Here is a 144,179-nt window from a genome sequence, read left to right on the forward strand (position 1 = left end):
ATCTACGACATCCATGGTTTATTTTAGAATTTTTTAAAAAGGCCAAAATGGGGGTTAAGTGAATTTCCTTGTTAATATACAGATTTTACACATTTTTGACACTTTTTCTTTCACTAAAAAGGTCATAAAGTGGCCTAGCCTTATCGAATCGAAGCATGTAATAGTTCCTATGAAATCTAACAAGCATATATTCGAATTCCAAGGTTGATTTTATCATTTTCGAAAATGGACAAAATGAGGGTTAAGTGAATTTCCTTGTTAATTTACGGATTTTACTCGTTTTTGACCCTTTTTCTTTCACTAAAAAGGTCATAAAGTGGCCTAGCCTTATTCGAAGCATGTAATAGTTCCTAGGAAATCTAACAAGCATATCTACGACATCCATGGTTTATTTTAGAATTTTTTAGAAAGGCCAAAATGGGGGTTAAGTGAATTTCCTTGTTAATATACAGATTTTACTCATTTTTGACCCTTTTTCTTTCACTAAAAAGGTCATAAAGTGGCCTAGCCTTATCGAATCGAAGCATGTAATAGTTCCTATGAAATCTAACAAGCATATATTCGAATTCCAAGGTTGATTTTATCATTTTCGAAAATGGACAAAATGAGGGTTAAGTGAATTTCCTTGTTAATTTCCGGAGTTTACTCGTTTTTGACCCTTTTTCTTTCACTAAAAAGGTCATAAAGTGGCCTAGCCTTATCGAATCGAAGCATGTAATAGTTCCTAGGAAATCTAACAAGCATATCTACGACATCCATGGTTTATTTTAGAATTTTTAAAAACGGCCAAAATGGGGGTTAAGTGAATTTCCTTGTTAATTTACGGATTTTACTCGTTTTTGACCCTTTTTTTTCACTAAAAAGGTCATAAAGTGGCCTAGCCTTATCGAATCGAAGCATGTAATAGTTCCTAGTAAATCTAACAAGCATATCTACGACATCCATGGTTTATTTTAGAATTTTTTAAAAAGGCCAAAATGGGGGTTAAGTGAATTTCCTTGTTAATATACGGATTTTACTCATTTTTGACCCTTTTTCTTTCACTAAAAAGGTCATAAAGTGGCCTAGCCTTATCGAATCGAAGCATGTAATAGTTCCTATGAAATCTAACAAGCATATATTCGAATTCCAAGGTTGATTTTATCATTTTCGAAAATGGACAAAATGAGGGTTAAGTGAATTTCCTTGTTAATTTACGGATTTTACTCGTTTTTGACCCTTTTTCTTTCACTAAAAAGGTCATAAAGTGGCCTAGCCTTATCGAGTCGAAGCATGTAATAGTTCCTAGGTAATCTAACAAGCATATCTACGACATCCATGATTTATTTTAGAATTTTTAAAAACGGCCAAAATGGGGGTTAAGTGAATTTCCTTGTTAATTTACGGATTTTACTCGTTTTTGACCCTTTTTCTTTCACTAAAAAGGTCATAAAGTGGCCTAGCCTTATCGAATCGAAGCATGTAATAGTTCCAAGGAAATCTAACAAGCATATCTACGACATCCATGGTTTATTTTAGAATTTTTTAAAAAGACCAAAATGGGGGTTAAGTGAATTTCCTTGTTAATATACAGATTTTACTCATTTTTGACCCTTTTTCTTTCACTAAAAAGGTCATAAAGTGGCCTAGCCTTATCGAATCGAAGCATGTAATAGTTCCTATGAAATCTAACAAGCATATATTCGAATTGCAAGGTTGATTTTATCATTTTCGAAAATGGACAAAATGAGGGTTAAGTGAATTTCCTTGTTAATTTACGGATTTTACTCGCTTTTTACCCTTTTTCTTTCACTAAAAAGGTCATAAAGTGGCCTAGCCTTATCGAATCGAAGCATGTAATAGTTCCTAGGAAATCTAACAAGCATATCTACGACATCCATGGTTTATTTTAGAATTTTTTAAAAAGGCCAAAATGGGGGTTAAGTGAATTTCCTTGTTAATATACAGATTTTACTCATTTTTGACCCTTTTTGTTTCACTAAAAAGGTCATAAAATGGCCTAGCCTTATCGAATCGAAGCATGTAATAGTTCCTATGAAATCTAACAAGCATATATTCGAATTCCAAGGTTGATTTTATCATTTTCGAAAATGGACAAAATGAGGGTTAAGTGAATTTCCTTGTTAATTTACGGATTTTACTCGTTTTTGACCCTTTTTCTTTCACTAAAAAGGTCATAAAGTGGCCTAGCCTTATCGAATCGAAGCATGTAATAGTTCCTAGGAAATCTAACAAGCAAATCTACGACATCCATGGTTTATTTTAGAATTTTTAAAAACGGCCAAAATGGGGGTTAAGTGAATTTCCTTGTTAATTTACGGATTTTACTCGTTTTTGACCCTTTTTCTTTCACTAAAAAGGTCATAAAGTGGCCTAGCCTAATCGAATCGAAGCATGTAATAGTTCCTAGTAAATCTAACAAGCATATCTACGACATCCATGGTTTATTTTAGAATTTTTTAAAAAGGCCAAAATGGGGGTTAAGTGAATTTCCTTGTTAATATACGGATTTTACTCATTTTTGACCCTTTTTCTTTCACTAAAAAGGTCATAAAGTGGCCTAGCCTTATCGAATCGAAGCATGTAATAGTTCCTATGAAATCTAACAAGCATATATTAGAATTCCAAGGTTGATTTTATCATTTTCGAAAATGGACAAAATGAGGGTTAAGTGAATTTCCTTGTTAATTTACGGATTTTACTCGTTTTTGACCCTTTTTCTTTCACTAAAAAGGTCATAAAGTGGCCTAGCCTTATCGAGTCGAAGCATGTAATAGTTCCTAGGAAATCTAACAAGCATATCTACGACATCCATGGTTTATTTTAGAATTTTTAAAAACGGCCAAAATGGGGGTTAAGTGAAGTTCCTTGTTAATTTACAGATTTTACTCGTTTTTGACCCTTTTTCTTTCACTAAAAAGGTCATAAAGTGGCCTAACCTTATCGAATCGAAGCATGTCATAGTTCCTAGGAAATCTAACAAGCATATCTACGACATCCATGGTTTATTTTAGAATTTTTTAAAAAGGCCAAAATGGGGGTTAAGTGAATTTCCTTGTTAATATACAGATTTTACACATTTTTGACACTTTTTCTTTCACTAAAAAGGTCATAAAGTGGCCTAGCCTTATCGAATCGAAGCATGTAATAGTTCCTATGAAATCTAACAAGCATATATTCGAATTCCAAGGTTGATTTTATCATTTTCGAAAATGGACAAAATGAGGGTTAAGTGAATTTCCTTGTTAATTTACGGATTTTACTCGTTTTTGACCCTTTTTCTTTCACTAAAAAGGTCATAAAGTGGCCTAGCCTTATTCGAAGCATGTAATAGTTCCTAGGAAATCTAACAAGCATATCTACGACATCCATGGTTTATTTTAGAATTTTTTAGAAAGGCCAAAATGGGGGTTAAGTGAATTTCCTTGTTAATATACAGATTTTACTCATTTTTGACCCTTTTTCTTTCACTAAAAAGGTCATAAAGTGGCCTAGCCTTATCGAATCGAAGCATGTAATAGTTCCTATGAAATCTAACAAGCATATATTCGAATTCCAAGGTTGATTTTATCATTTTCGAAAATGGACAAAATGAGGGTTAAGTGAATTTCCTTGTTAATTTCCGGAGTTTACTCGTTTTTGACCCTTTTTCTTTCACTAAAAAGGTCATAAAGTGGCCTAGCCTTATCGAATCGAAGCATGTAATAGTTCCTAGGAAATCTAACAAGCATATCTACGACATCCATGGTTTATTTTAGAATTTTTAAAAACGGCCAAAATGGGGGTTAAGTGAATTTCCTTGTTAATTTACGGATTTTACTCGTTTTTGACCCTTTTTTTTCACTAAAAAGGTCATAAAGTGGCCTAGCCTTATCGAATCGAAGCATGTAATAGTTCCTAGTAAATCTAACAAGCATATCTACGACATCCATGGTTTATTTTAGAATTTTTTAAAAAGGCCAAAATGGGGGTTAAGTGAATTTCCTTGTTAATATACGGATTTTACTCATTTTTGACCCTTTTTCTTTCACTAAAAAGGTCATAAAGTGGCCTAGCCTTATCGAATCGAAGCATGTAATAGTTCCTATGAAATCTAACAAGCATATATTCGAATTCCAAGGTTGATTTTATCATTTTCGAAAATGGACAAAATGAGGGTTAAGTGAATTTCCTTGTTAATTTACGGATTTTACTCGTTTTTGACCCTTTTTCTTTCACTAAAAAGGTCATAAAGTGGCCTAGCCTTATCGAGTCGAAGCATGTAATAGTTCCTAGGTAATCTAACAAGCATATCTACGACATCCATGATTTATTTTAGAATTTTTAAAAACGGCCAAAATGGGGGTTAAGTGAATTTCCTTGTTAATTTACGGATTTTACTCGTTTTTGACCCTTTTTCTTTCACTAAAAAGGTCATAAAGTGGCCTAGCCTTATCGAATCGAAGCATGTAATAGTTCCAAGGAAATCTAACAAGCATATCTACGACATCCATGGTTTATTTTAGAATTTTTTAAAAAGACCAAAATGGGGGTTAAGTGAATTTCCTTGTTAATATACAGATTTTACTCATTTTTGACCCTTTTTCTTTCACTAAAAAGGTCATAAAGTGGCCTAGCCTTATCGAATCGAAGCATGTAATAGTTCCTATGAAATCTAACAAGCATATATTCGAATTGCAAGGTTGATTTTATCATTTTCGAAAATGGACAAAATGAGGGTTAAGTGAATTTCCTTGTTAATTTACGGATTTTACTCGCTTTTTACCCTTTTTCTTTCACTAAAAAGGTCATAAAGTGGCCTAGCCTTATCGAATCGAAGCATGTAATAGTTCCTAGGAAATCTAACAAGCATATCTACGACATCCATGGTTTATTTTAGAATTTTTTAAAAAGGCCAAAATGGGGGTTAAGTGAATTTCCTTGTTAATATACAGATTTTACTCATTTTTGACCCTTTTTGTTTCACTAAAAAGGTCATAAAATGGCCTAGCCTTATCGAATCGAAGCATGTAATAGTTCCTATGAAATCTAACAAGCATATATTCGAATTCCAAGGTTGATTTTATCATTTTCGAAAATGGACAAAATGAGGGTTAAGTGAATTTCCTTGTTAATTTACGGATTTTACTCGTTTTTGACCCTTTTTCTTTCACTAAAAAGGTCATAAAGTGGCCTAGCCTTATCGAATCGAAGCATGTAATAGTTCCTAGGAAATCTAACAAGCAAATCTACGACATCCATGGTTTATTTTAGAATTTTTAAAAACGGCCAAAATGGGGGTTAAGTGAATTTCCTTGTTAATTTACGGATTTTACTCGTTTTTGACCCTTTTTCTTTCACTAAAAAGGTCATAAAGTGGCCTAGCCTAATCGAATCGAAGCATGTAATAGTTCCTAGTAAATCTAACAAGCATATCTACGACATCCATGGTTTATTTTAGAATTTTTTAAAAAGGCCAAAATGGGGGTTAAGTGAATTTCCTTGTTAATATACGGATTTTACTCATTTTTGACCCTTTTTCTTTCACTAAAAAGGTCATAAAGTGGCCTAGCCTTATCGAATCGAAGCATGTAATAGTTCCTATGAAATCTAACAAGCATATATTAGAATTCCAAGGTTGATTTTATCATTTTCGAAAATGGACAAAATGAGGGTTAAGTGAATTTCCTTGTTAATTTACGGATTTTACTCGTTTTTGACCCTTTTTCTTTCACTAAAAAGGTCATAAAGTGGCCTAGCCTTATCGAGTCGAAGCATGTAATAGTTCCTAGGAAATCTAACAAGCATATCTACGACATCCATGGTTTATTTTAGAATTTTTAAAAACGGCCAAAATGGGGGTTAAGTGAATTTCCTTGTTAATTTACAGATTTTACTCGTTTTTGACCCTTTTTCTTTCACTAAAAAGGTCATAAAGTGGCCTAACCTTATCGAATCGAAGCATGTCATAGTTCCTAGGAAATCTAACAAGCATATCTACGACATCCATGGTTTATTTTAGAATTTTTTAAAAAGGCCAAAATGGGGGTTAAGTGAATTTCCTTGTTAATATACAGATTTTACACATTTTTGACACTTTTTCTTTCACTAAAAAGGTCATAAAGTGGCCTAGCCTTATCGAATCGAAGCATGTAATAGTTCCTATGAAATCTAACAAGCATATATTAGAATTCCAAGGTTGATTTTATCATTTTCGAAAATGGACAAAATGAGGGTTAAGTGAATTTCCTTGTTAATTTACGGATTTTACTCGTTTTTGACCCTTTTTCTTTCACTAAAAAGGTCATAAAGTGGCCTAGCCTTATCGAGTCGAAGCATGTAATAGTTCCTAGGAAATCTAACAAGCATTTCTACGACATCCATGGTTTATTTTAGAATTTTTAAAAACGGCCAAAATGGGGGTTAAGTGAATTTCCTTGTTAATTTACAGATTTTACTCGTTTTTGACCCTTTTTCTTTCACTAAAAAGGTCATAAAGTGGCCTAACCTTATCGAATCGAAGCATGTCATAGTTCCTAGGAAATCTAACAAGCATATCTACGACATCCATGGTTTATTTTAGAATTTTTTAAAAAGGCCAAAATGGGGGTTAAGTGAATTTCCTTGTTAATATACAGATTTTACACATTTTTGACACTTTTTCTTTCACTAAAAAGGTCATAAAGTGGCCTAGCCTTATCGAATCGAAGCATGTAATAGTTCCTATGAAATCTAACAAGCATATATTCGAATTGCAAGGTTGATTTTATCATTTTCGAAAATGGACAAAATGAGGGTTAAGTGAATTTCCTTGTTAATTTACGGATTTTACTCGCTTTTTACCCTTTTTCTTTCACTAAAAAGGTCATAAAGTGGCCTAGCCTTATCGAATCGAAGCATGTAATAGTTCCTAGGAAATCTAACAAGCATATCTACGACATCCATGGTTTATTTTAGAATTTTTTAAAAAGGCCAAAATGGGGGTTAAGTGAATTTCCTTGTTAATATACAGATTTTACTCATTTTTGACCCTTTTTGTTTCACTAAAAAGGTCATAAAATGGCCTAGCCTTATCGAATCGAAGCATGTAATAGTTCCTATGAAATCTAACAAGCATATATTCGAATTCCAAGGTTGATTTTATCATTTTCGAAAATGGACAAAATGAGGGTTAAGTGAATTTCCTTGTTAATTTACGGATTTTACTCGTTTTTGACCCTTTTTCTTTCACTAAAAAGGTCATAAAGTGGCCTAGCCTTATCGAATCGAAGCATGTAATAGTTCCTAGGAAATCTAACAAGCAAATCTACGACATCCATGGTTTATTTTAGAATTTTTAAAAACGGCCAAAATGGGGGTTAAGTGAATTTCCTTGTTAATTTACGGATTTTACTCGTTTTTGACCCTTTTTCTTTCACTAAAAAGGTCATAAAGTGGCCTAGCCTAATCGAATCGAAGCATGTAATAGTTCCTACTAAATCTAACAAGCATATCTACGACATCCATGGTTTATTTTAGAATTTTTTAAAAAGGCCAAAATGGGGGTTAAGTGAATTTCCTTGTTAATATACGGATTTTACTCATTTTTGACCCTTTTTCTTTCACTAAAAAGGTCATAAAGTGGCCTAGCCTTATCGAATCGAAGCATGTAATAGTTCCTATGAAATCTAACAAGCATATATTAGAATTCCAAGGTTGATTTTATCATTTTCGAAAATGGACAAAATGAGGGTTAAGTGAATTTCCTTGTTAATTTACGGATTTTACTCGTTTTTGACCCTTTTTCTTTCACTAAAAAGGTCATAAAGTGGCCTAGCCTTATCGAGTCGAAGCATGTAATAGTTCCTAGGAAATCTAACAAGCATATCTACGACATCCATGGTTTATTTTAGAATTTTTAAAAACGGCCAAAATGGGGGTTAAGTGAATTTCCTTGTTAATTTACAGATTTTACTCGTTTTTGACCCTTTTTCTTTCACTAAAAAGGTCATAAAGTGGCCTAACCTTATCGAATCGAAGCATGTCATAGTTCCTAGGAAATCTAACAAGCATATCTACGACATCCATGGTTTATTTTAGAATTTTTTAAAAAGGCCAAAATGGGGGTTAAGTGAATTTCCTTGTTAATATACAGATTTTACACATTTTTGACACTTTTTCTTTCACTAAAAAGGTCATAAAGTGGCCTAGCCTTATCGAATCGAAGCATGTAATAGTTCCTATGAAATCTAACAAGCATATATTCGAATTCCAAGGTTGATTTTATCATTTTCGAAAATGGACAAAATGAGGGTTAAGTGAATTTCCTTGTTAATTTACGGATTTTACTCGTTTTTGACCCTTTTTCTTTCACTAAAAAGGTCATAAAGTGGCCTAGCCTTATTCGAAGCATGTAATAGTTCCTAGGAAATCTAACAAGCATATCTACGACATCCATGGTTTATTTTAGAATTTTTTAGAAAGGCCAAAATGGGGGTTAAGTGAATTTCCTTGTTAATATACAGATTTTACTCATTTTTGACCCTTTTTCTTTCACTAAAAAGGTCATAAAGTGGCCTAGCCTTATCGAATCGAAGCATGTAATAGTTCCTATGAAATCTAACAAGCATATATTCGAATTCCAAGGTTGATTTTATCATTTTCGAAAATGGACAAAATGAGGGTTAAGTGAATTTCCTTGTTAATTTCCGGAGTTTACTCGTTTTTGACCCTTTTTCTTTCACTAAAAAGGTCATAAAGTGGCCTAGCCTTATCGAATCGAAGCATGTAATAGTTCCTAGGAAATCTAACAAGCATATCTACGACATCCATGGTTTATTTTAGAATTTTTAAAAACGGCCAAAATGGGGGTTAAGTGAATTTCCTTGTTAATTTACGGATTTTACTCGTTTTTGACCCTTTTTTTTCACTAAAAAGGTCATAAAGTGGCCTAGCCTTATCGAATCGAAGCATGTAATAGTTCCTAGTAAATCTAACAAGCATATCTACGACATCCATGGTTTATTTTAGAATTTTTTAAAAAGGCCAAAATGGGGGTTAAGTGAATTTCCTTGTTAATATACGGATTTTACTCATTTTTGACAATTTTTCTTTCACTAAAAAGGTCATAAAGTGGCCTAGCCTTATCGAATCGAAGCATGTAATAGTTCCTATGAAATCTAACAAGCATATATTCGAATTCCAAGGTTGATTTTATCATTTTCGAAAATGGACAAAATGAGGGTTAAGTGAATTTCCTTGTTAATTTACGGATTTTACTCGTTTTTGACCCTTTTTCTTTCACTAAAAAGGTCATAAAGTGGCCTAGCCTTATCGAGTCGAAGCATGTAATAGTTCCTAGGTAATCTAACAAGCATATCTACGACATCCATGATTTATTTTAGAATTTTTAAAAACGGCCAAAATGGGGGTTAAGTGAATTTCCTTGTTAATTTACGGATTTTACTCGTTTTTGACCCTTTTTCTTTCACTAAAAAGGTCATAAAGTGGCCTAGCCTTATCGAATCGAAGCATGTAATAGTTCCAAGGAAATCTAACAAGCATATCTACGACATCCATGGTTTATTTTAGAATTTTTTAAAAAGACCAAAATGGGGGTTAAGTGAATTTCCTTGTTAATATACAGATTTTACTCATTTTTGACCCTTTTTCTTTCACTAAAAAGGTCATAAAGTGGCCTAGCCTTATCGAATCGAAGCATGTAATAGTTCCTATGAAATCTAACAAGCATATATTCGAATTGCAAGGTTGATTTTATCATTTTCGAAAATGGACAAAATGAGGGTTAAGTGAATTTCCTTGTTAATTTACGGATTTTACTTGCTTTTTACCCTTTTTCTTTCACTAAAAAGGTCATAAAGTGGCCTAGCCTTATCGAATCGAAGCATGTAATAGTTCCTAGGAAATCTAACAAGCATATCTACGACATCCATGATTTATTTTAGAATTTTTTAAAAAGGCCAAAATGGGGGTTAAGTGAATTTCCTTGTTAATATACAGATTTTACTCATTTTTGACCCTTTTTGTTTCACTAAAAAGGTCATAAAATGGCCTAGCCTTATCGAATCGAAGCATGTAATAGTTCCTATGAAATCTAACAAGCATATATTCGAATTCCAAGGTTGATTTTATCATTTTCGAAAATGGACAAAATGAGGGTTAAGTGAATTTCCTTGTTAATTTACGGATTTTACTCGTTTTTGACCCTTTTTCTTTCACTAAAAAGGTCATAAAGTGGCCTAGCCTTATCGAATCGAAGCATGTAATAGTTCCTAGGAAATCTAACAAGCAAATCTACGACATCCATGGTTTATTTTAGAATTTTTAAAAACGTCCAAAATGGGGGTTAAGTGAATTTCCTTGTTAATTTACGGATTTTACTCGTTTTTGACCCTTTTTCTTTCACTAAAAAGGTCATAAAGTGGCCTAGCCTTATCGAATCGAAGCATGTAATAGTTCCTATGAAATCTAACAAGCATATATTCGAATTCCAAGGTTGATTTTATCATTTTCGAAAATGGACAAAATGAGGGTTAAGTGAATTTCCTTGTTAATTTACGGATTTTACTCGTTTTTGACCCTTTTTCTTTCACTAAAAAGGTCATAAAGTGGCCTAGCCTTATCGAATCGAAGCATGTAATAGTTCCTAGGAAATCTAACAAGCAAATCTACGACATCCATGGTTTATTTTAGAATTTTTAAAAACGGCCAAAATGGGGGTTAAGTGAATTTCCTTGTTAATTTACGGATTTTACTCGTTTTTGACCCTTTTTCTTTCACTAAAAAGGTCATAAAGTGGCCTAACCTTATCGAATCGAAGCATGTCATAGTTCCTAGGAAATCTAACAAGCATATCTACGACATCCATGGTTTATTTTAGAATTTTTTAAAAAGGCCAAAATGGGGGTTAAGTGAATTTCCTTGTTAATATACAGATTTTACACATTTTTGACACTTTTTCTTTCACTAAAAAGGTCATAAAGTGGCCTAGCCTTATCGAATCGAAGCATGTAATAGTTCCTATGAAATCTAACAAGCATATATTCGAATTCCAAGGTTGATTTTATCATTTTCGAAAATGGACAAAATGAGGGTTAAGTGAATTTCCTTGTTAATTTACGGATTTTACTCGTTTTTGACCCTTTTTCTTTCACTAAAAAGGTCATAAAGTGGCCTAGCCTTATTCGAAGCATGTAATAGTTCCTAGGAAATCTAACAAGCATATCTACGACATCCATGGTTTATTTTAGAATTTTTTAGAAAGGCCAAAATGGGGGTTAAGTGAATTTCCTTGTTAATATACAGATTTTACTCATTTTTGACCCTTTTTCTTTCACTAAAAAGGTCATAAAGTGGCCTAGCCTTATCGAATCGAAGCATGTAATAGTTCCTATGAAATCTAACAAGCATATATTCGAATTCCAAGGTTGATTTTATCATTTTCGAAAATGGACAAAATGAGGGTTAAGTGAATTTCCTTGTTAATTTCCGGAGTTTACTCGTTTTTGACCCTTTTTCTTTCACTAAAAAGGTCATAAAGTGGCCTAGCCTTATCGAATCGAAGCATGTAATAGTTCCTAGGAAATCTAACAAGCATATCTACGACATCCATGGTTTATTTTAGAATTTTTAAAAACGGCCAAAATGGGGGTTAAGTGAATTTCCTTGTTAATTTACGGATTTTACTCGTTTTTGACCCTTTTTTTTCACTAAAAAGGTCATAAAGTGGCCTAGCCTTATCGAATCGAAGCATGTAATAGTTCCTAGTAAATCTAACAAGCATATCTACGACATCCATGGTTTATTTTAGAATTTTTTAAAAAGGCCAAAATGGGGGTTAAGTGAATTTCCTTGTTAATATACGGATTTTACTCATTTTTGACCCTTTTTCTTTCACTAAAAAGGTCATAAAGTGGCCTAGCCTTATCGAATCGAAGCATGTAATAGTTCCTATGAAATCTAACAAGCATATATTCGAATTCCAAGGTTGATTTTATCATTTTCGAAAATGGACAAAATGAGGGTTAAGTGAATTTCCTTGTTAATTTACGGATTTTACTCGTTTTTGACCCTTTTTCTTTCACTAAAAAGGTCATAAAGTGGCCTAGCCTTATCGAGTCGAAGCATGTAATAGTTCCTAGGTAATCTAACAAGCATATCTACGACATCCATGATTTATTTTAGAATTTTTAAAAACGGCCAAAATGGGGGTTAAGTGAATTTCCTTGTTAATTTACGGATTTTACTCGTTTTTGACCCTTTTTCTTTCACTAAAAAGGTCATAAAGTGGCCTAGCCTTATCGAATCGAAGCATGTAATAGTTCCAAGGAAATCTAACAAGCATATCTACGACATCCATGGTTTATTTTAGAATTTTTTAAAAAGACCAAAATGGGGGTTAAGTGAATTTCCTTGTTAATATACAGATTTTACTCATTTTTGACCCTTTTTCTTTCACTAAAAAGGTCATAAAGTGGCCTAGCCTTATTGAATCGAAGCATGTAATAGTTCCTATGAAATCTAACAAGCATATATTCGAATTGCAAGGTTGATTTTATCATTTTCGAAAATGGACAAAATGAGGGTTAAGTGAATTTCCTTGTTAATTTACGGATTTTACTCGCTTTTTACCCTTTTTCTTTCACTAAAAAGGTCATAAAGTGGCCTAGCCTTATCGAATCGAAGCATGTAATAGTTCCTAGGAAATCTAACAAGCATATCTACGACATCCATGGTTTATTTTAGAATTTTTAAAAACGGCCAAAATGGGGGTTAATTGGATTTCCTTGTTAATTTACGGATTTTACTCGTTTTTGACCCTTTTTCTTTCACTAAAAAGGTCATAAAGTGGCCTAGCCTTATCGAATCGAAGCATGTAATAGTTCCTAGGAAATCTAACAAGCATATCTACGACATCCATGGTTTATTTTAGAATTTTTTAAAAAGGCCAAAATGGGGGTTAAGTGAATTTCCTTGTTAATATACAGATTTTACTCATTTTTGACCCTTTTTGTTTCACTAAAAAGGTCATAAAATGGCCTAGCCTTATCGAATCGAAGCATGTAATAGTTCCTATGAAATCTAACAAGCATATATTCGAATTCCAAGGTTGATTTTATCATTTTCGAAAATGGACAAAATGAGGGTTAAGTGAATTTCCTTGTTAATTTACGGATTTTACTCGTTTTTGACCCTTTTTCTTTCACTAAAAAGGTCATAAAGTGGCCTAGCCTTATCGAATCGAAGCATGTAATAGTTCCTAGGAAATCTAACAAGCAAATCTACGACATCCATGGTTTATTTTAGAATTTTTAAAAACGGCCAAAATGGGGGTTAAGTGAATTTCCTTGTTAATTTACGGATTTTACTCGTTTTTGACCCTTTTTCTTTCACTAAAAAGGTCATAAAGTGGCCTAGCCTAATCGAATCGAAGCATGTAATAGTTCCTAGTAAATCTAACAAGCATATCTACGACATCCATGGTTTATTTTAGAATTTTTTAAAAAGGCCAAAATGGGGGTTAAGTGAATTTCCTTGTTAATATACGGATTTTACTCATTTTTGACCCTTTTTCTTTCACTAAAAAGGTCATAAAGTGGCCTAGCCTTATCGAATCGAAGCATGTAATAGTTCCTATGAAATCTAACAAGCATATATTAGAATTCCAAGGTTGATTTTATCATTTTCGAAAATGGACAAAATGAGGGTTAAGTGAATTTCCTTGTTAATTTACGGATTTTACTCGTTTTTGACCCTTTTTCTTTCACTAAAAAGGTCATAAAGTGGCCTAGCCTTATCGAGTCGAAGCATGTAATAGTTCCTAGGAAATCTAACAAGCATATCTACGACATCCATGGTTTATTTTAGAATTTTTAAAAACGGCCAAAATGGGGGTTAAGTGAATTTCCTTGTTAATTTACAGATTTTACTCGTTTTTGACCCTTTTTCTTTCACTAAAAAGGTCATAAAGTGGCCTAACCTTATCGAATCGAAGCATGTCATAGTTCCTAGGAAATCTAACAAGCATATCTACGACATCCATGGTTTATTTTAGAATTTTTTAAAAAGGCCAAAATGGGGGTTAAGTGAATTTCCTTGTTAATATACAGATTTTACTCATTTTTGACACTTTTTCTTTCACTAAAAAGGTCATAAAGTGGCCTAGCCTTATCGAATCGAAGCATGTAATAGTTCCTATGAAATCTAACAAGCATATATTCGAATTCCAAGGTTGATTTTATCATTTTCGAAAATGGACAAAATGAGGGTTAAGTGAATTTCCTTGTTAATTTACGGATTTTACTCGTTTTTGACCCTTTTTCTTTCACTAAAAAGGTCATAAAGTGGCCTAGCCTTATTCGAAGCATGTAATAGTTCCTAGGAAATCTAACAAGCATATCTACGACATCCATGGTTTATTTTAGAATTTTTTAGAAAGGCCAAAATGGGGGTTAAGTGAATTTCCTTGTTAATATACAGATTTTACTCATTTTTGACCCTTTTTCTTTCACTAAAAAGGTCATAAAGTGGCCTAGCCTTATCGAATCGAAGCATGTAATAGTTCCTATGAAATCTAACAAGCATATATTCGAATTCCAAGGTTGATTTTATCATTTTCGAAAATGGACAAAATGAGGGTTAAGTGAATTTCCTTGTTAATTTCCGGAGTTTACTCGTTTTTGACCCTTTTTCTTTCACTAAAAAGGTCATAAAGTGGCCTAGCCTTATCGAATCAAAGCATGTAATAGTTCCTAGGAAATCTAACAAGCATATCTACGACATCCATGGTTTATTTTAGAATTTTTAAAAACGGCCAAAATGGGGGTTAAGTGAATTTCCTTGTTAATTTACGGATTTTACTCGTTTTTGACCCTTTTTCTTTCACTAAAAAGGTCATAAAGTGGCCTAGCCTTATCGAATCGAAGCATGTAATAGTTCCTAGTAAATCTAACAAGCATATCTACGACATCCATGGTTTATTTTAGAATTTTTTAAAAAGGCCAAAATGGGGGTTAAGTGAATTTCCTTGTTAATATACGGATTTTACTCATTTTTGACCCTTTTTCTTTCACTAAAAAGGTCATAAAGTGGCCTAGCCTTATCGAATCGAAGCATGTAATAGTTCCTATGAAATCTAACAAGCATATATTCGAATTGCAAGGTTGATTTTATCATTTTCGAAAATGGACAAAATGAGGGTTAAGTGAATTTCCTTGTTAATTTACGGATTTTACTCATTTTTGACCCTTTTTCTTTCACTAAAAAGGTCATAAAGTGGCCTAACCTTATCGAGTCGAAGCATGTAATAGTTCCTAGGTAATCTAACAAGCATATCTACGACATCCATGATTTATTTTAGAATTTTTAAAAACGGCCAAAATGGGGGTTAAGTGAATTTCCTTGTTAATTTACGGATTTTACTCGTTTTTGACCCTTTTTCTTTCACTAAAAAGGTCATAAAGTGGCCTAGCCTTATCGAATCGAAGCATGTAATAGTTCCAAGGAAATCTAACAAGCATATCTACGACATCCATGGTTTATTTTAGAATTTTTTAAAAAGACCAAAATGGGGGTTAAGTGAATTTCCTTGTTAATATACAGATTTTACTCATTTTTGACCCTTTTTCTTTCACTAAAAAGGTCATAAAGTGGCCTAGCCTTATCGAATCGAAGCATGTAATAGTTCCTATGAAATCTAACAAGCATATATTCGAATTGCAAGGTTGATTTTATCATTTTCGAAAATGGACAAAATGAGGGTTAAGTGAATTTCCTTGTTAATTTACGGATTTTACTCGCTTTTTACCCTTTTTCTTTCACTAAAAAGGTCATAAAGTGGCCTAGCCTTATCGAATCGAAGCATGTAATAGTTCCTAGGAAATCTAACAAGCATATCTACGACATCCATGGTTTATTTTAGAATTTTTAAAAACGGCCAAAATGGGGGTTAATTGGATTTCCTTGTTAATTTACGGATTTTACTCGTTTTTGACCCTTTTTCTTTCACTAAAAAGGTCATAAAGTGGCCTAGCCTTATCGAATCGAAGCATGTAATAGTTCCTAGGAAATCTAACAAGCATATCTACGACATCCATGGTTTATTTTAGAATTTTTTAAAAAGGCCAAAATGGGGGTTAAGTGAATTTCCTTGTTAATATACAGATTTTACTCATTTTTGACCCTTTTTGTTTCACTAAAAAGGTCATAAAGTGGCCTAGCCTTATCGAATCGAAGCATGTAATAGTTCCTATGAAATCTAACAAGCATATATTCGAATTCCAAGGTTGATTTTATCATTTTCGAAAATGGACAAAATGAGGGTTAAGTGAATTTCCTTGTTAATTTACGGATTTTACTCGTTTTTGACCCTTTTTCTTTCACTAAAAAGGTCATAAAGTGGCCTAGCCTTATCGAATCGAAGCATGTAATAGTTCCTAGGAAATCTAACAAGCATATCTACGACATCCATGGTTTATTTTAGAATTTTTAAAAACGGCCAAAATGGGGGTTAAGTGAATTTCCTTGTTAATTTACGGATTTTACTCGTTTTTGACCCTTTTTCTTTCACTAAAAAGGTCATAAAGTGGCCTAGCCTTATCGAATCGAAGCATGTAATAGTTCCTAGTAAATCTAACAAGCATATCTACGACATCCATTGTTTATTTTAGAATTTTTTAAAAAGGCCAAAATGGGGGTTAAGTGAATTTCCTTGTTAATATACGGATTTTACTCATTTTTGACCCTTTTTCTTTCACTAAAAAGGTCATAAAGTGGCCTAGCCTTATCGAATCGAAGCATGTAATAGTTCCTATGAAATCTAACAAGCATATATTCGAATTCCAAGGTTGATTTTATCATTTTCGAAAATGGACAAAATGAGGGTTAAGTGAATTTCCTTGTTAATTTACGGATTTTACTCGTTTTTGACCCTTTTTCTTTCACTAAAAAGGTCATAAAGTGGCCTAGCCTTATCGAGTCGAAGCATGTAATAGTTCCTAGGTAATCTAACAAGCATATCTACGACATCCATGATTTATTTTAGAATTTTTAAAAACGGCCAAAATGGGGGTTAAGTGAATTTCCTTGTTAATTTACGGATTTTACTCGTTTTTGACCCTTTTTCTTTCACTAAAAAGGTCATAAAGTGGCCTAGCCTTATCGAATCGAAGCATGTAATAGTTCCAAGGAAATCTAACAAGCATATCTACGACATCCATGGTTTATTTTAGAATTTTTTAAAAAGACCAAAATGGGGGTTAAGTGAATTTCCTTGTTAATATACAGATTTTACTCATTTTTGACCCTTTTTCTTTCACTAAAAAGGTCATAAAGTGGCCTAGCCTTATCGAATCGAAGCATGTAATAGTTCCTATGAAATCTAACAAGCATATATTCGAATTCCAAGGTTGATTTTATCATTTTCGAAAATGGACAAAATGAGGGTTAAGTGAATTTCCTTGTTAATTTACGGATTTTACTCGTTTTTGACCCTTTTTCTTTCACTAAAAAGGTCATAAAGTGGCCTAACCTTATCGAGTCGAAGCATGTAATAGTTCCTAGGTAATCTAACAAGCATATCTACGACATCCATGATTTATTTTAGAATTTTTAAAAACGGCCAAAATGGGGGTTAAGTGAATTTCCTTGTTAATTTACGGATTTTACTCGTTTTTGACCCTTTTTCTTTCACTAAAAAGGTCATAAAGTGGCCTAGCCTTATCGAATCGAAGCATGTAATAGTTCCAAGGAAATCTAACAAGCATATCTACGACATCCATGGTTTATTTTAGAATTTTTTAAAAAGACCAAAATGGGGGTTAAGTGAATTTCCTTGTTAATATACAGATTTTACTCATTTTTGACCCTTTTTCTTTCACTAAAAAGGTCATAAAGTGGCCTAGCCTTATCGAATCGAAGCATGTAATAGTTCCTATGAAATCTAACAAGCATATATTCGAATTCCAAGGTTGATTTTATCATTTTCGAAAATGGACAAAATGAGGGTTAAGTGAATTTCCTTGTTAATTTACGGATTTTACTCGTTTTTGATCCTTTTTCTTTCACTAAAAAGGTCATAAAGTGGCCTAGCCTTATCGAATCGAAGCATGTAATAGTTCCTAGGAAATCTAACAAGCATATCTACGACATCCATGGTTTATTTTAGAATTTTTAAAAACGGCCAAAATGGGGGTTAAGTGAATTTCCTTGTTAATTTACGGATTTTACTCGTTTTTGACCCTTTTTCTTTCACTAAAAAGGTCATAAAGTGGCCTAGCCTTATCGAATCGAAGCATGTAACAGTTCCTAGTAAATCTAACAAGCATATCTACGACATCCATTGTTTATTTTAGAATTTTTTAAAAAGGCCAAAATGGGGGTTAAGTGAATTTCCTTGTTAATATACGGATTTTACTCATTTTTGACCCTTTTTCTTTCACTAAAAAGGTCATAAAGTGGCCTAGCCTTATCGAATCGAAGCATGTAATAGTTCCTATGAAATCTAACAAGCATATATTCGAATTCCAAGGTTGATTTTATCATTTTCGAAAATGGACAAAATGAGGGTTAAGTGAATTTCCTTGTTAATTTACGGATTTTACTCGTTTTTGACCCTTTTTCTTTCACTAAAAAGGTCATAAAGTGGCCTAGCCTTATCGAGTCGAAGCATGTAATAGTTCCTAGGTAATCTAACAAGCATATCTACGACATCCATGATTTATTTTAGAATTTTTAAAAACGGCCAAAATGGGGGTTAAGTGAATTTCCTTGTTAATTTACGGATTTTACTCGTTTTTGACCCTTTTTCTTTCACTAAAAAGGTCATAAAGTGGCCTAGCCTTATCGAATCGAAGCATGTAATAGTTCCAAGGAAATCTAACAAGCATATCTACGACATCCATGGTTTATTTTAGAATTTTTTAAAAAGACCAAAATGGGGGTTAAGTGAATTTCCTTGTTAATATACAGATTTTACTCATTTTTGACCCTTTTTCTTTCACTAAAAAGGTCATAAAGTGGCCTAGCCTTATCGAATCGAAGCATGTAATAGTTCCTATGAAATCTAACAAGCATATATTCGAATTCCAAGGTTGATTTTATCATTTTCGAAAATGGACAAAATGAGGGTTAAGTGAATTTCCTTGTTAATTTACGGATTTTACTCGTTTTTGACCCTTTTTCTTTCACTAAAAAGGTCATAAAGTGGCCTAACCTTATCGAGTCGAAGCATGTAATAGTTCCTAGGTAATCTAACAAGCATATCTACGACATCCATGATTTATTTTAGAATTTTTAAAAACGGCCAAAATGGGGGTTAAGTGAATTTCCTTGTTAATTTACGGATTTTACTCGTTTTTGACCCTTTTTCTTTCACTAAAAAGGTCATAAAGTGGCCTAGCCTTATCGAATCGAAGCATGTAATAGTTCCAAGGAAATCTAACAAGCATATCTACGACATCCATGGTTTATTTTAGAATTTTTTAAAAAGACCAAAATGGGGGTTAAGTGAATTTCCTTGTTAATATACAGATTTTACTCATTTTTGACCCTTTTTCTTTCACTAAAAAGGTCATAAAGTGGCCTAGCCTTATCGAATCGAAGCATGTAATAGTTCCTATGAAATCTAACAAGCATATATTCGAATTGCAAGGTTGATTTTATCATTTTCGAAAATGGACAAAATGAGGGTTAAGTGAATTTCCTTGTTAATTTACGGATTTTACTCGCTTTTTACCCTTTTTCTTTCACTAAAAAGGTCATAAAGTGGCCTAGCCTTATCGAATCGAAGCATGTAATAGTTCCTAGGAAATCTAACAAGCATATCTACGACATCCATGGTTTATTTTAGAATTTTTAAAAACGGCCAAAATGGGGGTTAATTGGATTTCCTTGTTAATTTACGGATTTTACTCGTTTTTGACCCTTTTTCTTTCACTAAAAAGGTCATAAAGTGGCCTAGCCTTATCGAATCGAAGCATGTAATAGTTCCTAGGAAATCTAACAAGCATATCTACGACATCCATGGTTTATTTTAGAATTTTTTAAAAAGGCCAAAATGGGGGTTAAGTGAATTTCCTTGTTAATATACAGATTTTACTCATTTTTGACCCTTTTTGTTTCACTAAAAAGGTCATAAAGTGGCCTAGCCTTATCGAATCGAAGCATGTAATAGTTCCTATGAAATCTAACAAGCATATATTCGAATTCCAAGGTTGATTTTATCATTTTCGAAAATGGACAAAATGAGGGTTAAGTGAATTTCCTTGTTAATTTACGGATTTTACTCGTTTTTGACCCTTTTTCTTTCACTAAAAAGGTCATAAAGTGGCCTAGCCTTATCGAATCGAAGCATGTAATAGTTCCTAGGAAATCTAACAAGCATATCTACGACATCCATGGTTTATTTTAGAATTTTTAAAAACGGCCAAAATGGGGGTTAAGTGAATTTCCTTGTTAATTTACGGATTTTACTCGTTTTTGACCCTTTTTCTTTCACTAAAAAGGTCAAAAAGTGGCCTAGCCTTATCGAATCGAAGCATGTAATAGTTCCTAGTAAATCTAACAAGCATATCTACGACATCCATTGTTTATTTTAGAATTTTTTAAAAAGGCCAAAATGGGGGTTAAGTGAATTTCCTTGTTAATATACGGATTTTACTCATTTTTGACCCTTTTTCTTTCACTAAAAAGGTCATAAAGTGGCCTAGCCTTATCGAATCGAAGCATGTAATAGTTCCTATGAAATCTAACAAGCATATATTCGAATTCCAAGGTTGATTTTATCATTTTCGAAAATGGACAAAATGAGGGTTAAGTGAATTTCCTTGTTAATTTACGGATTTTACTCGTTTTTGACCCTTTTTCTTTCACTAAAAAGGTCATAAAGTGGCCTAGCCTTATCGAGTCGAAGCATGTAATAGTTCCTAGGTAATCTAACAAGCATATCTACGACATCCATGATTTATTTTAGAATTTTTAAAAACGGCCAAAATGGGGGTTAAGTGAATTTCCTTGTTAATTTACGGATTTTACTCGTTTTTGACCCTTTTTCTTTCACTAAAAAGGTCATAAAGTGGCCTAGCCTTATCGAATCGAAGCATGTAATAGTTCCAAGGAAATCTAACAAGCATATCTACGACATCCATGGTTTATTTTAGAATTTTTTAAAAAGACCAAAATGGGGGTTAAGTGAATTTCCTTGTTAATATACAGATTTTACTCATTTTTGACCCTTTTTCTTTCACTAAAAAGGTCATAAAGTGGCCTAGCCTTATCGAATCGAAGCATGTAATAGTTCCTATGAAATCTAACAAGCATATATTCGAATTGCAAGGTTGATTTTATCATTTTCGAAAATGGACAAAATGAGGGTTAAGTGAATTTCCTTGTTAATTTACGGATTTTACTCGCTTTTTACCCTTTTTCTTTCACTAAAAAGGTCATAAAGTGGCCTAGCCTTATCGAATCGAAGCATGTAATAGTTCCTAGGAAATCTAACAAGCATATCTACGACATCCATGGTTTATTTTAGAATTTTTTAAAAAGGCCAAAATGGGGGTTAAGTGAATTTCCTTGTTAATATACAGATTTTACTCATTTTTGACCCTTTTTGTTTCACTAAAAAGGTCATAAAATGGCCTAGCCTTATCGAATCGAAGCATGTAATAGTTCCTATGAAATCTAACAAGCATATATTCGAATTCCAAGGTTGATTTTATCATTTTCGAAAATGGACAAAATGAGGGTTAAGTGAATTTCCTTGTTAATTTACGGATTTTACTCGTTTTTGACCCTTTTTCTTTCACTAAAAAGGTCATAAAGTGGCCTAGCCTTATCGAATCGAAGCATGTAATAGTTCCTAGGAAATCTAACAAGCAAATCTACGACATCCATGGTTTTTTTTAGAATTTTTAAAAACGGCCAAAATGGGGGTTAAGTGAATTTCCTTGTTAATTTACGGATTTTACTCGTTTTTGACCCTTTTTCTTTCACTAAAAAGGTCATAAAGTGGCCTAGCCTTATCGAATCGAAGCATGTAATAGTTCCTATGAAATCTAACAAGCATATATTCGAATTCCAAGGTTGATTTTATCATTTTCGAAAATGGACAAAATGAGGGTTAAGTGAATTTCCTTGTTAATTTACGGATTTTACTCGTTTTTGACCCTTTTTCTTTCACTAAAAAGGTCATAAAGTGGCCTAGCCTTATCGAATCGAAGCATGTAATAGTTCCTAGGAAATCTAACAAGCAAATCTACGACATCCATGGTTTATTTTAGAATTTTTAAAAACGGCCAAAATGGGGGTTAAGTGAATTTCCTTGTTAATTTACGGATTTTACTCGTTTTTGACCCTTTTTCTTTCACTAAAAAGGTCATAAAGTGGCCTAACCTTATCGAATCGAAGCATGTCATAGTTCCTAGGAAATCTAACAAGCATATCTACGACATCCATGGTTTATTTTAGAATTTTTTAAAAAGGCCAAAATGGGGGTTAAGTGAATTTCCTTGTTAATATACAGATTTTACACATTTTTGACACTTTTTCTTTCACTAAAAAGGTCATAAAGTGGCCTAGCCTTATCGAATCGAAGCATGTAATAGTTCCTATGAAATCTAACAAGCATATATTCGAATTCCAAGGTTGATTTTATCATTTTCGAAAATGGACAAAATGAGGGTTAAGTGAATTTCCTTGTTAATTTACGGATTTTACTCGTTTTTGACCCTTTTTCTTTCACTAAAAAGGTCATAAAGTGGCCTAGCCTTATTCGAAGCATGTAATAGTTCCTAGGAAATCTAACAAGCATATCTACGACATCCATGGTTTATTTTAGAATTTTTTAGAAAGGCCAAAATGGGGGTTAAGTGAATTTCCTTGTTAATATACAGATTTTACTCATTTTTGACCCTTTTTCTTTCACTAAAAAGGTCATAAAGTGGCCTAGCCTTATCGAATCGAAGCATGTAATAGTTCCTATGAAATCTAACAAGCATATATTCGAATTCCAAGGTTGATTTTATCATTTTCGAAAATGGACAAAATGAGGGTTAAGTGAATTTCCTTGTTAATTTCCGGAGTTTACTCGTTTTTGACCCTTTTTCTTTCACTAAAAAGGTCATAAAGTGGCCTAGCCTTATCGAATCGAAGCATGTAATAGTTCCTAGGAAATCTAACAAGCATATCTACGACATCCATGGTTTATTTTAGAATTTTTAAAAACGGCCAAAATGGGGGTTAAGTGAATTTCCTTGTTAATTTACGGATTTTACTCGTTTTTGACCCTTTTTTTTCACTAAAAAGGTCATAAAGTGGCCTAGCCTTATCGAATCGAAGCATGTAATAGTTCCTAGTAAATCTAACAAGCATATCTACGACATCCATGGTTTATTTTAGAATTTTTTAAAAAGGCCAAAATGGGGGTTAAGTGAATTTCCTTGTTAATATACGGATTTTACTCATTTTTGACCCTTTTTCTTTCACTAAAAAGGTCATAAAGTGGCCTAGCCTTATCGAATCGAAGCATGTAATAGTTCCTATGAAATCTAACAAGCATATATTCGAATTCCAAGGTTGATTTTATCATTTTCGAAAATGGACAAAATGAGGGTTAAGTGAATTTCCTTGTTAATTTACGGATTTTACTCGTTTTTGACCCTTTTTCTTTCACTAAAAAGGTCATAAAGTGGCCTAGCCTTATCGAGTCGAAGCATGTAATAGTTCCTAGGTAATCTAACAAGCATATCTACGACATCCATGATTTATTTTAGAATTTTTAAAAACGGCCAAAATGGGGGTTAAGTGAATTTCCTTGTTAATTTACGGATTTTACTCGTTTTTGACCCTTTTTCTTTCACTAAAAAGGTCATAAAGTGGCCTAGCCTTATCGAATCGAAGCATGTAATAGTTCCAAGGAAATCTAACAAGCATATCTACGACATCCATGGTTTATTTTAGAATTTTTTAAAAAGACCAAAATGGGGGTTAAGTGAATTTCCTTGTTAATATACAGATTTTACTCATTTTTGACCCTTTTTCTTTCACTAAAAAGGTCATAAAGTGGCCTAGCCTTATCGAATCGAAGCATGTAATAGTTCCTATGAAATCTAACAAGCATATATTCGAATTGCAAGGTTGATTTTATCATTTTCGAAAATGGACAAAATGAGGGTTAAGTGAATTTCCTTGTTAATTTACGGATTTTACTCGCTTTTTACCCTTTTTCTTTCACTAAAAAGGTCATAAAGTGGCCTAGCCTTATCGAATCGAAGCATGTAATAGTTCCTAGGAAATCTAACAAGCATATCTACGACATCCATGGTTTATTTTAGAATTTTTAAAAACGGCCAAAATGGGGGTTAATTGGATTTCCTTGTTAATTTACGGATTTTACTCGTTTTTGACCCTTTTTCTTTCACTAAAAAGGTCATAAAGTGGCCTAGCCTTATCGAATCGAAGCATGTAATAGTTCCTAGGAAATCTAACAAGCATATCTACGACATCCATGGTTTATTTTAGAATTTTTTAAAAAGGCCAAAATGGGGGTTAAGTGAATTTCCTTGTTAATATACAGATTTTACTCATTTTTGACCCTTTTTGTTTCACTAAAAAGGTCATAAAATGGCCTAGCCTTATCGAATCGAAGCATGTAATAGTTCCTATGAAATCTAACAAGCATATATTCGAATTCCAAGGTTGATTTTATCATTTTCGAAAATGGACAAAATGAGGGTTAAGTGAATTTCCTTGTTAATTTACGGATTTTACTCGTTTTTGACCCTTTTTCTTTCACTAAAAAGGTCATAAAGTGGCCTAGCCTTATCGAATCGAAGCATGTAATAGTTCCTAGGAAATCTAACAAGCAAATCTACGACATCCATGGTTTATTTTAGAATTTTTAAAAACGGCCAAAATGGGGGTTAAGTGAATTTCCTTGTTAATTTACGGATTTTACTCGTTTTTGACCCTTTTTCTTTCACTAAAAAGGTCATAAAGTGGCCTAGCCTAATCGAATCGAAGCATGTAATAGTTCCTAGTAAATCTAACAAGCATATCTACGACATCCATGGTTTATTTTAGAATTTTTTAAAAAGGCCAAAATGGGGGTTAAGTGAATTTCCTTGTTAATATACGGATTTTACTCATTTTTGACCCTTTTTCTTTCACTAAAAAGGTCATAAAGTGGCCTAGCCTTATCGAATCGAAGCATGTAATAGTTCCTATGAAATCTAACAAGCATATATTAGAATTCCAAGGTTGATTTTATCATTTTCGAAAATGGACAAAATGAGGGTTAAGTGAATTTCCTTGTTAATTTACGGATTTTACTCGTTTTTGACCCTTTTTCTTTCACTAAAAAGGTCATAAAGTGGCCTAGCCTTATCGAGTCGAAGCATGTAATAGTTCCTAGGAAATCTAACAAGCATATCTACGACATCCATGGTTTATTTTAGAATTTTTAAAAATGGCCAAAATGGGGGTTAAGTGAATTTCCTTGTTAATTTACAGATTTTACTCGTTTTTGACCCTTTTTCTTTCACTAAAAAGGTCATAAAGTGGCCTAACCTTATCGAATCGAAGCATGTCATAGTTCCTAGGAAATCTAACAAGCATATCTACGACATCCATGGTTTATTTTAGAATTTTTTAAAAAGGCCAAAATGGGGGTTAAGTGAATTTCCTTGTTAATATACAGATTTTACTCATTTTTGACACTTTTTCTTTCACTAAAAAGGTCATAAAGTGGCCTAGCCTTATCGAATCGAAGCATGTAATAGTTCCTATGAAATCTAACAAGCATATATTCGAATTCCAAGGTTGATTTTATCATTTTCGAAAATGGACAAAATGAGGGTTAAGTGAATTTCCTTGTTAATTTACGGATTTTACTCGTTTTTGACCCTTTTTCTTTCACTAAAAAGGTCATAAAGTGGCCTAGCCTTATTCGAAGCATGTAATAGTTCCTAGGAAATCTAACAAGCATATCTACGACATCCATGGTTTATTTTAGAATTTTTTAGAAAGGCCAAAATGGGGGTTAAGTGAATTTCCTTGTTAATATACAGATTTTACTCATTTTTGACCCTTTTTCTTTCACTAAAAAGGTCATAAAGTGGCCTAGCCTTATCGAATCGAAGCATGTAATAGTTCCTATGAAATCTAACAAGCATATATTCGAATTCCAAGGTTGATTTTATCATTTTCGAAAATGGACAAAATGAGGGTTAAGTGAATTTCCTTGTTAATTTCCGGAGTTTACTCGTTTTTGACCCTTTTTCTTTCACTAAAAAGGTCATAAAGTGGCCTAGCCTTATCGAATCGAAGCATGTAATAGTTCCTAGGAAATCTAACAAGCATATCTACGACATCCATGGTTTATTTTAGAATTTTTAAAAACGGCCAAAATGGGGGTTAAGTGAATTTCCTTGTTAATTTACGGATTTTACTCGTTTTTGACCCTTTTTCTTTCACTAAAAAGGTCATAAAGTGGCCTAGCCTTATCGAATCGAAGCATGTAATAGTTCCTAGTAAATCTAACAAGCATATCTACGACATCCATGGTTTATTTTAGAATTTTTTAAAAAGGCCAAAATGGGGGTTAAGTGAATTTCCTTGTTAATATACGGATTTTACTCATTTTTGACCCTTTTTCTTTCACTAAAAAGGTCATAAAGTGGCCTAGCCTTATCGAATCGAAGCATGTAATAGTTCCTATGAAATCTAACAAGCATATATTCGAATTCCAAGGTTGATTTTATCATTTTCGAAAATGGACAAAATGAGGGTTAAGTGAATTTCCTTGTTAATTTACGGATTTTACTCGTTTTTGACCCTTTTTCTTTCACTAAAAAGGTCATAAAGTGGCCTAACCTTATCGAGTCGAAGCATGTAATAGTTCCTAGGTAATCTAACAAGCATATCTACGACATCCATGATTTATTTTAGAATTTTTAAAAACGGCCAAAATGGGGGTTAAGTGAATTTCCTTGTTAATTTACGGATTTTACTCGTTTTTGACCCTTTTTCTTTCACTAAAAAGGTCATAAAGTGGCCTAGCCTTATCGAATCGAAGCATGTAATAGTTCCAAGGAAATCTAACAAGCATATCTACGACATCCATGGTTTATTTTAGAATTTTTTAAAAAGACCAAAATGGGGGTTAAGTGAATTTCCTTGTTAATATACAGATTTTACTCATTTTTGACCCTTTTTCTTTCACTAAAAAGGTCATAAAGTGGCCTAGCCTTATCGAATCGAAGCATGTAATAGTTCCTATGAAATCTAACAAGCATATATTCGAATTGCAAGGTTGATTTTATCATTTTCGAAAATGGACAAAATGAGGGTTAAGTGAATTTCCTTGTTAATTTACGGATTTTACTCGCTTTTTACCCTTTTTCTTTCACTAAAAAGGTCATAAAGTGGCCTAGCCTTATCGAATCGAAGCATGTAATAGTTCCTAGGAAATCTAACAAGCATATCTACGACATCCATGGTTTATTTTAGAATTTTTAAAAACGGCCAAAATGGGGGTTAATTGGATTTCCTTGTTAATTTACGGATTTTACTCGTTTTTGACCCTTTTTCTTTCACTAAAAAGGTCATAAAGTGGCCTAGCCTAATCGAATCGAAGCATGTAATAGTTCCTAGGAAATCTAACAAGCATATCTACGACATCCATGGTTTATTTTAGAATTTTTTAAAAAGGCCAAAATGGGGGTTAAGTGAATTTCCTTGTTAATATACAGATTTTGCTCATTTTTGACCCTTTTTGTTTCACTAAAAAGGTCATAAAGTGGCCTAGCCTTATCGAATCGAAGCATGTAATAGTTCCTATGAAATCTAACAAGCATATATTCGAATTCCAAGGTTGATTTTATCATTTTCGAAAATGGACAAAATGAGGGTTAAGTGAATTTCCTTGTTAATTTACGGATTTTACTCGTTTTTGACCCTTTTTCTTTCACTAAAAAGGTCATAAAGTGGCCTAGCCTTATCGAATCGAAGCATGTAATAGTTCCTAGGAAATCTAACAAGCATATCTACGACATCCATGGTTTATTTTAGAATTTTTAAAAACGGCCAAAATGGGGGTTAAGTGAATTTCCTTGTTAATTTACGGATTTTACTTGTTTTTGACCCTTTTTCTTTCACTAAAAAGGTCATAAAGTGGCCTAGCCTTATCGAATCGAAGCATGTAATAGTTCCTAGTAAATCTAACAAGCATATCTACGACATCCATTGTTTATTTTAGAATTTTTTAAAAAGGCCAAAATGGGGGTTAAGTGAATTTCCTTGTTAATATACGGATTTTACTCATTTTTGACCCTTTTTCTTTCACTAAAAAGGTCATAAAGTGGCCTAGCCTTATCGAATCGAAGCATGTAATAGTTCCTATGAAATCTAACAAGCATATATTCGAATTCCAAGGTTGATTTTATCATTTTCGAAAATGGACAAAATGAGGGTTAAGTGAATTTCCTTGTTAATTTACGGATTTTACTCGTTTTTGACCCTTTTTCTTTCACTAAAAAGGTCATAAAGTGGCCTAGCCTTATCGAGTCGAAGCATGTAATAGTTCCTAGGAAATCTAACAAGCATATCTACGACATCCATGGTTTATTTTAGAATTTTTAAAAACGGCCAAAATGGGGGTTAAGTGAATTTCCTTGTTAATTTACAGATTTTACTCGTTTTTGACCCTTTTTCTTTCACTAAAAAGGTCATAAAGTGGCCTACCCTTATCGAATCGAAGCATGTAATAGTTCCTAGGAAATCTAACAAGCATATCTACGACATCCATGGTTTATTTTAGAATTTTTTAAAAAGGCCAAAATGGGGGTTAAGTGAATTTCCTTGTTAATATACAGATTTTACTCATTTTTGACACTTTTTCTTTCACTAAAAAGGTCATAAAGTGGCCTAGCCTTATCGAATCGAAGCATGTAATAGTTCCTATGAAATCTAACAAGCATATATTCGAATTCCAAGGTTGATTTTATCATTTTCGAAAATGGACAAAATGAGGGTTAAGTGAATTTCCTTGTTAATTTACGGATTTTACTCGTTTTTTACCCTTTTTCTTTCACTAAAAAGGTCATAAAGTGGCCTAGCCTTATTCGAAGCATGTAATAGTTCCTAGGAAATCTAACAAGCATATCTACGACATCCATGGTTTATTTTAGAATTTTTTAGAAAGGCCAAAATGGGGGTTAAGTGAATTTCCTTGTTAATATACAGATTTTACTCATTTTTGACCCTTTTTCTTTCACTAAAAAGGTCATAAAGTGGCCTAGCCTTATCGAATCGAAGCATGTAATAGTTCCTATGAAATCTAACAAGCATATATTCGAATTCCAAGGTTGATTTTATCATTTTCGAAAATGGACAAAATGAGGGTTAAGTGAATTTCCTTGTTAATTTCCGGATTTTACTCGTTTTTGACCCTTTTTCTTTCACTAAAAAGGTCATAAAGTGGCCTAGCCTTATCGAATCGAAGCATGTAATAGTTCCTAGGAAATCTAACAAGCATATCTACGACATCCATGGTTTATTTTAGAATTTTTAAAAACGGCCAAAATGGGGGTTAAGTGAATTTCCTTGTTAATTTACAGATTTTACTCGTTTTTGACCCTTTTTCTTTCACTAAAAAGGTCATAAAGTGGCCTAGCCTTATCGAATCGAAGCATGTAATAGTTCCAAGGAAATCTAACAAGCATATCTACGACATCCATGGTTTATTTTAGAATTTTTTAAAAAGACCAAAATGGGGGTTAAGTGAATTTCCTTGTTAATATACAGATTTTACTCATTTTTGACCCTTTTTCTTTCACTAAAAAGGTCATAAAGTGGCCTAGCCTTATCGAATCGAAGCATGTAGTAGTTCCTATGAAATCTAACAAGCATATATTCGAATTGCAAGGTTGATTTTATCATTTTCGAAAATGGACAAAATGAGGGTTAAGTGAATTTCCTTGTTAATTTACGGATTTTACTCGCTTTTTACCCTTTTTCTTTCACTAAAAAGGTCATAAAGTGGCCTAGCCTTATCGAATCGAAGCATGTAATAGTTCCTAGGAAATCTAACAAGCATATCTACGACATCCATGGTTTATTTTAAAATTTTTAAAAACGGCCAAAATGGGGGTTAATTGGATTTCCTTGTTAATTTACGGATTTTACTCGTTTTTGACCCTTTTTCTTTCACTAAAAAGGTCATAAAGTGGCCTAGCCTTATCGAATCGAAGCATGTAATAGTTCCTAGGAAATCTAACAAGCATATCTACGACATCCATGGTTTATTTTAGAATTTTTTAAAAAGGCCAAAATGGGGGTTAAGTGAATTTCCTTGTTAATATACAGATTTTACTCATTTTTGACCCTTTTTGTTTCACTAAAAAGGTCATAAAGTGGCCTAGCCTTATCGAATCGAAGCATGTAATAGTTCCTATGAAATCTAACAAGCATATATTCGAATTCCAAGGTTGATTTTATCATTTTCGAAAATGGACAAAATGAGGGTTAAGTGAATTTCCTTGTTAATTTACGGATTTTACTCGTTTTTGACCCTTTTTCTTTCACTAAAAAGGTCATAAAGTGGCCTAGCCTTATCGAATCGAAGCATGTAATAGTTCCTAGGAAATCTAACAAGCATATCTACGACATCCATGGTTTATTTTAGAATTTTTAAAAACGGCCAAAATGGGGGTTAAGTGAATTTCCTTGTTAATTTACGGATTTTACTCGTTTTTGACCCTTTTTCTTTCACTAAAAAGGTCATAAAGTGGCCTAGCCTTATCGAATCGAAGCATGTAATAGTTCCAAGGAAATCTAACAAGCATATCTACGACATCCATGGTTTATTTTAGAATTTTTTAAAAAGACCAAAATGGGGGTTAAGTGAATTTCCTTGTTAATATACAGATTTTACTCATTTTTGACCCTTTTTCTTTCACTAAAAAGGTCATAAAGTGGCCTAGCCTTATCGAATCGAAGCATGTAATAGTTCCTATGAAATCTAACAAGCATATATTCGAATTGCAAGGTTGATTTTATCATTTTCGAAAATGGACAAAATGAGGGTTAAGTGAATTTCCTTGTTAATTTACGGATTTTACTCGTTTTTGACCCTTTTTCTTTCACTAAAAAGGTCATAAAGTGGCCTAGCCTTATCGAATCGAAGCATGTAATAGTTACAAGGAAATCTAACAAGCATATCTACGACATCCATGGTTTATTTTAGAATTTTTTAAAAAGACCAAAATGGGGGTTAAGTGAATTTCCTTGTTAATATACAGATTTTACTCATTTTTGACCCTTTTTCTTTCACTAAAAAGGTCATAAAGTGGCCTAGCCTTATCGAATCGAAGCATGTAATAGTTCCTATGAAATCTAACAAGCATATATTCGAATTGCAAGGTTGATTTTATCATTTTCGAAAATGGACAAAATGAGGGTTAAGTGAATTTCCTTGTTAATTTACGGATTTTACTCGCTTTTTACCCTTTTTCTTTCACTAAAAAGGTCATAAAGTGGCCTAGCCTTATCGAATCGAAGCATGTAATAGTTCCTAGGAAATCTAACAAGCATATCTACGACATCCATGGTTTATTTTAAAATTTTTAAAAACGGCCAAAATGGGGGTTAATTGGATTTCCTTGTTAATTTACGGATTTTACTCGTTTTTGACCCTTTTTCTTTCACTAAAAAGGTCATAAAGTGGCCTAGCCTTATCGAATCGAAGCATGTAATAGTTCCTAGGAAATCTAACAAGCATATCTACGACATCCATGGTTTATTTTAGAATTTTTTAAAAAGGCCAAAATGGGGGTTAAGTGAATTTCCTTGTTAATATACAGATTTTACTCATTTTTGACCCTTTTTGTTTCACTAAAAAGGTCATAAAGTGGCCTAGCCTTATCGAATCGAAGCATGTAATAGTTCCTATGAAATCTAACAAGCATATATTCGAATTCCAAGGTTGATTTTATCATTTTCGAAAATGGACAAAATGAGGGTTAAGTGAATTTCCTTGTTAATTTACGGATTTTACTCGTTTTTGACCCTTTTTCTTTCACTAAAAAGGTCATAAAGTGGCCTAGCCTTATCGAATCGAAGCATGTAATAGTTCCTAGGAAATCTAACAAGCATATCTATGACATCCATGGTTTATTTTAGAATTTTTAAAAACGGCCAAAATGGGGGTTAAGTGAATTTCCTTGTTAATTTACGGATTTTACTCGTTTTTGACCCTTTTTCTTTCACTAAAAAGGTCATAAAGTGGCCTAGCCTTATCGAATCGAAGCATGTAATAGTTCCTAGTAAATCTAACAAGCATATCTACGACATCCATTGTTTATTTTAGAATTTTTTAAAAAGGCCAAAATGGGGGTTAAGTGAATTTCCTTGTTAATATACGGATTTTACTCATTTTTGACCCTTTTTCTTTCACTAAAAAGGTCATAAAGTGGCCTAGCCTTATCGAATCGAAGCATGTAATAGTTCCTATGAAATCTAACAAGCATATATTCGAATTCCAAGGTTGATTTTATCATTTTCGAAAATGGACAAAATGAGGGTTAAGTGAATTTCCTTGTTAATTTACGGATTTTACTCGTTTTTGACCCTTTTTCTTTCACTAAAAAGGTCATAAAGTGGCCTAGCCTTATCGAGTCGAAGCATGTAATAGTTCCTAGGAAATCTAACAAGCATATCTACGACATCCATGGTTTATTTTAAAATTTTTAAAAACGGCCAAAATGGGGGTTAAGTGAATTTCCTTGTTAATTTACAGATTTTACTCGTTTTTGACCCTTTTTCTTTCACTAAAAAGGTCATAAAGTGGCCTAACCTTATCGAATCGAAGCATGTAATAGTTCCTAGGAAATCTAACAAGCATATCTACGACATCCATGGTTTATTTTAGAATTTTTTAAAAAGGCCAAAATGGGGGTTAAGTGAATTTCCTTATTAATATACAGATTTTACTCATTTTTGACACTTTTTCTTTCACTAAAAAGGTCATAAAGTGGCCTAGCCTTATCGAATCGAAGCATGTAATAGTTCCTATGAAATCTAACAAGCATATATTCGAATTCCAAGGTTGATTTTATCATTTTCGAAAATGGACAAAATGAGGGTTAAGTGAATTTCCTTGTTAATTTACGGATTTTACTCGTTTTTGACCCTTTTTCTTTCACTAAAAAGGTCATAAAGTGGCCTAGCCTTATTCGAAGCATGTAATAGTTCCTAGGAAATCTAACAAGCATATCTACGACATCCATGGTTTATTTTAGAATTTTTTAGAAAGGCCAAAATGGGGGTTAAGTGAATTTCCTTGTTAATATACAGATTTTACTCATTTTTGACCCTTTTTCTTTCACTAAAAAGGTCATAAAGTGGCCTAGCCTTATCGAATCGAAGCATGTAATAGTTCCTATGAAATCTAACAAGCATATATTCGAATTCCAAGGTTGATTTTATCATTTTCGAAAATGGACAAAATGAGGGTTAAGTGAATTTCCTTGTTAATTTCCGGATTTTACTCGTTTTTGACCCTTTTTCTTTCACTAAAATGGTCATAAAGTGGTCTAGCCTTATCGAATCGAAGCATGTAATAGTTCCTAGGAAATCTAACAAGCATATCTACGACATCCATGGTTTATTTTAGAATTTTTAAAAACGGCCAAAATGGGGGTTAAGTGAATTTCCTTGTTAATTTACGGATTTTACTCGTTTTTGACCCTTTTTCTTTCACTAAAAAGGTCATAAAGTGGCCTAGCCTTATCGAATCGAAGCATGTAATAGTTCCTAGTAAATCTAACAAGCATATCTACGACATCCATGGTTTATTTTAGAATTTTTTAAAAAGGCCAAAATGGGGGTTAAGTGAATTTCCTTGTTAATATACGGATTTTACCCATTTTTGACCCTTTTTCTTTCACTAAAAAGGTCATAAAGTGGCCTAGTCTTATCGAATCGAAGCATGTAATAGTTCCTATGAAATCTAACAAGCATATATTCGAATTCCAAGGTTGATTTTATCATTTTCGAAAATGGACAAAATGAGGGTTAAGTGAATTTCCTTGTTAATTTACGGATTTTACTCGTTTTTGACCCTTTTTCTTTCACTAAAAAGGTCATAAAGTGGCCTAGCCTTATCGAGTCGAAGCATGTAATAGTTCCTAGGTAATCTAACAAGCATATCTACGACATCCATGATTTATTTTAGAATTTTTAAAAACGGCCAAAATGGGGGTTAAGTGAATTTCCTTGTTAATTTACGGATTTTACTCGTTTTTGACCCTTTTTCTTTCACTAAAAAGGTCATAAAGTGGCCTAGCCTTATCGAATCGAAGCATGTAATAGTTCCAAGGAAATCTAACAAGCATATCTACGACATCCATGGTTTATTTTAGAATTTTTTAAAAAGACCAAAATGGGGGTTAAGTGAATTTCCTTGTTAATATACAGATTTTACTCATTTTTGACCCTTTTTCTTTCACTAAAAAGGTCATAAAGTGGCCTAGCCTTATCGAATCGAAGCATGTAATAGTTCCTATGAAATCTAACAAGCATATATTCGAATTGCAAGGTTGATTTTATCATTTTCGAAAATGGACAAAATGAGGGTTAAGTGAATTTCCTTGTTAATTTACGGATTTTACTCGCTTTTTACCCTTTTTCTTTCACTAAAAAGGTCATAAAGTGGTCTAGCCTTATCGAATCGAAGCATGTAATAGTTCCTAGGAAATCTAACAAGCATATCTACGACATCCATGGTTTATTTTAGAATTTTTAAAAACGGCCAAAATGAGGGTTAATTGGATTTCCTTGTTAATTTACGGATTTTACTCGTTTTTGACCCTTTTTCTTTCACTAAAAAGGTCATAAAGTGGCCTAGCCTTATCGAATCGAAGCATGTAATAGTTCCTAGGAAATCTAACAAGCATATCTACGACATCCATGGTTTATTTTAGAATTTTTTAAAAAGGCCAAAATGGGGGTTAAGTGAATTTCCTTGTTAATATACAGATTTTACTCATTTTTGACCCTTTTTGTTTCACTAAAAAGGTCATAAAGTGGCCTAGCCTTATCGAATCGAAGCATGTAATAGTTCCTATGAAATCTAACAAGCATATATTCGAATTCCAAGGTTGATTTTATCATTTTCGAAAATGGACAAAATGAGGGTTAAGTGAATTTCCTTGTTAATTTACGGATTTTACTCGTTTTTGACCCTTTTTCTTTCACTAAAAAGGTCATAAAGTGGCCTAGCCTTATCGAATCGAAGCATGTAATAGTTCCTAGGAAATCTAACAAGCATATCTACGACATCCATGGTTTATTTTAGAATTTTTAAAAACGGCCAAAATGGGGGTTAAGTGAATTTCCTTGTTAATTTACGGATTTTACTCGTTTTTGACCCTTTTTCTTTCACTAAAAAGGTCATAAAGTGGCCTAGCCTTATCGAATCGAAGCATGTAATAGTTCCTATGAAATCTAACAAGCATATATTCGAATTCCAAGGTTGATTTTATCATTTTCGAAAATGGACAAAATGAGGGTTAAGTGAATTTCCTTGTTAATTTACGGATTTTACTCGTTTTTGACCCTTTTTCTTTCACTAAAAAGGTCATAAAGTGGCCTAGCCTTATCGAGTCGAAGCATGTAATAGTTCCTATGAAATCTAACAAGCATATCTACGACATCCATGGTTTATTTTAGAATTTTTAAAAACGGCCAAAATGGGGGTTAAGTGAATTTCCTTGTTAATTTACGGATTTTACTCGTTTTTGACCCTTTTTCTTTCACTAAAAAGGTCATAAAGTGGCCTAGCCTTATCGAATCGAAGCATGTAATAGTTCCTAGGAAATCTAACAAGCATATCTACGACATCCATGGTTTATTTTAGAATTTTTTAAAAAGGCCAAAATGGGGGTTAAGTGAATTTCCTTGTTAATATACAGATTTTACTCATTTTTGACCCTTTTTCTTTCACTAAAAAGGTCATAAAGTGGCCTAGCCTTATCGAATCGAAGCATCTAATAGTTCCTATGAAATCTAACAAGCATATATTCGAATTGCAAGGTTGATTTTATCATTTTCGAAAATGGACAAAATGAGGGTTAAGTGAATTTCCTTGTTAATTTACGGATTTTACTCGCTTTTTAACCTTTTTCTTTCACTAAAAAGGTCATAAAGTGGCCTAGCCTTATCGAATCGAAGCATGTAATAGTTCCTAGGAAATCTAACAAGCATATCTACGACATCCATGGTTTATTTTAGAATTTTTAAAAACGGCCAAAATGGGGGTTAATTGGATTTCCTTGTTAATTTACGGATTTTACTCGTTTTTGACCCTTTTTCTTTCACTAAAAAGGTCATAAAGTGGCCTAGCCTTATCGAATCGAAGCATGTAATAGTTCCTAGGAAATCTAACAAGCATATCTACGACATCCATGGTTTATTTTAGAATTTTTTAAAAAGGCCAAAATGGGGGTTAAGTGAATTTCCTTGTTAATATACAGATTTTACTCATTTTTGACCCTTTTTGTTTCACTAAAAAGGTCATAAAGTGGCCTAGCCTTATCGAATCGAAGCATGTAATAGTTCCTATGAAATCTAACAAGCATATATTCGAATTCCAAGGTTGATTTTATCATTTTCGAAAATGGACAAAATGAGGGTTAAGTGAATTTCCTTGTTAATTTACGGATTTTACTCGTTTTTGACCCTTTTTCTTTCACTAAAAAGGTCATAAAGTGGCCTAGCCTTATCGAATCGAAGCATGTAATAGTTCCTAGGAAATCTAACAAGCATATCTACGACATCCATGGTTTATTTTAGAATTTTTAAAAACGGCCAAAATGGGGGTTAAGTGAATTTCCTTGTTAATTTACGGATTTTACTCGTTTTTGACCCTTTTTCTTTCACTAAAAAGGTCATAAAGTGGCCTAGCCTTATCGAATCGAAGCATGTAATAGTTCCTAGTAAATCTAACAAGCATATCTACGACATCCATGGTTTATTTTAGAATTTTTTAAAAAGGCCAAAATGGGGGTTAAGTGAATTTCCTTGTTAATATACGGATTTTACTCATTTTTGACCCTTTTTCTTTCACTAAAAAGGTCATAAAGTGGCCTAGCTTTATCGAATCGAAGCATGTAATAGTTCCTATGAAATCTAACAAGCATATATTCGAATTCCAAGGTTGATTTTATCATTTTCGAAAATGGACAAAATGAGGGTTAAGTGAATTTCCTTGTTAATTTACGGATTTTACTCGTTTTTGACCCTTTTTCTTTCACTAAAAAGGTCATAAAGTGGCCTAGCCTTATCGAATCGAAGCATGTAATAGTTCCTAGGAAATCTAACAAGCATATCTACGACATCCATGGTTTATTTTAGAATTTTTTAAAAAGGCCAAAATGGGGGTTAAGTGAATTTCCTTGTTAATATACGGATTTTACTCATTTTTGACCCTTTTTCTTTCACTAAAAAGGTCATAAAGTGGCCTAGCCTTATCGAATCGAAGCATGTAATAGTTCCTATGAAATCTAACAAGCATATATTCGAATTGCAAGGTTGATTTTATCATTTTCGAAAATGGACAAAATGAGGGTTAAGTGAATTTCCTTGTTAATTTACGGATTTTACTCGCTTTTTACCCTTTTTCTTTCACTAAAAAGGTCATAAAGTGGCCTAGCCTTATCGAATCGAAGCATGTAATAGTTCCTAGGAAATCTAACAAGCATATCTACGACATCCATGGTTTATTTTAGAATTTTTAAAAACGGCCAAAATGGGGGTTAATTGGATTTCCTTGTTAATTTACGGATTTTACTCCTTTTTGACCCTTTTTCTTTCACTAAAAAGGTCATAAAGTGGCCTAGCCTTATCGAATCGAAGCATGTAATAGTTCCTAGGAAATCTAACAAGCATATCTACGACATCCAATGTTTATTTTAGAATTTTTTAAAAAGGCCAAAATGGGGGTTAAGTGAATTTCCTTGTTAATATACAGATTTTACTCATTTTTGACCCTTTTTGTTTCACTAAAAAGGTCATAAAGTGGCCTAGCCTTATCGAATCGAAGCATGTAATAGTTCCTATGAAATCTAACAAGCATATATTCGAATTCCAAGGTTGATTTTATCATTTTCGAAAATGGACAAAATGAGGGTTAAGTGAATTTCCTTGTTAATTTACGGATTTTACTCGTTTTTGACCCGTTTTCTTTCACTAAAAAGGTCATAAAGTGGCCTAGCCTTATCGAATCGAAGCATGTAATAGTTCCTAGGAAATCTAACAAGCATATCTACGACATCCATGGTTTATTTTAGAATTTTTAAAAACGGCCAAAATGGGGGTTAAGTGAATTTCCTTGTGAATTTACGGATTTTACTCGTTTTTGACCCTTTTTCTTTCACTAAAAAGGTCATAAAGTGGCCTAGCCTTATCGAATCGAAGCATGTAATAGTTCCTAGGAAATCTAACAAGCATATCTACGACATCCATGGTTTATATTAGAATTTTTAAAAACGGCCAAAATGGGGGTTAAGTGAATTTCCTTGTTAATTTACGGATTTTACTCGTTTTTGACCCTTTTTCTTTCACTAAAAAGGTCATAAAGTGGCCTAGCCTTATCGAATCGAAGCATGTAATAGTTCCTAGTAAATCTAACAAGCATATCTACGACATCCATGGTTTATTTTAGAATTTTTTAAAAAGGCCAAAATGGGGGTTAAGTGAATTTCCTTGTTAATATACGGATTTTACTCATTTTTGACCCTTTTTCTTTCACTAAAAAGGTCATAAAGTGGCCTAGCCTTATCGAATCGAAGCATGTAATAGTTCCTATGAAATCTAACAAGCATATATTCGAATTCCAAGGTTGATTTTATCATTTTCGAAAATGGACAAAATGAGGGTTAAGTGAATTTCCTTGTTAATTTACGGATTTTACTCGTTTTTGACCCTTTTTCTTTCACTAAAAAGGTCATAAAGTGGCCTAGCCTTATCGAGTCGAAGCATGTAATAGTTCCTAGGAAATCTAACAAGCATATCTACGACATCCATGGTTTATTTTAGAATTTTTAAAAACGGCCAAAATGGGGGTTAAGTGAATTTCCTTGTTAATTTACGGATTTTACTCGTTTTTGACCCTTTTTCTTTCACTAAAAAGGTCATAAAGTGGCCTAGCCTTATCGAATCGAAGCATGTAATAGTTCCTAGGAAATCTAACAAGCATATCTACGACATCCATGGTTTATTTTAGAATTTTTTAAAAAGGCCAAAATGGGGGTTAAGTGAATTTCCTTGTTAATATACAGATTTTACTCATTTTTGACCCTTTTTCTTTCACTAAAAAGGTCATAAAGTGGCCTAGCCTTATCGAATCGAAGCATGTAATAGTTCCTATGAAATCTAACAAGCATATATTCGAATTCCTAGGTTGATTTTATCATTTTCGAAAATGGACAAAATGAGGGTTAAGTGAATTTCCTTGTTAATTTACGGATTTTACTCGTTTTTGACCCGTTTTCTTTCACTAAAAAGGTCTTAAAGTGGCGTAGCCTTATCGAATCGAAGCATGTAATAGTTCCTAGGAAATCTAACAAGCATATCTACGACATCCATGGTTTATTTTAGAATTTTTAAAAACGGCCAAAATGGGGGTTAAGTGAATTTCCTTGTGAATTTACGGATTTTACTCGTTTTTGACCCTTTTTCTTTCACTAAAAAGGTCATAAAGTGGCCTAGCCTTATCGAATCGAAGCATGTAATAGTTCCTAGGAAATCTAACAAGCATATCTACGACATCCATGGTTTATATTAGAATTTTTAAAAACGGCCAAAATGGGGGTTAAGTGAATTTCCTTGTTAATTTACGGATTTTACTCGTTTTTGACCCTTTTTCTTTCACTAAAAAGGTCATAAAGTGGCCTAGCCTTATCGAATCGAAGCATGTAATAGTTCCTAGTAAATCTAACAAGCATATCTACGACATCCATGGTTTATTTTAGAATTTTTTAAAAAGGCCAAAATGGGGGTTAAGTGAATTTCCTTGTTAATATACAGATTTTACTCATTTTTGACCCTTTTTCTTTCACTAAAAAGGTCATAAAGTGGCCTAGCCTTATCGAATCGAAGCATGTAATAGTTCCTATGAAATCTAACAAGCATATATTCGAATTCCAAGGTTGATTTTATCATTTTCGAAAATGGACAAAATGAGGGTTAAGTGAATTTCCTTGTTAATTTACGGATTTTACTCGTTTTTGACCCGTTTTCTTTCACTAAAAAGGTCTTAAAGTGGCGTAGCCTTATCGAATCGAAGCATGTAATAGTTCCTAGGAAATCTAACAAGCATATCTACGACATCCATGGTTTATTTTAGAATTTTTAAAAACGGCCAAAATGGGGGTTAAGTGAATTTCCTTGTTAATTTACGGATTTTACTCGTTTTTGACCCTTTTTCTTTCACTAAAAAGGTCATAAAGTGGCCTAGCCTTATCGAATCGAAGCATGTAATAGTTCCTAGTAAATCTAACAAGCATATCTACGACATCCATGGTTTATTTTAGAATTTTTTAAAAAGGCCAAAATGGGGGTTAAGTGAATTTCCTTGTTAATATACGGATTTTACTCATTTTTGACCCTTTTTCTTTCACTAAAAAGGTCATAAAGTGGCCTAGCCTTATCGAATCGAAGCATGTAATAGTTCCTATGAAATCTAACAAGCATATATTCGAATTCCTAGGTTGATTTTATCATTTTCGAAAATGGACAAAATGAGGGTTAAGTGAATTTCCTTGTTAATTTACGGATTTTACTCGTTTTTGACCCGTTTTCTTTCACTAAAAAGGTCTTAAAGTGGCGTAGCCTTATCGAATCGAAGCATGTAATAGTTCCTAGGAAATCTAACAAGCATATCTACGACATCCATGGTTTATTTTAGAATTTTTAAAAACGGCCAAAATGGGGGTTAAGTGAATTTCCTTGTTAATTTACGGATTTTACTCGTTTTTGACCCTTTTTCTTTCACTAAAAAGGTCATAAAGTGGCCTAGCCTTATCGAATCGAAGCATGTAATAGTTCCTAGTAAATCTAACAAGCATATCTACGACATCCATGGTTTATTTTAGAATTTTTTAAAAAGGCCAAAATGGGGGTTAAGTGAATTTCCTTGTTAATATACGGATTTTACTCATTTTTGACCCTTTTTCTTTCACTAAAAAGGTCATAAAGTGGCCTAGCCTTATCGAATCGAAGCATGTAATAGTTCCTAGGAAATCTAACAAGCATATCTACGACATCCATGGTTTATTTTAGAATTTTTTAAAAAGGCCAAAATGGGGGTTAAGTGAATTTCCTTGTTAATATACAGATTTTACTCATTTTTGACCCTTTTTCTTTCACTAAAAAGGTCATAAAGTGGCCTAGCCTTATCGAATCGAAGCATGTAATAGTTCCTATGAAATCTAACAAGCATATATTCGAATTCCAAGGTTGATTTTATCATTTTCGAAAATGGACAAAATGAGGGTTAAGTGAATTTCCTTGTTAATTTACGGATTTTACTCGTTTTTGACCCGTTTTCTTTCACTAAAAAGGTCTTAAAGTGGCGTAGCCTTATCGAATCGAAGCATGTAATAGTTCCTAGGAAATCTAACAAGCATATCTACGACATCCATGGTTTATTTTAGAATTTTTAAAAACGGCCAAAATGGGGGTTAAGTGAATTTCCTTGTTAATTTACGGATTTTACTCGTTTTTGACCCTTTTTCTTTCACTAAAAAGGTCATAAAGTGGCCTAGCCTTATCGAATCGAAGCATGTAATAGTTCCTAGTAAATCTAACAAGCATATCTACGACATCCATGGTTTATTTTAGAATTTTTTAAAAAGGCCAAAATGGGGGTTAAGTGAATTTCCTTGTTAATATACGGATTTTACTCATTTTTGACCCTTTTTCTTTCACTAAAAAGGTCATAAAGTGGCCTAGCCTTATCGAATCGAAGCATGTAATAGTTCCTATGAAATCTAACAAGCATATATTCGAATTCCAAGGTTGATTTTATCATTTTCGAAAATGGACAAAATGAGGGTTAAGTGAATTTCCTTGTTAATTTACGGATTTTACTCGTTTTTGACCCTTTTTCTTTCACTAAAAAGGTCATAAAGTGGCCAAGCCTTATCGAGTCGAAGCATGTAATAGTTCCTAGGAAATCTAACAAGCATATCTACGACATCCATGGTTTATTTTAGAATTTTTAAAAACGGCCAAAATGGGGGTTAAGTGAATTTCCTTGTTAATTTACGGATTTTACTCGTTTTTGACCCTTTTTCTTTCACTAAAAAGGTCATAAAGTGGCCTAGCCTTATCGAATCGAAGCATGTAATAGTTCCTAGGAAATCTAACAAGCATATCTACGACATCCATGGTTTATTTTAGAATTTTTTAAAAAGGCCAAAATGGGGGTTAAGTGAATTTCCTTGTTAATATACAGATTTTACTCATTTTTGACCCTTTTTCTTTCACTAAAAAGGTCATAAAGTGGCCTAGCTTTATCGAATCGAAGCATGTAATAGTTCCTATGAAATCTAACAAGCATATATTCGAATTCCAAGGTTGATTTTATCATTTTCGAAAATGGACAAAATGAGGGTTAAGTGAATTTCCTTGTTAATTTACGGATTTTACTCGTTTTTGACCCTTTTTCTTTCACTAAAAAGGTCATAAAGTGGCCTAGCCTTATCGAATCGAAGCATGTAATAGTTCCTAGGAAATCTAACAAGCATATCTACGACATCCATGGTTTATTTCAGAATTTTTTAAAAAGGCCAAAATGGGGGTTAAGTGAATTTCCTTGTTAATTTATGGATTTTACTCGATTTTGACCTTTTTCTTTCACTAAAAAGGTCATAAAGTGGCCTAGCCTTATCGAATCGAAGCATGTAATAGTTCCTATGAAATCTAACAAGCATATATTCGAATTCCAAGGTTGATTTTATCATTTTCAAAAATGGACAAAATGAGGGTTAAGTGAATTTCCTTGTTAATTTACGGATTTTACTCGTTTTTGACCCTTTTTCTTTCACTAAAAAGGTCATAAAGTGGCCTAGCCTTATCGAGTCGAAGCATGCAATAGTTCCTAGGAAATCTAACAAGCATATCTACGACATCCATGGTTTATTTTAGAATTTTTAAAAACGGCCAAAATGGGGGTTAAGTGAATTTCCTTGTTAATTTACGGATTTTACTCGTTTTTGACCCTTTTTCTTTCACTAAAAAGGTCATAAAGTGGCCTAGCCTTATCGAATCGAAGCATGTAATAGTTCCTAGGAAATCTAACAAGCATATCTACGACATCCATGGTTTATTTTAGAATTTTTAAAAACGGCCAAAATGGGGGTTAATTGGATTTCCTTGTTAATTTACGGATTTTACTCGTTTTTTACCCTTTTTCTTTCACTAAAAAGGTCATAAAGTGGCCTAGCCTTATCGAATCGAAGCATGTAATAGTTCCTAGGAAATCTAACAAGCATATCTACGACATCCATGGTTTATTTCAGAATTTTTTAAAAAGGCCAAAATGGGGGTTAAGTGAATTTCCTTGTTAATTTATGGATTTTACTCGTTTTTGACCTTTTTCTTTCACTAAAAAGGTCATAAAGTGGCATAGCCTTATCAAATCGAAGCATGTAATAGTTCCTATGAAATCTAACAAGCATATATTCGAATTCCAAGGTTGATTTTATCATATTCGAAAATGGACAAAATGAGGGTTAAGTGAATTTCCTTGTTAATTTACGGATTTTACTCGTTTTTGACCCTTTTTCTTTCACTAAAAAGGTCATAAAGTGGCCTAGCCTTATCGAATCGAAGCATGTAATAGTTCCTAGGAAATCTAACAAGCATATCTACGACATCCATGGTTTATTTTAGAATTTTTAAAAACGGCCAAAATGGGGGTTAATTGGATTTCCTTGTTAATTTACGGATTTTACTCGTTTTTGACCCTTTTTCTTTCACTAAAAAGGTCATAAAGTGGCCTAGCCTTATCGAATCGAAGCATGTAATAGTTCCTAGGAAATCTAACAAGCATATCTACCACATCCATGGTTTATTTTAGAATTTTTAAAAACGGCCAAAATGGGGGTTAAGTGAATTTCCTTGTTAATTTACGGATTTTACTCATTTTTGACCCTTTTTCTTTCACTGAAAAGTCATAAAGTGCCCTAGCCTTATCGAATCGAAGCATGTAATAGTTCCTAGGAAATCTAACAAGCATATCTACGACATCCACGGTTTATTTTAAAAATTTTTAAAAAGGCAAAAATGAGGGTTAAGTGAATTTCCTTGTTAATTTACGGATTTTACTCGTTTTTGACCCTTTTTCTTTCACTGAAAAGGTCATAAAGTGGCCTAGCATTATCGAATCGAAGCATGTAATAGTTCCTAGGAAATCTAACAAGCATATCTACGACATCCATGGTTTATTTCAGAATTTTTTAAAAAGGCCAAAATGGGGGTTAAGTGAATTTCCTTGTTAATTTATGGATTTTACTCGTTTTTGACCTTTTTCTTTCACTAAAAAGGTCATAAAGTGGCCTAGCCTTATCGAATCGAAGCATGTAATAGTTCCTATGAAATCTAACAAGCATATATTCGAATTCCAAGGTTGATTTTATCATTTTCAAAAATGGACAAAATGAGGGTTAAGTGAATTTCCTTGTTAATTTACGGATTTTACTCGTTTTTGACCCTTTTTCTTTCACTAAAAAGGTCATAAAGTGGCCTAGCCTTATCGAGTCGAAGCATGTAATAGTTCCTAGGAAATCTAACAAGCATATCTACGACATCCATGGTTTATTTTAGAATTTTTAAAAACGGCCAAAATGGGGGTTAATTGGATTTCCTTGTTAATTTACGGATTTTACTCGTTTTTGACCCCTTTTCTTTCACTAAAAAGGTCATAAAGTGGCCTAGCCTTATCGAATCGAAGCATGTAATAGTTCCTAGGAAATCTAACAAGCATATCTACGACATCCATGGTTTATTTTAGAATTTTTAAAAACGGCCAAAATGGGGATTAATTGGATTTCCTTGTTAATTTACGGATTTTACTCGTTTTTGAGCCTTTTTCTTTCACTAAAAAGGTCATAAAGTGGCCTAGCCTTATCGAATCGAAGCATGTAATAGTTCCTAGGAAATCTAACAAGCATATCTACGACATCCATGGTTTATTTCAGAATTTTTTAAAAAGGCCAAAATGGGGGTTAAGTGAATTTCCTTGTTAATTTATGGATTTTACTCGTTTTTGACCTTTTTCTTTCACTAAAAAGGTCATAAAGTGGCCTAGCCTTATCGAATCGAAGCATGTAATAGTTCCTATGAAATCTAACAAGCATATATTCGAATTCCAAGGTTGATTTTATCATTTTCAAAAATGGACAAAATGAGGGTTAAGTGAATTTCCTTGTTAATTTACGGATTTTACTCGTTTTTGACCCTTTTTCTTTCACTAAAAAGGTCATAAAGTGGCCTAGCCTTATCGAGTCGAAGCATGTAATAGTTCCTAGGAAATCTAACAAGCATATCTACGACATCCATGGTTTATTTTAGAATTTTTAAAAACGGCCAAAATGGGGGTTAATTGGATTTCCTTGTTAATTTACTGATTTTACTCGTTTTTGACCCTTTTTCTTTCACTAAAAAGGTCATAAAGTGGCCTAGCCTTATCGAATCGAAGCATGTAATAGTTCCTAGGAAATCTAACAAGCATATCTACGACATCCAGGGTTTATTTCAGAATTTTTTTAAAAGGCCAAAATGGGGGTTAAGTGAATTTCCTTGTTAATTTATGGATTTTACTCGATTTTGACCTTTTTCTTTCACTAAAAAGGTCATAAAGTGGCCTAGCCTTATCGAATCGAAGCATGTAATAGTTCCTATGAAATCTAACAAGCATATATTCGAATTCCAAGGTTGATTTTATCATTTTCAAAAATGGACAAAATGAGGGTTAAGTGAATTTCCTTGTTAATTTACGGATTTTACTCGTTTTTGACCCTTTTTCTTTCACTAAAAAGGTCATAAAGTGGCCTAGCCTTATCGAGTCGAAGCATGCAATAGTTCCTAAGAAATCTAACAAGCATATCTACGACATCCATGGTTTATTTTAGAATTTTTAAAAACGGCCAAAATGGGGGTTAAGTGAATTTCCTTGTTAATTTACGGATTTTACTCGTTTTTGACCCTTTTTCTTTCACTAAAAAGGTCATAAAGTGGCCTAGCCTTATCGAATCGAAGCATGTAATAGTTCCTAGGAAATCTAACAAGCATATCTACGACATCCATGGTTTATTTTAGAATTTTTAAAAACGGCCAAAATGGGGGTTAATTGGATTTCCTTGTTAATTTACGGATTTTACTCGTTTTTTACCCTTTTTCTTTCACTAAAAAGGTCATAAAGTGGCCTAGCCTTATCGAATCGAAGCATGTAATAGTTCCTAGGAAATCTAACAAGCATATCTACGACATCCATGGTTTATTTCAGAATTTTTTAAAAAGGCCAAAATGGGGGTTAAGTGAATTTCCTTGTTAATTTATGGATTTTACTCGTTTTTGACCTTTTTCTTTCACTAAAAAGGTCATAAAGTGGCCTAGCCTTATAATATCGAAGCATGTAATAGTTCCTATGAAATCTAACAAGCATATATTCGAATTCCAAGGTTGATTTTATCATATTCGAAAATGGACAAAATGAGGGTTAAGTGAATTTCCTTGTTAATTTACGGATTTTACTCGTTTTTGACCCTTTTTCTTTCACTAAAAAGGTCATAAAGTGGCCTAGCCTTATCGAATCGAAGCATGTAATAGTTCCTAGGAAATCTAACAAGCATATCTACGACATCCATGGTTTATTTTAGAATTTTTTAAAAAGGCCAAAATGGGGGTTAAGTGAATTTCCTTGTTAATATACGGATTTTACTCATTTTTGACCCTTTTTCTTTCACTAAAAAGGTCATAAAGTGGCCTAGCCTTATCGAATCGAAGCATGTAATAGTTCCTATGAAATCTAACAAGCATATATTCGAATTCCAAGGTTGATTTTATCATTTTCGAAAATGGACAAAATGAGGGTTAAGTGAATTTCCTTGTTAATTTACGGATTTTACTCGTTTTTGACCCTTTTTCTTTCACTAAAAAGGTCATAAAGTGGCCTAGCCTTATCGAATCGAAGCATGTAATAGTTCCTAGGAAATCTAACAAGCATATCTACGACATCCATGGTTTATTTTAGAATTTTTAAAAACGGCCAAAATGGGGGTTAAGTGAATTTCCTTGTTAATTTACGGATTTTACTCATTTTTGACCCTTTTTCTTTCACTGAAAAGTCATAAAGTGCCCTAGCCTTATCGAATCGAAGCATGTAATAGTTCCTAGGAAATCTAACAAGCATATCTACGACATCCACGGTTTATTTTAAAAATTTTTAAAAAGGCAAAAATGAGGGTTAAGTGAATTTCCTTGTTAATTTACGGATTTTACTCGTTTTTGACCCTTTTTCTTTCACTGAAAAGGTCATAAAGTGGCCTAGCATTATCGAATCGAAGCATGTAATAGTTCCTAGGAAATCTAACAAGCATATCTACGACATCCATGGTTTATTTCAGAATTTTTTAAAAAGGCCAAAATGGGGGTTAAGTGAATTTCCTTGTTAATTTATGGATTTTACTCGTTTTTGACCTTTTTCTTTCACTAAAAAGGTCATAAAGTGGCCTAGCCTTATCGAATCGAAGCATGTAATAGTTCCTATGAAATCTAACAAGCATATATTCGAATTCCAAGGTTGATTTTATCATTTTCAAAAATGGACAAAATGAGGGTTAAGTGAATTTCCTTGTTAATTTACGGATTTTACTCGTTTTTGACCCTTTTTCTTTCACTAAAAAGGTCATAAAGTGGCCTAGCCTTATCGAGTCGAAGCATGTAATAGTTCCTAGGAAATCTAACAAGCATATCTACGACATCCATGGTTTATTTTAGAATTTTTAAAAACGGCCAAAATGGGGGTTAATTGGATTTCCTTGTTAATTTACGGATTTTACTCGTTTTTGACCCCTTTTCTTTCACTAAAAAGGTCATAAAGTGGCCTAGCCTTATCGAATCGAAGCATGTAATAGTTCCTAGGAAATCTAACAAGCATATCTACGACATCCATGGTTTATTTTAGAATTTTTAAAAACGGCCAAAATGGGGATTAATTGGATTTCCTTGTTAATTTACGGATTTTACTCGTTTTTGACCCTTTTTCTTTCACTAAAAAGGTCATAAAGTGGCCTAGCCTTATCGAATCGAAGCATGTAATAGTTCCTAGGAAATCTAACAAGCATATCTACGACATCCATGGTTTATTTCAGAATTTTTTAAAAAGGCCAAAATGGGGGTTAAGTGAATTTCCTTGTTAATTTATGGATTTTACTCGTTTTTGACCTTTTTCTTTCACTAAAAAGGTCATAAAGTGGCCTAGCCTTATCGAATCGAAGCATGTAATAGTTCCTATGAAATCTAACAAGCATATATTCGAATTCCAAGGTTGATTTTATCATTTTCAAAAATGGACAAAATGAGGGTTAAGTGAATTTCCTTGTTAATTTACGGATTTTACTCGTTTTTGACCCTTTTTCTTTCACTAAAAAGGTCATAAAGTGGCCTAGCCTTATCGAGTCGAAGCATGTAATAGTTCCTAGGAAATCTAACAAGCATATCTACGACATCCATGGTTTATTTTAGAATTTTTAAAAACGGCCAAAATGGGGGTTAATTGGATTTCCTTGTTAATTTACTGATTTTACTCGTTTTTGACCCTTTTTCTTTCACTAAAAAGGTCATAAAGTGGCCTAGCCTTATCGAATCGAAGCATGTAATAGTTCCTAGGAAATCTAACAAGCATATCTACGACATCCAGGGTTTATTTCAGAATTTTTTTAAAAGGCCAAAATGGGGGTTAAGTGAATTTCCTTGTTAATTTATGGATTTTACTCGTTTTTGACCTTTTTCTATCACTAAAAAGGTCATAAAGTGGCCTAGCCTTATCGAATCGAAGCATGTAATAGTTCCTATGAAATCTAACAAGCATATATTCGAATTCCAAGGTTGATTTTATCATTTTCAAAAATGGACAAAATGAGGGTTAAGTGAATTTCCTTGTTAATTTACGGATTTTACTCGTTTTTGACCCTTTTTCTTTCACTAAAAAGGTCATAAAGTGGCCTAGCCTTATCGAGTCGAAGCATGTAATAGTTCCTAGGAAATCTAACAAGCATATCTACGACATCCATGGTTTATTTTAGAATTTTTAAAAACGGCCAAAATGGGGGTTAAGTGAATTTCCTTGTTAATTTACGGATTTTACTCGTTTTTGACCCTTTTTCTTTCACTAAAAAGGTCATAAAGTGGCCTAGCCTTATCGAATCGAAGCATGTAATAGTTCCTAGGAAATCTAACAAGCATATCTACGACATCCATGGTTTATTTTAGAATTTTTTAAAAAGGCCAAAATGGGGGTTAAGTGAATTTCCTTGTTAATATACGGATTTTACTCATTTTTGACCCTTTTTCTTTCACTAAAAAGGTCATAAAGTGGCCTAGCCTTATCGAATCGAAGCATGTAATAGTTCCTATGAAATCTAACAAGCATATATTCGAATTCCAAGGTTGATTTTATCATATTCGAAAATGGACAAAATGAGGGTTAAGTGAATTTCCTTGTTAATTTACGGATTTTACTCGTTTTTGACCCTTTTTCTTTCACTAAAAAGGTCATAAAGTGGCCTAGCCTTATCGAATCGAAGCATGTAATAGTTCCTAGGAAATCTAACAAGCATATCTACGACATCCATGGTTTATTTTAGAATTTTTAAAAACGGCCAAAATGGGGGTTAATTGGATTTCCTTGTTAATTTACGGATTTTACTCGTTTTTGACCCCTTTTCTTTCACTAAAAAGGTCATAAAGTGGCCTAGCCTTATCGAATCGAAGCATGTAATAGTTCCTAGGAAATCTAACAAGCATATCTACGACATCCATGGTTTATTTTAGAATTTTTAAAAACGGCCAAAATGGGGATTAATTGGATTTCCTTGTTAATTTACGGATTTTACTCGTTTTTGACCCTTTTTCTTTCACTAAAAAGTTCATAAAGTGGCCTAGCCTTATCGAATCGAAGCATGTAATAGTTCCTAGGAAATCTAACAAGCATATCTACGACATCCATGGTTTATTTTAGAATTTTTTAAAAAGGCCAAAATGGGGGTTAAGTGAATTTCCTTGTTAATATACGGATTTTACTCATTTTTGACCCTTTTTCTTTCACTAAAAAGGTCATAAAGTGGCCTAGCCTTATCGAATCGAAGCATGTAATAGTTCCTAGGAAATCTAACAAGCATATCTACGACATCCATGGTTTATTTCAGAATTTTTTAAAAAGGCCAAAATGGGGGTTAAGTGAATTTCCTTGTTAATTTATGGATTTTACTCGTTTTTGACCTTTTTCTTTCACTAAAAAGGTCATAAAGTGGCCTAGCCTTATCGAATCGAAGCATGTAATAGTTCCTATGAAATCTAACAAGCATATATTCGAATTCCAAGGTTGATTTTATCATTTTCAAAAATGGACAAAATGAGGGTTAAGTGAATTTCCTTGTTAATTTACGGATTTTACTCGTTTTTGACCCTTTTTCTTTCACTAAAAAGGTCATAAAGTGGCCTAGCCTTATCGAGTCGAAGCATGTAATAGTTCCTAGGAAATCTAACAAGCATATCTACGACATCCATGGTTTATTTTAGAATTTTTAAAAACGGCCAAAATGGGGGTTAATTGGATTTCCTTGTTAATTTACTGATTTTACTCGTTTTTGACCCTTTTTCTTTCACTAAAAAGGTCATAAAGTGGCCTAGCCTTATCGAATCGAAGCATGTAATAGTTCCTAGGAAATCTAACAAGCATATCTACGACATCCAGGGTTTATTTCAGAATTTTTTTAAAAGGCCAAAATGGGGGTTAAGTGAATTTCCTTGTTAATTTATGGATTTTACTCGTTTTTGACCTTTTTCTATCACTAAAAAGGTCATAAAGTGGCCTAGCCTTATCGAATCGAAGCATGTAATAGTTCCTATGAAATCTAACAAGCATATATTCGAATTCCAAGGTTGATTTTATCATTTTCAAAAATGGACAAAATGAGGGTTAAGTGAATTTCCTTGTTAATATACGGATTTTACTCATTTTTGACCCTTTTTCTTTCACTAAAAAGGTCATAAAGTGGCCTAGCCTTATCGAATCGAAGCATGTAATAGTTCCTATGAAATCTAACAAGCATATATTCGAATTCCAAGGTTGATTTTATCATTTTCAAAAATGGACAAAATGAGGGTTAAGTGAATTTCCTTGTTAATTTACGGATTTTACTCGTTTTTGACCCTTTTTCTTTCACTAAAAAGGTCATAAAGTGGCCTAGCCTTATCGAGTCGAAGCATGTAATAGTTCCTAGGAAATCTAACAAGCATATCTACGACATCCATGGTTTATTTTAGAATTTTTAAAAACGGCCAAAATGGGGGTTAAGTGAATTTCCTTGTTAATTTACGGATTTTACTCGTTTTTGACCCTTTTTCTTTCACTAAAAAGGTCATAAAGAGGCCTAGCCTTATCGAATCGAAGCATGTAATAGTTCCTAGGAAATCTAACAAGCATATATTCGAATTTCAAGGTTGATTTTATCATTTTAAAAATGGACAAAATGGGGGTTAAGTGAATTTCCTTGTTAATTTACGGATTTTACTCGTTTTTGACCCTTTTTCTTTCACTAAAAAGGTCATAAAGTGGCCTAGCCTTATCGAATCGAAGCATGTAATAGTTCCTAGGAAATCTAACAAGCATATCTACGACATCCAGGGTTTATTTCAGAATTTTTTTAAAAGGCCAAAATGGGGGTTAAGTGAATTTCCTTGTTAATTTATGGATTTTACTCGTTTTTGACCTTTTTCTATCACTAAAAAGGTCATAAAGTGGCCTAGCCTTATCGAATCGAAGCATGTAATAGTTCCTATGAAATCTAACAAGCATATATTCGAATTCCAAGGTTGATTTTATCATTTTCAAAAATGGACAAAATGAGGGTTAAGTGAATTTCCTTGTTAATATACGGATTTTACTCATTTTTGACCCTTTTTCTTTCACTAAAAAGGTCATAAAGTGGCCTAGCCTTATCGAATCGAAGCATGTAATAGTTCCTATGAAATCTAACAAGCATATATTCGAATTCCAAGGTTGATTTTATCATTTTCAAAAATGGACAAAATGAGGGTTAAGTGAATTTCCTTGTTAATTTACGGATTTTACTCGTTTTTGACCCTTTTTCTTTCACTAAAAAGGTCATAAAGTGGCCTAGCCTTATCGAGTCGAAGCATGTAATAGTTCCTAGGAAATCTAACAAGCATATCTACGACATCCATGGTTTATTTTAGAATTTTTAAAAACGGCCAAAATGGGGATTAATTGGATTTCCTTGTTAATTTACGGATTTTACTCGTTTTTGACCCTTTTTCTTTCACTAAAAAGTTCATAAAGTGGCCTAGCCTTATCGAATCGAAGCATGTAATAGTTCCTAGGAAATCTAACAAGCATATCTACGACATCCATGGTTTATTTTAGAATTTTTTAAAAAGGCCAAAATGGGGGTTAAGTGAATTTCCTTGTTAATATACGGATTTTACTCATTTTTGACCCTTTTTCTTTCACTAAAAAGGTCATAAAGTGGCCTAGCCTTATCGAATCGAAGCATGTAATAGTTCCTAGGAAATCTAACAAGCATATCTACGACATCCATGGTTTATTTCAGAATTTTTTAAAAAGGCCAAAATGGGGGTTAAGTGAATTTCCTTGTTAATTTATGGATTTTACTCGTTTTTGACCTTTTTCTTTCACTAAAAAGGTCATAAAGTGGCCTAGCCTTATCGAATCGAAGCATGTAATAGTTCCTATGAAATCTAACAAGCATATATTCGAATTCCAAGGTTGATTTTATCATTTTCAAAAATGGACAAAATGAGGGTTAAGTGAATTTCCTTGTTAATTTACGGATTTTACTCGTTTTTGACCCTTTTTCTTTCACTAAAAAGGTCATAAAGTGGCCTAGCCTTATCGAGTCGAAGCATGTAATAGTTCCTAGGAAATCTAACAAGCATATCTACGACATCCATGGTTTATTTTAGAATTTTTAAAAACGGCCAAAATGGGGGTTAATTGGATTTCCTTGTTAATTTACTGATTTTACTCGTTTTTGACCCTTTTTCTTTCACTAAAAAGGTCATAAAGTGGCCTAGCCTTATCGAATCGAAGCATGTAATAGTTCCTAGGAAATCTAACAAGCATATCTACGACATCCAGGGTTTATTTCAGAATTTTTTTAAAAGGCCAAAATGGGGGTTAAGTGAATTTCCTTGTTAATTTATGGATTTTACTCGTTTTTGACCTTTTTCTATCACTAAAAAGGTCATAAAGTGGCCTAGCCTTATCGAATCGAAGCATGTAATAGTTCCTATGAAATCTAACAAGCATATATTCGAATTCCAAGGTTGATTTTATCATTTTCAAAAATGGACAAAATGAGGGTTAAGTGAATTTCCTTGTTAATATACGGATTTTACTCATTTTTGACCCTTTTTCTTTCACTAAAAAGGTCATAAAGTGGCCTAGCCTTATCGAATCGAAGCATGTAATAGTTCCTATGAAATCTAACAAGCATATATTCGAATTCCAAGGTTGATTTTATCATTTTCAAAAATGGACAAAATGAGGGTTAAGTGAATTTCCTTGTTAATTTACGGATTTTACTCGTTTTTGACCCTTTTTCTTTCACTAAAAAGGTCATAAAGTGGCCTAGCCTTATCGAGTCGAAGCATGTAATAGTTCCTAGGAAATCTAACAAGCATATCTACGACATCCATGGTTTATTTTAGAATTTTTAAAAACGGCCAAAATGGGGGTTAAGTGAATTTCCTTGTTAATTTACGGATTTTACTCGTTTTTGACCCTTTTTCTTTCACTAAAAAGGTCATAAAGAGGCCTAGCCTTATCGAATCGAAGCATGTAATAGTTCCTAGGAAATCTAACAAGCATATATTCGAATTTCAAGGTTGATTTTATCATTTTAAAAATGGACAAAATGGGGGTTAAGTGAATTTCCTTGTTAATTTACGGATTTTACTCGTTTTTGACCCTTTTTCTTTCACTAAAAAGGTCATAAAGTGGCCTAGCCTTATCGAATCGAAGCATGTAATAGTTCCTAGGAAATCTAACAAGCATATCTACGACATCCAGGGTTTATTTCAGAATTTTTTTAAAAGGCCAAAATGGGGGTTAAGTGAATTTCCTTGTTAATTTATGGATTTTACTCGTTTTTGACCTTTTTCTATCACTAAAAAGGTCATAAAGTGGCCTAGCCTTATCGAATCGAAGCATGTAATAGTTCCTATGAAATCTAACAAGCATACATTCGAATTCCAAGGTTGATTTTATCATTTTCAAAAATGGACAAAATGAGGGTTAAGTGAATTTCCTTGTTAATATACGGATTTTACTCATTTTTGACCCTTTTTCTTTCACTAAAAAGGTCATAAAGTGGCCTAGCCTTATCGAATCGAAGCATGTAATAGTTCCTATGAAATCTAACAAGCAAATATTCGAATTCCAAGGTTGATTTTATCATTTTCAAAAATGGACAAAATGAGGGTTAAGTGAATTTCCTTGTTAATTTACGGATTTTACTCGTTTTTGACCCTTTTTCTTTCACTAAAAAGGTCATAAAGTGGCCTAGCCTTATCGAGTCGAAGCATGTAATAGTTCCTAGGAAATCTAACAAGCATATCTACGACATCCATGGTTTATTTTAGAATTTTTAAAAACGGCCAAAATGGGGGTTAAGTGAATTTCCTTGTTAATTTACGGATTTTACTCGTTTTTGACCCTTTTTCTTTCACTAAAAAGGTCATAAAGAGGCCTAGCCTTATCGAATCGAAGCATGTAATAGTTCCTAGGAAATCTAACAAGCATATATTCGAATTTCAAGGTTGATTTTATCATTTTCAAAAAGGGACAAAATGAGGGTTAAGTGAATTTCCTTGTTAATTTACGGATTTTACTCGTTTTTGACCCTTTTTCTTTCACTAAAAAGGTCATAAAGTGGCCTAGCCTTATCGAGTGAAAGCATGTAATAGTTCCTAGGAAATCTAACAAGCATATCTACGACATCCATGGTTTATTTTAGAATTTTTAAAAACGGCCAAAATGGGGGTTAAGTGAATTTCCTTGTTAATTTACGGATTTTACTCGTTTTTGACCCTTTTTCTTTCACTAAAAAGGTCATAAAGTGGCCTAGCCTTATCGAATCGAAGCATGTAATAGTTCCTAGGAAATCTAACAAGCATATCTACGACATCCATGGTTTATTTTAGAATTTTTTAAAAAGGCCAAAATGGGGGTTAAGTGAATTTCCTTGTTAATATACGGATTTTACTCATTTTTGACCCTTTTTCTTTCACTAAAAAGGTCATAAAGTGGCCTAGCCTTATCGAATCGAAGCATGTAATAGTTCCTATGAAATCTAACAAGCATATATTCGAATTCCAAGGTTGATTTTATCATATTCGAAAATGGACAAAATGAGGGTTAAGTGAATTTCCTTGTTAATTTACGGATTTTACTCGTTTTTGACCCTTTTTCTTTCACTAAAAAGGTCATAAAGTGGCCTAGCCTTATCGAATCGAAGCATGTAATAGTTCCTAGGAAATCTAACAAGCATATCTACGACATCCATGGTTTATTTTAGAATTTTTAAAAACGGCCAAAATGGGGGTTAATTGGATTTCCTTGTTAATTTACGGATTTTACTCGTTTTTGACCCTTTTTCTTTCACTAAAAAGGTCATAAAGTGGCCTAGCCTTATCGAATCGAAGCATGTAATAGTTCCTATGAAATCTAACAAGCATATATTCGAATTCCAAGGTTGATTTTATCATTTTCAAAAATGGACAAAATGAGGGTTAAGTGAATTTCCTTGTTAATTTACGGATTTTACTCGTTTTTGACCCTTTTTCTTTCACTAAAAAGGTCATAAAGTGGCCTAGCCTTATCGAGTCGAAGCATGTAATAGTTCCTAGGAAATCTAACAAGCATATCTACGACATCCATGGTTTATTTTAGAATTTTTAAAAACGGCCAAAATGGGGGTTAATTGGATTTCCTTGTTAATTTACGGATTTTACTCGTTTTTGACCCCTTTTCTTTCACTAAAAAGGTCATAAAGTGGCCTAGCCTTATCGAATCGAAGCATGTAATAGTTCCTAGGAAATCTAACAAGCATATCTACGACATCCATGGTTTATTTTAGAATTTTTAAAAACGGCCAAAATGGGGATTAATTGGATTTCCTTGTTAATTTACGGATTTTACTCGTTTTTGACCCTTTTTCTTTCACTAAAAAGTTCATAAAGTGGCCTAGCCTTATCGAATCGAAGCATGTAATAGTTCCTAGGAAATCTAACAAGCATATCTACGACATCCATGGTTTATTTTAGAATTTTTTAAAAAGGCCAAAATGGGGGTTAAGTGAATTTCCTTGTTAATATACGGATTTTACTCATTTTTGACCCTTTTTCTTTCACTAAAAAGGTCATAAAGTGGCCTAGCCTTATCGAATCGAAGCATGTAATAGTTCCTAGGAAATCTAACAAGCATATCTACGACATCCATGGTTTATTTCAGAATTTTTTAAAAAGGCCAAAATGGGGGTTAAGTGAATTTCCTTGTTAATTTATGGATTTTACTCGTTTTTGACCTTTTTCTTTCACTAAAAAGGTCATAAAGTGGCCTAGCCTTATCGAATCGAAGCATGTAATAGTTCCTATGAAATCTAACAAGCATATATTCGAATTCCAAGGTTGATTTTATCATTTTCAAAAATGGACAAAATGAGGGTTAAGTGAATTTCCTTGTTAATTTACGGATTTTACTCGTTTTTGACCCTTTTTCTTTCACTAAAAAGGTCATAAAGTGGCCTAGCCTTATCGAGTCGAAGCATGTAATAGTTCCTAGGAAATCTAACAAGCATATCTACGACATCCATGGTTTATTTTAGAATTTTTAAAAACGGCCAAAATGGGGGTTAATTGGATTTCCTTGTTAATTTACTGATTTTACTCGTTTTTGACCCTTTTTCTTTCACTAAAAAGGTCATAAAGTGGCCTAGCCTTATCGAATCGAAGCATGTAATAGTTCCTAGGAAATCTAACAAGCATATCTACGACATCCAGGGTTTATTTCAGAATTTTTTTAAAAGGCCAAAATGGGGGTTAAGTGAATTTCCTTGTTAATTTATGGATTTTACTCGTTTTTGACCTTTTTCTATCACAAAAAAGGTCATAAAGTGGCCTAGCCTTATCGAATCGAAGCATGTAATAGTTCCTATGAAATCTAACAAGCATATATTCGAATTCCAAGGTTGATTTTATCATTTTCAAAAATGGACAAAATGAGGGTTAAGTGAATTTCCTTGTTAATTTACGGATTTTACTCGTTTTTGACCCTTTTTCTTTCACTAAAAAGGTCATAAAGTGGCCTAGCCTTATCGAGTCGAAGCATGTAATAGTTCCTAGGAAATCTAACAAGCATATCTACGACATCCATGGTTTATTTTAGAATTTTTAAAAACGGCCAAAATGGGGGTTAATTGGATTTCCTTGTTAATTTACGGATTTTACTCGTTTTTGACCCCTTTTCTTTCACTAAAAAGGTCATAAAGTGGCCTAGCCTTATCGAATCGAAGCATGTAATAGTTCCTAGGAAATCTAACAAGCATATCTACGACATCCATGGTTTATTTTAGAATTTTTAAAAACGGGCAAAATGGGGATTAATTGGATTTCCTTGTTAATTTACGGATTTTACTCGTTTTTGACCCTTTTTCTTTCACTAAAAAGTTCATAAAGTGGCCTAGCCTTATCGAATCGAAGCATGTAATAGTTCCTAGGAAATCTAACAAGCATATCTACGACATCCATGGTTTATTTTAGAATTTTTTAAAAAGGCCAAAATGGGGGTTAAGTGAATTTCCTTGTTAATATACGGATTTTACTCATTTTTGACCCTTTTTCTTTCACTAAAAAGGTCATAAAGTGGCCTAGCCTTATCGAATCGAAGCATGTAATAGTTCCTAGGAAATCTAACAAGCATATCTACGACATCCATGGTTTATTTCAGAATTTTTTAAAAAGGCCAAAATGGGGGTTAAGTGAATTTCCTTGTTAATTTATGGATTTTACTCGTTTTTGACCTTTTTCTTTCACTAAAAAGGTCATAAAGTGGCCTAGCCTTATCGAATCGAAGCATGTAATAGTTCCTATGAAATCTAACAAGCATATATTCGAATTCCAAGGTTGATTTTATCATTTTCAAAAATGGACAAAATGAGGGTTAAGTGAATTTCCTTGTTAATTTACGGATTTTACTCGTTTTTGACCCTTTTTCTTTCACTAAAAAGGTCATAAAGTGGCCTAGCCTTATCGAGTCGAAGCATGTAATAGTTCCTAGGAAATCTAACAAGCATATCTACGACATCCATGGTTTATTTTAGAATTTTTAAAAACGGCCAAAATGGGGGTTAATTGGATTTCCTTGTTAATTTACTGATTTTACTCGTTTTTGACCCTTTTTCTTTCACTAAAAAGGTCATAAAGTGGCCTAGCCTTATCGAATCGAAGCATGTAATAGTTCCTAGGAAATCTAACAAGCATATCTACGACATCCAGGGTTTATTTCAGAATTTTTTTAAAAGGCCAAAATGGGGGTTAAGTGAATTTCCTTGTTAATTTATGGATTTTACTCGTTTTTGACCTTTTTCTATCACTAAAAAGGTCATAAAGTGGCCTAGCCTTATCGAATCGAAGCATGTAATAGTTCCTATGAAATCTAACAAGCATATATTCGAATTCCAAGGTTGATTTTATCATTTTCAAAAATGGACAAAATGAGGGTTAAGTGAATTTCCTTGTTAATTTACGGATTTTACTCGTTTTTGACCCTTTTTCTTTCACTAAAAAGGTCATAAAGTGGCCTAGCCTTATCGAGTCGAAGCATGTAATAGTTCCTAGGAAATCTAACAAGCATATCTACGACATCCATGGTTTATTTTAGAATTTTTAAAAACGGCCAAAATGGGGGTTAAGTGAATTTCCTTGTTAATTTACGGATTTTACTCGTTTTTGACCCTTTTTCTTTCACTAAAAAGGTCATAAAGAGGCCTAGCCTTATCGAATCGAAGCATGTAATAGTTCCTAGGAAATCTAACAAGCATATATTCGAATTTCAAGGTTGATTTTATCATTTTCAAAAAGGGACAAAATGAGGGTTAAGTGAATTTCCTTGTTAATTTACGGATTTTACTCGTTTTTGACCCTTTTTCTTTCACTAAAAAGGTCATAAAGTGGCCTAGCCTTATCGAGTCAAAGCATGTAATAGTTCCTAGGAAATCTAACAAGCATATCTACGACATCCATGGTTTATTTTAGAATTTTTAAAAACGGCCAAAATGGGGGTTAAGTGAATTTCCTTGTTAATTTACGGATTTTACTCGTTTTTGACCCTTTTTCTTTCACTAAAAAGGTCATAAAGTGGCCTAGCCTTATCGAATCGAAGCATGTAATAGTTCCTAGGAAATCTAACAAGCATATCTACGACATCCATGGTTTATTTTAGAATTTTTTAAAAAGGCCAAAATGGGGGTTAAGTGAATTTCCTTGTTAATATACGGATTTTACTCATTTTTGACCCTTTTTCTTTCACTAAAAAGGTCATAAAGTGGCCTAGCCTTATCGAATCGAAGCATGTAACAGTTCCTATGAAATCTAACAAGCATATATTCGAATTCCAAGGTTGATTTTATCATATTCGAAAATGGACAAAATGAGGGTTAAGTGAATTTCCTTGTTAATTTACGGATTTTACTCGTTTTTGACCCTTTTTCTTTCACTAAAAAGGTCATAAAGTGGCCTAGCCTTATCGAATCGAAGCATGTAATAGTTCCTAGGAAATCTAACAAGCATATCTACGACATCCATGGTTTATTTTAGAATTTTTAAAAACGGCCAAAATGGGGGTTAATTGGATTTCCTTGTTAATTTACGGATTTTACTCGTTTTTGACCCTTTTTCTTTCACTAAAAAGGTCATAAAGTGGCCTAGCCTTATCGAATCGAAGCATGTAATAGTTCCTATGAAATCTAACAAGCATATATTCGAATTCCAAGGTTGATTTTATCATTTTCAAAAATGGACAAAATGAGGGTTAAGTGAATTTCCTTGTTAATTTACGGATTTTACTCGTTTTTGACCCTTTTTCTTTCACTAAAAAGGTCATAAAGTGGCCTAGCCTTATCGAGTCGAAGCATGTAATAGTTCCTAGGAAATCTAACAAGCATATCTACGACATCCATGGTTTATTTTAGAATTTTTAAAAACGGCCAAAATGGGGGTTAATTGGATTTCCTTGTTAATTTACGGATTTTACTCGTTTTTGACCCCTTTTCTTTCACTAAAAAGGTCATAAAGTGGCCTAGCCTTATCGAATCGAAGCATGTAATAGTTCCTAGGAAATCTAACAAGCATATCTACGACATCCATGGTTTATTTTAGAATTTTTAAAAACGGCCAAAATGGGGATTAATTGGATTTCCTTGTTAATTTACGGATTTTACTCGTTTTTGACCCTTTTTCTTTCACTAAAAAGTTCATAAAGTGGCCTAGCCTTATCGAATTGAAGCATGTAATAGTTCCTAGGAAATCTAACAAGCATATCTACGACATCCATGGTTTATTTTAGAATTTTTTAAAAAGGCCAAAATGGGGGTTAAGTGAATTTCCTTGTTAATATACGGATTTTACTCATTTTTGACCCTTTTTCTTTCACTAAAAAGGTCATAAAGTGGCCTAGCCTTATCGAATCGAAGCATGTAATAGTTCCTAGGAAATCTAACAAGCATATCTACGACATCCATGGTTTATTTTACAATTTTTAAAAACGGCCAAAATGGGGGTTAATTGGATTTCCTTGTTAATTTACGGATTTTACTCGTTTTTGACCCTTTTTCTTTCACTAAAAAGGTCATAAAGTGGCCTAGCCTTATCGAATCGAAGCATGTAATAGTTCCTAGGAAATCTAACAAGCATATCTACGACATCCATGGTTTATTTTAGAATTTTTAAAAACGGCCAAAATGGGGGTTAAGTGAATTTCCTTGTTAATTTACGGATTTTACTCATTTTTGACCCTTTTTCTTTCACTGAAAAGGTCATAAAGTGCCCTAGCCTTATCGAATCGAAGCATGTAATAGTTCATAGGAAATCTAACAAGCATATCTACGACATCCATGGTTTATTTTAAAAAATTTTAAAAAGGCAAAAATGAGGGTTAAGTGAATTTCCTTGTTAATTTACGGATTTTACTCGTTTTTGACCCTTTTTCTTTCACTGAAAAGGTCATAAAGTGGCCTAGCATTATCGAATCGAAGCATGTAATAGTTCCTAGGAAATCTAACAAGCATCTCTACGACATCCATGGTTTATTTCAGAATTTTTTAAAAAGGCCAAAATGGGGGTTAAGTGAATTTCCTTGTTAATTTATGGATTTTTACTCGTTTTTGACCTTTTTCTTTCACTAAAAAGGTCATAAAGTGGCCTAGCCTTATCGAATCGAAGCATGTAATAGTTCCTATGAAATCTAACAAGCATATATTCGAATTCCAAGGTTGATTTTATCATTTTCAAAAATGGACAAAATGAGGGTTAAGTGAATTTCCTTGTTAATTTACGGATTTTACTCGTTTTTGACCCTTTTTCTTTCACTAAAAAGGTCATAAAGTGGCCTAGCCTTATCGAGTCGAAGCATGTAATAGTTCCTAGGAAATCTAACAAGCATATCTACGACATCCATGGTTTATTTTAGAACTTTTAAAAACGGCCAAAATGGGGGTTAATTGGATTTCCTTGTTAATTTACGGATTTTACTCGTTTTTGACCCCTTTTCTTTCACTAAAAAGGTCATAAAGTGGCCTAGCCTTATCGAATCGAAGCATGTAATAGTTCCTAGGAAATCTAACAAGCATATCTACGACATCCATGGTTTATTTTAGAATTTTTAAAAACGGCCAAAATGGGGATTAATTGGATTTCCTTGTTAATTTACGGATTTTACTCGTTTTTGACCCTTTTTCTTTCACTAAAAAGGTCATAAAGTGGCCTAGCCTTATCGAATCGAAGCATGTAATAGTTCCTAGGAAATCTAACAAGCATATCTACGACATCCATGGTTTATTTCAGAATTTTTTAAAAAGGCCAAAATGGGGGTTAAGTGAATTTCCTTGTTAATTTATGGATTTTACTCGTTTTTGACCTTTTTCTTTCACTAAAAAGGTCATAAAGTGGCCTAGCCTTATCGAATCGAAGCATGTAATAGTTCCTATGAAATCTAACAAGCATATATTCGAATTCCAAGGTTGATTTTATCATTTTCAAAAATGGACAAAATGAGGGTTAAGTGAATTTCCTTGTTAATTTACGGATTTTACTCGTTTTTGACCCTTTTTCTTTCACTAAAAAGGTCATAAAGTGGCCTAGCCTTATCGAGTCGAAGCATGTAATAGTTCCTAGGAAATCTAACAAGCATATCTACGACATCCATGGTTTATTTTAGAATTTTTAAAAACGGCCAAAATGGGGGTTAATTGGATTTCCTTGTTAATTTACAGATTTTACTCGTTTTTGACCCTTTTTCTTTCACTAAAAAGGTCATAAAGTGGCCTAGCCTTATCGAATCGAAGCATGTAATAGTTCATAGGAAATCTAACAAGCATATCTACGACATCCAGGGTTTATTTCAGAATTTTTTTAAAAGGCCAAAATGGGGGTTAAGTGAATTTCCTTGTTAATTTATGGATTTTACTCGTTTTTGACCTTTTTCTTTCACTAAAAAGGTCATAAAGTGGCCTAGCCTTATCGAATCGAAGCATGTAATAGTTCCTATGAAATCTAACAAGCATATATTCGAATTCCAAGGTTGATTTTATCATTTTCAAAAATGGACAAAATGAGGGTTAAGTGAATTTCCTTGTTAATTTACGGATTTTACTCGTTTTTGACCCTTTTTCTTTCACTAAAAAGGTCATAAAGTGGCCTAGCCTTATCGAGTCGAAGCATGTAATAGTTCCTAGGAAATCTAACAAGCATATCTACGACATCCATGGTTTATTTTAGAATTTTTAAAAACGGCCAAAATGGGGGTTAAGTGAATTTCCTTGTTAATTTACGGATTTTACTCGTTTTTGACCCTTTTTCTTTCACTAAAAAGGTCATAAAGAGGCCTAGCCTTATCGAATCGAAGCATGTAATAGTTCCTAGGAAATCTAACAAGCATATCTACGACATCCATGGTTTATTTTAGAATTTTTAAAAACGGCCAAAATGGGGGTTAATTGGATTTCCTTGTTAATTTACGGATTTTACTCGTTTTTGACCCTTTTTCTTTCACTAAAAAGGTCATAAAGTGGCCTAGCCTTATCGAATCGAAGCATGTAATAGTTCCTAGGAAATCTAACAAGCATATCTACGACATCCATGGTTTATTTCAGAATTTTTTAAAAAGGCCAAAATGGGGGTTAAGTGAATTTCCTTGTTAATTTATGGATTTTACTCGTTTTTGACCTTTTTCTTTCACTAAAAAGGTCATAAAGTGGCCTAGCCTTATCGAATCGAAGCATGTAATAGTTCCTATGAAATCTAACAAGCATATATTCGAATTCCAAGGTTGATTTTATCATTTTCAAAAATGGACAAAATGAGGGTTAAGTGAATTTCCTTGTTAATTTACGGATTTTACTCGTTTTTGACCCTTTTTCTTTCACTAAAAAGGTCATAAAGTGGCCTAGCCTTATCGAATCGAAGCATGTAATAGTTCCTAGGAAATCTAACAAGCATATCTACGACATCCATGGTTTATTTTAGAATTTTTAAAAAAGGCCAAAATGGGGGTTAAGTGAATTTCCTTGTTAATTTACGGATTTTACTCATTTTTGACCCTTTTTCTTTCACTAAAAAGGTCATAAAGTGGCCTAGCCTTATCGAATCGAAGCATGTAATAGTTCCTAGGAAATCTAACAAGCATATCTACGACATCCATGGTTTATTTTAGAATTTTTTAAAAAGGCCAAAATGGGGGTTAAGTGAATTTCCTTGTTAATTTACAGATTTTACTCGTTTTTGACCCTTTTTCTTTCACTAAAAAGGTCATAAAGTGGCCTAGCCTTATCGAATCGAAGCATGTAATAGTTCCTAGGAAATCTAACAAGCATATCTACGACATCCATGGTTTATTTTAGAATTTTTAAAAACGGCCAAAATGGGGGTTAATTGGATTTCCTTGTTAATTTACGGATTTTACTCGTTGTTGACCCTTTTTCTTTCACTAAAAAGGTCATAAAGTGGCCTAGCCTTATCGAATCGAAGCATGTAATAGTTCCTAGTAAATCTAACAAGCATATCTACGACATCCATGGTTTATTTTAGAATTTTTAAAAACGGCCAAAATGGGGGTTAAGTGAATTTCCTTGTTAATTTACGGATTTTACTCATTTTTGACCCTTTTTCTTTCACTAAAAAGGTCATAAAGTGCCCTAGCCTTATCGAATCGAAGCATGTAATAGTTCCTAGGAAATCTAACAAGCATATCTACGACATCCATGGTTTATTTTAAAAATTTTTAAAAAGGCAAAAATGAGGGTTAAGTGAATTTCCTTGTTAATTTACGGATTTTACTCGTTTTTGACCCTTTTTCTTTCACTGAAAAGGTCATAAAGTGGCCTAGCATTATCGAATCGAAGCATGTAATAGTTCCTAGGAAATCTAACAAGCATATCTACGACATCCATGGTTTATTTCAGAATTTTTTAAAAAGGCCAAAATGGGGGTTAAGTGAATTTCCTTGTTAATTTATGGATTTTACTCGTTTTTGACCTTTTTCTTTCACTAAAAAGGTCATAAAGTGGCTTAGCCTTATCGAATCGAAGCATGTAATAGTTCCTAGGAAATCTAACAAGCATATCTACGACATCCATGGTTTATTTCAGAATTTTTTAAAAAGGCCAAAATGGGGGTTAAGTGAATTTCCTTGTTAATTTATGGATTTTACTCGTTTTTGACCTTTTTCTTTCACTAAAAAGGTCATAAAGTGGCCTAGCCTTATCGAATCGAAGCATGTAATAGTTCCTAGGAAATCTAACAAGCATATCTACGACATCCATGGTTTATTTTAGAATTTTTAAAAACGGCCAAAATGGGGGTTAATTGGATTTCCTTGTTAATTTACGGATTTTACTCGTTTTTGACCCTTTTTCTTTCACTAAAAAGGTCATAAAGTGGCCTAGCCTTATCGAATCGAAGCATGTAATAGTTCCTAGTAAATCTAACAAGCATATCTACGACATCCATGGTTTATTTTAGAATTTTTAAAAACGGCCAAAATGGGGGTTAAGTGAATTTCCTTGTTAATTTACGGATTTTACTCATTTTTGACCCTTTTTCTTTCACTGAAAAGGTCATAAAGTGCCCTAGCCTTATCGAATCGAAGCATGTAATAGTTCCTAGGAAATCTAACAAGCATATCTACGACATCCATGGTTTATTTTAAAAATTTTTAAAAAGGCAAAAATGAGGGTTAAGTGAATTTCCTTGTTAATTTACGGATTTTACTCGTTTTTGACCCTTTTTCTTTCACTGAAAAGGTCATAAAGTGGCCTAGCATTATCGAATCGAAGCATGTAATAGTTCCTAGGAAATCTAACAAGCATATCTACGACATCCATGGTTTATTTCAGAATTTTTTAAAAAGGCCAAAATGGGGGTTAAGTGAATTTCCTTGTTAATTTATGGATTTTACTCGTTTTTGACCTTTTTCTTTCACTAAAAAGGTCATAAAGTGGCCTAGCCTTATCGAATCGAAGCATGTAATAGTTCCTATGAAATCTAACAAGCATATATTCGAATTCCAAGGTTGATTTTATCATTTTCAAAAATGGACAAAATGAGGGTTAAGTGAATTTCCTTGTTAACTTACGGATTTTACTCGTTTTTGACCCTTTTTCTTTCACTAAAAAGGTCATAAAGTGGCCTAGCCTTATCGAATCGAAGCATGTAATAGTTACTAGGAAATCTAACAAGCATATCTACGACATCCAGGGTTTATTTCAGAATTTTTTTAAAAGGCCAAAATGGGGGTTACGTGAATTTCCTTGTTAATTTATGGATTTTACTCGTTTTTGACCTTTTTCTTTCACTAAAAAGGTCATAAAGTGGCCTAGCCTTATCGAATCGAAGCATGTAATAGTTCCTATGAAATCTAACAAGCATATATTCGAATTCCAAGGTTGATTTTATCATTTTCAAAAATGGACAAAATGAGGGTTAAGTGAATTTCCTTGTTAATTTATGGATTTTACTCGTTTTTGACCTTTTTCTTTCACTAAAAAGGTCATAAAGTGGCCTAGCCTTATCGAATCGAAGCATGTAATAGTTCCTAGGAAATCTAACAAGCATATCTACGACATCCATGGTTTATTTTAGAATTTTTAAAAACGGCCAAAATGGGGGTTAATTGGATTTCCTTGTTAATTTACGGATTTTACTCGTTTTTGACCCTTTTTCTTTCACTAAAAAGGTCATAAAGTGGCCTAGCCTTATCGAATCGAAGCATGTAATAGTTCCTAGTAAATCTAACAAGCATATCTACGACATCCATGGTTTATTTTAGAATTTTTAAAAACGGCCAAAATGGGGGTTAAGTGAATTTCCTTGTTAATTTACGGATTTTACTCATTTTTGACCCTTTTTCTTTCACTGAAAAGGTCATAAAGTGCCCTAGCCTTATCGAATCGAAGCATGTAATAGTTCCTAGGAAATCTAACAAGCATATCTACGACATCCATGGTTTATTTTAAAAATTTTTAAAAAGGCAAAAATGAGGGTTAAGTGAATTTCCTTGTTAATTTACGGATTTTACTCGTTTTTGACCCTTTTTCTTTCACTGAAAAGGTCATAAAGTGGCCTAGCATTATCGAATCGAAGCATGTAATAGTTCCTAGGAAATCTAACAAGCATATCTACGACATCCATGGTTTATTTCAGAATTTTTTAAAAAGGCCAAAATGGGGGTTAAGTGAATTTCCTTGTTAATTTATGGATTTTACTCGTTTTTGACCTTTTTCTTTCACTAAAAAGGTCATAAAGTGGCCTAGCCTTATCGAATCGAAGCATGTAATAGTTCCTATGAAATCTAACAAGCATATATTCGAATTCCAAGGTTGATTTTATCATTTTCAAAAATGGACAAAATGAGGGTTAAGTGAATTTCCTTGTTAACTTACGGATTTTACTCGTTTTTGACCCTTTTTCTTTCACTAAAAAGGTCATAAAGTGGCCTAGCCTTATCGAATCGAAGCATGTAATAGTTACTAGGAAATCTAACAAGCATATCTACGACATCCAGGGTTTATTTCAGAATTTTTTTAAAAGGCCAAAATGGGGGTTACGTGAATTTCCTTGTTAATTTATGGATTTTACTCGTTTTTGACCTTTTTCTTTCACTAAAAAGGTCATAAAGTGGCCTAGCCTTATCGAATCGAAGCATGTAATAGTTCCTATGAAATCTAACAAGCATATATTCGAATTCCAAGGTTGATTTTATCATTTTCAAAAATGGACAAAATGAGGGTTAAGTGAATTTCCTTGTTAATTTATGGATTTTACTCGTTTTTGACCTTTTTCTTTCACTAAAAAGGTCATAAAGTGGCCTAGCCTTATCGAATCGAAGCATGTAATAGTTCCTAGGAAATCTAACAAGCATATCTACGACATCCATGGTTTATTTTAGAATTTTTAAAAACGGCCAAAATGGGGGTTAATTGGATTTCCTTGTTAATTTACGGATTTTACTCGTTTTTGACCCTTTTTCTTTCACTAAAAAGGTCATAAAGTGGCCTAGCCTTATCGAATCGAAGCATGTAATAGTTCCTAGTAAATCTAACAAGCATATCTACGACATCCATGGTTTATTTTAGAATTTTTAAAAACGGCCAAAATGGGGGTTAAGTGAATTTCCTTGTTAATTTACGGATTTTACTCATTTTTGACCCTTTTTCTTTCACTGAAAAGGTCATAAAGTGCCCTAGCCTTATCGAATCGAAGCATGTAATAGTTCCTAGGAAATCTAACAAGCATATCTACGACATCCATGGTTTATTTTAAAAATTTTTAAAAAGGCAAAAATGAGGGTTAAGTGAATTTCCTTGTTAATTTACGGATTTTACTCGTTTTTGACCCTTTTTCTTTCACTGAAAAGGTCATAAAGTGGCCTAGCATTATCGAATCGAAGCATGTAATAGTTCCTAGGAAATCTAACAAGCATATCTACGACATCCATGGTTTATTTCAGAATTTTTTAAAAAGGCCAAAATGGGGGTTAAGTGAATTTCCTTGTTAATTTATGGATTTTACTCGTTTTTGACCTTTTTCTTTCACTAAAAAGGTCATAAAGTGGCCTAGCCTTATCGAATCGAAGCATGTAATAGTTCCTATGAAATCTAACAAGCATATATTCGAATTCCAAGGTTGATTTTATCATTTTCAAAAATGGACAAAATGAGGGTTAAGTGAATTTCCTTGTTAACTTACGGATTTTACTCGTTTTTGACCCTTTTTCTTTCACTAAAAAGGTCATAAAGTGGCCTAGCCTTATCGAATCGAAGCATGTAATAGTTACTAGGAAATCTAACAAGCATATCTACGACATCCAGGGTTTATTTCAGAATTTTTTTAAAAGGCCAAAATGGGGGTTACGTGAATTTCCTTGTTAATTTATGGATTTTACTCGTTTTTGACCTTTTTCTTTCACTAAAAAGGTCATAAAGTGGCCTAGCCTTATCGAATCGAAGCATGTAATAGTTCCTATGAAATCTAACAAGCATATATTCGAATTCCAAGGTTGATTTTATCATTTTCAAAAATGGACAAAATGAGGGTTAAGTGAATTTCCTTGTTAATTTATGGATTTTACTCGTTTTTGACCTTTTTCTTTCACTAAAAAGGTCATAAAGTGGCCTAGCCTTATCGAATCGAAGCATGTAATAGTTCCTAGGAAATCTAACAAGCATATCTACGACATCCATGGTTTATTTTAGAATTTTTAAAAACGGCCAAAATGGGGGTTAATTGGATTTCCTTGTTAATTTACGGATTTTACTCGTTTTTGACCCTTTTTCTTTCACTAAAAAGGTCATAAAGTGGCCTAGCCTTATCGAATCGAAGCATGTAATAGTTCCTAGTAAATCTAACAAGCATATCTACGACATCCATGGTTTATTTTAGAATTTTTAAAAACGGCCAAAATGGGGGTTAAGTGAATATCCTTGTTAATTTACGGATTTTACTCATTTTTGACCCTTTTTCTTTCACTGAAAAGGTCATAAAGTGCCCTAGCCTTATCGAATCGAAGCATGTAATAGTTCCTAGGAAATCTAACAAGCATATCTACGACATCCATGGTTTATTTTAAAAATTTTTAAAAAGGCAAAAATGAGGGTTAAGTGAATTTCCTTGTTAATTTACGGATTTTACTCGTTTTTGACCCTTTTTCTTTCACTGAAAAGGTCATAAAGTGGCCTAGCATTATCGAATCGAAGCATGTAATAGTTCCTAGGAAATCTAACAAGCATATCTACGACATCCATGGTTTATTTCAGAATTTTTTAAAAAGGCCAAAATGGGGGTTAAGTGAATTTCCTTGTTAATTTATGGATTTTACTCGTTTTTGACCTTTTTCTTTCACTAAAAAGGTCATAAAGTGGCCTAGCCTTATCGAATCGAAGCATGTAATAGTTCCTATGAAATCTAACAAGCATATATTCGAATTCCAAGGTTGATTTTATCATTTTCAAAAATGGACAAAATGAGGGTTAAGTGAATTTCCTTGTTAACTTACGGATTTTACTCGTTTTTGACCCTTTTTCTTTCACTAAAAAGGTCATAAAGTGGCCTAGCCTTATCGAATCGAAGCATGTAATAGTTACTAGGAAATCTAACAAGCATATCTACGACATCCAGGGTTTATTTCAGAATTTTTTTAAAAGGCCAAAATGGGGGTTAAGTGAATTTCCTTGTTAATTTATGGATTTTACTCGTTTTTGACCTTTTTCTTTCACTAAAAAGGTCATAAAGTGGCCTAGCCTTATCGAATCGAAGCATGTAATAGTTCCTATGAAATCTAACAAGCATATATTCGAATTCCAAGGTTGATTTTATCATTTTCAAAAATGGACAAAATGAGGGTTAAGTGAATTTCCTTGTTAATTTATGGATTTTACTCGTTTTTGACCTTTTTCTTTCACTAAAAAGGTCATAAAGTGGCCTAGCCTTATCGAATCGAAGCATGTAATAGTTCCTAGGAAATCTAACAAGCATATCTACGACATCCATGGTTTATTTTAGAATTTTTAAAAACGGCCAAAATGGGGGTTAATTGGATTTCCTTGTTAATTTACGGATTTTACTCGTTTTTGACCCTTTTTCTTTCACTAAAAAGGTCATAAAGTGGCCTAGCCTTATCGAATCGAAGCATGTAATAGTTCCTAGTAAATCTAACAAGCATATCTACGACATCCATGGTTTATTTTAGAATTTTTAAAAACGGCCAAAATGGGGGTTAAGTGAATTTCCTTGTTAATTTACGGATTTTACTCATTTTTGACCCTTTTTCTTTCACTGAAAAGGTCATAAAGTGCCCTAGCCTTATCGAATCGAAGCATGTAATAGTTCCTAGGAAATCTAACAAGCATATCTACGACATCCATGGTTTATTTTAAAAATTTTTAAAAAGGCAAAAATGAGGGTTAAGTGAATTTCCTTGTTAATTTACGGATTTTACTCGTTTTTGACCCTTTTTCTTTCACTGAAAAGGTCATAAAGTGGCCTAGCATTATCGAATCGAAGCATGTAATAGTTCCTAGGAAATCTAACAAGCATATCTACGACATCCATGGTTTATTTCAGAATTTTTTAAAAAGGCCAAAATGGGGGTTAAGTGAATTTCCTTGTTAATTTATGGATTTTACTCGTTTTTGACCTTTTTCTTTCACTAAAAAGGTCATAAAGTGGCCTAGCCTTATCGAATCGAAGCATGTAATAGTTCCTATGAAATCTAACAAGCATATATTCGAATTCCAAGGTTGATTTTATCATTTTCAAAAATGGACAAAATGAGGGTTAAGTGAATTTCCTTGTTAACTTACGGATTTTACTCGTTTTTGACCCTTTTTCTTTCACTAAAAAGGTCATAAAGTGGCCTAGCCTTATCGAATCGAAGCATGTAATAGTTACTAGGAAATCTAACAAGCATATCTACGACATCCAGGGTTTATTTCAGAATTTTTTTAAAAGGCCAAAATGGGGGTTAAGTGAATTTCCTTGTTAATTTATGGATTTTACTCGTTTTTGACCTTTTTCTTTCACTAAAAAGGTCATAAAGTGGCCTAGCCTTATCGAATCGAAGCATGTAATAGTTCCTATGAAATCTAACAAGCATATATTCGAATTCCAAGGTTGATTTTATCATTTTCAAAAATGGACAAAATGAGGGTTAAGTGAATTTCCTTGTTAATTTATGGATTTTACTCGTTTTTGACCTTTTTCTTTCACTAAAAAGGTCATAAAGTGGCCTAGCCTTATCGAATCGAAGCATGTAATAGTTCCTAGGAAATCTAACAAGCATATCTACGACATCCATGGTTTATTTTAGAATTTTTAAAAACGGCCAAAATGGGGGTTAATTGGATTTCCTTGTTAATTTACGGATTTTACTCGTTTTTGACCCTTTTTCTTTCACTAAAAAGGTCATAAAGTGGCCTAGCCTTATCGAATCGAAGCATGTAATAGTTCCTAGTAAATCTAACAAGCATATCTACGACATCCATGGTTTATTTTAGAATTTTTAAAAACGGCCAAAATGGGGGTTAAGTGAATTTCCTTGTTAATTTACGGATTTTACTCATTTTTGACCCTTTTTCTTTCACTGAAAAGGTCATAAAGTGCCCTAGCCTTATCGAATCGAAGCATGTAATAGTTCCTAGGAAATCTAACAAGCATATCTACGACATCCATGGTTTATTTTAAAAATTTTTAAAAAGGCAAAAATGTGGGTTAAGTGAATTTCCTTGTTAATTTACGGATTTTACTCGTTTTTGACCCTTTTTCTTTCACTGAAAAGGTCATAAAGTGGCCTAGCATTATCGAATCGAAGCATGTAATAGTTCCTAGGAAATCTAACAAGCATATCTACGACATCCATGGTTTATTTCAGAATTTTTTAAAAAGGCCAAAATGGGGGGTTAAGTGAATTTCCTTGTTAATTTATGGATTTTACTCGTTTTTGACCTTTTTCTTTCACTAAAAAGGTCATAAAGTGGCCTAGCCTTATCGAATCGAAGCATGTAATAGTTCCTAGGAAATCTAACAAGCATATCTACGACATCCATGGTTTATTTTAGAATTTTTAAAAACGGCCAAAATGGGGGTTAATTGGATTTCCTTGTTAATTTACGGATTTTACTCGTTTTTGACCCTTTTTCTTTCACTAAAAAGGTCATAAAGTGGCCTAGCCTTATCGAATCGAAGCATGTAATAGTTCCTAGTAAATCTAACAAGCATATCTACGACATCCATGGTTTATTTTAGAATTTTTAAAAACGGCCAAAATGGGGGTTAAGTGAATTTCCTTGTTAATTTACGGATTTTACTCATTTTTGACCTTTTTTCTTTCACTGAAAAGGTCATAAAGTGCCCTAGCCTTATCGAATCGAAGCATGTAATAGTTCCTAGGAAATCTAACAAGCATATCTACGACATCCATGGTTTATTTTAAAAATTTTTAAAAAGGCAAAAATGAGGGTTAAGTGAATTTCCTTGTTAATTTACGGATTTTACTCGTTTTTGACCCTTTTTCTTTCACTGAAAAGGTCATAAAGTGGCCTAGCATTATCGAATCGAAGCATGTAATAGTTCCTAGGAAATCTAACAAGCATATATACGACATCCATGGTTTATTTCAGAATTTTTTAAAAAGGCCAAAATGGGGGTTAAGTGAATTTCCTTGTTAATTTATGGATTTTACTCGTTTTTGACCTTTTTCTTTCACTAAAAAGGTCATAAAGTGGCCTAGCCTTATCGAATCGAAGCATGTAATAGTTCCTATGAAATCTAACAAGCATATATTCGAATTCCAAGGTTGATTTTATCATTTTCAAAAATGGACAAAATGAGGGTTAAGTGAATTTCCTTGTTAACTTACGGATTTTACTCGTTTTTGACCCTTTTTCTTTCACTAAAAAGGTCATAAAGTGGCCTAGCCTTATCGAATCGAAGCATGTAATAGTTACTAGGAAATCTAACAAGCATATCTACGACATCCAGGGTTTATTTCAGAATTTTTTTAAAAGGCCAAAATGGGGGTTAAGTGAATTTCCTTGTTAATTTATGGATTTTACTCGTTTTTGACCTTTTTCTTTCACTAAAAAGGTCATAAAGTGGCCTAGCCTTATCGAATCGAAGCATGTAATAGTTCCTATGAAATCTAACAAGCATATATTCGAATTCCAAGGTTGATTTTATCATTTTCAAAAATGGACAAAATGAGGGTTAAGTGAATTTCCTTGTTAATTTATGGATTTTACTCGTTTTTGACCTTTTTCTTTCACTAAAAAGGTCATAAAGTGGCCTAGCCTTATCGAATCGAAGCATGTAATAGTTCCTAGGAAATCTAACAAGCATATCTACGACATCCATGGTTTATTTTAGAATTTTTAAAAACGGCCAAAATGGGGGTTAATTGGATTTCCTTGTTAATTTACGGATTTTACTCGTTTTTGACCCTTTTTCTTTCACTAAAAAGGTCATAAAGTGGCCTAGCCTTATCGAATCGAAGCATGTAATAGTTCCTAGTAAATCTAACAAGCATATCTACGACATCCATGGTTTATTTTAGAATTTTTAAAAACGGCCAAAATGGGGGTTAAGTGAATTTCCTTGTTAATTTACGGATTTTACTCATTTTTGACCCTTTTTCTTTCACTGAAAAGGTCATAAAGTGCCCTAGCCTTATCGAATCGAAGCATGTAATAGTTCCTAGGAAATCTAACAAGCATATCTACGACATCCATGGTTTATTTTAAAAATTTTTAAAAAGGCAAAAATGTGGGTTAAGTGAATTTCCTTGTTAATTTACGGATTTTACTCGTTTTTGACCCTTTTTCTTTCACTGAAAAGGTCATAAAGTGGCCTAGCATTATCGAATCGAAGCATGTAATAGTTCCTAGGAAATCTAACAAGCATATCTACGACATCCATGGTTTATTTCAGAATTTTTTAAAAAGGCCAAAATGGGGGGTTAAGTGAATTTCCTTGTTAATTTATGGATTTTACTCGTTTTTGACCTTTTTCTTTCACTAAAAAGGTCATAAAGTGGCCTAGCCTTATCGAATCGAAGCATGTAATAGTTCCTAGGAAATCTAACAAGCATATCTACGACATCCATGGTTTATTTTAGAATTTTTAAAAACGGCCAAAATGGGGGTTAATTGGATTTCCTTGTTAATTTACGGATTTTACTCGTTTTTGACCCTTTTTCTTTCACTAAAAAGGTCATAAAGTGGCCTAGCCTTATCGAATCGAAGCATGTAATAGTTCCTAGTAAATCTAACAAGCATATCTACGACATCCATGGTTTATTTTAGAATTTTTAAAAACGGCCAAAATGGGGGTTAAGTGAATTTCCTTGTTAATTTACGGATTTTACTCATTTTTGACCCTTTTTCTTTCACTGAAAAGGTCATAAAGTGCCCTAGCCTTATCGAATCGAAGCATGTAATAGTTCCTAGGAAATCTAACAAGCATATCTACGACATCCATGGTTTATTTTAAAAATTTTTAAAAAGGCAAAAATGAGGGTTAAGTGAATTTCCTTGTTAATTTACGGATTTTACTCGTTTTTGACCCTTTTTCTTTCACTGAAAAGGTCATAAAGTGGCCTAGCATTATCGAATCGAAGCATGTAATAGTTCCTAGGAAATCTAACAAGCATATATACGACATCCATGGTTTATTTCAGAATTTTTTAAAAAGGCCAAAATGGGGGTTAAGTGAATTTCCTTGTTAATTTATGGATTTTACTCGTTTTTGACCTTTTTCTTTCACTAAAAAGGTCATAAAGTGGCCTAGCCTTATCGAATCGAAGCATGTAATAGTTCCTATGAAATCTAACAAGCATATATTCGAATTCCAAGGTTGATTTTATCATTTTCAAAAATGGACAAAATGAGGGTTAAGTGAATTTCCTTGTTAACTTACGGATTTTACTCGTTTTTGACCCTTTTTCTTTCACTAAAAAGGTCATAAAGTGGCCTAGCCTTATCGAATCGAAGCATGTAATAGTTACTAGGAAATCTAACAAGCATATCTACGACATCCAGGGTTTATTTCAGAATTTTTTTAAAAGGCCAAAATGGGGGTTAAGTGAATTTCCTTGTTAATTTATGGATTTTACTCGTTTTTGACCTTTTTCTTTCACTAAAAAGGTCATAAAGTGGCCTAGCCTTATCGAATCGAAGCATGTAATAGTTCCTATGAAATCTAACAAGCATATATTCGAATTCCAAGGTTGATTTTATCATTTTCAAAAATGGACAAAATGAGGGTTAAGTGAATTTCCTTGTTAATTTATGGATTTTACTCGTTTTTGACCTTTTTCTTTCACTAAAAAGGTCATAAAGTGGCCTAGCCTTATCGAATCGAAGCATGTAATAGTTCCTAGGAAATCTAACAAGCATATCTACGACATCCATGGTTTATTTTAGAATTTTTAAAAACGGCCAAAATGGGGGTTAATTGGATTTCCTTGTTAATTTACGGATTTTACTCGTTTTTGACCCTTTTTCTTTCACTAAAAAGGTCATAAAGTGGCCTAGCCTTATCGAATCGAAGCATGTAATAGTTCCTAGTAAATCTAACAAGCATATCTACGACATCCATGGTTTATTTTAGAATTTTTAAAAACGGCCAAAATGGGGGTTAAGTGAATTTCCTTGTTAATTTACGGATTTTACTCATTTTTGACCCTTTTTCTTTCACTGAAAAGGTCATAAAGTGCCCTAGCCTTATCGAATCGAAGCATGTAATAGTTCCTAGGAAATCTAACAAGCATATCTACGACATCCATGGTTTATTTTAAAAATTTTTAAAAAGGCAAAAATGAGGGTTAAGTGAATTTCCTTGTTAATTTACGGATTTTACTCGTTTTTGACCCTTTTTCTTTCACTGAAAAGGTCATAAAGTGGCCTAGCATTATCGAATCGAAGCATGTAATAGTTCCTAGGAAATCTAACAAGCATATCTACGACATCCATGGTTTATTTCAGAATTTTTTAAAAAGGCCAAAATGGGGGTTAAGTGAATTTCCTTGTTAATTTATGGATTTTACTCGTTTTTGACCTTTTTCTTTCACTAAAAAGGTCATAAAGTGGCTTAGCCTTATCGAATCGAAGCATGTAATAGTTCCTAGGAAATCTAACAAGCATATCTACGACATCCATGGTTTATTTCAGAATTTTTTAAAAAGGCCAAAATGTGGGTTAAGTGAATTTCCTTGTTAATTTATGGATTTTACTCGTTTTTGACCTTTTTCTTTCACTAAAAAGGTCATAAAGTGGCCTAGCCTTATCGAATCGAAGCATGTAATAGTTCCTATGAAATCTAACAAGCATATATTCGAATTCCAAGGTTGATTTTATCATTTTCATAAATGGACAAAATGAGGGTTAAGTGAATTTCCTTGTTAATTTACGGATTTTACTCGTTTTTGACCCTTTTTCTTTCACTAAAAAGGTCATAAAGTGGCCTAGCCTTATCGAGTCGAAGCATGTAATAGTTCCTAGGAAATCTAACAAGCATATCTACGACATCCATGGTTTATTTTAGCATTTTTAAAAACGGCCAAAATGGGGGTTAATTGGATTTCCTTGTTAATTTACGGATTTTACTCGTTTTTGACCCTTTTTCTTTCACTAAAAAGGTCATAAAGTGGCCTAGCCTTATCGAATCGAAGCATGTAATAGTTCCTAGGAAATCTAACAAGCATATCTACGACATCCATGGTTTATTTTAGAATTTTTAAAAACGGCCAAAATGGGGATTAATTGGATTTCCTTGTTAATTTACGGATTTTACTCGTTTTTGACCCTTTTTCTTTCACTAAAAAGGTCATAAAGTGGCCTAGCCTTATCGAATCGAAGCATGTAATAGTTCCTAGGAAATTTAACAAGCATATCTACGACATCCATGGTTTATTTCAAAATTTTTTAAATTGGCCAAAATGGGGGTTAAGTGAATTTCCTTGTTAATTTATGGATTTTACTCGTTTTTGACCTTTTTCTTTCACTAAAAAGGTCATAAAGTGGCCTAGCCTTATCGAATCGAAGCATGTAATAGTTCCTAGGAAATCTAACAAGCATATCTACGACATCCATGGTTTATTTCAGAATTTTTTAAAAAGGCCAAAATGGGGGTTAAGTGAATTTCCTTGTTAATTTATGGATTTTACTCGTTTTTGACCTTTTTCTTTCACTAAAAAGGTCATAAAGTGGCATAGCCTTATCGAATCGAAGCATGTAATAGTTCCTATGAAATCTAACAAGCATATATTCGAATTCCAAGGTTGATTTTATCATTTTCAAAAATGGACAAAATGAGGGTTAAGTGAATTTCCTTGTTAACTTACGGATTTTACTCGTTTTTGACCCTTTTTCTTTCACTAAAAAGGTCATAAAGTGGCCTAGCCTTATCGAATCGAAGCATGTAATAGTTACTAGGAAATCTAACAAGCATATCTACGACATCCAGGGTTTATTTCAGAATTTTTTTAAAAGGCCAAAATGGGGGTTAAGTGAATTTCCTTGTTAATTTATGGATTTTACTCGTTTTTGACCTTTTTCTTTCACTAAAAAGGTCATAAAGTGGCCTAGCCTTATCGAATCGAAGCATGTAATAGTTCCTATGAAATCTAACAAGCATATATTCGAATTCCAAGGTTGATTTTATCATTTTCAAAAATGGACAAAATGAGGGTTAAGTGAATTTCCTTGTTAATTTATGGATTTTACTCGTTTTTGACCTTTTTCTTTCACTAAAAAGGTCATAAAGTGGCCTAGCCTTATCGAATCGAAGCATGTAATAGTTCCTAGGAAATCTAACAAGCATATCTACGACATCCATGGTTTATTTTAGAATTTTTAAAAACGGCCAAAATGGGGGTTAATTGGATTTCCTTGTTAATTTACGGATTTTACTCGTTTTTGACCCTTTTTCTTTCACTAAAAAGGTCATAAAGTGGCCTAGCCTTATCGAATCGAAGCATGTAATAGTTCCTAGTAAATCTAACAAGCATATCTACGACATCCATGGTTTATTTTAGAATTTTTAAAAACGGCCAAAATGGGGGTTAAGTGAATTTCCTTGTTAATTTACGGATTTTACTCATTTTTGACCCTTTTTCTTTCACTGAAAAGGTCATAAAGTGCCCTAGCCTTATCGAATCGAAGCATGTAATAGTTCCTAGGAAATCTAACAAGCATATCTACGACATCCATGGTTTATTTTAAAAATTTTTAAAAAGGCAAAAATGAGGGTTAAGTGAATTTCCTTGTTAATTTACGGATTTTACTCGTTTTTGACCCTTTTTCTTTCACTGAAAAGGTCATAAAGTGGCCTAGCATTATCGAATCGAAGCATGTAATAGTTCCTAGGAAATCTAACAAGCATATCTACGACATCCATGGTTTATTTCAGAATTTTTTAAAAAGGCCAAAATGGGGGTTAAGTGAATTTCCTTGTTAATTTATGGATTTTACTCGTTTTTGACCTTTTTCTTTCACTAAAAAGGTCATAAAGTGGCTTAGCCTTATCGAATCGAAGCATGTAATAGTTCCTAGGAAATCTAACAAGCATATCTACGACATCCATGGTTTATTTCAGAATTTTTTAAAAAGGCCAAAATGTGGGTTAAGTGAATTTCCTTGTTAATTTATGGATTTTACTCGTTTTTGACCTTTTTCTTTCACTAAAAAGGTCATAAAGTGGCCTAGCCTTATCGAATCGAAGCATGTAATAGTTCCTATGAAATCTAACTAGCATATATTCGAATTCCAAGGTTGATTTTATCATTTTCATAAATGGACAAAATGAGGGTTAAGTGAATTTCCTTGTTAATTTACGGATTTTACTCGTTTTTGACCCTTTTTCTTTCACTAAAAAGGTCATAAAGTGGCCTAGCCTTATCGAGTCGAAGCATGTAATAGTTCCTAGGAAATCTAACAAGCATATCTACGACATCCATGGTTTATTTTAGCATTTTTAAAAACGGCCAAAATGGGGGTTAATTGGATTTCCTTGTTAATTTACGGATTTTACTCGTTTTTGACCCTTTTTCTTTCACTAAAAAGGTCATAAAGTGGCCTAGCCTTATCGAATCGAAGCATGTAATAGTTCCTAGGAAATCTAACAAGCATATCTACGACATCCATGGTTTATTTTAGAATTTTTAAAAACGGCCAAAATGGGGATTAATTGGATTTCCTTGTTAATTTACGGATTTTACTCGTTTTTGACCCTTTTTCTTTCACTAAAAAGGTCATAAAGTGGCCTAGCCTTATCGAATCGAAGCATGTAATAGTTCCTAGGAAATCTAACAAGCATATCTACGACATCCATGGTTTATTTCAGAATTTTTTAAAAAGGCCAAAATGGGGGTTAAGTGAATTTCCTTGTTAATTTATGGATTTTACTCGTTTTTGACCTTTTTCTTTCACTAAAAAGGTCATAAAGTGGCCTAGCCTTATCGAATCGAAGCATGTAATAGTTCCTATGAAATCTAACAAGCATATATTCGAATTCCAAGGTTGATTTTATCATTTTCAAAAATGGACAAAATGAGGGTTAAGTGAATTTCCTTGTTAATTTACGGATTTTACTCGTTTTTGACCCTTTTTCTTTCACTAAAAAGGTCATAAAGTGGCCTAGCCTTATCGAGTCGAAGCATGTAATAGTTCCTAGGAAATCTAACAAGCATATCTACGACATCCATGGTTTATTTTAGAATTTTTAAAAACGGCCAAAATGGGGGTAAAGTGAATTTCCTTGTTAATTTACGGATTTTACTCGTTTTTGACCCTTTTTCTTTCACTAAAAAGGTCATAAAGAGGCCTAGCCTTATCGAATCGAAGCATGTAATAGTTCCTAGGAAATCTAACAAGCATATCTACGACATCCATGGTTTATTTTAGAATTTTTAAAAACGGCCAAAATGGGGGTTAAGTGAATTTCCTTGTTAATTTATGGATTTTACTCGTTTTTAACCTTTTTCTTTCACTAAAAAGGTCATAAAGTGGCCTAGCCTTATCGAATCGAAGCATGTAATATTTCCTAGGAAATCTAACAAGCATATCTACGACATCCATGGTTTATTTTAGAATTTTTAAAAACGGCCAAAATGGGGGTTAAGTGAATTTCCTTGTTAATTTACGGATTTTACTCGTTTTTGACCCTTTTTCTTTCACTGAAAAGGTCATAAAGTGGCCTAGCCTTATCGAATCGAAGCATGTAATAGTTCCTAGGAAATCTAACAAGCATATCTACGACATCCATGGTTTATTTTAAAATTTTTTAAAAAGGCAAAAATGGGGGTTAAGTGAATTTTCTTGTTAATATACGGATTTTACTCATTTTTGACCCTTTTTCTTTCGCTAAAAAGGTCATAAAGTGGCCTAGCCTTATCGAATCGAAGCATGTAATAGTTCCTATGAAATCTAACAAGCATATATTCGAATTCCAAGGTTGATTTTATCATTTTCAAAAATGGACAAAATGAGGGTTAAGTGAATTTCCTTGTTTATTTACGGATTTTACTCGTTTTTGACCCTTTTTCTTTCCCTAAAAAGGTCATAAAGTGGCCTAGCCTTATTGAATCGAAGCATGTAATAGTTCCTAGGAAATCTAACAAGCATATCTACGACATCCATGGTTTATTTTAGAATTTTTTAAAAAGGCCAAAATGGGGGTTAAGTGAATTTCCTTGTTAATTTATGGATTTTACTCGTTTTTGACCTTTTTCTTTCACTAAAAAGGTGATAAAGTGGCCTAGCCTTATCGAATCGAAACATGTAATAGTTCCTAGGAAATCTAACAAGCATATCTACGACATCCATGGTTTATTTTAGAATTTTTTAAAAAGGCCAAAATGGGGGTTAATTGAATTTCCTTGTTAATATACGGATTTTACTCATTTTTGACCTTTTTTCTTTCACTAAAAAGGTCATAAAGTGGCCTAGCCTTATCGAATCGACGCATGTAATAGTTCCTATGAAATCTAACAAGCATATATTCGAATTCCAAGGTTGATTTTATCATTTTCGAAAATGGACAAAATGAGGGTTAAGTGAATTTCCTTGTTAATTTACGGATTTTACTCGTTTTTGACCGTTTTTCCTTCACTAAAAAGGTCATAATGTGGCCTAGCCTTATCGAATCGAAGCATGTAATAGTTCCTAGGAAATCTAACATGCATATCTACGACATCCATGGTTTATTTTAGAATTTTTTAAAAAGGCCAAAATGGGGGTTAAGTGAATTTCCTTGTTAATTTATGGATTTTACTCGTTTTTGACCTTTTTCTTTCACTAAAAAGGTCATAAAGTGGCCTAGCCTTATCTAATCGAAGCATGTAATAGTTCCTAGGAAATCTAACAAGCATATCTACGACATCCATGGTTTATTTCAGAATTTTTTAAAAAGGCCAAAATGGGGGTTAAGTGAATTTCCTTGTTAATTTATGGATTTTACTCGTTTTTGACCTTTTTCTTTCACTAAAAAGGTCATAAAGTGGCCTAGCCTTATCGAATCGAAGCATGTAATAGTTCCTATGAAATCTAACAAGCATATCTACGACATCCATGGTTTATTTTAAAATTTTTTAAAAAGGCAAAAATGGGGGTTAAGTGAATTTTCTTGTTAATATACGGATTTTACTCATTTTTGACCATTTTTCTTTCGCTAAAAAGGTCATAAAGTGGCCTAGCCTTATCGAATCGAAGCATGTAATAGTTCCTATGAAATCTAACAAGCATATATTCGAATTCCAAGGTTGATTTTATCATTTTCAAAAATGGACAAAATGAGGGTTAAGTGAATTTCCTTGTTAATTTACGGATTTTACTCGTTTTTGACCCTTTTTCTTTCACTAAAAAGGTCATAAAGTGGCCTAGCCTTATCGAGTCGAAGCATGTAATAGTTCCTAGGAAATCTAACAAGCATATCTACGACATCCATGGTTTATTTTAGAATTTTTAAAAACGGCCAAAATGGGGGTTAAGTGAATTTCCTTGTTAATTTACGGATTTTACTCGTTTTTGACCCTTTTTCTTTCACTAAAAAGGTCATAAAGAGGCCTAGCCTTATCGAATCGAAGCATGTAATAGTTCCTAGGAAATCTAACAAGCATATCTACGACATCCATGGTTTATTTTAGAATTTTTAAAAACGGCCAAAATGGGGGTTAAGTGAATTTCCTTGTTAATTTATGGATTTTACTCGTTTTTAACCTTTTTCTTTCACTAAAAAGGTCATAAAGTGGCCTAGCCTTATCGAATCGAAGCATGTAATATTTCCTAGGAAATCTAACAAGCATATCTACGACATCCATGGTTTATTTTAGAATTTTTAAAAACGGCCAAAATGGGGGTTAAGTGAATTTCCTTGTTAATTTACGGATTTTACTCGTTTTTGACCCTTTTTCTTTCACTGAAAAGGTCATAAAGTGGCCTAGCCTTATCGAATCGAAGCATGTAATAGTTCCTAGGAAATCTAACAAGCATATCTACGACATCCATGGTTTATTTTAAAATTTTTTAAAAAGGCAAAAATGGGGGTTAAGTGAATTTTCTTGTTAATATACGGATTTTACTCATTTTTGACCCTTTTTCTTTCGCTAAAAAGGTCATAAAGTGGCCTAGCCTTATCGAATCGAAGCATGTAATAGTTCCTATGAAATCTAACAAGCATATATTCGAATTCCAAGGTTGATTTTATCGTTTTCAAAAATGGACAAAATGAGGGTTAAGTGAATTTCCTTGTTTATTTACGGATTTTACTCGTTTTTGACCCTTTTTCTTTCCCTAAAAAGGTCATAAAGTGGCCTAGCCTTATTGAATCGAAGCATGTAATAGTTCCTAGGAAATCTAACAAGCATATCTACGACATCCATGGTTTATTTTAGAATTTTTTAAAAAGGCCAAAATGGGGGTTAAGTGAATTTCCTTGTTAATTTATGGATTTTACTCGTTTTTGACCTTTTTCTTTCACTAAAAAGGTGATAAAGTGGCCTAGCCTTATCGAATCGAAACATGTAATAGTTCCTAGGAAATCTAACAAGCATATCTACGACATCCATGGTTTATTTTAGAATTTTTTAAAAAGGCCAAAATGGGGGTTAATTGAATTTCCTTGTTAATATACGGATTTTACTCATTTTTGACCTTTTTTCTTTCACTAAAAAGGTCATAAAGTGGCCTAGCCTTATCGAATCGACGCATGTAATAGTTCCTATGAAATCTAACAAGCATATATTCGAATTCCAAGGTTGATTTTATCATTTTCGAAAATGGACAAAATGAGGGTTAAGTGAATTTCCTTGTTAATTTACGGATTTTACTCGTTTTTGACCGTTTTTCCTTCACTAAAAAGGTCATAATGTGGCCTAGCCTTATCGAATCGAAGCATGTAATAGTTCCTAGGAAATCTAACATGCATATCTACGACATCCATGGTTTATTTTAGAATTTTTTAAAAAGGCCAAAATGGGGGTTAAGTGAATTTCCTTGTTAATTTATGGATTTTACTCGTTTTTGACCTTTTTCTTTCACTAAAAAGGTCATAAAGTGGCCTAGCCTTATCTAATCGAAGCATGTAATAGTTCCTAGGAAATCTAACAAGCATATCTACGACATCCATGGTTTATTTCAGAATTTTTTAAAAAGGCCAAAATGGGGGTTAAGTGAATTTCCTTGTTAATTTATGGATTTTACTCGTTTTTGACCTTTTTCTTTCACTAAAAAGGTCATAAAGTGGCCTAGCCTTATCGAATCGAAGCATGTAATAGTTCCTATGAAATCTAACAAGCATATCTACGACATCCATGGTTTATTTTAAAATTTTTTAAAAAGGCAAAAATGGGGGTTAAGTGAATTTTCTTGTTAATATACGGATTTTACTCATTTTTGACCCTTTTTCTTTCGCTAAAAAGGTCATAAAGTGGCCTAGCCTTATCGAATCGAAGCATGTAATAGTTCCTATGAAATCTAACAAGCATATATTCGAATTCCAAGGTTGATTTTATCATTTTCAAAAATGGACAAAATGAGGGTTAAGTGAATTTCCTTGTTAATTTACGGATTTTACTCGTTTTTGACCCTTTTTCTTTCACTAAAAAGGTCATAAAGTGGCCTAGCCTTATCGAGTCGAAGCATGTAATAGTTCCTAGGAAATCTAACAAGCATATCTACGACATCCATGGTTTATTTTAGAATTTTTAAAAACGGCCAAAATGGGGGTTAAGTGAATTTCCTTGTTAATTTACGGATTTTACTCGTTTTTGACCCTTTTTCTTTCACTAAAAAGGTCATAAAGAGGCCTAGCCTTATCGAATCGAAGCATGTAATAGTTCCTAGGAAATCTAACAAGCATATCTACGACATCCATGGTTTATTTTAGAATTTTTAAAAACGGCCAAAATGGGGGTTAAGTGAATTTCCTTGTTAATTTATGGATTTTACTCGTTTTTAACCTTTTTCTTTCACTAAAAAGGTCATAAAGTGGCCTAGCCTTATCGAATCGAAGCATGTAATATTTCCTAGGAAATCTAACAAGCATATCTACGACATCCATGGTTTATTTTAGAATTTTTAAAAACGGCCAAAATGGGGGTTAAGTGAATTTCCTTGTTAATTTACGGATTGTACTCGTTTTTGACCCTTTTTCTTTCACTGAAAAGGTCATAAAGTGGCCTAGCCTTATCGAATCGAAGCATGTAATAGTTCCTAGGAAATCTAACAAGCATATCTACGACATCCATGGTTTATTTTAAAATTTTTTAAAAAGGCAAAAATGGGGGTTAAGTGAATTTTCTTGTTAATATACGGATTTTACTCATTTTTGACCCTTTTTCTTTCGCTAAAAAGGTCATAAAGTGGCCTAGCCTTATCGAATCGAAGCATGTAATAGTTCCTATGAAATCTAACAAGCATATATTCGAATTCCAAGGTTGATTTTATCGTTTTCAAAAATGGACAAAATGAGGGTTAAGTGAATTTCCTTGTTTATTTACGGATTTTACTCGTTTTTGACCCTTTTTCTTTCCCTAAAAAGGTCATAAAGTGGCCTAGCCTTATTGAATCGAAGCATGTAATAGTTCCTAGGAAATCTAACAAGCATATCTACGACATCCATGGTTTATTTTAGAATTTTTTAAAAAGGCCAAAATGGGGGTTAAGTGAATTTCCTTGTTAATTTATGGATTTTACTCGTTTTTGACCTTTTTCTTTCACTAAAAAGGTGATAAAGTGGCCTAGCCTTATCGAATCGAAACATGTAATAGTTCCTAGGAAATCTAACAAGCATATCTACGACATCCATGGTTTATTTTAGAATTTTTTAAAAAGGCCAAAATGGGGGTTAATTGAATTTCCTTGTTAATATACGGATTTTACTCATTTTTGACCTTTTTTCTTTCACTAAAAAGGTCATAAAGTGGCCTAGCCTTATCGAATCGACGCATGTAATAGTTCCTATGAAATCTAACAAGCATATATTCGAATTCCAAGGTTGATTTTATCATTTTCGAAAATGGACAAAATGAGGGTTAAGTGAATTTCCTTGTTAATTTACGGATTTTACTCGTTTTTGACCGTTTTTCCTTCACTAAAAAGGTCATAATGTGGCCTAGCCTTATCGAATCGAAGCATGTAATAGTTCCTAGGAAATCTAACATGCATATCTACGACATCCATGGTTTATTTTAGAATTTTTTAAAAAGGCCAAAATGGGGGTTAAGTGAATTTCCTTGTTAATTTATGGATTTTACTCGTTTTTGACCTTTTTCTTTCACTAAAAAGGTCATAAAGTGGCCTAGCCTTATCTAATCGAAGCATGTAATAGTTCCTAGGAAATCTAACAAGCATATCTACGACATCCATGGTTTATTTCAGAATTTTTTAAAAAGGCCAAAATGGGGGTTAAGTGAATTTCCTTGTTAATTTATGGATTTTACTCGTTTTTGACCTTTTTCTTTCACTAAAAAGGTCATAAAGTGGCCTAGCCGTATCGAATCGAAGCATGTAATAGTTCCTATGAAATCTAACAAGCATATATTCGAATTCCAAGGTTGATTTTATCATTTTCAAAAATGGACAAAATGAGGGTTAAGTGAATTTCCTTGTTTATTTACGGATTTTACTCGTTTTTGACCCTTTTTCTTTCCCTAAAAAGGTCATAAAGTGGCCTAGCCTTATTGAATCGAAGCATGTAATAGTTCCTAGGAAATCTAACAAGCATATCTACGACATCCATGGTTTATTTTAGAATTTTTTAAAAAGGCCAAAATGGGGGTTAAGTGAATTTCCTTGTTAATTTATGGATTTTACTCGTTTTTGACCTTTTTCTTTCACTAAAAAGGTGATAAAGTGGCCTAGCCTTATCGAATCGAAACATGTAATAGTTCCTAGGAAATCTAACAAGCATATCTACGACATCCATGGTTTATTTTAGAATTTTTTAAAAAGGCCAAAATGGGGGTTAATTGAATTTCCTTGTTAATATACGGATTTTACTCATTTTTGACCTTTTTTCTTTCACTAAAAAGGTCATAAAGTGGCCTAGCCTTATCGAATCGACGCATGTAATAGTTCCTAGGAAATCTAACAAGCATATCTACGACATCCATGGTTTATTTTAGAATTTTTTAAAAAGGCCAAAATGGGGGTTAAGTGAATTTCCTTGTTAATTTATGGATTTTACACGTTTTTGACCTTTTTCTTTCACTAAAAAGGTCATAAAGTGGCCTAGCCTTATCGAATCGAAGCATGTAATAGTTCCTCGGAAATCTAACAAGCATATCTACGACATCCATGGTTTATTTTAGAATTTTTTAAAAAGGCCAGAATGGGGGTTAAGTGAATTTCCTTGTTAATTTATGGATTTTACTCGTTTTTGACCTTTTTCTTTCACTAAAAAGGTCATAAAGTGGCCTAGCCTTATCGAATCGAAGCATGTAATAGTTCCTATGAAATCTAACAAGCATATATTCGAATTCCAAGGTTGATTTTATCATTTTCAAAAATGGACAAAATGAGGGTTAAGTGAATTTCCTTGTTAATTTACGGATTTTACTCGTTTTTGACCCTTTTTCTTTCACTAAAAAGGTCATAAAGTGGCCTAGCCTTATCGAGTCGAAGCATGTAATAGTTCCTAGGAAATCTAACAAGCATATCTACGACATCCATGGTTTATTTTAGAATTTTTAAAAACGGCCAAAATGGGGGTTAATTGGATTTCCTTGTTAATTTACGGATTTTACTCGTTTTTGACCCTTTTTCTTTCACTAAAAAGGTCATAAAGTGGCCTAGCCTTATCGAATCGAAGAATGTAATAGTTACTAGGAAATCTAACAAGCATATCTACGACATCCAGGGTTTATTTCAGAATTTTTTTAAAAGGCCAAAATGGGGGTTAAGTGAATTTCCTTGTTAATTTATGGATTTTACTCGTTTTTGACCTTTTTCTTTCACTAAAAAGGTCATAAAGTGGCCTAGCCTTATCGAATCGAAGCATGTAATAGTTCCTATGAAATCTAACAAGCATATATTCGAATTCCAAGGTTGATTTTATCATTTTCAAAAATGGACAAAATGAGGGTTAAGTGAATTTCCTTGTTAATTTACGGATTTTACTCGTTTTTGACCCTTTTTCTTTCACTAAAAAGGTCATAAAGTGGCCTAGCCTTATCGAGTCGAAGCATGTAATAGTTCCTAGGAAATCTAACAAGCATATCTACGACATCCATGGTTTATTTTAGAATTTTTAAAAACGGCCAAAATGGGGGTTAAGTGAATTTCCTTGTTAATTTATGGATTTTACTCGTTTTTAACCTTTTTCTTTCACTAAAAAGGTCATAAAGTGGCCTAGCCTTATCGAATCGAAGCATGTAATATTTCCTAGGAAATCTAACAAGCATATCTACGACATCCATGGTTTATTTTAGAATTTTTAAAAACGGCCAAAATGGGGGTTAAGTGAATTTCCTTGTTAATTTACGGATTTTACTCGTTTTTGACCCTTTTTCTTTCACTGAAAAGGTCATAAAGTGGCCTAGCCTTATCGAATCGAAGCATGTAATAGTTCCTAGGAAATCTAACAAGCATATCTACGACATCCATGGTTTATTTTAAAATTTTTTAAAAAGGCAAAAATGGGGGTTAAGTGAATTTTCTTGTTAATATACGGATTTTACTCATTTTTGACCCTTTTTCTTTCGCTAAAAAGGTCATAAAGTGGCCTAGCCTTATCGAATCGAAGCATGTAATAGTTCCTATGAAATCTAACAAGCATATATTCGAATTCCAAGGTTGATTTTATCATTTTCAAAAATGGACAAAATGAGGGTTAAGTGAATTTCCTTGTTTATTTACGGATTTTACTCGTTTTTGACCCTTTTTCTTTCCCTAAAAAGGTCATAAAGTGGCCTAGCCTTATTGAATCGAAGCATGTAATAGTTCGTAGGAAATCTAACAAGCATATCTACGACATCCATGGTTTATTTTAGAATTTTTTAAAAAGGCCAAAATGGGGGTTAAGTGAATTTCCTTGTTAATTTATGGATTTTACTCGTTTTTGACCTTTTTCTTTCACTAAAAAGGTGATAAAGTGGCCTAGCCTTATCGAATCGAAACATGTAATAGTTCCTAGGAAATCTAACAAGCATATCTACGACATCCATGGTTTATTTTAGAATTTTTTAAAAAGGCCAAAATGGGGGTTAATTGAATTTCCTTGTTAATATACGGATTTTACTCATTTTTGACCTTTTTTCTTTCACTAAAAAGGTCATAAAGTGGCCTAGCCTTATCGAATCGACGCATGTAATAGTTCCTATGAAATCTAACAAGCATATATTCGAATTCCAAGGTTGATTTTATCATTTTCGAAAATGGACAAAATGAGGGTTAAGTGAATTTCCTTGTTAATTTACGGATTTTACTCGTTTTTGACCGTTTTTCCTTCACTAAAAAGGTCATAATGTGGCCTAGCCTTATCGAATCGAAGCATGTAATAGTTCCTAGGAAATCTAACATGCATATCTACGACATCCATGGTTTATTTTAGAATTTTTTAAAAAGGCCAAAATGGGGGTTAAGTGAATTTCCTTGTTAATTTATGGATTTTACTCGTTTTTGACCTTTTTCTTTCACTAAAAAGGTCATAAAGTGGCCTAGCCTTATCTAATCGAAGCATGTAATAGTTCCTAGGAAATCTAACAAGCATATCTACGACATCCATGGTTTATTTCAGAATTTTTTAAAAAGGCCAAAATGGGGGTTAAGTGAATTTCCTTGTTAATTTATGGATTTTACTCGTTTTTGACCTTTTTCTTTCACTAAAAAGGTCATAAAGTGGCCTAGCCTTATCGAATCGAAGCATGTAATATTTCCTAGGAAATCTAACAAGCATATCTACGACATCCATGGTTTATTTTAGAATTTTTAAAAACGGCCAAAATGGGGGTTAAGTGAATTTCCTTGTTAATTTACGGATTTTACTCGTTTTTGACCCTTTTTCTTTCACTGAAAAGGTCATAAAGTGGCCTAGCCTTATCGAATCGAAGCATGTAATAGTTCCTAGGAAATCTAACAAGCATATCTACGACATCCATGGTTTATTTTAAAATTTTTTAAAAAGGCAAAAATGGGGGTTAAGTGAATTTTCTTGTTAATATACGGATTTTACTCATTTTTGACCCTTTTTCTTTCGCTAAAAAGGTCATAAAGTGGCCTAGCCTTATCGAATCGAAGCATGTAATAGTTCCTATGAAATCTAACAAGCATATATTCGAATTCCAAGGTTGATTTTATCATTTTCAAAAATGGACAAAATGAGGGTTAAGTGAATTTCTTTGTTTATTTACGGATTTTACTCGTTTTTGACCCTTTTTCTTTCCCTAAAAAGGTCATAAAGTGGCCTAGCCTTATTGAATCGAAGCATGTAATAGTTCGTAGGAAATCTAACAAGCATATCTACGACATCCATGGTTTATTTTAGAATTTTTTAAAAAGGCCAAAATGGGGGTTAAGTGAATTTCCTTGTTAATTTATGGATTTTACTCGTTTTTGACCTTTTTCTTTCACTAAAAAGGTGATAAAGTGGCCTAGCCTTATCGAATCGAAACATGTAATAGTTCCTAGGAAATCTAACAAGCATATCTACGACATCCATGGTTTATTTTAGAATTTTTTAAAAAGGCCAAAATGGGGGTTAATTGAATTTCCTTGTTAATATACGGATTTTACTCATTTTTGACCTTTTTTCTTTCACTAAAAAGGTCATAAAGTGGCCTAGCCTTATCGAATCGACGCATGTAATAGTTCCTATGAAATCTAACAAGCATATATTCGAATTCCAAGGTTGATTTTATCATTTTCGAAAATGGACAAAATGAGGGTTAAGTGAATTTCCTTGTTAATTTACGGATTTTACTCGTTTTTGACCGTTTTTCCTTCACTAAAAAGGTCATAATGTGGCCTAGCCTTATCGAATCGAAGCATGTAATAGTTCCTAGGAAATCTAACATGCATATCTACGACATCCATGGTTTATTTTAGAATTTTTTAAAAAGGCCAAAATGGGGGTTAAGTGAATTTCCTTGTTAATTTATGGATTTTACTCGTTTTTGACCTTTTTCTTTCACTAAAAAGGTCATAAAGTGGCCTAGCCTTATCTAATCGAAGCATGTAATAGTTCCTAGGAAATCTAACAAGCATATCTACGACATCCATGGTTTATTTCAGAATTTTTTAAAAAGGCCAAAATGGGGGTTAAGTGAATTTCCTTGTTAATTTATGGATTTTACTCGTTTTTGACCTTTTTCTTTCACTAAAAAGGTCATAAAGTGGCCTAGCCTTATCGAATCGAAGCATGTAATAGTTCCTATGAAATCTAACAAGCATATATTCGAATTCCAAGGTTGATTTTATCATTTTCAAAAATGGACAAAATGAGGGTTAAGTGAATTTCCTTGTTTATTTACGGATTTTACTCGTTTTTGACCCTTTTTCTTTCCCTAAAAAGGTCATAAAGTGGCCTAGCCTTATTGAATCGAAGCATGTAATAGTTCCTAGGAAATCTAACAAGCATATCTACGACATCCATGGTTTATTTTAGAATTTTTTAAAAAGGCCAAAATGGGGGTTAAGTGAATTTCCTTGTTAATTTATGGATTTTACTCGTTTTTGACCTTTTTCTTTCACTAAAAAGGTGATAAAGTGGCCTAGCCTTATCGAATCGAAACATGTAATAGTTCCTAGGAAATCTAACAAGCATATCTACGACATCCATGGTTTATTTTAGAATTTTTTAAAAAGGCCAAAATGGGGGTTAATTGAATTTCCTTGTTAATATACGGATTTTACTCATTTTTGACCTTTTTTCTTTCACTAAAAAGGTCATAAAGTGGCCTAGCCTTATCGAATCGACGCATGTAATAGTTCCTATGAAATCTAACAAGCATATATTCGAATTCCAAGGTTGATTTTATCATTTTCGAAAATGGACAAAATGAGGGTTAAGTGAATTTCCTTGTTAATTTACGGATTTTACTCGTTTTTGACCCTTTTTGTTTCACTAAAAAGGTCATAATGTGGCCTAGCCTTATCGAATCGAAGCATGTAATAGTTCCTAGGAAATCTAACAAGCATATCTACGACATCCATGGTTTATTTTAGAATTTTTTAAAAAGGCCAAAATGGGGGTTAAGTGAATTTCCCTGTTAATTTATGGATTTTACTCGTTTTTGACCTTTTTCTTTCACTAAAAAGGTCATAAAGTGGCCTAGCCTTATCTAATCGAAGCATGTAATAGTTCCTAGGAAATCTAACAAGCATATCTACGACATCCATGGTTTATTTCAGAATTTTTTAAAAAGGCCAAAATGGGGGTTAAGTGAATTTCCTTGTTAATTTATGGATTTTACTCGTTTTTGACCTTTTTCTTTCACTAAAAAGGTCATAAAGTGGCCTAGCCTTATCGAATCGAAGCATGTAATAGTTCCTATGAAATCTAACAAGCATATATTCGAATTCCAAGGTTGATTTTATCATTTTCAAAAATGGACAAAATGAGGGTTAAGTGAATTTCCTTGTTTATTTACGGATTTTACTCGTTTTTGACCCTTTTTCTTTCCCTAAAAAGGTCATAAAGTGGCCTAGCCTTATTGAATCGAAGCATGTAATAGTTCCTAGGAAATCTAACAAGCATATCTACGACATCCATGGTTTATTTTAGAATTTTTTAAAAAGGCCAAAATGGGGGTTAAGTGAATTTCCTTGTTAATTTATGGATTTTACTCGTTTTTGACCTTTTTCTTTCACTAAAAAGGTGATAAAGTGGCCTAGCCTTATCGAATCGAAACATGTAATAGTTCCTAGGAAATCTAACAAGCATATCTACGACATCCATGGTTTATTTTAGAATTTTTTAAAAAGGCCAAAATGGGGGTTAATTGAATTTCCTTGTTAATATACGGATTTTACTCATTTTTGACCTTTTTTCTTTCACTAAAAAGGTCATAAAGTGGCCTAGCCTTATCGAATCGACGCATGTAATAGTTCCTATGAAATCTAACAAGCATATATTCGAATTCCAAGGTTGATTTTATCATTTTCGAAAATGGACAAAATGAGGGTTAAGTGAATTTCCTTGTTAATTTACGGATTTTACTCGTTTTTGACCCTTTTTCTTTCACTAAAAAGGTCATAATGTGGCCTAGCCTTATCGAATCGAAGCATGTAATAGTTCCTAGGAAATTTAACAAGCATATCTACGACATCCATGGTTTATTTTAGAATTTTTTAAAAAGGCCAAAATGGGGGTTAAGTGAATTTCCTTGTTAATTTATGGATTTTACTCGTTTTTGACCTTTTTCTTTCACTAAAAAGGTCATAAAGTGGCCTAGCCTTATCTAATCGAAGCATGTAATAGTTCCTAGGAAATCTAACAAGCATATCTACGACATCCATGGTTTATTTCAGAATTTTTTAAAAAGGCCAAAATGGGGGTTAAGTGAATTTCCTTGTTAATTTATGGATTTTACTCGTTTTTGACCTTTTTCTTTCACTAAAAAGGTCATAAAGTGGCCTAGCCTTATCGAATCGAAGCATGTAATAGTTCCTATGAAATCTAACAAGCATATATTCGAATTCCAAGGTTGATTTTATCATTTTCAAAAATGGACAAAATGAGGGTTAAGTGAATTTCCTTGTTTATTTACGGATTTTACTCGTTTTTGACCCTTTTTCTTTCCCTAAAAAGGTCATAAAGTGGCCTAGCCTTATTGAATCGAAGCATGTAATAGTTCCTAGGAAATCTAACAAGCATATCTACGACATCCATGGTTTATTTTAGAATTTTTTAAAAAGGCCAAAATGGGGGTTAAGTGAATTTCCTTGTTAATTTATGGATTTTACTCGTTTTTGACCTTTTTCTTTCACTAAAAAGGTGATAAAGTGGCCTAGCCTTATCGAATCGAAACATGTAATAGTTCCTAGGAAATCTAACAAGCATATCTACGACATCCATGGTTTATTTTAGAATTTTTTAAAAAGGCCAAAATGGGGGTTAATTGAATTTCCTTGTTAATATACGGATTTTACTCATTTTTGACCTTTTTTCTTTCACTAAAAAGGTCATAAAGTGGCCTAGCCTTATCGAATCGACGCATGTAATAGTTCCTATGAAATCTAACAAGCATATATTCGAATTCCAAGGTTGATTTTATCATTTTCGAAAATGGACAAAATGAGGGTTAAGTGAATTTCCTTGTTAATTTACGGATTTTACTCGTTTTTGACCCTTTTTCTTTCACTAAAAAGGTCATAATGTGGCCTAGCCTTATCGAATCGAAGCATGTAATAGTTCCTAGGAAATCTAACAAGCATATCTACGACATCCATGGTTTATTTTAGAATTTTTTAAAAAGGCCAAAATGGGGGTTAAGTGAATTTCCTTGTTAATTTATGGATTTTACTCGTTTTTGACCTTTTTCTTTCACTAAAAAGGTCATAAAGTGGCCTAGCCTTATCTAATCGAAGCATGTAATAGTTCCTAGGAAATCTAACAAGCATATCTACGACATCCATGGTTTATTTCAGAATTTTTTAAAAAGGCCAAAATGGGGGTTAAGTGAATTTCCTTGTTAATTTATGGATTTTACTCGTTTTTGACCTTTTTCTTTCACTAAAAAGGTCATAAAGTGGCCTAGCCTTATCGAATCGAAGCATGTAATAGTTCCTATGAAATCTAACAAGCATATATTCGAATTCCAAGGTTGATTTTATCATTTTCAAAAATGGACAAAATGAGGGTTAAGTGAATTTCCTTGTTTATTTACGGATTTTACTCGTTTTTGACCCTTTTTCTTTCCCTAAAAAGGTCATAAAGTGGCCTAGCCTTATTGAATCGAAGCATGTAATAGTTCCTAGGAAATCTAACAAGCATATCTACGACATCCATGGTTTATTTTAGAATTTTTTAAAAAGGCCAAAATGGGGGTTAAGTGAATTTCCTTGTTAATTTATGGATTTTACTCGTTTTTGACCTTTTTCTTTCACTAAAAAGGTGATAAAGTGGCCTAGCCTTATCGAATCGAAACATGTAATAGTTCCTAGGAAATCTAACAAGCATATCTACGACATCCATGGTTTATTTTAGAATTTTTTAAAAAGGCCAAAATGGGGGTTAATTGAATTTCCTTGTTAATATACGGATTTTACTCATTTTTGACCTTTTTTCTTTCACTAAAAAGGTCATAAAGTGGCCTAGCCTTATCGAATCGACGCATGTAATAGTTCCTATGAAATCTAACAAGCATATATTCGAATTCCAAGGTTGATTTTATCATTTTCGAAAATGGACAAAATGAGGGTTAAGTAAATTTCCTTGTTAATTTACGGATTTTACTCGTTTTTGACCCTTTTTCTTTCACTAAAAAGGTCATAATGTGGCCTAGCCTTATCGAATCGAAGCATGTAATAGTTCCTAGGAAATCTAACAAGCATATCTACGACATCCATGGTTTATTTTAGAATTTTTTAAAAAGGCCAAAATGGGGGTTAAGTGAATTTCCTTGTTAATTTATGGATTTTACTCGTTTTTGACCTTTTTCTTTCACTAAAAAGGTCATAAAGTGGCCTAGCCTTATCTAATCGAAGCATGTAATAGTTCCTAGGAAATCTAACAAGCATATCTACGACATCCATGGTTTATTTCAGAATTTTTTAAAAAGGCCAAAATGGGGGTTAAGTGAATTTCCTTGTTAATTTATGGATTTTACTCGTTTTTGACCTTTTTCTTTCACTAAAAAGGTCATAAAGTGGCCTAGCCTTATCGAATCGAAGCATGTAATAGTTCCTATGAAATCTAACAAGCATATATTCGAATTCCAAGGTTGATTTTATCATTTTCAAAAATGGACAAAATGAGGGTTAAGTGAATTTCCTTGTTTATTTACGGATTTTACTCGTTTTTGACCCTTTTTCTTTCCCTAAAAAGGTCATAAAGTGGCCTAGCCTTATTGAATCGAAGCATGTAATAGTTCCTAGGAAATCTAACAAGCATATCTACGACATCCATGGTTTATTTTAGAATTTTTTAAAAAGGCCAAAATGGGGGTTAAGTGAATTTCCTTGTTAATTTATGGATTTTACTCGTTTTTGACCTTTTTCTTTCACTAAAAAGGTGATAAAGTGGCCTAGCCTTATCGAATCGAAACATGTAATAGTTCCTAGGAAATCTAACAAGCATATCTACGACATCCATGGTTTATTTTAGAATTTTTTAAAAAGGCCAAAATGGGGGTTAATTGAATTTCCTTGTTAATATACGGATTTTACTCATTTTTGACCTTTTTTCTTTCACTAAAAAGGTCATAAAGTGGCCTAGCCTTATCGAATCGACGCATGTAATAGTTCCTATGAAATCTAACAAGCATATATTCGAATTCCAAGGTTGATTTTATCATTTTCGAAAATGGACAAAATGAGGGTTAAGTGAATTTCCTTGTTAATTTACGGATTTTACTCGTTTTTGACCCTTTTTCTTTCACTAAAAAGGTCATAATGTGGCCTAGCCTTATCGAATCGAAGCATGTAATAGTTCCTAGGAAATCTAACAAGGATATCTACGACATCCATGGTTTATTTTAGAATTTTTTAAAAAGGCCAAAATGGGGGTTAAGTGAATTTCCTTGTTAATTTATGGATTTTACTCGTTTTTGACCTTTTTCTTTCACTAAAAAGGTCATAAAGTGGCCTAGCCTTATCTAATCGAAGCATGTAATAGTTCCTAGGAAATCTAACAAGCATATCTACGACATCCATGGTTTATTTCAGAATTTTTTAAAAAGGCCAAAATGGGGGTTAAGTGAATTTCCTTGTTAATTTATGGATTTTACTCGTTTTTGACCTTTTTCTTTCACTAAAAAGGTCATAAAGTGGCCTAGCCTTATCGAATCGAAGCATGTAATAGTTCCTATGAAATCTAACAAGCATATATTCGAATTCCAAGGTTGATTTTATCATTTTCAAAAATGGACAAAATGAGGGTTAAGTGAATTTCCTTGTTTATTTACGGATTTTACTCGTTTTTGACCCTTTTTCTTTCCCTAAAAAGGTCATAAAGTGGCCTAGCCTTATTGAATCGAAGCATGTAATAGTTCCTAGGAAATCTAACAAGCATATCTACGACATCCATGGTTTATTTTAGAATTTTTTAAAAAGGCCAAAATGGGGGTTAATTGAATTTCCTTGTTAATATACGGATTTTACTCATTTTTGACCTTTTTTCTTTCACTAAAAAGGTCATAAAGTGGCCTAGCCTTATCGAATCGACGCATGTAATAGTTCCTATGAAATCTAACAAGCATATATTCGAATTCCAAGGTTGATTTTATCATTTTCGAAAATGGACAAAATGAGGGTTAAGTGAATTTCCTTGTTAATTTACGGATTTTACTCGTTTTTGACCCTTTTTCTTTCACTAAAAAGGTCATAATGTGGCCTAGCCTTATGGAATCGAAGCATGTAATAGTTCCTAGGAAATCTAACAAGCATATCTACGACATCCATGGTTTATTTTAGAATTTTTTAAAAAGGCCAAAATGGGGGTTAAGTGAATTTCCTTGTTAATTTATGGATTTTACTCGTTTTTGACCTTTTTCTTTCACTAAAAAGGTCATAAAGTGGCCTAGCCTTATCTAATCGAAGCATGTAATAGTTCCTAGGAAATCTAACAAGCATATCTACGACATCCATGGTTTATTTCAGAATTTTTTAAAAAGGCCAAAATGGGGGTTAAGTGAATTTCCTTGTTAATTTATGGATTTTACTCGTTTTTGACCTTTTTCTTTCACTAAAAAGGTCATAAAGTGGCCTAGCCTTATCGAATCGAAGCATGTAATAGTTCCTATGAAATCTAACAAGCATATATTCGAATTCCAAGGTTGATTTTATCATTTTCAAAAATGGACAAAATGAGGGTTAAGTGAATTTCCTTGTTTATTTACGGATTTTACTCGTTTTTGACCCTTTTTCTTTCCCTAAAAAGGTCATAAAGTGGCCTAGCCTTATTGAATCGAAGCATGTAATAGTTCCTAGGAAATCTAACAAGCATATCTACGACATCCATGGTTTATTTTAGAATTTTTTAAAAAGGCCAAAATGGGGGTTAAGTGAATTTCCTTGTTAATTTATGGATTTTACTCGTTTTTGACCTTTTTCTTTCACTAAAAAGGTGATAAAGTGGCCTAGCCTTATCGAATCGAAACATGTAATAGTTCCTAGGAAATCTAACAAGCATATCTACGACATCCATGGTTTATTTTAGAATTTTTTAAAAAGGCCAAAATGGGGGTTAATTGAATTTCCTTGTTAATATACGGATTTTACTCATTTTTGACCTTTTTTCTTTCACTAAAAAGGTCATAAAGTGGCCTAGCCTTATCGAATCGACGCATGTAATAGTTCCTATGAAATCTAACAAGCATATATTCGAATTCCAAGGTTGATTTTATCATTTTCGAAAATGGACAAATTGAGGGTTAAGTGAATTTCCTTGTTAATTTACGGATTTTACTCGTTTTTGACCCTTTTTCTTTCACTAAAAAGGTCATAATGTGGCCTAGCCTTATTGAATCGAAGCATGTAATAGTTCCTAGGAAATCTAACAAGCATATCTACGACATCCATGGTTTATTTTAGAATTTTTTAAAAAGGCCAAAATGGGGGTTAAGTGAATTTCCTTGTTAATTTATGGATTTTACTCGTTTTTGACCTTTTTCTTTCACTAAAAAGGTCATAAAGTGGCCTAGCCTTATCTAATCGAAGCATGTAATAGTTCCTAGGAAAGCTAACAAGCATATCTACGACATCCATGGTTTATTTCAGAATTTTTTAAAAAGGCCAAAATGGGGGTTAAGTGAATTTCCTTGTTAATTTATGGATTTTACTCGTTTTTGACCTTTTTCTTTCACTAAAAAGGTCATAAAGTGGCCTAGCCTTATCGAATCGAAGCATGTAATAGTTCCTATGAAATCTAACAAGCATATATTCGAATTCCAAGGTTGATTTTATCATTTTCAAAAATGGACAAATTGAGGGTTAAGTGAATTTCCTTGTTAATTTACGGATTTTACTCGTTTTTGACCCTTTTTCTTTCACTAAAAAGGTCATAAAGTGGCCTAGCCTTATCGAGTCGAAGCATGTAATAGTTCCTAGGAAATCTAACAAGCATATCTACGACATCCATGGTTTATTTTAGAATTTTTAAAAACGGCCAAAATGGGGGTTAAGTGAATTTCCTTGTTAATTTACGGATTTTACTCGTTTTTGACCCTTTTTCTTTCACTAAAAAGGTCATAAAGTGGCCTAGCCTTATCGAATCGAAGCATGTAATAGTTCCTAGGAAATCTAACAAGCATATCTACGACATCCATGGTTTATTTTAATTTTTTTTTAAAAAGGCCAAAATGGGGGTTAAGTGAATTTCCTTGTTAATTTATGGATTTTACTCGTTTTTGACCTTTTTCTTTCACTAAAAAGGTCATAAAGTGGCCTAGCCTTATCGAATCGAAGCATGTAATAGTTCCTAGGAAATCTAACAAGCATATCTACGACATCCATGGTTTATTTTAGAATTTTTTAAAAAGGCCAAAATGGGGGTTAATTGAATTTCCTTGTTAATATACGGATTTTACTCATTTTTGACCTTTTTTCTTTCACTAAAAAGGTCATAAAGTGGCCTAGCCTTATCGAATCGAAGCATGTAATAGTTCCTATGAAATCTAACAAGCATATATTCGAATTCCAAGGTTGATTTTATCATTTTTGAAAATGGACAAAATGAGGGTTAAGTGAATTTCCTTGTTAATTTACGGATTTTACTCGTTTTTGACCCTTTTTATTTCACTAAAAAGGTCATAAAGTGGCCTAGCCTTATCGAATAGAAGCATGTAATAGTTCCTAGGAAATCTAACAAGCATATCTACGACATCCATGGTTTATTTTAGAATTTTTTAAAAAGGCCAAAATGGGGGTTAAGTGAATTTCCTTGTTAATTTATGGATTTTACTCGTTTTTGACCTTTTTCTTTCACTAAAAAGGTCATAAAGTGGCCTAGCCTTATCTAATCGAAGCATGTAATAGTTCCTAGGAAAGCTAACAAGCATATCTACGACATCCATGGTTTATTTCAGAATTTTTTAAAAAGGCCAAAATGGGGGTTAAGTGAATTTCCTTGTTAATTTATGGATTTTACTCGTTTTTGACCTTTTTCTTTCACTAAAAAGGTCATAAAGTGGCCTAGCCTTATCGAATCGAAGCATGTAATAGTTCCTAGGAAATCTAACAAGCATATCTACGACATCCATGGTTTATTTTAGAATTTTTTAAAAAGGCCAAAATGGGGGTTAAGTGAATTTCCTTGTTAATTTATGGATTTTACTCGTTTTTGACCTTTTTCTTTCACTAAAAAGGTCATAAAGTGGCCTAGCCTTATCTAATCGAAGCATGTAATAGTTCCTAGGAAATCTAACAAGCATATCTACGACATCCATGGTTTATTTCAGAATTTTTTAAAAAGGCCAAAATGGGGGTTAAGTGAATTTCCTTGTTAATTTATGGATTTTACTCGTTTTTGACCTTTTTCTTTCACTAAAAAGGTCATAAAGTGGTCTAGCCTTATCGAATCGAAGCATGTAATAGTTCCTATGAAATCTAACAAGCATATATTCGAATTCCAAGGTTGATTTTATCATTTTCAAAAATGGACAAAATGAGGGTTAAGTGAATTTCCTTGTTTATTTACGGATTTTACTCGTTTTTGACCCTTTTTCTTTCCCTAAAAAGGTCATAAAGTGGCCTAGCCTTATTGAATCGAAGCATGTAATAGTTCCTAGGAAATCTAACAAGCATATCTACGACATCCATGGTTTATTTTAGAATTTTTTAAAAAGGCCAAAATGGGGGTTAAGTGAATTTCCTTGTTAATTTATGGATTTTACTCGTTTTTGACCTTTTTCTTTCACTAAAAAGGTGATAAAGTGGCCTAGCCTTATCGAATCGAAACATGTAATAGTTCCTAGGAAATCTAACAAGCATATCTACGACATCCATGGTTTATTTTAGAATTTTTTAAAAAGGCCAAAATGGGGGTTAATTGAATTTCCTTGTTAATATACGGATTTTACTCATTTTTGACCTTTTTTCTTTCACTAAAAAGGTCATAAAGTGGCCTAGCCTTATCGAATCGACGCATGTAATAGTTCCTATGAAATCTAACAAGCATATATTCGAATTCCAAGGTTGATTTTATCATTTTCGAAAATGGACAAATTGAGGGTTAAGTGAATTTCCTTGTTAATTTACGGATTTTACTCGTTTTTGACCCTTTTTCTTTCACTAAAAAGGTCATAATGTGGCCTAGCCTTATCGAATCGAAGCATGTAATAGTTCCTAGGAAATCTAACAAGCATATCTACGACATCCATGGTTTATTTTAGAATTTTTTAAAAAGGCCAAAATGGGGGTTAAGTGAATTTCCTTGTTAATTTATGGATTTTACTCGTTTTTGACCTTTTTCTTTCACTAAAAAGGTCATAAAGTGGCCTAGCCTTATCTAATCGAAGCATGTAATAGTTCCTAGGAAAGCTAACAAGCATATCTACGACATCCATGGTTTATTTCAGAATTTTTTAAAAAGGCCAAAATGGGGGTTAAGTGAATTTCCTTGTTAATTTATGGATTTTACTCGTTTTTGACCTTTTTCTTTCACTAAAAAGGTCATAAAGTGGCCTAGCCTTATCGAATCGAAGCATGTAATAGTTCCTATGAAATCTAACAAGCATATATTCGAATTCCAAGGTTGATTTTATCATTTTCAAAAATGGACAAATTGAGGGTTAAGTGAATTTCCTTGTTAATTTACGGATTTTACTCGTTTTTGACCCTTTTTCTTTCACTAAAAAGGTCATAAAGTGGCCTAGCCTTATCGAGTCGAAGCATGTAATAGTTCCTAGGAAATCTAACAAGCATATCTACGACATCCATGGTTTATTTTAGAATTTTTAAAAACGGCCAAAATGGGGGTTAAGTGAATTTCCTTGTTAATTTACGGATTTTACTCGTTTTTGACCCTTTTTCTTTCACTAAAAAGGTCATAAAGTGGCCTAGCCTTATCGAATCGAAGCATGTAATAGTTCCTAGGAAATCTAACAAGCATATCTACGACATCCATGGTTTATTTTAATTTTTTTTTAAAAAGGCCAAAATGGGGGTTAAGTGAATTTCCTTGTTAATTTATGGATTTTACTCGTTTTTGACCTTTTTCTTTCACTAAAAAGGTCATAAAGTGGCCTAGCCTTATCGAATCGAAGCATGTAATAGTTCCTAGGAAATCTAACAAGCATATCTACGACATCCATGGTTTATTTTAGAATTTTTTAAAAAGGCCAAAATGGGGGTTAATTGAATTTCCTTGTTAATATACGGATTTTACTCATTTTTGACCTTTTTTCTTTCACTAAAAAGGTCATAAAGTGGCCTAGCCTTATCGAATCGAAGCATGTAATAGTTCCTATGAAATCTAACAAGCATATATTCGAATTCCAAGGTTGATTTTATCATTTTTGAAAATGGACAAAATGGGGGTTAAGTGAATTTCCTTGTTAATTTATGGATTTTACTCGTTTTTGACCTTTTTCTTTCACTAAAAAGGTCATAAAGTGGCCTAGCCTTATCGAATCGAAGCATGTAATAGTTCCTATGAAATCTAACAAGCATATATTCGAATTCCAAGGTTGATTTTATCATTTTCAAAAATGGACAAATTGAGGGTTAAGTGAATTTCCTTGTTAATTTACGGATTTTACTCGTTTTTGACCCTTTTTCTTTCACTAAAAAGGTCATAAAGTGGCCTAGCCTTATCGAGTCGAAGCATGTAATAGTTCCTAGGAAATCTAACAAGCATATCTACGACATCCATGGTTTATTTTAGAATTTTTAAAAACGGCCAAAATGGGGGTTAAGTGAATTTCCTTGTTAATTTACGGATTTTACTCGTTTTTGACCCTTTTTCTTTCACTAAAAAGGTCATAAAGTGGCCTAGCCTTATCGAATCGAAGCATGTAATAGTTCCTAGGAAATCTAACAAGCATATCTACGACATCCATGGTTTATTTTAATTTTTTTTTAAAAAGGCCAAAATGGGGGTTAAGTGAATTTCCTTGTTAATTTATGGATTTTACTCGTTTTTGACCTTTTTCTTTCACTAAAAAGGTCATAAAGTGGCCTAGCCTTATCGAATCGAAGCATGTAATAGTTCCTAGGAAATCTAACAAGCATATCTACGACATCCATGGTTTATTTTAGAATTTTTTAAAAAGGCCAAAATGGGGGTTAATTGAATTTCCTTGTTAATATACGGATTTTACTCATTTTTGACCTTTTTTCTTTCACTAAAAAGGTCATAAAGTGGCCTAGCCTTATCGAATCGAAGCATGTAATAGTTCCTATGAAATCTAACAAGCATATATTCGAATTCCAAGGTTGATTTTATCATTTTTGAAAATGGACAAAATGAGGGTTAAGTGAATTTCCTTGTTAATTTACGGATTTTACTCGTTTTTGACCCTTTTTCTTTCACTAAAAAGGTCATAAAGTGGCCTAGCCTTATCGAATAGAAGCATGTAATAGTTCCTAGGAAATCTAACAAGCATATCTACGGCATCCATGGTTTATTTTAGAATTTTTTAAAAAGGCCAAAATGGGGGTTAAGTGAATTTCCTTGTTAATTTATGGATTTTACTCGTTTTTGACCTTTTTCTTTCACTAAAAAGGTCATAAAGTGGCCTAGCCTTATCTAATCGAAGCATGTAATAGTTCCTAGGAAAGCTAACAAGCATATCTACGACATCCATGGTTTATTTCAGAATTTTTTAAAAAGGCCAAAATGGGGGTTAAGTGAATTTCCTTGTTAATTTATGGATTTTAATCGTTTTTGACCTTTTTCTTTCACTAAAAAGGTCATAAAGTGGCCTAGCCTTATCGAATCGAAGCATGTAATAGTTCCTAGGAAATCTAACAAGCATATCTACGACATCCATGGTTTATTTTAGAATTTTTTAAAAAGGCCAAAATGGGGGTTAAGTGAATTTCCTTGTTAATTTATGGATTTTACTCGTTTTTGACCTTTTTCTTTCACTAAAAAGGTGATAAAGTGGCCTAGCCTTATCGAATCGAAACATGTAATAGTTCCTAGGAAATCTAACAAGCATATCTACGACATCCATGGTTTATTTTAGAATTTTTTAAAAAGGCCAAAATGGGGGTTAATTGAATTTCCTTGTTAATATACGGATTTTACTCATTTTTGACCTTTTTTCTTTCACTAAAAAGGTCATAAAGTGGCCTAGCCTTATCGAATCGAAGCATGTAATAGTTCCTATGAAATCTAACAAGCATATATTCGAATTCCAAGGTTGATTTTATCATTTTCGAAAATGGACAAAATGAGGGTTAAGTGAATTTCCTTGTTAATTTACGGATTTTACTCGTTTTTGACCCTTTTTCTTTCACTAAAAAGGTCATAAAGTGGCCTAGCCTTATCGAATAGAAGCATGTAATAGTTCCTAGGAAATCTAACAAGCATATCTACGACATCCATGGTTTATTTTAGAATTTTTTAAAAAGGCCAAAATGGGGGTTAAGTGAATTTCCTTGTTAATTTATGGATTTTACTCGTTTTTGACCTTTTTCTTTCACTAAAAAGGTCATAAAGTGGCCTAGCCTTATCTAATCGAAGCATGTAATAGTTCCTAGGAAAGCTAACAAGCATATCTACGACATCCATGGTTTATTTCAGAATTTTTTAAAAAGGCCAAAATGGGGGTTAAGTGAATTTCCTTGTTAATTTATGGATTTTAATCGTTTTTGACCTTTTTCTTTCACTAAAAAGGTCATAAAGTGGCCTAGCCTTATCGAATCGAAGCATGTAATAGTTCCTAGGAAATCTAACAAGCATATCTACGACATCCATGGTTTATTTTAGAATTTTTTAAAAAGGCCAAAATGGGGGTTAAGTGAATTTCCTTGTTAATTTATGGATTTTACTCGTTTTTGACCTTTTTCTTTCACTAAAAAGGTCATAAAGTGGTCTAGCCTTATCGAATCGAAGCATGTAATAGTTCCTATGAAATCTAACAAGCATATATTCGAATTCCAAGGTTGATTTTATCATTTTCAAAAATGGACAAAATGAGGGTTAAGTGAATTTCCTTGTTTATTTACGGATTTTACTCGTTTTTGACCCTTTTTCTTTCCCTAAAAAGGTCATAAAGTGGCCTAGCCTTATTGAATCGAAGCATGTAATAGTTCCTAGGAAATCTAACAAGCATATCTACGACATCCATGGTTTATTTTAGAATTTTTTAAAAAGGCCAAAATGGGGGTTAAGTGAATTTCCTTGTTAATTTATGGATTTTACTCGTTTTTGACCTTTTTCTTTCACTAAAAAGGTGATAAAGTGGCCTAGCCTTATCGAATCGAAACATGTAATAGTTCCTAGGAAATCTAACAAGCATATCTACGACATCCATGGTTTATTTTAGAATTTTTTAAAAAGGCCAAAATGGGGGTTAATTGAATTTCCTTGTTAATATACGGATTTTACTCATTTTTGACCTTTTTTCTTTCACTAAAAAGGTCATAAAGTGGCCTAGCCTTATCGAATCGACGCATGTAATAGTTCCTATGAAATCTAACAAGCATATATTCGAATTCCAAGGTTGATTTTATCATTTTCGAAAATGGACAAAATGAGGGTTAAGTGAATTTCCTTGTTAATTTACGGATTTTACTCGTTTTTGACCCTTTTTCTTTCACTAAAAAGGTCATAATGTGGCCTAGCCTTATCGAATCGAAGCATGTAATAGTTCCTAGGAAATCTAACAAGCATATCTACGACATCCATGGTTTATTTTAGAATTTTTTAAAAAGGCCAAAATGGGGGTTAAGTGAATTTCCTTGTTAATTTATGGATTTTACTCGTTTTTGACCTTTTTCTTTCACTAAAAAGGTCATAAAGTGGCCTAGCCTTATCTAATCGAAGCATGTAATAGTTCCTAGGAAATCTAACAAGCATATCTACGACATCCATGGTTTATTTCAGAATTTTTTAAAAAGGCCAAAATGGGGGTTAAGTGAATTTCCTTGTTAATTTATGGATTTTACTCGTTTTTGACCTTTTTCTTTCACTAAAAAGGTCATAAAGTGGCCTAGCCTTATCGAATCGAAGCATGTAATAGTTCCTATGAAATCTAACAAGCATATATTCGAATTCCAAGGTTGATTTTATCATTTTCAAAAATGGACAAAATGAGGGTTAAGTGAATTTCCTTGTTTATTTACGGATTTTACTCGTTTTTGACCCTTTTTCTTTCCCTAAAAAGGTCATAAAGTGGCCTAGCCTTATTGAATCGAAGCATGTAATAGTTCCTAGGAAATCTAACAAGCATATCTACGACATCCATGGTTTATTTTAGAATTTTTTAAAAAGGCCAAAATGGGGGTTAAGTGAATTTCCTTGTTAATTTATGGATTTTACTCGTTTTTGACCTTTTTCTTTCACTAAAAAGGTGATAAAGTGGCCTAGCCTTATCGAATCGAAACATGTAATAGTTTCTAGGAAATCTAACAAGCATATCTACGACATCCATGGTTTATTTTAGAATTTTTTAAAAAGGCCAAAATGGGGGTTAATTGAATTTCCTTGTTAATATACGGATTTTACTCATTTTTGACCTTTTTTCTTTCACTAAAAAGGTCATAAAGTGGCCTAGCCTTATCGAATCGACGCATGTAATAGTTCCTATGAAATCTAACAAGCATATATTCGAATTCCAAGGTTGATTTTATCATTTTCGAAAATGGACAAAATGAGGGTTAAGTGAATTTCCTTGTTAATTTACGGATTTTACACGTTTTTGACCCTTTTTCTTTCACTAAAAAGGTCATAATGTGGCCTAGCCTTATCGAATCGAAGCATGTAATAGTTCCTAGGAAATCTAACAAGCATATCTACGACATCCATGGTTTATTTTAGAATTTTTTAAAAAGGCCAAAATGGGGGTTAAGTGAATTTCCTTGTTAATTTATGGATTTTACTCGTTTTTGACCTTTTTCTTTCACTAAAAAGGTCATAAAGTGGCCTAGCCTTATCTAATCGAAGCATGTAATAGTTCCTAGGAAATCTAACAAGCATATCTACGACATCCATGGTTTATTTTAGAATTTTTAAAAACGGCCAAAATGGGGGTTAAGTGAATTTCCTTGTTAATTTACGGATTTTACTCGTTTTTGACCCTTTTTCTTTCACTAAAAAGGTCATAAAGTGGCCTAGCCTTATCGAATCGAAGCATGTAATAGTTCCTAGGAAATCTAACAAGCATATCTACGACATCCATGGTTTATTTTAATTTTTTTTTAAAAAGGCCAAAATGGGGGTTAAGTGAATTTCCTTGTTAATTTATGGATTTTACTCGTTTTTGACCTTTTTCTTTCACTAAAAAGGTCATAAAGTGGCCTAGCCTTATCGAATCGAAGCATGTAATAGTTCCTAGGAAATCTAACAAGCATATCTACGACATCCATGGTTTATTTTAGAATTTTTTAAAAAGGCCAAAATGGGGGTTAATTGAATTTCCTTGTTAATATACGGATTTTACTCATTTTTGACCTTTTTTCTTTCACTAAAAAGGTCATAAAGTGGCCTAGCCTTATCGAATCGAAGCATGTAATAGTTCCTATGAAATCTAACAAGCATATATTCGAATTCCAAGGTTGATTTTATCATTTTCGAAAATGGACAAAATGAGGGTTAAGTGAATTTCCTTGTTAATTTACGGATTTTACTCGTTTTTGACCCTTTTTCTTTCACTAAAAAGGTCATAATGTGGCCTAGCCTTATCGAATCGAAGCATGTAATAGTTCCTAGGAAATCTAACAAGCATATCTACGACATCCATGGTTTATTTTAGAATTTTTTAAAAAGGCCAAAATGGGGGTTAAGTGAATTTCCTTGTTAATTTATGGATTTTACTCGTTTTTGACCTTTTTCTTTCACTAAAAAGGTCATAAAGTGGCCTAGCCTTATCTAATCGAAGCATGTAATAGTTCCTAGGAAATCTAACAAGCATATCTACGACATCCATGGTTTATTTCAGAATTTTTTAAAAAGGCCAAAATGGGGGTTAAGTGAATTTCCTTGTTAATTTATGGATTTTACTCGTTTTTGACCTTTTTCTTTCACTAAAAAGGTCATAAAGTGGCCTAGCCTTATCTAATCGAAGCATGTAATAGTTCCTAGGAAATCTAACAAGCATATCTACGACATCCATGGTTTATTTTAGAATTTTTAAAAACGGCCAAAATGGGGGTTAAGTGAATTTCCTTGTTAATTTACGGATTTTACTCGTTTTTGACCCTTTTTCTTTCACTAAAAAGGTCATAAAGTGGCCTAGCCTTATCGAATCGAAGCATGTAATAGTTCCTAGGAAATCTAACAAGCATATCTACGACATCCATGGTTTATTTTAATTTTTTTTTAAAAAGGCCAAAATGGGGGTTAAGTGAATTTCCTTGTTAATTTATGGATTTTACTCGTTTTTGACCTTTTTCTTTCACTAAAAAGGTCATAAAGTGGCCTAGCCTTATCGAATCGAAGCATGTAATAGTTCCTAGGAAATCTAACAAGCATATCTACGACATCCATGGTTTATTTTAGAATTTTTTAAAAAGGCCAAAATGGGGGTTAATTGAATTTCCTTGTTAATATACGGATTTTACTCATTTTTGACCTTTTTTCTTTCACTAAAAAGGTCATAAAGTGGCCTAGCCTTATCGAATCGAAGCATGTAATAGTTCCTATGAAATCTAACAAGCATATATTCGAATTCCAAGGTTGATTTTATCATTTTCGAAAATGGACAAAATGAGGGTTAAGTGAATTTCCTTGTTAATTTACGGATTTTACTCGTTTTTGACCCTTTTTCTTTCACTAAAAAGGTCATAATGTGGCCTAGCCTTATCGAATCGAAGCATGTAATAGTTCCTAGGAAATCTAACAAGCATATCTACGACATCCATGGTTTATTTTAGAATTTTTTAAAAAGGCCAAAATGGGGGTTAAGTGAATTTCCTTGTTAATTTATGGATTTTACTCGTTTTTGACCTTTTTCTTTCACTAAAAAGGTCATAAAGTGGCCTAGCCTTATCTAATCGAAGCATGTAATAGTTCCTAGGAAATCTAACAAGCATATCTACGACATCCATGGTTTATTTCAGAATTTTTTAAAAAGGCCAAAATGGGGGTTAAGTGAATTTCCTTGTTAATTTATGGATTTTACTCGTTTTTGACCTTTTTCTTTCACTAAAAAGGTCATAAAGTGGCCTAGCCTTATCGAATCGAAGCATGTAATAGTTCCTATGTAATCTAACAAGCATATATTCGAATTCCAAGGTTGATTTTATCATTTTCAAAAATGGACAAAATGAGGGTTAAGTGAATTTCCTTGTTTATTTACGGATTTTACTCGTTTTTGACCCATTTTCTTTCCCTAAAAAGGTCATAAAGTGGCCTAGCCTTATTGAATCGAAGCATGTAATAGTTCCTAGGAAATCTAACAAGCATATCTACGACATCCATGGTTTATTTTAGAATTTTTTAAAAAGGCCAAAATGGGGGTTAAGTGAATTTCCTTGTTAATTTATGGATTTTACTCGTTTTTGACCTTTTTCTTTCACTAAAAAGGTGATAAAGTGGCCTAGCCTTATCGAATCGAAACATGTAATAGTTCCTAGGAAATCTAACAAGCATATCTACGACATCCATGGTTTATTTTAGAATTTTTTAAAAAGGCCAAAATGGGGGTTAATTGAATTTCCTTGTTAATATACGGATTTTACTCATTTTTGACCTTTTTTCTTTCACTAAAAAGGTCATAAAGTGGCCTAGCCTTATCGAATCGACGCATGTAATAGTTCCTATGAAATCTAACAAGCATATATTCGAATTCCAAGGTTGATTTTATCATTTTCGAAAATGGACAAAATGAGGGTTAAGTGAATTTCCTTGTTAATTTACGGATTTTACACGTTTTTGACCCTTTTTCTTTCACTAAAAAGGTCATAATGTGGCCTAGCCTTATCGAATCGAAGCATGTAATAGTTCCTAGGAAATCTAACAAGCATATCTACGACATCCATGGTTTATTTTAGAATTTTTTAAAAAGGCCAAAATGGGGGTTAAGTGAATTTCCTTGTTAATTTATGGATTTTACTCGTTTTTGACCTTTTTCTTTCACTAAAAAGGTCATAAAGTGGCCTAGCCTTATCTAATCGAAGCATGTAATAGTTCCTAGGAAATCTAACAAGCATATCTACGACATCCATGGTTTATTTTAGAATTTTTAAAAACGGCCAAAATGGGGGTTAAGTGAATTTCCTTGTTAATTTACGGATTTTACTCGTTTTTGACCCTTTTTCTTTCACTAAAAAGGTCATAAAGTGGCCTAGCCTTATCGAATCGAAGCATGTAATAGTTCCTAGGAAATCTAACAAGCATATCTACGACATCCATGGTTTATTTTAATTTTTTTTTAAAAAGGCCAAAATGGGGGTTAAGTGAATTTCCTTGTTAATTTATGGATTTTACTCGTTTTTGACCTTTTTCTTTCACTAAAAAGGTCATAAAGTGGCCTAGCCTTATCGAATCGAAGCATGTAATAGTTCCTAGGAAATCTAACAAGCATATCTACGACATCCATGGTTTATTTTAGAATTTTTTAAAAAGGCCAAAATGGGGGTTAATTGAATTTCCTTGTTAATATACGGATTTTACTCATTTTTGACCTTTTTTCTTTCACTAAAAAGGTCATAAAGTGGCCTAGCCTTATCGAATCGAAGCATGTAATAGTTCCTATGAAATCTAACAAGCATATATTCGAATTCCAAGGTTGATTTTATCATTTTTGAAAATGGACAAAATGAGGGTTAAGTGAATTTCCTTGTTAATTTACGGATTTTACTCGTTTTTGACCCTTTTTATTTCACTAAAAAGGTCATAAAGTGGCCTAGCCTTATCGAATAGAAGCATGTAATAGTTCCTAGGAAATCTAACAAGCATATCTACGACATCCATGGTTTATTTTAGAATTTTTTAAAAAGGCCAAAATGGGGGTTAAGTGAATTTCCTTGTTAATTTATGGATTTTACTCGTTTTTGACCTTTTTCTTTCACTAAAAAGGTCATAAAGTGGCCTAGCCTTATCTAATCGAAGCATGTAATAGTTCCTAGGAAAGCTAACAAGCATATCTACGACATCCATGGTTTATTTCAGAATTTTTTAAAAAGGCCAAAATGGGGGTTAAGTGAATTTCCTTGTTAATTTATGGATTTTACTCGTTTTTGACCTTTTTCTTTCACTAAAAAGGTCATAAAGTGGCCTAGCCTTATCGAATCGAAGCATGTAATAGTTCCTAGGAAATCTAACAAGCATATCTACGACATCCATGGTTTATTTTAGAATTTTTTAAAAAGGCCAAAATGGGGGTTAAGTGAATTTCCTTGTTAATTTATGGATTTTACTCGTTTTTGACCTTTTTCTTTCACTAAAAAGGTCATAAAGTGGCCTAGCCTTATCTAATCGAAGCATGTAATAGTTCCTAGGAAATCTAACAAGCATATCTACGACATCCATGGTTTATTTCAGAATTTTTTAAAAAGGCCAAAATGGGGGTTAAGTGAATTTCCTTGTTAATTTATGGATTTTACTCGTTTTTGACCTTTTTCTTTCACTAAAAAGGTCATAAAGTGGTCTAGCCTTATCGAATCGAAGCATGTAATAGTTCCTATGAAATCTAACAAGCATATATTCGAATTCCAAGGTTGATTTTATCATTTTCAAAAATGGACAAAATGAGGGTTAAGTGAATTTCCTTGTTTATTTACGGATTTTACTCGTTTTTGACCCTTTTTCTTTCCCTAAAAAGGTCATAAAGTGGCCTAGCCTTATTGAATCGAAGCATGTAATAGTTCCTAGGAAATCTAACAAGCATATCTACGACATCCATGGTTTATTTTAGAATTTTTTAAAAAGGCCAAAATGGGGGTTAAGTGAATTTCCTTGTTAATTTATGGATTTTACTCGTTTTTGACCTTTTTCTTTCACTAAAAAGGTGATAAAGTGGCCTAGCCTTATCGAATCGAAACATGTAATAGTTCCTAGGAAATCTAACAAGCATATCTACGACATCCATGGTTTATTTTAGAATTTTTTAAAAAGGCCAAAATGGGGGTTAATTGAATTTCCTTGTTAATATACGGATTTTACTCATTTTTGACCTTTTTTCTTTCACTAAAAAGGTCATAAAGTGGCCTAGCCTTATCGAATCGACGCATGTAATAGTTCCTATGAAATCTAACAAGCATATATTCGAATTCCAAGGTTGATTTTATCATTTTCGAAAATGGACAAAATGAGGGTTAAGTGAATTTCCTTGTTAATTTACGGATTTTACTCGTTTTTGACCCTTTTTCTTTCACTAAAAAGGTCATAATGTGGCCTAGCCTTATCGAATCGAAGCATGTAATAGTTCCTAGGAAATCTAACAAGCATATCTACGACATCCATGGTTTATTTTAGAATTTTTTAAAAAGGCCAAAATGGGGGTTAAGTGAATTTCCTTGTTAATTTATGGATTTTACTCGTTTTTGACCTTTTTCTTTCACTAAAAAGGTCATAAAGTGGCCTAGCCTTATCGAATCGAAGCATGTAATAGTTCCTAGGAAATCTAACAAGCATATCTACGACATCCATGGTTTATTTTAGAATTTTTTAAAAAGGCCAAAATGGGGGTTAATTGAATTTCCTTGTTAATATACGGATTTTACTCATTTTTGACCTTTTTTCTTTCACTAAAAAGGTCATAAAGTGGCCTAGCCTTATCGAATCGAAGCATGTAATAGTTCCTATGAAATCTAACAAGCATATATTCGAATTCCAAGGTTGATTTTATCATTTTTGAAAATGGACAAAATGAGGGTTAAGTGAATTTCCTTGTTAATTTACGGATTTTACTCGTTTTTGACCCTTTTTATTTCACTAAAAAGGTCATAAAGTGGCCTAGCCTTATCGAATAGAAGCATGTAATAGTTCCTAGGAAATCTAACAAGCATATCTACGACATCCATGGTTTATTTTAGAATTTTTTAAAAAGGCCAAAATGGGGGTTAAGTGAATTTCCTTGTTAATTTATGGATTTTACTCGTTTTTGACCTTTTTCTTTCACTAAAAAGGTCATAAAGTGGCCTAGCCTTATCTAATCGAAGCATGTAATAGTTCCTAGGAAAGCTAACAAGCATATCTACGACATCCATGGTTTATTTCAGAATTTTTTAAAAAGGCCAAAATGGGGGTTAAGTGAATTTCCTTGTTAATTTATGGATTTTACTCGTTTTTGACCTTTTTCTTTCACTAAAAAGGTCATAAAGTGGCCTAGCCTTATCGAATCGAAGCATGTAATAGTTCCTAGGAAATCTAACAAGCATATCTACGACATCCATGGTTTATTTTAGAATTTTTTAAAAAGGCCAAAATGGGGGTTAAGTGAATTTCCTTGTTAATTTATGGATTTTACTCGTTTTTGACCTTTTTCTTTCACTAAAAAGGTCATAAAGTGGCCTAGCCTTATCTAATCGAAGCATGTAATAGTTCCTAGGAAATCTAACAAGCATATCTACGACATCCATGGTTTATTTCAGAATTTTTTAAAAAGGCCAAAATGGGGGTTAAGTGAATTTCCTTGTTAATTTATGGATTTTACTCGTTTTTGACCTTTTTCTTTCACTAAAAAGGTCATAAAGTGGTCTAGCCTTATCGAATCGAAGCATGTAATAGTTCCTATGAAATCTAACAAGCATATATTCGAATTCCAAGGTTGATTTTATCATTTTCAAAAATGGACAAAATGAGGGTTAAGTGAATTTCCTTGTTTATTTACGGATTTTACTCGTTTTTGACCCTTTTTCTTTCCCTAAAAAGGTCATAAAGTGGCCTAGCCTTATTGAATCGAAGCATGTAATAGTTCCTAGGAAATCTAACAAGCATATCTACGACATCCATGGTTTATTTTAGAATTTTTTAAAAAGGCCAAAATGGGGGTTAAGTGAATTTCCTTGTTAATTTATGGATTTTACTCGTTTTTGACCTTTTTCTTTCACTAAAAAGGTGATAAAGTGGCCTAGCCTTATCGAATCGAAACATGTAATAGTTCCTAGGAAATCTAACAAGCATATCTACGACATCCATGGTTTATTTTAGAATTTTTTAAAAAGGCCAAAATGGGGGTTAATTGAATTTCCTTGTTAATATACGGATTTTACTCATTTTTGACCTTTTTTCTTTCACTAAAAAGGTCATAAAGTGGCCTAGCCTTATCGAATCGACGCATGTAATAGTTCCTATGAAATCTAACAAGCATATATTCGAATTCCAAGGTTGATTTTATCATTTTCGAAAATGGACAAAATGAGGGTTAAGTGAATTTCCTTGTTAATTTACGGATTTTACTCGTTTTTGACCCTTTTTCTTTCACTAAAAAGGTCATAATGTGGCCTAGCCTTATCGAATCGAAGCATGTAATAGTTCCTAGGAAATCTAACAAGCATATCTACGACATCCATGGTTTATTTTAGAATTTTTTAAAAAGGCCAAAATGGGGGTTAAGTGAATTTCCTTGTTAATTTATGGATTTTACTCGTTTTTGACCTTTTTCTTTCACTAAAAAGGTCATAAAGTGGCTTAGCCTTATCTAATCGAAGCATGTAATAGTTCCTAGGAAATCTAACAAGCATATCTACGACATCCATGGTTTATTTCAGAATTTTTTAAAAAGGCCAAAATGGGGGTTAAGTGAATTTCCTTGTTAATTTATGGATTTTACTCGTTCTTGACCTTTTTCTTTCACTAAAAAGGTCATAAAGTGGCCTAGCCTTATTGAATCGAAGCATGTAATAGTTCCTATGAAATCTAACAAGCATATATTCGAATTCCAAGGTTGATTTTATCATTTTCAAAAATGGACAAAATGAGGGTTAAGTGAATTTCCTTGTTTATTTACGGATTTTACTCGTTTTTGACCCTTTTTCTTTCCCTAAAAAGGTCATAAAGTGGCCTAGCCTTATTGAATCGAAGCATGTAATAGTTCCTAGGAAATCTAACAAGCATATCTACGACATCCATGGTTTATTTTAGAATTTTTTAAAAAGGCCAAAATGGGGGTTAAGTGAATTTCCTTGTTAATTTATGGATTTTACTCGTTTTTGACCTTTTTCTTTCACTAAAAAGGTGATAAAGTGGCCTAGCCTTATCGAATCGAAACATGTAATAGTTCCTAGGAAATCTAACAAGCATATCTACGACATCCATGGTTTATTTTAGAATTTTTTAAAAAGGCCAAAATGGGGGTTAATTGAATTTCCTTGTTAATATACGGATTTTACTCATTTTTGACCTTTTTTCTTTCACTAAAAAGGTCATAAAGTGGCCTAGCCTTATCGAATCGACGCATGTAATAGTTCCTATGAAATCTAACAAGCATATATTCGAATTCCAAGGTTGATTTTATCATTTTCGAAAATGGACAAAATGAGGGTTAAGTGAATTTCCTTGTTAATTTACGGATTTTACTCGTTTTTGACCCTTTTTCTTTCACTAAAAAGGTCATAATGTGGCCTAGCCTTATCGAATCGAAGCATGTAATAGTTCCTAGGAAATCTAACAAGCATATCTACGACATCCATGGTTTATTTTAGAATTTTTTAAAAAGGCCAAAATGGGGGTTAAGTGAATTTCCTTGTTAATTTATGGATTTTACTCGTTTTTGACCTTTTTCTTTCACTAAAAAGGTCATAAAGTGGCCTAGCCTTATCTAATCGAAGCATGTAATAGTTCCTAGGAAATCTAACAAGCATATCTACGACATCCATGGTTTATTTCAGAATTTTTTAAAAAGGCCAAAATGGGGGTTAAGTGAATTTCCTTGTTAATTTATGGATTTTACTCGTTTTTGACCTTTTTCTTTCACTAAAAAGGTCATAAAGTGGCCTAGCCTTATCGAATCGAAGCATGTAATAGTTCCTATGAAATCTAACAAGCATATATTCGAATTCCAAGGTTGATTTTATCATTTTCAAAAATGGACAAAATGAGGGTTAAGTGAATTTCCTTGTTTATTTACGGATTTTACTCGTTTTTGACCCTTTTTCTTTCCCTAAAAAGGTCATAAAGTGGCCTAGCCTTATTGAATCGAAGCATGTAATAGTTCCTAGGAAATCTAACAAGCATATCTACGACATCCATGGTTTATTTTAGAATTTTTTAAAAAGGCCAAAATGGGGGTTAAGTGAATTTCCTTGTTAATTTATGGATTTTACTCGTTTTTGACCTTTTTCTTTCACTAAAAAGGTGATAAAGTGGCCTAGCCTTATCGAATCGAAACATGTAATAGTTCCTAGGAAATCTAACAAGCATATCTACGACATCCATGGTTTATTTTAGAATTTTTTAAAAAGGCCAAAATGGGGGTTAATTGAATTTCCTTGTTAATATACGGATTTTACTCATTTTTGACCTTTTTTCTTTCACTAAAAAGGTCATAAAGTGGCCTAGCCTTATCGAATCGACGCATGTAATAGTTCCTATGAAATCTAACAAGCATATATTCGAATTCCAAGGTTGATTTTATCATTTTCGAAAATGGACAAATTGAGGGTTAAGTGAATTTCCTTGTTAATTTACGGATTTTACTCGTTTTTGACCCTTTTTCTTTCACTAAAAAGGTCATAATGTGGCCTAGCCTTATCGAATCGAAGCATGTAATAGTTCCTAGGAAATCTAACAAGCATATCTACGACATCCATGGTTTATTTTAGAATTTTTTAAAAAGGCCAAAATGGGGGTTAAGTGAATTTCCTTGTTAATTTATGGATTTTACTCGTTTTTGACCTTTTTCTTTCACTAAAAAGGTCATAAAGTGGCCTAGCCTTATCTAATCGAAGCATGTAATAGTTCCTAGGAAAGCTAACAAGCATATCTACGACATCCATGGTTTATTTCAGAATTTTTTAAAAAGGCCAAAATGGGGGTTAAGTGAATTTCCTTGTTAATTTATGGATTTTACTCGTTTTTGACCTTTTTCTTTCACTAAAAAGGTCATAAAGTGGCCTAGCCTTATCGAATCGAAGCATGTAATAGTTCCTATGAAATCTAACAAGCATATATTCGAATTCCAAGGTTGATTTTATCATTTTCAAAAATGGACAAATTGAGGGTTAAGTGAATTTCCTTGTTAATTTACGGATTTTACTCGTTTTTGACCCTTTTTCTTTCACTAAAAAGGTCATAAAGTGGCCTAGCCTTATCGAGTCGAAGCATGTAATAGTTCCTAGGAAATCTAACAAGCATATCTACGACATCCATGGTTTATTTTAGAATTTTTAAAAACGGCCAAAATGGGGGTTAAGTGAATTTCCTTGTTAATTTACGGATTTTACTCGTTTTTGACCCTTTTTCTTTCACTAAAAAGGTCATAAAGTGGCCTAGCCTTATCGAATCGAAGCATGTAATAGTTCCTAGGAAATCTAACAAGCATATCTACGACATCCATGGTTTATTTTAATTTTTTTTTAAAAAGGCCAAAATGGGGGTTAAGTGAATTTCCTTGTTAATTTATGGATTTTACTCGTTTTTGACCTTTTTCTTTCACTAAAAAGGTCATAAAGTGGCCTAGCCTTATCGAATCGAAGCATGTAATAGTTCCTAGGAAATCTAACAAGCATATCTACGACATCCATGGTTTATTTTAGAATTTTTTAAAAAGGCCAAAATGGGGGTTAATTGAATTTCCTTGTTAATATACGGATTTTACTCATTTTTGACCTTTTTTCTTTCACTAAAAAGGTCATAAAGTGGCCTAACCTTATCGAATCGAAGCATGTAATAGTTCCTATGAAATCTAACAAGCATATATTCGAATTCCAAGGTTGATTTTATCATTTTTGAAAATGGACAAAATGAGGGTTAAGTGAATTTCCTTGTTAATTTACGGATTTTACTCGTTTTTGACCCTTTTTCTTTCACTAAAAAGGTCATAAAGTGGCCTAGCCTTATCGAATAGAAGCATGTAATAGTTCCTAGGAAATCTAACAAGCATATCTACGACATCCATGGTTTATTTTAGAATTTTTTAAAAAGGCCAAAATGGGGGTTAAGTGAATTTCCTTGTTAATTTATGGATTTTACTCGTTTTTGACCTTTTTCTTTCACTAAAAAGGTCATAAAGTGGCCTAGCCTTATCTAATCGAAGCATGTAATAGTTCCTAGGAAAGCTAACAAGCATATCTACGACATCCATGGTTTATTTCAGAATTTTTTAAAAAGGCCAAAATGGGGGTTAAGTGAATTTCCTTGTTAATTTATGGATTTTACTCGTTTTTGACCTTTTTCTTTCACTAAAAAGGTCATAAAGTGGCCTAGCCTTATCGAATCGAAGCATGTAATAGTTCCTAGGAAATCTAACAAGCATATCTACGACATCCATGGTTTATTTTAGAATTTTTTAAAAAGGCCAAAATGGGGGTTAAGTGAATTTCCTTGTTAATTTATGGATTTTACTCGTTTTTGACCTTTTTCTTTCACTAAAAAGGTCATAAAGTGGCCTAGCCTTATCTAATCGAAGCATGTAATAGTTCCTAGGAAATCTAACAAGCATATCTACGACATCCATGGTTTATTTCAGAATTTTTTAAAAAGGCCAAAATGGGGGTTAAGTGAATTTCCTTGTTAATTTATGGATTTTACTCGTTTTCGACCTTTTTCTTTCACTAAAAAGGTCATAAAGTGGTCTAGCCTTATCGAATCGAAGCATGTAATAGTTCCTATGAAATCTAACAAGCATATATTCGAATTCCAAGGTTGATTTTATCATTTTCAAAAATGGACAAAATGAGGGTTAAGTGAATTTCCTTGTTTATTTACGGATTTTACTCGTTTTTGACCCTTTTTCTTTCCCTAAAAAGGTCATAAAGTGGCCTAGCCTTATTGAATCGAAGCATGTAATAGTTCCTAGGAAATCTAACAAGCATATCTACGACATCCATGGTTTATTTTAGAATTTTTTAAAAAGGCCAAAATGGGGGTTAAGTGAATTTCCTTGTTAATTTATGGATTTTACTCGTTTTTGACCTTTTTCTTTCACTAAAAAGGTGATAAAGTGGCCTAGCCTTATCGAATCGAAACATGTAATAGTTCCTAGGAAATCTAACAAGCATATCTATGACATCCATGGTTTATTTTAGAATTTTTTAAAAAGGCCAAAATGGGGGTTAATTGAATTTCCTTGTTAATATACGGATTTTACTCATTTTTGACCTTTTTTCTTTCACTAAAAAGGTCATAAAGTGGCCTAGCCTTATCGAATCGACGCATGTAATAGTTCCTATGAAATCTAACAAGCATATATTCGAATTCCAAGGTTGATTTTATCATTTTCGAAAATGGACAAATTGAGGGTTAAGTGAATTTCCTTGTTAATTTACGGATTTTACTCGTTTTTGACCCTTTTTCTTTCACTAAAAAGGTCATAATGTGGCCTAGCCTTATCGAATCGAAGCATGTAATAGTTCCTAGGAAATCTAACAAGCATATCTACGACATCCATGGTTTATTTTAGAATTTTTTAAAAAGGCCAAAATGGGGGTTAAGTGAATTTCCTTGTTAATTTATGGATTTTACTCGTTTTTGACCTTTTTCTTTCACTAAAAAGGTCATAAAGTGGCCTAGCCTTATCTAATCGAAGCATGTAATAGTTCCTAGGAAAGCTAACAAGCATATCTACGACATCCATGGTTTATTTCAGAATTTTTTAAAAAGGCCAAAATGGGGGTTAAGTGAATTTCCTTGTTAATTTATGGATTTTACTCGTTTTTGACCTTTTTCTTTCACTAAAAAGGTCATAAAGTGGCCTAGCCTTATCGAATCGAAGCATGTAATAGTTCCTATGAAATCTAACAAGCATATATTCGAATTCCAAGGTTGATTTTATCATTTTCAAAAATGGACAAATTGAGGGTTAAGTGAATTTCCTTGTTAATTTACGGATTTTACTCGTTTTTGACCCTTTTTCTTTCACTAAAAAGGTCATAAAGTGGCCTAGCCTTATCGAGTCGAAGCATGTAATAGTTCCTAGGAAATCTAACAAGCATATCTACGACATCCATGGTTTATTTTAGAATTTTTAAAAACGGCCAAAATGGGGGTTAAGTGAATTTCCTTGTTAATTTACGGATTTTACTCGTTTTTGACCCTTTTTCTTTCACTAAAAAGGTCATAAAGTGGCCTAGCCTTATCGAATCGAAGCATGTAATAGTTCCTAGGAAATCTAACAAGCATATCTACGACATCCATGGTTTATTTTAATTTTTTTTTAAAAAGGCCAAAATGGGGGTTAAGTGAATTTCCTTGTTAATTTATGGATTTTACTCGTTTTTGACCTTTTTCTTTCACTAAAAAGGTCATAAAGTGGCCTAGCCTTATCGAATCGAAGCATGTAATAGTTCCTAGGAAATCTAACAAGCATATCTACGACATCCATGGTTTATTTTAGAATTTTTTAAAAAGGCCAAAATGGGGGTTAATTGAATTTCCTTGTTAATATACGGATTTTACTCATTTTTGACCTTTTTTCTTTCACTAAAAAGGTCATAAAGTGGCCTAACCTTATCGAATCGAAGCATGTAATAGTTCCTATGAAATCTAACAAGCATATATTCGAATTCCAAGGTTGATTTTATCATTTTTGAAAATGGACAAAATGAGGGTTAAGTGAATTTCCTTGTTAATTTACGGATTTTACTCGTTTTTGACCCTTTTTCTTTCACTAAAAAGGTCATAAAGTGGCCTAGCCTTATCGAATAGAAGCATGTAATAGTTCCTAGGAAATCTAACAAGCATATCTACGACATCCATGGTTTATTTTAGAATTTTTTAAAAAGGCCAAAATGGGGGTTAAGTGAATTTCCTTGTTAATTTATGGATTTTGCTCGTTTTTGACCTTTTTCTTTCACTAAAAAGGTCATAAAGTGGCCTAGCCTTATCTAATCGAAGCATGTAATAGTTCCTAGGAAAGCTAACAAGCATATCTACGACATCCATGGTTTATTTCAGAATTTTTTAAAAAGGCCAAAATGGGGGTTAAGTGAATTTCCTTGTTAATTTATGGATTTTACTCGTTTTTGACCTTTTTCTTTCACTAAAAAGGTCATAAAGTGGCCTAGCCTTATCGAATCGAAGCATGTAATAGTTCCTAGGAAATCTAACAAGCATATCTACGACATCCATGGTTTATTTTAGAATTTTTTAAAAAGGCCAAAATGGGGGTTAAGTGAATTTCCTTGTTAATTTATGGATTTTACTCGTTTTTGACCTTTTTCTTTCACTAAAAAGGTCATAAAGTGGCCTAGCCTTATCTAATCGAAGCATGTAATAGTTCCTAGGAAATCTAACAAGCATATCTACGACATCCATGGTTTATTTCAGAATTTTTTAAAAAGGCCAAAATGGGGGTTAAGTGAATTTCCTTGTTAATTTATGGATTTTACTCGTTTTCGACCTTTTTCTTTCACTAAAAAGGTCATAAAGTGGTCTAGCCTTATCGAATCGAAGCATGTAATAGTTCCTATGAAATCTAACAAGCATATATTCGAATTCCAAGGTTGATTTTATCATTTTCAAAAATGGACAAAATGAGGGTTAAGTGAATTTCCTTGTTTATTTACGGATTTTACTCGTTTTTGACCCTTTTTCTTTCCCTAAAAAGGTCATAAAGTGGCCTAGCCTTATTGAATCGAAGCATGTAATAGTTCCTAGGAAATCTAACAAGCATATCTACGACATCCATGGTTTATTTTAGAATTTTTTAAAAAGGCCAAAATGGGGGTTAAGTGAATTTCCTTGTTAATTTATGGATTTTACTCGTTTTTGACCTTTTTCTTTCACTAAAAAGGTGATAAAGTGGCCTAGCCTTATCGAATCGAAACATGTAATAGTTCCTAGGAAATCTAACAAGCATATCTATGACATCCATGGTTTATTTTAGAATTTTTTAAAAAGGCCAAAATGGGGGTTAATTGAATTTCCTTGTTAATATACGGATTTTACTCATTTTTGACCTTTTTTCTTTCACTAAAAAGGTCATAAAGTGGCCTAGCCTTATCGAATCGACGCATGTAATAGTTCCTATGAAATCTAACAAGCATATATTCGAATTCCAAGGTTGATTTTATCATTTTCGAAAATGGACAAATTGAGGGTTAAGTGAATTTCCTTGTTAATTTACGGATTTTACTCGTTTTTGACCCTTTTTCTTTCACTAAAAAGGTCATAATGTGGCCTAGCCTTATCGAATCGAAGCATGTAATAGTTCCTAGGAAATCTAACAAGCATATCTACGACATCCATGGTTTATTTTAGAATTTTTTAAAAAGGCCAAAATGGGGGTTAAGTGAATTTCCTTGTTAATTTATGGATTTTACTCGTTTTTGACCTTTTTCTTTCACTAAAAAGGTCATAAAGTGGCCTAGCCTTATCTAATCGAAGCATGTAATAGTTCCTAGGAAAGCTAACAAGCATATCTACGACATCCATGGTTTATTTCAGAATTTTTTAAAAAGGCCAAAATGGGGGTTAAGTGAATTTCCTTGTTAATTTATGGATTTTACTCGTTTTTGACCTTTTTCTTTCACTAAAAAGGTCATAAAGTGGCCTAGCCTTATCGAATCGAAGCATGTAATAGTTCCTATGAAATCTAACAAGCATATATTCGAATTCCAAGGTTGATTTTATCATTTTCAAAAATGGACAAATTGAGGGTTAAGTGAATTTCCTTGTTAATTTACGGATTTTACTCGTTTTTGACCCTTTTTCTTTCACTAAAAAGGTCATAAAGTGGCCTAGCCTTATCGAGTCGAAGCATGTAATAGTTCCTAGGAAATCTAACAAGCATATCTACGACATCCATGGTTTATTTTAGAATTTTTAAAAACGGCCAAAATGGGGGTTAAGTGAATTTCCTTGTTAATTTACGGATTTTACTCGTTTTTGACCCTTTTTCTTTCACTAAAAAGGTCATAAAGTGGCCTAGCCTTATCGAATCGAAGCATGTAATAGTTCCTAGGAAATCTAACAAGCATATCTACGACATCCATGGTTTATTTTAATTTTTTTTTAAAAAGGCCAAAATGGGGGTTAAGTGAATTTCCTTGTTAATTTATGGATTTTACTCGTTTTTGACCTTTTTCTTTCACTAAAAAGGTCATAAAGTGGCCTAGCCTTATCGAATCGAAGCATGTAATAGTTCCTAGGAAATCTAACAAGCATATCTACGACATCCATGGTTTATTTTAGAATTTTTTAAAAAGGCCAAAATGGGGGTTAATTGAATTTCCTTGTTAATATACGGATTTTACTCATTTTTGACCTTTTTTCTTTCACTAAAAAGGTCATAAAGTGGCCTAGCCTTATTGAATCGAAGCATGTAATAGTTCCTATGAAATCTAACAAGCATATATTCGAATTCCAAGGTTGATTTTATCATTTTTGAAAATGGACAAAATGAGGGTTAAGTGAATTTCCTTGTTAATTTACAGATTTTACTCGTTTTTGACCCTTTTTCTTTCACTAAAAAGGTCATAAAGTGGCCTAGCCTTATCGAATAGAAGCATGTAATAGTTCCTAGGAAATCTAACAAGCATATCTACGACATCCATGGTTTATTTTAGAATTTTTTAAAAAGGCCAAAATGGGGGTTAAGTGAATTTCCTTGTTAATTTATGGATTTTACTCGTTTTTGACCTTTTTCTTTCACTAAAAAGGTCATAAAGTGGCCTAGCCTTATCGAATCGAAGCATGTAATAGTTCCTATGAAATCTAACAAGCATATATTCGAATTCCAATGTTGATTTTATCATTTTCAAAAATGGACAAAATGAGGTTTAAGTGAATTTCCTTGTTAATTTACGGATTTTACTCGTTTTTGACCCTTTTTCTTTCACTAAAAAGGTCATAAAGTGGCCTAGCCTTATCGAGTCGAAGCATGTAATAGTTCCTAGGAAATCTAACAAGCATATCTACGACATCCATGGTTTAATTTAGAATTTTTAAAAACGGCCAAAATGGGGGTTAAGTGAATTTCCTTGTTAATTTACGGATTTTACTCGTTTTTTACCCTTTTTCTTTCACTAAAAAGGTCATAAAGTGGCCTAGCCTTATCGAATCGAAGCATGTAATAGTTCCTAGGAAATCTAACAAGCATATCTACGACATCCATGGTTTATTTTAAAATTTTTTTAAAAAGGCCAAAATGGGGGTTAAGTGAATTTCCTTGTTAATATACGGATTTTACTCATTTTTGACCCTTTTTCTTTCACTAAAAAGGTCATAAAGTGGCCTAGCCTTATCGAATCGAAGCATGTAATAGTTCCTATGAAATCTAACAAGCATATATTCGAATTCCAAGGTTGATTTTATCATTTTCGAAAATGGACAAAATGAGGGTTAAGTGAATTTCCTTGTTAATTTACGGATTTTACTCGTTTTTGACCCTTTTTCTTTCACTAAAAAGGTCATAATGTGGCCTAGCCTTATCGAATCGAAGCATGTAATAGTTCCTAGGAAATCTAACAAGCATATCTACGACATCCATGGTTTATTTTAGAATTTTTTAAAAAGGCCAAAATGGGGGTTAAGTGAATTTCCTTGTTAATTTATGGATTTTACTCGTTTTTGACCTTTTTCTTTCACTAAAAAGGTCATAAAGTGGCCTAGCCTTATCTAATCGAAGCATGTAATAGTTCCTAGGAAATCTAACAAGCATATCTACGACATCCATGGTTTATTTTAATTTTTTTTTAAAAAGGCCAAAATGGGGGTTAAGTGAATTTCCTTGTTAATTTATGGATTTTACTCGTTTTTGACCTTTTTCTTTCACTAAAAAGGTCATAAAGTGGCCTAGCCTTATCGAATCGAAGCATGTAATAGTTCCTAGGAAATCTAACAAGCATATCTACGACATCCATGGTTTATTTTAGAATTTTTTAAAAAGGCCAAAATGGGGGTTAATTGAATTTCCTTGTTAATATACGGATTTTACTCATTTTTGACCTTTTTTCTTTCACTAAAAAGGTCATAAAGTGGCCTAGCCTTATCGAATCGAAGCATGTAATAGTTCCTATGAAATCTAACAAGCATATATTCGAATTCCAAGGTTGATTTTATCATTTTTGAAAATGGACAAAATGAGGGTTAAGTGAATTTCCTTGTTAATTTACGGATTTTACTCGTTTTTGACCCTTTTTCTTTCACTAAAAAGGTCATAAAGTGGCCTAGCCTTATCGAATAGAAGCATGTAATAGTTCCTAGGAAATCTAACAAGCATATCTACGACATCCATGGTTTATTTTAGAATTTTTTAAAAAGGCCAAAATGGGGGTTAAGTGAATTTCCTTGTTAATTTATGGATTTTACTCGTTTTTGACCTTTTTCTTTCACTAAAAAGGTCATAAAGTGGCCTAGCCTTATCGAATCGAAGCATGTAATAGTTCCTATGAAATCTAACAAGCATATATTCGAATTCCAATGTTGATTTTATCATTTTCAAAAATGGACAAAATGAGGTTTAAGTGAATTTCCTTGTTAATTTACGGATTTTACTCGTTTTTGACCCTTTTTCTTTCACTAAAAAGGTCATAAAGTGGCCTAGCCTTATCGAGTCGAAGCATGTAATAGTTCCTAGGAAATCTAACAAGCATATCTACGACATCCATGGTTTATTTTAGAATTTTTAAAAACGGCCAAAATGGGGGTTAAGTGAATTTCCTTGTTAATTTACGGATTTTACTCGTTTTTGACCCTTTTTCTTTCACTAAAAAGGTCATAAAGTGGCCTAGCCTTATCGAATCGAAGCATGTAATAGTTCCTAGGAAATCTAACAAGCATATCTACGACATCCATGGTTTATTTTAAAAATTTTTTAAAAAGGCCAAAATGGGGGTAAGTGAATTTCCTTGTTAATATACGGATTTTACTCATTTTTGACCCTTTTTCTTTCACTAAAAAGGTCATAAAGTGGCCTAGCCTTATCGAATCGAAGCATGTAATAGTTCCTATGAAATCTAACAAGCATATATTCGAATTCCAAGGTTGATTTTATCATTTTCAAAAATGGACAAAATGAGGGTTAAGTGAATTTCCTTGTTAATTTACGGATTTTACTCCTTTTTGACCCTTTTTCTTTCACTAAAAAGGTCATAATGTGGCCTAGCCTTATCGAATCGAAGCATGTAATAGTTCCTAGGAAATCTAACAAGCATATCTACGACATCCATGGTTTATTTTAGAATTTTTTAAAAAGGCCAAAATGGGGGTTAAGTGTATTTCCTTGTTAATTTATGGATTTTACTCGTTTTTGACCTTTTTCTTTCACTAAAAAGGTCATAAAGTGGCCTAGCCTTATCTAATCGAAGCATGTAATAGTTCCTAGGAAAGCTAACAAGCATATCTACGACATCCATGGTTTATTTCAGAATTTTTTAAAAAGGCCAAAATGGGGGTTAAGTGAATTTCCTTGTTAATTTATGGATTTTACTCGTTTTTGACCTTTTTCTTTCACTAAAAAGGTCATAAAGTGGCCTAGCCTTATCGAATCGAAGCATGTAATAGTTCCTATGAAATCTAACAAGCATATATTCGAATTCCAAGGTTGATTTTATCATTTTCAAAAATGGACAAATTGAGGGTTAAGTGAATTTCCTTGTTAATTTACGGATTTTACTCGTTTTTGACCCTTTTTCTTTCACTAAAAAGGTCATAAAGTGGCCTAGCCTTATCGAGTCGAAGCATGTAATAGTTCCTAGGAAATCTAACAAGCATATCTACGACATCCATGGTTTATTTTAGAATTTTTAAAAACGGCCAAAATGGGGGTTAAGTGAATTTCCTTGTTAATTTACGGATTTTACTCGTTTTTGACCCTTTTTCTTTCACTAAAAAGGTCATAAAGTGGCCTAGCCTTATCGAATCGAAGCATGTAATAGTTCCTAGGAAATCTAACAAGCATATCTACGACATCCATGGTTTATTTTAGAATTTTTAAAAAAGGCCAAAATGGGGGTTAATTGAATTTCCTTGTTAATATACGGATTTTACTCATTTTTGACCTTTTTTCTTTCACTAAAAAGGTCATAAAGTGGCCTAGCCTTATCGAATCGAAGCATGTAATAGTTCCTATGAAATCTAACAAGCATATATTCGAATTCCAAGGTTGATTTTATCATTTTCGAAAATGGGGGTTTTTAGGGTTAAGTGAATTTCCTTGTTAATTTACGGATTTTACTCGTTTTTGACCCTTTTTCTTTCACTAAAAAGGTCATAAAGTGGCCTAGCCTTATCGAGTCGAAGCATGTAATAGTTCCTAGGAAATCTAACAAGCATATCTACGACATCCATGGTTTATTTTAGAATTTTTTAAAAAGGCCAAAATGGGGGTTAAGTGAATTTCCTTGTTAATTTATGGATTTTACTCGTTTTTGACCTTTTTCTTTCACTAAAAAGGTCATAAAGTGGCCTAGCCTTATCTAATCGAAGCATGTAATAGTTCCTAGGAAAGCTAACAAGCATATCTACGACATCCATGGTTTATTTCAGAATTTTTTAAAAAGGCCAAAATGGGGGTTAAGTGAATTTCCTTGTTAATTTATGGATTTTACTCGTTTTTGACCTTTTTCTTTCACTAAAAAGGTCATAAAGTGGCCTAGCCTTATCGAATCGAAGCATGTAATAGTTCCTATGAAATCTAACAAGCATATATTCGAATTCCAAGGTTGATTTTATCATTTTCAAAAATGGACAAATTGAGGGTTAAGTGAATTTCCTTGTTAATTTACGGATTTTACTCGTTTTTGACCCTTTTTCTTTCACTAAAAAGGTCATAAAGTGGCCTAGCCTTATCGAGTCGAAGCATTTAATAGTTCCTAGGAAATCTAACAAGCATATCTACGACATCCATGGTTTATTTTAGAATTTTTAAAAACGGCCAAAATGGGGGTTAAGTGAATTTCCTTGTTAATTTATGGATTTTACTCGTTTTTGACCCTTTTTCTTTCACTAAAAAGGTCATAAAGTGGCCTAGCCTTATCGAGTCGAAGCATTTAATAGTTCCTAGGAAATCTAACAAGCATATCTACGACATCCATGGTTTATTTTAGAATTTTTAAAAACGGCCAAAATGGGGGTTAAGTGAATTTCCTTGTTAATTTATGGATTTTACTCGTTTTTGACCCTTTTTCTTTCACTAAAAAGGTCATAAAGTGGCCTAGCCTTATCGAATCGAAGCATGTAATAGTTCCTAGGAAATCTAACAAGCATATCTACGACATCCATGGTTTATTTTAGAATTTTTTAAAAAGGCCAAAATGGGGGTTAAGTGTATTTCCTTGTTAATTTATGGATTTTACTCGTTTTTGACCTTTTTCTTTCACTAAAAAGGTCATAAAGTGGCCTAGCCTTATCTAATCGAAGCATGTAATAGTTCCTAGGAAAGCTAACAAGCATATCTACGACATCCATGGTTTATTTCAGAATTTTTTAAAAAGGCCAAAATGGGGGTTAAGTGAATTTCCTTGTTAATTTATGGATTTTACTCGTTTTTGACCTTTTTCTTTCACTAAAAAGGTCATAAAGTGGCCTAGCCTTATCGAATCGAAGCATGTAATAGTTCCTATGAAATCTAACAAGCATATATTCGAATTCCAAGGTTGATTTTATCATTTTCAAAAATGGACAAATTGAGGGTTAAGTGAATTTCCTTGTTAATTTACGGATTTTACTCGTTTTTGACCCTTTTTCTTTCACTAAAAAGGTCATAAAGTGGCCTAGCCTTATCGAGTCGAAGCATGTAATAGTTCCTAGGAAATCTAACAAGCATATCTACGACATCCATGGTTTATTTTAGAATTTTTAAAAACGGCCAAAATGGGGGTTAAGTGAATTTCCTTGTTAATTTACAGATTTTACTCGTTTTTGACCCTTTTTCTTTCACTAAAAAGGTCATAAAGTGGCCTAGCCTTATCGAATCGAAGCATGTAATAGTTCCTAGGAAATCTAACAAGCATATCTACGACATCCATGGTTTATTTTAGAATTTTTAAAAAAGGCCAAAATGGGGGTTAATTGAATTTCCTTGTTAATATACGGATTTTACTCATTTTTGACCTTTTTTCTTTCACTAAAAAGGTCATAAAGTGGCCTAGCCTTATCGAATCGACGCATGTAATAGTTCCTATGAAATCTAACAAGCATATATTCGAATTCCAAGGTTGATTTTATCATTTTCGAAAATGGACAAAATGAGGGTTAAGTGAATTTCCTTGTTAATTTACGGATTTTACTCGTTTTTGACCCTTTTTCTTTCACTAAAAAGGTCATAAAGTGGCCTAGCCTTATCGAATCGAAGCATGTAATAGTTCCTAGGAAATCTAACAAGCATATCTACGACATCCATGGTTTATTTTAGAATTTTTAAAAACGGCCAAAATGGGGGTTAAGTGAATTTCCTTGTTAATTTACGGATTTTACTCGTTTTTGACCCTTTTTCTTTCACTAAAAAGGTCATAAAGTGGCCTAGCCTTATCGAATCGAAGCATGTAATAGTTCCTAGGAAATCTAACAAGCATATCTACGACATCCATGGTTTATTTTAGAATTTTTAAAAAAGGCCAAAATGGGGGTTAATTGAATTTCCTTGTTAATATACGGATTTTACTCATTTTTGACCTTTTTTCTTTCACTAAAAAGGTCATAAAGTGGCCTAGCCTTATCGAATCGACGCATGTAATAGTTCCTATGAAATCTAACAAGCATATATTCGAATTCCAAGGTTGATTTTATCATTTTCGAAAATGGACAAAATGAGGGTTAAGTGAATTTCCTTGTTAATTTACGGATTTTACTCGTTTTTGACCCTTTTTCTTTCACTAAAAAGGTCATAATGTGGCCTAGCCTTATCGAATCGAAGCATGTAATAGTTCCTAGGAAATCTAACAAGCATATCTACGACATCCATGGTTTATTTTAGAATTTTTTAAAAAGGCCAAAATGGGGGTTAAGTGAATTTCCTTGTTAATTTATGGATTTTACTCGTTTTTGACCTTTTTCTTTCACTAAAAAGGTCATAAAGTGGCCTAGCCTTATCTAATCGAAGCATGTAATAGTTCCTAGGAAAGCTAACAAGCATATCTACGACATCCATGGTTTATTTCAGAATTTTTTAAAAAGGCCAAAATGGGGGTTAAGTGAATTTCCTTGTTAATTTATGGATTTTACTCGTTTTTGACCTTTTTCTTTCACTAAAAAGGTCATAAAGTGGCCTAGCCTTATCGAATCGAAGCATGTAATAGTTCCTATGAAATCTAACAAGCATATATTCGAATTCCAAGGTTGATTTTATCATTTTCAAAAATGGACAAATTGAGGGTTAAGTGAATTTCCTTGTTAATTTACGGATTTTACTCGTTTTTGACCCTTTTTCTTTCACTAAAAAGGTCATAAAGTGGCCTAGCCTTATCGAGTCGAAGCATTTAATAGTTCCTAGGAAATCTAACAAGCATATCTACGACATCCATGGTTTATTTTAGAATTTTTAAAAACGGCCAAAATGGGGGTTAAGTGAATTTCCTTGTTAATTTATGGATTTTACTCGTTTTTGACCCTTTTTCTTTCACTAAAAAGGTCATAAAGTGGCCTTGCCTTATCGAGTCGAAGCATTTAATAGTTCCTAGGAAATCTAACAAGCATATCTACGACATCCATGGTTTATTTTAGAATTTTTAAAAACGGCCAAAATGGGGGTTAAGTGAATTTCCTTGTTAATTTATGGATTTTACTCGTTTTTGACCCTTTTTCTTTCACTAAAAAGGTCATAAAGTGGCCTAGCCTTATCGAATCGAAGCATGTAATAGTTCCTAGGAAATCTAACAAGCATATCTACGACATCCATGGTTTATTTTAGAATTTTTTAAAAAGGCCAAAATGGGGGTTAAGTGTATTTCCTTGTTAATTTATGGATTTTACTCGTTTTTGACCTTTTTCTTTCACTAAAAAGGTCATAAAGTGGCCTAGCCTTATCTAATCGAAGCATGTAATAGTTCCTAGGAAAGCTAACAAGCATATCTACGACATCCATGGTTTATTTCAGAATTTTTTAAAAAGGCCAAAATGGGGGTTAAGTGAATTTCCTTGTTAATTTATGGATTTTACTCGTTTTTGACCTTTTTCTTTCACTAAAAAGGTCATAAAGTGGCCTAGCCTTATCGAATCGAAGCATGTAATAGTTCCTATGAAATCTAACAAGCATATATTCGAATTCCAAGGTTGATTTTATCATTTTCAAAAATGGACAAATTGAGGGTTAAGTGAATTTCCTTGTTAATTTACGGATTTTACTCGTTTTTGACCCTTTTTCTTTCACTAAAAAGGTCATAAAGTGGCCTAGCCTTATCGAGTCGAAGCATGTAATAGTTCCTAGGAAATCTAACAAGCATATCTACGACATCCATGGTTTATTTTAGAATTTTTAAAAACGGCCAAAATGGGGGTTAAGTGAATTTCCTTGTTAATTTACAGATTTTACTCGTTTTTGACCCTTTTTCTTTCACTAAAAAGGTCATAAAGTGGCCTAGCCTTATCGAATCGAAGCATGTAATAGTTCCTAGGAAATCTAACAAGCATATCTACGACATCCATGGTTTATTTTAGAATTTTTAAAAAAGGCCAAAATGGGGGTTAATTGAATTTCCTTGTTAATATACGGATTTTACTCATTTTTGACCTTTTTTCTTTCACTAAAAAGGTCATAAAGTGGCCTAGCCTTATCGAATCGACGCATGTAATAGTTCCTATGAAATCTAACAAGCATATATTCGAATTCCAAGGTTGATTTTATCATTTTCGAAAATGGACAAAATGAGGGTTAAGTGAATTTCCTTGTTAATTTACGGATTTTACTCGTTTTTGACCCTTTTTCTTTCACTAAAAAGGTCATAAAGTGGCCTAGCCTTATCGAATCGAAGCATGTAATAGTTCCTAGGAAATCTAACAAGCATATCTACGACATCCATGGTTTATTTTAGAATTTTTAAAAACGGCCAAAATGGGGGTTAAGTGAATTTCCTTGTTAATTTACGGATTTTACTCGTTTTTGACCCTTTTTCTTTCACTAAAAAGGTCATAAAGTGGCCTAGCCTTATCGAATCGAAGCATGTAATAGTTCCTAGGAAATCTAACAAGCATATCTACGACATCCATGGTTTATTTTAGAATTTTTAAAAAAGGCCAAAATGGGGGTTAATTGAATTTCCTTGTTAATATACGGATTTTACTCATTTTTGACCTTTTTTCTTTCACTAAAAAGGTCATAAAGTGGCCTAGCCTTATCGAATCGACGCATGTAATAGTTCCTATGAAATCTAACAAGCATATATTCGAATTCCAAGGTTGATTTTATCATTTTCGAAAATGGACAAAATGAGGGTTAAGTGAATTTCCTTGTTAATTTACGGATTTTACTCGTTTTTGACCCTTTTTCTTTCACTAAAAAGGTCATAATGTGGCCTAGCCTTATCGAATCGAAGCATGTAATAGTTCCTAGGAAATCTAACAAGCATATCTACGACATCCATGGTTTATTTTAGAATTTTTTAAAAAGGCCAAAATGGGGGTTAAGTGAATTTCCTTGTTAATTTATGGATTTTACTCGTTTTTGACCTTTTTCTTTCACTAAAAAGGTCATAAAGTGGCCTAGCCTTATCTAATCGAAGCATGTAATAGTTCCTAGGAAAGCTAACAAGCATATCTACGACATCCATGGTTTATTTCAGAATTTTTTAAAAAGGCCAAAATGGGGGTTAAGTGAATTTCCTTGTTAATTTATGGATTTTACTCGTTTTTGACCTTTTTCTTTCACTAAAAAGGTCATAAAGTGGCCTAGCCTTATCGAATCGAAGCATGTAATAGTTCCTATGAAATCTAACAAGCATATATTCGAATTCCAAGGTTGATTTTATCATTTTCAAAAATGGACAAATTGAGGGTTAAGTGAATTTCCTTGTTAATTTACGGATTTTACTCGTTTTTGACCCTTTTTCTTTCACTAAAAAGGTCATAAAGTGGCCTAGCCTTATCGAGTCGAAGCATTTAATAGTTCCTAGGAAATCTAACAAGCATATCTACGACATCCATGGTTTATTTTAGAATTTTTAAAAACGGCCAAAATGGGGGTTAAGTGAATTTCCTTGTTAATTTATGGATTTTACTCGTTTTTGACCCTTTTTCTTTCACTAAAAAGGTCATAAAGTGGCCTTGCCTTATCGAGTCGAAGCATTTAATAGTTCCTAGGAAATCTAACAAGCATATCTACGACATCCATGGTTTATTTTAGAATTTTTAAAAACGGCCAAAATGGGGGTTAAGTGAATTTCCTTGTTAATTTATGGATTTTACTCGTTTTTGACCCTTTTTCTTTCACTAAAAAGGTCATAAAGTGGCCTAGCCTTATCGAATCGAAGCATGTAATAGTTCCTACGAAATCTAACAAGCATATCTACGACATCCATGGTTTATTTTAGAATTTTTTAAAAAGGCCAAAATGGGGGTTAAGTGTATTTCCTTGTTAATTTATGGATTTTACTCGTTTTTGACCTTTTTCTTTCACTAAAAAGGTCATAAAGTGGCCTAGCCTTATCTAATCGAAGCATGTAATAGTTCCTAGGAAAGCTAACAAGCATATCTACGACATCCATGGTTTATTTCAGAATTTTTTAAAAAGGCCAAAATGGGGGTTAAGTGAATTTCCTTGTTAATTTATGGATTTTACTCGTTTTTGACCTTTTTCTTTCACTAAAAAGGTCATAAAGTGGCCTAGCCTTATCGAATCGAAGCATGTAATAGTTCCTATGAAATCTAACAAGCATATATTCGAATTCCAAGGTTGATTTTATCATTTTCAAAAATGGACAAATTGAGGGTTAAGTGAATTTCCTTGTTAATTTACGGATTTTACTCGTTTTTGACCCTTTTTCTTTCACTAAAAAGGTCATAAAGTGGCCTAGCCTTATCGAGTCGAAGCATGTAATAGTTCCTAGGAAATCTAACAAGCATATCTACGACATCCATGGTTTATTTTAGAATTTTTAAAAACGGCCAAAATGGGGGTTAAGTGAATTTCCTTGTTAATTTACGGATTTTACTCGTTTTTGACCCTTTTTCTTTCACTAAAAAGGTCATAAAGTGGCCTAGCCTTATCGAATCGAAGCATGTAATAGTTCCTAGGAAATCTAACAAGCATATCTACGACATCCATGGTTTATTTTAGAATTTTTAAAAAAGGCCAAAATGGGGGTTAATTGAATTTCCTTGTTAATATACGGATTTTACTCATTTTTGACCTTTTTTCTTTCACTAAAAAGGTCATAAAGTGGCCTAGCCTTATCGAATCGACGCATGTAATAGTTCCTATGAAATCTAACAAGCATATATTCGAATTCCAAGGTTGATTTTATCATTTTCGAAAATGGACAAAATGAGGGTTAAGTGAATTTCCTTGTTAATTTACGGATTTTACTCGTTTTTGACCCTTTTTCTTTCACTAAAAAGGTCATAATGTGGCCTAGCCTTATCGAATCGAAGCATGTAATAGTTCCTAGGAAATCTAACAAGCATATCTACGACATCCATGGTTTATTTTAGAATTTTTTAAAAAGGCCAAAATGGGGGTTAAGTGAATTTCCTTGTTAATTTATGGATTTTACTCGTTTTTGACCTTTTTCTTTCACTAAAAAGGTCATAAAGTGGCCTAGCCTTATCTAATCGAAGCATGTAATAGTTCCCAGGAAAGCTAACAAGCATATCTACGACATCCACGGTTTATTTCAGAATTTTTTAAAAAGGCCAAAATGGGGGTTAAGTGAATTTCCTTGTTAATTTATGGATTTTACTCGTTTTTGACCTTTTTCTTTCACTAAAAAGGTCATAAAGTGGCCTAGCCTTATCGAATCGAAGCATGTAATAGTTCCTATGAAATCTAACAAGCATATATTCGAATTCCAAGGTTGATTTTATCATTTTCAAAAATGGACAAATTGAGGGTTAAGTGAATTTCCTTGTTAATTTACGGATTTTACTCGTTTTTGACCCTTTTTCTTTCACTAAAAAGGTCATAAAGTGGCCTAGCCTTATCGAGTCGAAGCATGTAATAGTTCCTAGGAAATCTAACAAGCATATCTACGACATCCATGGTTTATTTTAGAATTTTTAAAAACGGCCAAAATGGGGGTTAAGTGAATTTCCTTGTTAATTTACGGATTTTACTCGTTTTTGACCCTTTTTCTTTCACTAAAAAGGTCATAAAGTGGCCTAGCCTTATCGAATCGAAGCATATAATAGTTCCTAGGAAATCTAACAAGCATATCTACGACATCCATGGTTTATTTTAATTTTTTTTTAAAAAGGCCAAAATGGGGGTTAAGTGAATTTCCTTGTTAATTTATGGATTTTACTCGTTTTTGACCTTTTTCTTTCACTAAAAAGGTCATAAAGTGGCCTAGCCTTATCGAATCGAAGCATGCAATAGTTCCTAGGAAATCTAACAAGCATATCTACGACATCCATGGTTTATTTTAGAATTTTTTAAAAAGGCCAAAATGGGGGTTAATTGAATTTCCTTGTTAATATACGGATTTTACTCATTTTTGACCTTTTCTCTTTCACTAAAAAGGTCATAAAGTGGCCTAGCCTTATCGAATCGAAGCATGTAATAGTTCCTATGAAATCTAACAAGCATATATTCGAATTCCAAGGTTGATTTTATCATTTTTGAAAATGGACAAAATGAGGGTTAAGTGAATTTCCTTGTTAATTTACGGATTTTACTCGTTTTTGACCCTTTTTCTTTCACTAAAAAGGTCATAAAGTGGCCTAGCCTTATCGAATAGAAGCATGTAATAGTTCCTAGGAAATCTAACAAGAATATCTACGACATCCATGGTTTATTTTAGAATTTTTTAAAAAGGCCAAAATGGGGGTTAAGTGAATTTCCTTGTTAATTTATGGATTTTACTCGTTTTTGACCTTTTTCTTTCACTAAAAAGGTCATAAAGTGGCCTAGCCTTATCGAATCGAAGCATGTAATAGTTCCTATGAAATCTAACAAGCATATATTCGAATTCCAATGTTGATTTTATCATTTTCAAAAATGGACAAAATGAGGTTTAAGTGAATTTCCTTGTTAATTTACGGATTTTACTCGTTTTTGACCCTTTTTCTTTCACTAAAAAGGTCATAAAGTGGCCTAGCCTTATCGAGTCGAAGCATGTAATAGTTCCTAGGAAATCTAACAAGCATATCTACGACATCCATGGTTTATTTTAGAATTTTTAAAAACGGCCAAAATGGGGGTTAAGTGAATTTCCTTGTTAATTTACGGATTTTACTCGTTTTTGACCCTTTTTCTTTCACTAAAAAGGTCATAAAGTGGCCTAGCCTTATCGAATCGAAGCATGTAATAGTTCCTAGGAAATCTAACAAGCATATCTACGACATCCATGGTTTATTTTAAATTTTTTTTAAAAAGGCCAAAATGGGGGTTAAGTGAATTTCCTTGTTAATATACGGATTTTACTCATTTTTGACCCTTTTTCTTTCACTAAAAAGGTCATAAAGTGGCCTAGCCTTATCGAATCAAAGCATGTAATAGTTCCTATGAAATCTAACAAGCATATATTCGAATTCCAAGGTTGATTTTATCATTTTCAAAAATGGACAAAATGAGGGTTAAGTGAATTTCCTTGTTAATTTACGGATTTTACTCGTTTTTGACCCTTTTTCTTTCACTAAAAAGGTCATAAAGTGGCCTAGCCTTATCGAATCGAAGCATGTAATAGTTCCTAGGAAATCTATCAAGCATATCTACGACATCCATGGTTTATTTTAGAATTTTTTAAAAAGGCCAAAATGGGGGTTAATTGGTTTATTTTAGGAAATCTAACAAACATATCTACGACATCCATGGTTTATTTTAGAATTTTTAAAAACGGCCAAAATGGGGGTTAAGTGAATTTCCTTGTTAATTTACGGATTTTACTCGTTTTTGACCCTTTTTCTTTCACTAAAAAGGTCATAAAGTGGCCTAGCCTTATCGAATCGAAGCATGTAATAGTTCCTAGGAAATCTAACAAGCATATCTACGACATCCATGGTTTATTTTAAATTTTTTAAAAAGGCCAAAATGGGGGTTAAGTGAATTTCCTTGTTAATTTATGGATTTTACTCGTTTTTGACCTTTTTCTTTCACTAAAAAGGTCATAAAGTGGCCTAGCCTTATCGAATCGAAGCATGTAATAGTTCCTATGAAATCTAACAAGCATATATTCGAATTCCAATGTTGATTTTATCATTTTCAAAAATGGACAAAATGAGGTTTAAGTGAATTTCCTTGTTAATTTACGGATTTTACTCGTTTTTGACCCTTTTTCTTTCACGAAAAAGGTCATAAAGTGGCCTAGCCTTATCGAGTCGAAGCATGTAATAGTTCCTAGGAAATCTAACAAGCATATCTACGACATCCATGGTTTATTTTAGAATTTTTAAAAACGGCCAAAATGGGGGTTAAGTGAATTTCCTTGTTAATTTACGGATTTTACTCGTTTTTGACCCTTTTTCTTTCACTAAAAAGGTCATAAAGTGGCCTAGCCTTATCGAATCGAAGCATGTAATAGTTCCTAGGAAATCTAACAAGCATATCTACGACATCCATGGTTTATTTTAAATTTTTTTTAAAAAGGCCAAAATGGGGGTTAAGTGAATTTCCTTGTTAATATACGGATTTTACTCATTTTTGACCCTTTTTCTTTCACTAAAAAGGTCATAAAGTGGCCTAGCCTTATCGAATCGAAGCATGTAATAGTTCCTATGAAATCTAACAAGCATATATTCGAATTCCAAGGTTGATTTTATCATTTTCAAAAATGGACAAAATGAGGGTTAAGTGAATTTCCTTGTTAATTTACGGATTTTACTCGTTTTTGACCCTTTTTCTTTCACTAAAAAGGTCATAAAGTGGCCTAGCCTTATCGAATCGAAGCATGTAATAGTTCCTAGGAAATCTATCAAGCATATCTACGACATCCATGGTTTATTTTAGAATTTTTTAAAAAGGCCAAAATGGGGGTTAATTGGTTTATTTTAGGAAATCTAACAAACATATCTACGACATCCATGGTTTATTTTAGAATTTTTTAAAAAGGCGAAAATGGGGGTTAATTGAATTTCCTTGTTAATATACGGATTTTACTCATTTTTGACCTTTTTTCTTTCACTAAAAAGGTCATAAAGTGGCCTAGCCTTATCGAATCGAAGCATGTAATAGTTCCTATGAAATCTAACAAGCATATATTCGAATTCCAATGTTGATTTTATCATTTTCAAAAATGGACAAAATGAGGTTTAAGTGAATTTCCTTGTTAATTTACGGATTTTACTCGTTTTTGACCCTTTTTCTTTCACTAAAAAGGTCATAAAGTGGCCTAGCCTTATCGAGTCGAAGCATGTAATAGTTCCTAGGAAATCTAACAAGCATATCTACGACATCCATGGTTTATTTTAGAATTTTTAAAAACGGCCAAAATGGGGGTTAAGTGAATTTCCTTGTTAATTTACGGATTTTACTCGTTTTTGACCCTTTTTCTTTCACTAAAAAGGTCATAAAGTGGCCTAGCCTTATCGAATCGAAGCATGTAATAGTTCCTAGGAAATCTAACAAGCATATCTACGACATCCATGGTTTATTTTAATTTTTTTTTAAAAAGGCCAAAATGGGGGTTAAGTGAATTTCCTTGTTAATTTACGGATTTTACTCGTTTTTGACCCTTTTTCTTTCACTAAAAAGGTCATAAAGTGGCCTAGCCTTATCGAGTCGAAGCATGTAATAGTTCCTAGGAAATCTAACAAGCATATCTACGACATCCATGGTTTATTTTAGAATTTTTAAAAACGGCCAAAATGGGGGTTAAGTGAATTTCCTTGTTAATTTACGGATTTTACTCGTTTTTGACCCTTTTTCTTTCACTAAAAAGGTCATAAAGTGGCCTAGCCTTATCGAATCGAAGCATGTAATAGTTCCTAGGAAATCTAACAAGCATATCTACGACATCCATGGTTTATTTTAAAATTTTTTTAAAAAGGCCAAAATGGGGGTTAAGTGAATTTCCTTGTTAATATACGGATTTTACTCATTTTTGACCCTTTTTCTTTCACTAAAAAGGTCATAAAGTGGCCTAGCCTTATCGAATCGAAGCATGTAATAGTTCCTATGAAATCTAACAAGCATATATTCGAATTCCAAGGTTGATTTTATCATTTTCAAAAATGGACAAAATGAGGGTTAAGTGAATTTCCTTGTTAATTTACGGATTTTACTCGTTTTTGACCCTTTTTCTTTCACTAAAAAGGTCATAAAGTGGCCTAGCCTTATCGAATCGAAGCATGTAATAGTTCCTAGGAAATTTATCAAGCATATCTACGACATCCATGGTTTATTTTAGAATTTTTTAAAAAGGCCAAAATGGGGGTTAATTGGTTTATTTTAGGAAATCTAACAAACATATCTACGACATCCATGGTTTATTTTAGAATTTTTTAAAAAGGCGAAAATGGGGGTTAATTGAATTTCCTTGTTAATATACGGATTTTACTCATTTTTGACCTTTTTTCTTTCACTAAAAAGGTCATAAAGTGGCCTAGCCTTATCGAATCGAAGCATGTAATAGTTCCTATGAAATCTAACAAGCATATATTCGAATTCCAATGTTGATTTTATCATTTTCAAAAATGGACAAAATGAGGTTTAAGTGAATTTCCTTGTTAATTTACGGATTTTACTCGTTTTTGACCCTTTTTCTTTCACTAAAAAGGTCATAAAGTGGCCTAGCCTTATCGAGTCGAAGCATGTAATAGTTCCTAGGAAATCTAACAAGCATATCTACGACATCCATGGTTTATTTTAGAATTTTTAAAAACGGCCAAAATGGGGGTTAAGTGAATTTCCTTGTTAATTTACGGATTTTACTCGTTTTTGACCCTTTTTCTTTCACTAAAAAGGTCATAAAGTGGCCTAGCCTTATCGAATCGAAGCATGTAATAGTTCCTAGGAAATCTAACAAGCATATCTACGACATCCATGGTTTATTTTAATTTTTTTTTAAAAAGGCCAAAATGGGGGTTAAGTGAATTTCCTTGTTAATTTACGGATTTTACTCGTTTTTGACCCTTTTTCTTTCACTAAAAAGGTCATAAAGTGGCCTAGCCTTATCGAGTCGAAGCATGTAATAGTTCCTAGGAAATCTAACAAGCATATCTACGACATCCATGGTTTATTTTAGAATTTTTAAAAACGGCCAAAATGGGGGTTAAGTGAATTTCCTTGTTAATTTACGGATTTTACTCGTTTTTGACCCTTTTTCTTTCACTAAAAAGGTCATAAAGTGGCCTAGCCTTATCGAATCGAAGCATGTAATAGTTCCTAGGAAATCTAACAAGCATATCTACGACATCCATGGTTTATTTTAAAATTTTTTTAAAAAGGCCAAAATGGGGGTTAAGTGAATTTCCTTGTTAATATACGGATTTTACTCATTTTTGACCCTTTTTCTTTCACTAAAAAGGTCATAAAGTGGCCTAGCCTTATCGAATCGAAGCATGTAATAGTTCCTATGAAATCTAACAAGCATATATTCGAATTCCAAGGTTGATTTTATCATTTTCAAAAATGGACAAAATGAGGGTTAAGTGAATTTCCTTGTTAATTTACGGATTTTACTCGTTTTTGACCCTTTTTCTTTCACTAAAAAGGTCATAAAGTGGCCTAGCCTTATCGAATCGAAGCATGTAATAGTTCCTAGGAAATCTATCAAGCATATCTACGACATCCATGGTTTATTTTAGAATTTTTTAAAAAGGCCAAAATGGGGGTTAATTGGTTTATTTTAGGAAATCTAACAAACATATCTACGACATCCATGGTTTATTTTAGAATTTTTTAAAAAGGCGAAAATGGGGGTTAATTGAATTTCCTTGTTAATATACGGATTTTACTCATTTTTGACCTTTTTTCTTTCACTAAAAAGGTCATAAAGTGGCCTAGCCTTATCGAATCGAAGCATGTAATAGTTCCTATGAAATCTAACAAGCATATATTCGAATTCCAATGTTGATTTTATCATTTTCAAAAATGGACAAAATGAGGTTTAAGTGAATTTCCTTGTTAATTTACGGATTTTACTCGTTTTTGACCCTTTTTCTTTCACTAAAAAGGTCATAAAGTGGCCTAGCCTTATCGAGTCGAAGCATGTAATAGTTCCTAGGAAATCTAACAAGCATATCTACGACATCCATGGTTTATTTTAGAATTTTTAAAAACGGCCAAAATGGGGGTTAAGTGAATTTCCTTGTTAATTTACGGATTTTACTCGTTTTTGACCCTTTTTCTTTCACTAAAAAGGTCATAAAGTGGCCTAGCCTTATCGAATCGAAGCATGTAATAGTTCCTAGGAAATCTAACAAGCATATCTACGACATCCATGGTTTATTTTAATTTTTTTTTAAAAAGGCCAAAATGGGGGTTAAGTGAATTTCCTTGTTAATTTATGGATTTTACTCGTTTTTGACCTTTTTCTTTCACTAAAAAGGTCATAAAGTGGCCTAGCCTTATCGAATCGAAGCATGTAATAGTTCCTAGGAAATCTAACAAGCATATCTACGACATCCATGGTTTATTTTAGAATTTTTTAAAAAGGCCAAAATGGGGGTTAATTGAATTTCCTTGTTAATATACGGATTTTACTCATTTTTGACCTTTTTTCTTTCACTAAAAAGGTCATAAAGTGGCCTAGCCTTATCGAATCGAAGCATGTAATAGTTCCTATGAAATCTAACAAGCATATATTCGAATTCCAAGGTTGATTTTATCATTTTTGAAAATGGACAAAATGAGGGTTAAGTGAATTTCCTTGTTAATTTACGGATTTTACTCGTTTTTGACCCTTTTTCTTTCACTAAAAAGGTCATAAAGTGGCCTAGCCTTATCGAATAGAAGCATGTAATAGTTCCTAGGAAATCTAACAAGCATATCTACGACATCCATGGTTTATTTTAGAATTTTTTAAAAAGGCAAAAATGGGGGTTAAGTGAATTTCCTTGTTAATTTATGGATTTTACTCGTTTTTGTCCTTTTTCTTTCACTAAAAAGGTCATAAAGTGGCCTAGCCTTATCGAATCGAAGCATGTAATAGTTCCTATGAAATCTAACAAGCATATATTCGAATTCCAATGTTGATTTTATCATTTTCAAAAATGGACAAAATGAGGTTTAAGTGAATTTCCTTGTTAATTTACGGATTTTACTCGTTTTTGACCCTTTTTCTTTCACTAAAAAGGTCATAAAGTGGCCTAGCCTTATCGAGTCGAAGCATGTAATAGTTCCTAGGAAATCTAACAAGCATATCTACGACATTCATGGTTTATTTTAGAATTTTTAAAAACGGCCAAAATGGGGGTTAAGTGAATTTCCTTGTTAATTTACGGATTTTACTCGTTTTTGACCCTTTTTCTTTCACTAAAAAGGTCATAAAGTGGCCTAGCCTTATCGAATCGAAGCATGTAATAGTTCCTAGGAAATCTAACAAGCATATCTACGACATCCATGGTTTATTTTAAAATTTTTTTAAAAAGGCCAAAATGGGGGTTAAGTGAATTTCCTTGTTAATATACGGATTTTACTCATTTTTGACCCTTTTTCTTTCACTAAAAAGGTCATAAAGTGGCCTAGCCTTATCGAATCGAAGCATGTAATAGTTCCTATGAAATCTAACAAGCATATATTCGAATTCCAAGGTTGATTTTATCATTTTCAAAAATGGACAAAATGAGGGTTAAGTGAATTTCCTTGTTAATTTACGGATTTTACTCGTTTTTGACCCTTTTTCTTTCACTAAAAAGGTCATAAAGTGGCCTAGCCTTATCGAATCGAAGCATGTAATAGTTCCTAGGAAATCTATCAAGCATATCTACGACATCCATGGTTTATTTTAGAATTTTTTAAAAAGGCCAAAATGGGGGTTAATTGGTTTATTTTAGGAAATCTAACAAACATATCTACGACATCCATGGTTTATTTTAGAATTTTTTAAAAAGGCGAAAATGGGGGTTAATTGAATTTCCTTGTTAATATACGGATTTTACTCATTTTTGACCTTTTTTCTTTCACTAAAAAGGTCATAAAGTGGCCTAGCCTTATCGAATCGAAGCATGTAATAGTTCCTATGAAATCTAACAAGCATATATTCGAATTCCAATGTTGATTTTATCATTTTCAAAAATGGACAAAATGAGGTTTAAGTGAATTTCCTTGTTAATTTACGGATTTTACTCGTTTTTGACCCTTTTTCTTTCACTAAAAAGGTCATAAAGTGGCCTAGCCTTATCGAGTCGAAGCATGTAATAGTTCCTAGGAAATCTAACAAGCATATCTACGACATCCATGGTTTATTTTAGAATTTTTAAAAACGGCCAAAATGGGGGTTAAGTGAATTTCCTTGTTAATTTACGGATTTTACTCGTTTTTGACCCTTTTTCTTTCACTAAAAAGGTCATAAAGTGGCCTAGCCTTATCGAATCGAAGCATGTAATAGTTCCTAGGAAATCTAACAAGCATATCTACGACATCCATGGTTTATTTTAAATTTTTTTTAAAAAGGCCAAAATGGGGGTTAAGTGAATTTCCTTGTTAATATACGGATTTTACTCATTTTTGACCCTTTTTCTTTCACTAAAAAGGTCATAAAGTGGCCTAGCCTTATCGAATC

This window comes from Medicago sativa, chromosome 8 (genome assembly GCF_051527215.1).
Source record: "Medicago sativa cultivar Bolivia chromosome 8, Bolivia_mono, whole genome shotgun sequence".
In the NCBI taxonomy this organism is placed as follows: Eukaryota; Viridiplantae; Streptophyta; class Magnoliopsida; order Fabales; family Fabaceae; genus Medicago; species Medicago sativa.